General features: G+C 40.1%; 16 protein-coding genes and 1 long non-coding RNA gene across 18 annotated transcripts; 12 read left to right on the top strand and 5 right to left on the bottom strand.

The window, feature by feature from the left end:
* The first annotated feature begins 31,333 nt into the window (after positions 1–31,333).
* Positions 31,334–35,964, top strand: LOC108138012. The gene is made up of 4 exons (XM_017259982.2): positions 31,334–32,043; positions 32,348–32,752; positions 34,631–35,377; positions 35,550–35,964. Exons 1-4 carry the CDS (start codon positions 31,334–31,336, stop codon positions 35,962–35,964), a joined length of 2,277 nt encoding a protein of 758 aa, XP_017115471.2.
* Positions 35,965–36,411: 447 nt separating this feature from the next.
* On the top strand, positions 36,412–38,061 carry LOC108138092 (odorant receptor 33b). The gene is made up of 2 exons (XM_017260078.1): positions 36,412–37,139; positions 37,650–38,061. Exons 1-2 carry the CDS (start codon positions 36,412–36,414, stop codon positions 38,059–38,061), a joined length of 1,140 nt encoding a protein of 379 aa, XP_017115567.1.
* Positions 38,062–38,627: 566 nt separating this feature from the next.
* Positions 38,628–40,408, top strand: LOC108138030 (odorant receptor 33c). The gene is made up of 2 exons (XM_017260003.1): positions 38,628–39,358; positions 39,985–40,408. The coding sequence occupies exons 1-2, from the start codon at positions 38,628–38,630 to the stop codon at positions 40,406–40,408; spliced, it is 1,155 nt and encodes a 384-aa protein (XP_017115492.1).
* A 6,659-nt stretch (positions 40,409–47,067) lies between these two features.
* LOC108138029 (transcription factor SPT20 homolog) lies at positions 47,068–49,794 on the top strand. Its single transcript, XM_017260002.1, has 2 exons — positions 47,068–47,141; positions 48,055–49,794. Exons 1-2 carry the CDS (start codon positions 47,133–47,135, stop codon positions 49,411–49,413), a joined length of 1,368 nt encoding a protein of 455 aa, XP_017115491.1. The 5' UTR covers positions 47,068–47,132; the 3' UTR covers positions 49,414–49,794.
* A 1,356-nt stretch (positions 49,795–51,150) lies between these two features.
* Positions 51,151–51,707, top strand: LOC108138093. The gene has a single exon (XM_017260079.2). The coding sequence runs from the start codon at positions 51,305–51,307 to the stop codon at positions 51,647–51,649; it is 345 nt and encodes a 114-aa protein (XP_017115568.1). The 5' UTR covers positions 51,151–51,304; the 3' UTR covers positions 51,650–51,707.
* A 7,858-nt stretch (positions 51,708–59,565) lies between these two features.
* Positions 59,566–76,868, bottom strand: LOC108138181. 2 transcript variants are annotated; one of them, XR_001774090.2, is made up of 4 exons: positions 76,063–76,868; positions 66,949–67,119; positions 62,891–63,004; positions 59,586–59,657 (listed from the first exon to the last, which is right to left on the bottom strand). It is a non-coding gene; the product is annotated as an uncharacterized LOC108138181 (long non-coding RNA). The 2 variants fall into 2 exon arrangements; XR_001774089.2 differs by having other exon boundaries at positions 59,566–63,004.
* Positions 76,869–90,027: 13,159 nt separating this feature from the next.
* LOC108138193 (protein-glucosylgalactosylhydroxylysine glucosidase) lies at positions 90,028–94,045 on the top strand. Its single transcript, XM_017260305.2, has 6 exons — positions 90,028–90,139; positions 90,647–91,017; positions 91,479–92,166; positions 92,804–93,322; positions 93,380–93,870; positions 93,929–94,045. The coding sequence occupies exons 1-6, from the start codon at positions 90,048–90,050 to the stop codon at positions 93,976–93,978; spliced, it is 2,211 nt and encodes a 736-aa protein (XP_017115794.1). The 5' UTR covers positions 90,028–90,047; the 3' UTR covers positions 93,979–94,045.
* LOC108138191 (U4/U6.U5 tri-snRNP-associated protein 1) lies at positions 93,975–97,698 on the bottom strand. Its single transcript, XM_017260304.2, has 6 exons — positions 97,380–97,698; positions 96,106–97,073; positions 95,498–96,045; positions 94,665–95,435; positions 94,381–94,606; positions 93,975–94,320 (listed from the first exon to the last, which is right to left on the bottom strand). The coding sequence occupies exons 1-6, from the start codon at positions 97,636–97,638 to the stop codon at positions 94,165–94,167; spliced, it is 2,928 nt and encodes a 975-aa protein (XP_017115793.1). The 5' UTR covers positions 97,639–97,698; the 3' UTR covers positions 93,975–94,164.
* Positions 97,699–97,913: 215 nt separating this feature from the next.
* On the top strand, positions 97,914–98,562 carry LOC108138190. The gene is made up of 2 exons (XM_017260303.2): positions 97,914–98,017; positions 98,070–98,562. Exons 1-2 carry the CDS (start codon positions 98,003–98,005, stop codon positions 98,328–98,330), a joined length of 276 nt encoding a protein of 91 aa, XP_017115792.1. The 5' UTR covers positions 97,914–98,002; the 3' UTR covers positions 98,331–98,562.
* Positions 98,511–99,568, bottom strand: LOC108138188 (mitochondrial cardiolipin hydrolase). The gene has a single exon (XM_017260301.2). The coding sequence runs from the start codon at positions 99,518–99,520 to the stop codon at positions 98,750–98,752; it is 771 nt and encodes a 256-aa protein (XP_017115790.1). The 5' UTR covers positions 99,521–99,568; the 3' UTR covers positions 98,511–98,749.
* A 50-nt stretch (positions 99,569–99,618) lies between these two features.
* LOC108138189 (augmin complex subunit dgt2) lies at positions 99,619–100,535 on the top strand. The gene is made up of 2 exons (XM_017260302.1): positions 99,619–99,953; positions 100,014–100,535. The coding sequence occupies exons 1-2, from the start codon at positions 99,722–99,724 to the stop codon at positions 100,475–100,477; spliced, it is 696 nt and encodes a 231-aa protein (XP_017115791.1). The 5' UTR covers positions 99,619–99,721; the 3' UTR covers positions 100,478–100,535.
* A 65-nt stretch (positions 100,536–100,600) lies between these two features.
* Positions 100,601–102,672, top strand: LOC108138023 (polycomb protein esc). The gene is made up of 3 exons (XM_017259994.2): positions 100,601–100,976; positions 101,034–101,229; positions 101,463–102,672. The coding sequence occupies exons 1-3, from the start codon at positions 100,672–100,674 to the stop codon at positions 102,360–102,362; spliced, it is 1,401 nt and encodes a 466-aa protein (XP_017115483.1). The 5' UTR covers positions 100,601–100,671; the 3' UTR covers positions 102,363–102,672.
* Positions 102,673–103,076: 404 nt separating this feature from the next.
* Positions 103,077–104,362, top strand: LOC108138312 (transcriptional adapter 1). The gene is made up of 2 exons (XM_017260468.1): positions 103,077–103,945; positions 104,183–104,362. The coding sequence occupies exons 1-2, from the start codon at positions 103,155–103,157 to the stop codon at positions 104,307–104,309; spliced, it is 918 nt and encodes a 305-aa protein (XP_017115957.1). The 5' UTR covers positions 103,077–103,154; the 3' UTR covers positions 104,310–104,362.
* LOC108138311 (ras-interacting protein RIP3) lies at positions 104,296–105,723 on the bottom strand. Its single transcript, XM_017260467.2, has 2 exons — positions 105,541–105,723; positions 104,296–105,471 (listed from the first exon to the last, which is right to left on the bottom strand). Exons 1-2 carry the CDS (start codon positions 105,615–105,617, stop codon positions 104,373–104,375), a joined length of 1,176 nt encoding a protein of 391 aa, XP_017115956.1. The 5' UTR covers positions 105,618–105,723; the 3' UTR covers positions 104,296–104,372.
* A 508-nt stretch (positions 105,724–106,231) lies between these two features.
* Positions 106,232–107,827, top strand: LOC108138291 (cysteine desulfurase, mitochondrial). The gene is made up of 2 exons (XM_017260446.2): positions 106,232–106,435; positions 106,493–107,827. Exons 1-2 carry the CDS (start codon positions 106,306–106,308, stop codon positions 107,749–107,751), a joined length of 1,389 nt encoding a protein of 462 aa, XP_017115935.1. The 5' UTR covers positions 106,232–106,305; the 3' UTR covers positions 107,752–107,827.
* Positions 107,813–108,870, bottom strand: LOC108138292 (very-long-chain (3R)-3-hydroxyacyl-CoA dehydratase hpo-8). Its single transcript, XM_017260447.2, has one exon. The coding sequence runs from the start codon at positions 108,744–108,746 to the stop codon at positions 108,006–108,008; it is 741 nt and encodes a 246-aa protein (XP_017115936.1). The 5' UTR covers positions 108,747–108,870; the 3' UTR covers positions 107,813–108,005.
* A 6,225-nt stretch (positions 108,871–115,095) lies between these two features.
* LOC108138264 (opsin Rh5) lies at positions 115,096–116,857 on the top strand. Its single transcript, XM_017260413.2, has 3 exons — positions 115,096–115,428; positions 115,495–115,841; positions 116,159–116,857. Exons 1-3 carry the CDS (start codon positions 115,193–115,195, stop codon positions 116,722–116,724), a joined length of 1,149 nt encoding a protein of 382 aa, XP_017115902.1. The 5' UTR covers positions 115,096–115,192; the 3' UTR covers positions 116,725–116,857.
* The last annotated feature ends 5,398 nt before the right edge of the window (positions 116,858–122,255 follow it).

Below are 122,255 nucleotides of genomic sequence, written 5' to 3' on the forward strand. Positions count from 1 at the left end.
AAAGCACTCAAAATAAAAATAATAAATCAATGAAAAAAGCGCTGAAAACAACTTTCATTTTTTTAAATTGTTTGTTGACTTAAAGCTGTCTTTCTTTACGGTAGAAATGCTAGTTAATAAATAAATAAATGAGTGTCGGAGTTCATAAATAAATAATTAAAAGTAGTCAGTTATGAATTTGAATTTAGTGAGCCAAATAAGAATCATTTAAAAGAATGTGGGATTGGTTACAAAAAATAACACACAAAATTTGCAATGCAAAATATGCCATCAATAATGGAATTCTTTTTGCTAAATTTTTATGTAAATTAATTTAATTTTAACATATAAATTCCTAAATTCATGTAGACAACTGTCAGCGACAAAATTCAGCTGAATTCAATTCAGCAAATTCTGCCTATGGGAATATATGTAATCAAACTGTTACTTATTTTTAAGCTTGCAAAGTTTTCTTTTTATAATGACCACGTTAAATTTTCGTTCTACTTGAGTTTCTGTGGGCGCCGGGCAGTTCCTGAACTCAGCGAACGTTGCCAACGCAGGAAGCAGGCAAAGCCCAGATTATTTTACTTTTTCTACTTTTTCCTCCAGCCGACAAGTACATCAAAATAGTTTCCCCGAAATAGAAGAGCGGAAAAAGTGGACCGCAACAGGCACTTGTAAATTGTTTTTGAACCGAGGCAGAAGGAAATAAATCAATGAAACTAAAGCATGGTCAGGCATAAAATGTTGTCGAGGCTGCCATGAGAAACTCTTGGCCCGAGATGTGGGGCTCGGGAGCGTTTCTCGGTCTCGTTTCTCGAGTGTCCACTTGGATCAACCTCGAGGCTGGGTCGAGTGTACCCACCCAATGCCCGCTCAAAACTGTATTCTGGGTTTTCGATGTAATACAATGCAATCCAAATATTGATTTGCTGTAATTGCTGGCATTATTATTATGGCAGCTGATTAATGCGACAAACGACAAGTAACAAGTCCCCCGGCCGGATGAGTTATGTATTGCCGGTCGTATTTCGCCAGCTCACCCTGAAATCCAAGTCATTGTGGCACAATATTAATACAACATTTATGAGTCACTTATTGTGCGCTCATTATGTAAAGGGTCGGTCCTAGGAGGCAGGGGTCAGCATTAACCAGCAAATGACCCGCACAGCTGGTGGCATTGACTTCACCATTCCCACCCACAAGTCACCCAATCCACCGAAACCACCCACTCCCCAGAGAATCGAGTACACTGCATTCGGTTTGGCCCACATTTGTCGCTCCTCTGCGTTATTGGACACACAAATTAGCGGAAATTATGCAACGATAATGTCGTACAACCAATGGCAAGTCGATTCGTTTTATAGATTCCATGCCAGCGTTCCTGTGGTTTATGTGCTTTTATCATTGCTATTTTTGAATTTACTGCGAAACCGCAAATTGTTCAGCATTTTCGGAAACCAGAAACCACTGGCCGGACGATAACTTTTATTTGGAAATGTCCATGATAACTAATTTACAATCATAACAAGGCTTATATGCCATATATAATATTCTTTAAGGGGTCAACAGTGCAATTACTGCAATTATATTTTAGTTAAATTATAGGGGAGCATATGGGATAATTGTTGAAAGTTAAATTAAAAGTCATTTCGAGAAATTTAATTGTGCAATACTTATCAGCCACAAATTTTGCTTTATGTGAACAACAGGCTTTATGCGTACATAAAGAAATGAACTTTTATTTGTATTTAATTGAAAATTATTCGATTGCTAATTGTGCCACATTAAAAAGTTTTACAGAACAATCCCCATTTATATTTCCACAACATAATAACCATAACAATTGAAAATTGTCTATTAATCGTTCGGGTAAACTGCAAACATAACTATATTTAAAAATTGATAAATAAAAATGTTTGTCAGGCAAAGTTGGACTAAATGTTTTTCTCGTTATAAAAAATTATTCGATTGAATTTTGTGCCACATTATATATCCATTCCAATTACTTAAAAAATTTAAAATATACCATATTTTGTACATGTCATTAAAACGATTGGACAAACTATACACAAAAATATATATATATATTTCAAAATTGTTGAAATTAAAATGTATGCCAGGCAGTCTTGACTTAATGTATTTTTCGTCGTGTCCATTTTCGTATTTCAATATTCATGGATGCTCGTGTCGCTTAAATGAGCGTCGCTCACAACCATCAGCCGGACAGAATGTGACAGGGGGCGCAATGATAATGCCTTAATTATGCAGCAAGCCTCCCTTTCTCCCCGCCACGAACATCACATGAAATACCATAAAAGCCTGGCAAATGCCATTGACAGCACTTTTCATGGGGCCAGGAGCATAGGACCGGAGGACCGGAGTGAGAACATGCTCACACGTTTGGCCGGAAATGCCCAAATATATTTCATATTTATAACATAATTCGATATAATGCCCTTAGCGGTACACCGAGTCCAGAGCTCTGCGTGCCTAGTCATAAAAACTGGCCAAGCCATACAATTTTGCGGCCACATTGCGTATGCCAACAACAAAAGCCCAGGCTGACCACAAACATCCGATGGCCATAGGAATGGCAACGGGTCTAAGGAGGAGGATGAGGAGCCCCGGCCAGATAGCACACAAAAGGCCAACAGCAAAACGCACTTTGCCTACCGAGGCATTAACATCTGTTGTCAGTTATCTGCGGCCAAGCTGCTCCTGTATTCCCACTGTCAAGTCCTGCTATTTGACCCAACAAACGAGCATAGTTTCTATTTATAGAGTTCCCAAAGGCCTCCATAAATAATCGGCATGGCTAATGGATTTCGGATTTGGCAAATATGCCAAGTTGGCCACAGCTTCCTCAGATTGCTTCATCGATATTGCTCAGGAACTTCTTGGCCATTTCTGCACAAATGGGATTGTTTATGTTTAGCCTAGGGCAAATCAGTTTGCAATTGAAGCAATTACAGTGCATTTGAATATTCCTGAAGGCAATCGGCATCAGGCCAAGGTTGATGACAGAAGGAAAGTAATCCCGTTTTCTCGTTTGTAAGCTCCTATCATATCCGCCATTATAGAAATTTTTAATAACACAGAAATGCGTGACGCATAAGAGTTAAGTGCAAATAAGATAGAATAAAGAACACTACGATCTATGCCATAATAAATCTTAAAGCAGCACACAGCAATAATGCACTAATGCAGAAAAAATAGAATACACATTTTTAAATTCAAAATAAAACATATTTTACTACACACAAGATTAAAGTGCCTGCCCCTCGCTGAATGAAAAGATCTCAAGCAGACTGTGATATGGCTCATTATAAATGAAAATGCAATTCTATAAAGCAGCGCTCCACAGCTGGAAAAGTATAAAGGGGATATTTAAATTAAGTTAGCTACCGCCCGGGTGAATGATGATACTTCCCATTCATCAATTCAATTTGTTCGCATTTCCATTGCTAATCCGTTCCACTATGGATGAGCGAAAGTGCAGGAGCTTGCAGGTGAGGAAGGTTAACCTCTTGGCCTGACTGTCGAGCTCAGAGCTCAGAGCTTAAGACAATTCTCGGTCGCCTCATTTTAATAACTGCTCCTTTGGCTGGCCACCTCACATGAGCAGCAATCGGCTAGATCCTTGATCCTTGGCCCACTTTCGTGTTTGTGCTGAGCTCTTGGCCCCCTAAATATGCTAATAATTTTCGACGCTGCTTTATTAAATTTCTATGGCAACCGAGTAAAATGAAATGCGCCCCAAAATGACATAACTTATTTAGCTCTCTCGATTCGCTGGTGTTGCCCAAAATTAACACCAGCAACCAAGAGGCGGGGATTCCGGGATACTCCCGGAAAACCAGAAGTCGGCACACAACGCCCCACTTTTTTGAGGCTTTTCCCGACTGTGGGTTTCATTTTATGGCCACGCCCAGTAAGTGCCTTTCGCCTTCTTTCCGGCTTGCCTTTTTTATGCCAGCTTTAAACTTGGAATTGTGTCGTTAAATCGTGAGGCACTGGAGTTTAATGCAGAAATAATTATTTTATTTAATGCGGCAGCTTTAATCATTTGGCGGTTGGAAAATACTCTATTCTTGCTGATGCTGCAATCTCTAGTTTAATGTTGTGGAAAATTGGATTTCTTTGCTTTAATTTTTGTGTAGTTTATTTGCACTAAAATCCATATTTAAAAGTAAATTAACACTTTAAAATCCAAAATTCAGTAGCTATGAATAATTGAAATGCATGTCTCGTCTTAATTAAAATTAAATTAAACTTGAACTACACCCATAAACAAATTAAACTATTAAGTTCTATTGATAATTTATTCATAATTGTTAGCTCAATTTGGTTTTTTGTGTGTAAGTTATTTATTTCAGTATATGTTGTACGCATTAAAACATTATTATAGTAAATTAATTTTGAAAATCACATTAATTACTTCAACAAATGGGTAATTAATGGCAATATGTTTGTTGAATCAACAAATTAAACCAAACAAAACCAGCTTAAAAGCGTAATTAATAAAAAAAAACTATTAGTAAATTCCCGCGCACAAATGCGCAGCGATTAAGCTCTCAATTGTGACAGTCAATAATAAAGTGAAAAGAAAACAAAAAGCGATTAAAAACATTCTGGTAGGTTTCAACGGAAATGATTGTTTGACCAAAATCTTTGTTAATTACGACTACAGAATCAATTTGCTGATGTCTGTTTGCTGAAATGAAAAATTACCTGCCAGACCTCATAAATCATCATTGGCTGCTCCCAGAGGGGCCTTAGTAAATATTGACACAGCGATAACAATTAATCACACGCGGCCATGTTAATGTATAGATTTTTTTAATTATCAAATGCAAACACGCCTCAATGCCCACACTTAAAATGCGGTCAGGACCTGATATATGTTAATGTGTACAGACTTAAGTCGTGGGTAGGGCAATCCGCTAATAAAATATGGTATTTTTGTATTACATCATGAAATTTTAATGGAAGAGATCAATGTTATGCCTTTAAAGGATACAAATCAATCTATTTACAAATTTATTAAGAATTAAAAATTAAAAAAAATAATGTTGTAGAGGCACAGCCTATTGCTTAACATGCATCTTAATTAAACAAAATTTAAATATCTAATTTTTTCTTTGCAATTGGATTTCATTCATTTGTGGTAATGAAGGTTTCAGTTTCTTTTCTGGCTTAAGAACCCCACTACAATATACAAGGCTTTTAGACCGTAATCCAAGTGATTGTCTTTCCAGCCGTTAAAGTCACTTAGCTTACAGTTTTCGAGACTTATTTATGAACCCACCAATCTTTCAGCCAGATGCCAAATGCAGATTGACGATGAAAAATGGTTTTATACGGTCTATTTATGTATACCCATGTCGGGGGCAAAAAGTGAAACATTCGTCAGGCGTGATAAATATGCAAATTGTTTGTCTGCCTCGTTGACCCCGAGAAGGGGTTATTTCCCTTGATCACAATGGGCATCAAATGGCCAGGACCTACCTTTTTTCGCCTTTTATCGTCGCCTGCAAGAAGAAGAACAGTAGAGATGACGATTAGGAAAGCAAGGAAGAGATTTAAACACTGCATAAACAGGATTCGCATACACGCATGAATATCAAATTATGGAGAACTAAAAGCTTAGACCAAACACAAACACAAACAGAAACTGAGATTGAGTAGCCGAGAAAGGCTCAAGAGATGAGCCTGTTTGTATTTCGGACACTCCTCCGAACCCCTGGACATCTACAACACACTTGACTTGCATATTTTTGCAGCTTATAAATATTATGTTACGGCTCAATAAGCTTATGGTCAAAGGACTTCAGCTTTGTCCTGATTGTCACCCATTAGTCATTAGCATCCTCGCCCCCGTTTTGCGCAGATGAAGTGTGACTCAAGTGGCCACTGATGGATTGATGCTGAGCAGCTGGGCAGCTGGGATTTATGACAGTCCACCAACCAAACATATGTGGCATTTGAATCTGTCCGCCAGGTCATCATCTTAATGGCTCTTGGCCAACTCGGACAAAGATATCCCCGAGAAGTTGACCCGAACAAGCTGAGTTGGCTAATGAGGAGTGGGAGGCAAGGAGACATGCTGAGGTCAGACCGAAAGTTGTTGCTGGCCGGCGTGGTAATGACACTCATTAACGCAGCCCAAAGGACATCCACGGGGAGTCCTGGCCGGAGGGAGCCCAGTTCTTCTTTTACTTGCTAATCGTCTTCGCTTTCGCAGCGTTTGCATAATGTCAGCGACCAGACACACCGCCTTGCATCTATTTGCGTGTGAATTTGTATTTTTAGCCCAACCTTTCCGACTTCGTTTTCTTGGCCACTTTCACCCCCAGCGCAATCTAATTATGGGGCTGTGAAAATTCATTAATGCCAATGTAAGAGGGTCATCGGGACAGAATCCATACACTAAAAAAAAAATATAAATACCAAAGAGCACTTATGGAAAATAATCATTGTTTTTGTTATTTTACAAAAGAATCATTCACTTTTTATATGTTATGTTATAAGCCAGGAGCCACAAAAGTTAAGCCATTTTAAAAGTTATGTTTAGCTAAGAAACCGACGTTAAGATAATTAAAAGTTTGTACAAGAAAACCATATTTTGATATAATTTTAGACTTAGTTATTTGGTTAAAAAAATTTAACATTGCACTTAGCTTAAGCCAAAGCTTTTTAAAGTTTATACAATGATAATCTTGTTTAAAGCATTTTAAAATTAAAATTTTTTAGAAAGTATGCAACAATTTTGATTGCTGACTTTATTTTTTGCACTGAACTGTCAGACAAAATTAATTATCCATCAGAATTAGCGACGGATTTGGCTTTCGCTTTGTCACTTTGCATATTTTCACGCCAGTTGGCCAGTTGGCCAGTCGCCTTTCGGTTGGATTTCCATTAACTTTGTCACATCGAAGGCCCTGGTCATCAATAAAAATTTAATGATTGCGTTAAGCTGCAGCTGCCGCCTACTCATACACACAAACACACACACAGGTCCTGCTATTCGATTAAGTGCTCACATGACTGTGTGTGTGGGAATCCTTTCTCCCTGGGGGCGAAAATTTTGCCGAGCGTGCAACATTTTGCACGAGGGCAGGGCCCAACATTTTAATGAAGTTGTAATGAGTCAAGGGTTTTTCGCAGGGAGCGGGAACTGGCAGGTCCTGGCAAACTGCAGCTTCGTGACTTCTCATTCCGCCCACACAAGGATAGGGGCTATTCTCATATTGGGGCACGCAAATATTTGCCCATATAAATTACAGACATCCTCGTATCTGAGTGGCAGCGACAACGCGTGGCACATTTTACGTGCTTTGAATTTCAAATTTCATTCATTTTTATCTTCACTTTGTTTTTCTCACCCAAAAATATGGACATGGCGATAGGTCACTGGAGGGGTGTGCAAATAGGCGAGGTTCCAACGAGATCTAAATTTGACTGGGGCTTGCCAGGCATATGAATTTTAAGAACATTATGTTGGGGCATAAAATTAATGGATCGCATGATAGCAGCACTCGAAATTGCTGTAAACGCAGCATAATTGAAATAAAATGACGGGCCGAAATTTAAATTTATTAAGCGATTTTATAGTCAGCCGTATATAAAATATGGCTTGGATTGAAATAAATTATATAAACTGAAGTTTTATAAATTTTACGTTTTTTCTTAAACAGCATATTTTTGTTAAAATTTAAATAATCGTATATTAAGTTGGGTTCAACTGAAAATTTTCAAACAAATTTAATTGGTATCATAAATTAAAAAACAATGTCGTTTTCAATTAGCTGGAAAATAATTTTAAGCTGGTTCGTTTTAGAGGCATTCATTTATTAATTGTATTTTTTTGTTTTAAAAAAAATCGAAAAGTAGCTACAAATCAGAAAGCTGTAAATTGTTTAATAAATAAACGAAAACACCCGTTTTGTAATTGTGCATAAAACATTGTCTTATTAAAACAACTTTTTAACGGCATTAGCCCTGCCTTGCTTGAATTACTATAACATTTCGAATTATTTTAATGTATTAAGCATCACTCAGTGTTCTGTGTTTTCGTGTTACACCTTAATTTTTCCCAATGGAATAGTAAAACGAGCATCACTCCGCGCTTTGTTCCTTACAAAACACGGTAGATTATAAATCAAATCAAAGTATTGGCAAAGGACTCTTGACGTTGTCTGTTTTCACCATGACTATGACAATGTTTTTTTTTTTTTTGCCATTCTGGGTACGCACACTCGAGGGTAGGTGAATTAAAGCGAGTCACGGGCTGAGTATATTTTCGTGGCGTTCTTTGGAGCGCTAGGTAATTGAGATTTATGCATAAATTATGCGCATAAACGGACACGGCAAGGCAATAATAAAAATGCAAAGTGAAGAATTCTTGGGGAGTGAAGAAACAATTTCTTTTTCAACGCATGAAATTTTGATGAGTCCGCAAGGACTTACTTGTCCCTCGCTTTCTTTTTTATTATTTAGCTATTTTATTTTTAAAACAATTTGTTTCTTTCAATTTAGCACTGTGTTCGTGTCATGCTGTTTATGCAGTGGAAAATGTACAAGTTCTCATTCTGAGTTTTCGTCGACGTGATGTTAAGCGCAGCAGTGGCAGAATCGTAAGTCGGAAATATGCAAATTTATTCCTGGTTTCATGAAAGCGGCCGCAACAGAGGCACAGTTGCAGATATGCTTCTATGAGATTGTTTTCAGCCCCCTCTGTCTTTACGTTCGTCCTCTTTCTGCCGACGACACGTTGCACAGTTGACTGCCCCGAAAATTGAGCAACGTCCGGATGGCAAATTGTATCAAATAGCCAAACGTCAGCACAACTGCATCGAGCAGATGGCTGTGGCTGTGGCAGTGGCTGTGGCTGTGTGCCACACCATGGAATGTATCTTTGTATCTGACTCGGTATGGAATGTATCTTTGTATCTGACTCTGTATCGGCTTTTGGCCGGCACGAGTGTGTGTCGACTTGCCACTAACATGGCCAGCACATTGTTCAGGGAATTCCAGCCATACAGCCAGGCTGCTGGAAGCATGGCGAAAGGCTGTCAGGCGCATTTGCGCTGCGCTTTATTTAAATTACTCAATTTGCTAGACAATCTGCCCCGGAAGTGGAAATTAACTACAGATGCTACAGATGCATGCAGTGCCCACAGTCCTATCATCCCTTCCTCATTCCTCCACTTGAGCTCACGGAAAATTCAATTTAGTGGAAAGTTTTTACCCACATATAGGAAAAGTTTTAAATTTAGGTTGCTCTGTCAAGGATGTCACGAGTACAAAAGATGGTCACAGATAGAAGGTAAAATAAAATAAAAGAAAATGCGCGATGGCAACTTGGCACACTGAAGAAAAAAATGAATCCTTAACAGAAAAATTTCCCTTTTTATGTAGAGCAGTTTTAAAGGCGCTTGATTTTAATAAACTGTGTTTTTCGGAGCATATTTTTCCCTCACAGTCCGTCACCTCTGATACTTGGGAAAATTATTTAAAAACCAATTTTTAAAAATCCTATAAAATTTAAAGAAGAAACAACTTTTATTGATTTCAAAACAATGCTCACAAATTGAGATAGGTTGTCTATCTAAAAGGCTCTTTATTAGTGAAAGTCTTAATAAAAAAAAGTCGACAAATTTAAAGGTATCAAAAATTATTAAAAGTCTGGCATCGAAATATTTCAGTATATTTTTGTGGTAAACGTCTGCACTTACAAACATAATATCTTGTTCTATTACATAGAGCATTTGTAGGTTTCTTTTTCCCTCCGTGTAGCAACTGTTCTCCTTCTCGGTGGTGTGTGAGTATGTGTGTGGTCTCTCAGGCAGCTTAAGGCGCTTACTCTGTCACCTGGCTAACACACACACACACACACCCTTTGCTACCACTTTTTCAACCCACTGACGACGTGTGGAGTCCCACTTCTTTGAAGAGGGCGCCCTCTCGGAGCCACTCTACTTTTCCTTTCTGGACCCTGTCTGAGTGTTTTTCGACCCAAATACGAAAGGCGTTTGCCATTTTAAAACAATGTTACGAACTCATTTCGGACGTTGCCGTGACAGGTTGGAAACCTAACAAAAAACATGGGGGCCAACTCTATTTCAAGATATTTTCCAAAAATATTAGACAATTTTGCGACTCTTCAAGATTGCCGGCCGGTCGTATTTTTTGAGCTGTAATAAGCAGCTTACCAAAAACAATCTCTAATGCGAGGCCTTTTTCTGCTCTGCTTTCACCTGACACTTTGTTTAAATTGGAGGAATAGGGCAAGATAGGGGCGAAATGGGCGTGGCAATGTGATGAGGAATTTCGTTGATAAGCTCTTATTTGTGCCGTCATTTAATCAAGAATGTCAGATCGGAATTGGTAGTACCTATTTTAAGAGAAGGCCCATTTCTTATTAAATTTAAAATTATTATTATTATAATTTGATTTAAATGATATGAAAACATTCCTAAGTCAAAAACCATCTTTAGGTTTAGTAAAAAAATTGTGTAAATTGATATGAATTATTTTAAATCTGGCAGGAAATACGGAATTAGCAATATCTTTGATGGATCAAAATGAAGACCAATTTAGTTGTTAATATCTTTTTTATTATTCATTTGCCATTTATTTACAACGTTAATAAAATCAAATAATAAAAACAATAAAATTTAGTATTTGCCTTCAAATAGGTTACACAAAACATATATTTGACTTTTTTTGGCAACTAAATACTTATTGCTTATATTATAAAGCTAAAATTAACAATTGTTATAATGTTGGTTCTCTATTTTTGTACATTAAAAGCGTACGAGCGTATGCACTGTGAGTTCCCATATATAAAATTAAATAAATCATAAATCAAATAAATCTCATAGCAAGCCCATTAATTTTGAGTTACTCACAGGCCCACATCTGAGCAATTGTAAACATGACTTACTTCTAGGAATATCATAGCTTTTGACCATTTATTCCGGCTGAAATCCCCAACATTTCTAGGCTGCTCCCGGGCTAATCTGGCACTTACAGCCCCAAAGTAAGAAAAATACCCATCTAGGCACTCGGTAGAAAGTCGGAGCGTAAATTGCAGCTGGGCCAACTCAATCATCTGACAAACATTGTATGTGGGTGAGAACGCTCCAGCTCGGCGAGATATGTATCTAGCAAATGGTGAAAACACTTTTGTTGTGTTTTTATACGCTGCTCTTGTTTATGGCGCATTTTGCTGAAACAAAGCAGCCTTCCGGAACATTGCACAATAAAACGGCAGAGCAGCGGGGGCAAGTTGCAAACTCAAAAATAGAGCACCGAAATAGGAGTCCTCCCGTTTTATTCTCGGACCCCGCAAATTGATTTTGATAACACAACACCGCCCTCGCCATGTCCTGTAGCTGAAATAAAAAATAGGAGAGTAAACGCCACATTTTGTTTCACTCGTCACTTGTCAGGCAGTAAAAGCAAATTACTTAAAGTTCATTGCTTTAAGCGACTGGGCGGACATCAGTGGGTGTTTTGGTTGGACTGGGGGGCCACCATTCTACAGATATAGTCTAGTGACGGGATTTGATGGCAGAGTGATGGAATGGACTGACGGGTGATGGACGATGACGTCGGCCCAACTGAACCTGCTTCACTCATTTCATTTGATGGCGCCGCGTATGAAGTACGAAGGCTCGCCGACAGGACAACACAATGGATTGTTTTCAAAAATGTGATTTAATCGGTAAAGGTCCATTGTTTGGGCTTTCCATTATTGCTTGCCACAACTTAGAGAATTTGCTAAATTGCTAGCATTTAAGACGAACAAAAATAGTAATCATCTTTTTAACAAAAGACTTGTGCTTCATTTATTCCAGTTCAAAAAAGCCCAAGACAGTTTTATAAGGAAATTTTAAAGGAAACAATTAATAATCAATGTGATTAATTGATGGAATAATGTTGGCAGGCAGTGCTTGACCTTTATATATACACTTGAAAACACTGGCTAAAGAATATACTTTTTAACTGCTTTTTTGAAATAAAAATAAATAATACCATGCCTTTAATGTTAAGGTGTTCAACCAAACATCATACTTAAAGATCATGCAATTTTTTTTTAAAGCATTTCCCAAAAAACATAGCGCAAATAACCCAATCTGGTACATAAGTCGTTAACATTCAATTGAAACGCAAGCCAATCAATCAGAACTCTGTAAAAATTTTATCATAGAAGAAGAAGATGTGTAGGTATTTTTTGATTTGATACAAATGTCGCAAAACCTCAATCCAATTTGCAATTGTATTTCGTCAATGTCAAGGCAGCGATTTTTCTATTTTGCTCACTCAAATCAAAATGATTTGATGAACAAACTCGTTCGCTGGGTCGGTGAAATCAAAGCGAAATTGATTGTCAGCACTTGACACAAGCATTTATATATTTTTATACTTTTCCCTTTTTATGGCAGATCGATCAATGCTGAGCGAGTCCCAAGGACACCAGCTTGACCAGCTTTTGGAATACTTTACATAGATGATTGGACATTGCGTGGAGAGGGCGAAAATCCTTTTGTTTTATTTTATTTTCTATTTTTTCGTTTTTCGTAAGGGGATTTTGGCCTTGTCCATTTGGCTGTCAGGGCTGGTATTTCATCCCTGTTGGGCATTTTTATTGATCCCTCGGGAGTCGAGACAGCGTACCCGATTTGTGTTTGACATAAATTATGTCAATCGCTAGCAATTTGTTGGGCCCTAATGGGGGAATATGGGAAATGTCGCGCTGGGAGAAAAAAGAGAGGAGTGGGTGGAGTGGCCTGTCAACTGCATAATTAAAGGACCAAAAGGAGCTTAGTGTCGCAACAAAAAGTGTGCCATGGCCCAAACTTTTACGAGCCTTTTTTTGCTTCCATTCTCACCTGTCTTAGCGTTCTTTAATTATGCAAGAGTGGGCGGCATTTGCTTTTGCGGCAAGAAGCACGTCACCAAGTGTCTTGGGCTTTTAAAACAATGTGCGGAGTGGGAGCTGCTAGATAAAAGTAATATATGAACAACAAGTTTAAATGAATTTTCCACCCCCACACTCAATCACACACGCACACACATGACTTGGAGGACAGATACTGAGAGAGCTGAAAGCCAATAAATCACTGACAAGCCCAGCGAAGGCTGGGCTGGCCCTTGTGTGGGTGGATGGGATGAAAAAGTTCAAGGCCGTAATCCCATTTGATGCCGCCACAAATACGCCAATCATGTCATACATAATGTATGACTCGCTCGACCGCAGAAGGGATCCAAGTGCCACTGCAAAGGCAATTTAAATGCCCGGCCAATTGTCTACACATTATCGACAACAGGTCTCCCCCGGATCGCAATATCGCCACTCAATCTCGCTCTCAGCCAATTACCAAATTTCACACGCTCGAAACCCGAACTATGGCGGCAGCAATAAGAAATGCCAAACTTTTCCCATTACCAGGCAAAACTGGCAAAGTGCTTCGCAAAGACCGTCAAGAGCCTTGAAATCGAAAAGCCAACACCAAAAGGCCCCAATGACTCGCAAGGATGGATAAAATTCGTTTTTTTTTTCAGAATTCGTAGCCCAGCTTTCAAATGGAATCACAACAAACACTAATTGAGTTTCGGCCAAGTTGAAACGCTTTAAAATGGTAGAAAACAAGACAACTTGCTTGCCTATGCCACTCAGTGAAATGTTTACAGATAAAATAAAATACAATTTGCAGAAGCAGATGTTAAGCAAAGGTGAATAGAGGATAAACAGAAAGGCATGTGTGCCTATGAGAAATATTGAATACATTTGCAAACTTGTTATAAAGTGTTCTGCAAATGTATTTCATTTGAAATTAAATTTGGGCAAAAAGTTCAACAGAGCCTGAAATGTGGTTGATTAGATAAATTTATTTATTCTCAAATAAACTAACGATGTCGGCCCGCAAACGAACTACAATTTGACCTTATTTCAACCAAAAATGGTAATTTTGATTTATCCAATAGCTTAAATAAATCACAAATCAACTGCGTACATTTTTCGAGTGATTTTGATTCGTGATTTGGTCGTTTCAGTCCGAAATCAATAAAAGTAATCAGTCAAGGCAAAACAATTAACGAACAAGGCACCACAAAAATACCAAAAGCACTGATTGTAACGATGGATAAAGGAAAAGGTGGTTTGGATCCCGAAGGGTTTTTCGGTTCTTGGTTGCTAACTAACCAACTGCGTGCCGCACTCATTATAAATAATGCATAGGAATCGATTTATTGACTGATGTTTAGGATTTCAGGCAGCGGCAACTACCAAAAATTCCCGTCAAACGAGTGACTGGAGAAGGTTCACCCAATATATATGGAAAACCCCCACAAAAAGGGATCCAAAGCCTAAAAGTATGCCGCCATAAAATGACAAAATAAACGAAACAAAAAGGCAGAGACAACGGAAACGCCAGAAACGAGAGAACAAGAAATGACCATTTTATGAAGTGTTTAATGGATGTTAAGTGAGTATGTGTGAGCTTCGTATAAGTGTGTGTGTGTGTGTGTGTCTTGGTGTTAGATATATGTGACAGTGTGTTATCTATTGAACGCTTGGCTGACCACAACCCAAATAGTCCAAAAAGACAAGACAAAACCAGAGGAAAAATAACTTTGACTTGGCTTGGCTTTGCTTTGCTTTGCTGCTGCTGCTGGGGAAATTAAATTGATTTTCTGTGTTTTATTGGTTTCGACATAATTGTATTCCAAATGACTTAGACACCAGCAAAAGGAAGTGATTCATTTGCATCAGTTGAGAGGCAAAAACTTGGCCTTCAGCATGACACTGTATTTTAATAAGTCTTATTTGTAAACTTATGGCTTAACACAATTTTCTTTAATATATTCCAACCATTGTAAGTCCGTTTTTGAATGAATTTGACACACAATTTTTAAAATAAACTTTACTTTTATTACTTTTTTTAATGTAGGACACTTTTTTGTATCCATATCAAAGCTTATTACCTTTAAAACAGCTAATGTTGAAGATCGAGATGAATTTATTTAGGAAGAACCTTTACTTGCAATACTTAAATTAATATTACACACTGATAAAACTGGTTTAGTCATTATTGCCTTATTTATTTATTGATAATTAATACTTTAAAAAGTTTATGTGATGGTTCCAGTTTTCTTTAAATTTACTATACTATTTAGTAGATCCATTTGTAACAGTAAAAATGTGTGTCTTTGACAATATATTTATCTGCAGAAATCTGCAACCTTCTGGTCACATTTAAGTGCTGAGGAAGGAGGGAAAAGCAAGCAAAGGAAAAACTAAAGCAATCACATCAACTAAAAAGCATCTCAACGTGTGTCCCCACACACACACACACACATTAACGTAAGGACATCTGGGTGTGTGTGTGTCTCAAATGAGACTAAGGAAACTAAGGCGCTTCTAGCTGCAAATGGCAGCACTTAAGCCCACCCCATCCTATTCCATTCCATCCCAGCGATGACAAGCGCATAAAAATGGAAATGAAAATGCCAAAGCTACTGGCTGACTGCCGCCCCGCCCCCAGACTATCCGCCCCCCATTTCCTCGGCTCGGATTGGAAAATGACAAATTGCTAGTACGCTGAGCGTTAAAATTATTGCGGCCTGATTGCATTAGTGGCCATGAAAGCGTTGATTTGTTTAACTAGAGTCTTGCCTGCAGGCGACACGGATACGGCTACAGTTACAGTTACGGGTTAGGGGGTTACCGGGTTACGGAAAAACCGGTAGCAGCGGATAGTCTGACAGCCAAAATGGCGGCCAGGCAATTAATGACACATCCAAGACCCGAGCTTCGAGGCCACAGCCACGAGGTGTCCGACGACATCCACAGCCACATCCACATCCACATCCACATCCACAGCCGGAAAATCCTCGAGCCACGCTGACATTCGATTCCGCCGAGGGCAGTGGCAAAAAGTAAAAGGTTAAAGAAAACGAGAACTGGCAAAGTAAAATACGTGACATGTGTTTATTTCCGAGATTTTTTTTAAGGATAGCACGGAGTTGGATGTGCTATTAAATAACAGTTTCAAACAAATTATACATCGACAAAGCTGACGTCGACAAAAAAAAGTATACAAATTGTTGTATTTAAATTAAAAATACAATTAATTAAGACAAACGTGTTTAAGTGGTGTATTTGCCAATTTTTTTTTTATAAAAAGTTATATAACTTTATAAAGAATCAATTTGTAAGAATTGACTTGACATTGCTTAAAAGGTAAGAACATCTTAAACAATTTTATGTAATATATAATTTTATTTACTTTATTTTTCTGACAAACTTAAAAAAAAGGATTGATTGCAATTTTATTTCATATTTTACAATAATTCAATTTTATATAATTTATTTTTCTGACAAATTAATGTTCTTTTATTTTTATTATAACTTTTTCATAAAAACTTTTAACTTTTGTTTTAAATTTTTAAGCTATACTACCTGTATTCAGCAGTAAACTAACTCATCAAGCGATAAATAAGAAATTAACAGAAAACAAAAAAATTCGTCTACTTATAATTCCGAAATAATTAGCCAACAGAAATCATAAACCAAACTTATTTAATTTTCATAGCTTTTCCATTTAAGTTTACCGAATAGCGAAATATAATTGAGAAACAAGTGAAAAACCATTTCACGAAACTGCAAACGTCTGAGAATCCCACATGTGCATTTAATTATTTTTCTAATTGTTTGGCTTGGGTTTTGTTTTAAACTTTTCCGGGTGAAATAACATGTTACGTAACCGGCTACCCGGTGTTATTTGTGATGGCGCCACGACTTCAAGGTGAACACGGGGTGAAAGACTTTCCCCACATTACCGCCTCTTCCTCGCTGAACTTCTACTTATCATGCGCCTTTTTGGTCGCAGGCAATGCAAGTGGCCCATTTAGCCAGCAGACCTTTTGACATGAGTAGCCTGCAGGGAAAAATGCGGGAAATGGATCCGGAAGGCGGGAAAGGGGCCGGGAAAAGTGAATGTGGAAACAGTTTCCATTCAGGAGATATGTTTAATGTGGGCAAATGTGCGAGAGGCGATGGAAACTCGTCTAATTTCGCCGTGCCATGTTGATTCCTCGAGTGCCGGCGACGGACGGGCTAAGCCCACTTTTAGACCACTTGATGGAGGGACGTCACTCCCGTCCCATCCGCCGCATTTTTAAGCCACTCCTCTGCACAATAGAGTTGCCTGTTCCGCTCGTTTATAGTCTTATCTGTCTGATTTAGGAAATCAATATAGTTCAGTTAAAGCCAATTAAAAAATATATTCTAAAAATTAAAATATCTTTAATACTAAACTTGAACGGAAGATAAATTCAGCAAACCGATGCTTTTACACCTTTGGAGTCGAGGAATGAATTCGATATGATATAAAACAATAGGATATAAAACCATAAAAGGGAAACAAGTTAGGTATATGTAAAATTCTTCAAAAACAACCAAATTCATCAAGTTTTACAAAACTGTTCCCATTTTACACATAAAAAATACGATTGCAATAGTTTCTAGCCTTTAAACTGAGCTCGCGAAGGGTATACAAATATTGAGGGAGTGTACAAATTTGTATTGATTTTTTTAATTTTTCCACCTAGTAAATAGTAATAAATTGGTTCTAGCGATCTTTAGGGGATTTTTTTAAGATTAAAGAAATAATGCTAAATGGATTCGAGCGATTTTGGTTTATAGCTTTTGAAAACTTTACTTATTTTTTTAAACTAAAGTTGCCACCACTGCTAAATGTTCTCTGCTGTGAAAATATTTTTCGCACATAATTTCTAGAGCAGGCGAGCAGGGACGTTGGGGCGTCAGCCAACAGCTTCAACTTGTTAACCTCCTTTGCCAGCTCTGCCCGTCTCTTTTCCACTTCCTGTTCTTTCTCCATCTCACTCTGTTACATTGCTCCCAGCATTTACATGGACAATCTACGCCCACTTAAGCGGCGCCTCCATTGTTGGCCGCTTTGCCGAAACGGAAGAATGAAAACAAAATATTTAAGCGCCACATTCCCTTCGTTCTTTCCTTCATTTTCCTTCTCATTTTTCCTCCCCTTTGCGCGCCACACCCCACTCTTGTGAATTTTCAATTAAAAGGCGCTTTTCCCGCATTCACACATGACTTTTCCGCCGCGCGAAATTAACAGCTCATGAAATATGCCCTAATATGTATGCAGCGGGCCATTGTTGTGGATCTCGTTCTCGAGAGCTCGTCTCGTCCTTGGGAGACCAGAAATAACGACACCAGGGCAAACGCCAGAGGCGGCAATTTAATCACCTGAACGCTGAAAAATAATGGAAGAAAGTAATATTTTACCACTCTGCAGCAAAAGTCAGTAGTTGAAATATAAATAGATTCATAAGACTGCAGCAGCATCAGCATCTCTTTTACATCTCAGATAGTTTCCTGTCCGCACTTTATTTTAATGAGCCTCTCAATATGCATGACACACCGCTTAAATGTGTAATTGCGAATGTGGAGAGCCACGTGCCCTCATTACAAGCCACAACGTCATCAGCAAAAATTTGGATGAATGATGACAACGTCGCGTATACGTAATATGCTCATGTGACAAGTGCCATTCAATGGGGCCAATGCTTTGTATCTATGAATATATATATATACATATTGAATTTGTGGCTGCTTCAGATAAATAATATTCTTGAAATTCGTAAATTTCAGCGCATAGAAGAAGGATACAAATTTCTGCAACCCTTGCTAGCAAACGGAAACGATTTATCAATGGAAATTGGAAGAAAAAATAAATAATATTTTAGGAACTCCGCCATTCAGCTGAATACATAAAGCACATATACCACACACACACACCACACACTCATTCTTGTACTGACAGCTTTACAAATTTCAATGCATTTGCTTGGCACTCACTGCCATTCGCATTCAGCATTCTACATTCAGCGTTCAACATACCGATTTCATTTCATTTCGGAGATGCGGGCTATTGTGTGCACAAAAGTTTTTCGGTTTCTGTAAAGTCTGCGCTTAAACTATCATAAAATAATCACAATGAAATATCAAAAGTTTCTTCGCCAGGAGCAGGCCATACAATAAATCACAGGAAGGCCTCTGCCGCCGCTCACATGCATAATGAAAATATCAGAAGAAAATGGAAAATTCTTGGGTGGCCAGACGGCACACAGGCTACCAGGAAGGTAGAAACTTTCATGCGCTTTTGTTCGAGTGTTCAAAAGTTCAAAGGGCCAGGAAAGGAAAATGCGACATCTTTCCCGCTTGGTTCACCTCAGATTCGGTTTCAGGTAGCAGGTGATTAACAGGAGCCCAGGGCCAGCGGGCCAGCAAAATCCACTCATTTGTTGTTTGTCCAGATTTGAAAAATGATTCAGCCTCCGCTAATACATTTTTGTTGATAATTAAGTAGTGAGCCAGGCGAAACGGAGTGTAGGGTGAGACTTACAGAGATGCGCAAAATAACTAATTGGAGCATTGCGCAAAAATAAACAAAAACAGCAATTGAAACACAGTAAAACAAACAACACCTAAAATTGAAGAAGCGACAAAGAAATACCCTTAAAATATGTATTTAAGGGAATTCAATAGCGATATGTGTTTTTTTTTTTAATTATCGTAATTTTTTCAATATTATTTAACGCAAATAACATGCTTAAAAATATTTTTGGAAGCTTTAAAATTTTATTTTTGCCCAATACCCCCCACTTATACAGGGTAAGCACAGCAAAGAAATTGTTTTGCTGGGTCTTGTTTAGTTTTTGCTGCTTTGCATACCGCGCAAGAAACAAATCAAAAGTTAACTGAAAAGTAAAAACCCCTTTGAAAAAAGTTTAAATACACTCTTGCTTGTAGAAAATCGGTGTACTGGTTTTTCAAACCTTGAGTCCTTTTTAAGAACAGAATATTTAAGGCAATACAGAAAGTAAATTTAAATAGATAGCTAAAATAAAAATACTATAGAATTTTCGTTTTATTTTGATTTCTATGTGGCTTGTCTTGAACCCATATCTCTTCTGAATTTTCTTATTGTTGTTTAGTGAGAACTATGTATACAAAAAAATGAAAACAACTGCATTTCCTATTATTTCTTGTGGCTTATTTCAAATGTTTTGCTTTCTAGTTTCCAAGTTTATTACGTTTTTATTTCGTTGGATATGTTGTTTGAATGTACCAGAAAATCAAAACACCTGCTAATTGATTTTGGAGTCCATTAGGTCGATTTCTTAATTATTTTATGAAAATTGAGTATTTAAGGTAAACACAATATGGTCTGTTAGTTATTGCCTAGGATTTTGGGAAAAAACTGTTCTCGGGAAACAATAAGCACAAAATACTTTAACCAACAATTTGGATTGCTTTAAGGAATATTTTAAGTTATTTGTGATTACCTTTTTTAATTGTTTTGCTTTAAAAATAAAAATAATAGTGTAAGTTTACGAAATAATAATGGTTTTAAAGTGCTTTATTTTGGCAGTTCAAATCAAAATCGTTATTAACGGGCACTGACTTTTATCTGATCACTTGAAGACTTAAGTGTTAATTACTTCTCGATTTCCAAGTTTTTATAATATCTATTGTAAGTGCATTAAAACTGAGTCAAGTGCAGGACGGAGACAAGGAATAAGTCAGTCCGACGCCAGGCAGAACCTCAGCACACCCTTCTCCCAGTTTCGAGGGCGAAGAAAGTGCCAAAAACTATCCTTGACTCGCATTTGCATTATGCATGACTTTGCTTTGGTTTGGCTTCTGTTCTGTTTCAGTTTTTATTTGGACTGCGGGTTTTGGAAAGGGATTGGGATTGCGATTGAGAAACGACGCGTAGCGTAAGGTCATCAGCGTTCTTATTCCGCTTTACTTACTCAGCTTCTCTCCGGGTTCCGCTGTGTTTGGTTTCCCCGCTCCGATTCAGCTCAAATTGTAATTATTTTTGGCTCCAATGTTTCCACACTTTGGTTTTGCGTCTTGTCCGCCGAGCTAAGGCATTCGAAAATTGCTATGATTTATATTGCTCCTTAGTTGGTTGCGACTGTAAAATCCGACTTTGATTTTGATTGATTGCAGTAAGTTTATTGTTAGTTAGGAAAGCGAACAGCTGCCGAATCGCGACTCATTTTTCGACAGTCGTAAAGTTTTGCTTTGACACATGCCGGGAATGCGCAGTATTTAATAAGCACCCCACCCACACAGACACACACTCGCAAGCAGTTAATATATGCTTGTATCACTCATACGTCACGTTGCCCATTTTTGGGTAGAAAGGGGTAGGAAAGCGACAGGGAAAGTGTTCGTTCGGCAGCGGTCAGGAAAAGCTGCTTTTGTACAGCACGTGCACTTGACATTTAGTGCCGCAAGCCTCCCAAAAACCAATAACCCGTATGTCCGCCACCCTCTAGTTTTGGGGAAAAAAGGGGCCTAAACAAACTGGTGCCACTTAAATTGAAAGCAGACAGCAATCAATGACGTACGCACTGGAATTAAGCCATCTAAACTCAAGAAGAGCGACTCCTATGAAAACTATTACATTTACATTTTGCTCAAGTAAAAAAAAACAGTAATTGCGTAATTTAATTTCAAAAATTGTCTATTATTAATTTTTAAATATATGTTCAGTTTAAATAATATACGGTAAAATGTAAGATTTTAGTTTAAGAACACGAAATCTACTTATCTTCGATAGATATATTAGTTATTATTCAAAATTGAAAAGATTTTTTGTTTTATTTGATTAACTGATCAAGAATACAAATATTTTATATGATCGAAAATGTCTCCATGATACGTTGCAATCTTCTGACTAAAATTCTAAAACACTTTCCAAAGGTATAACTTTAAATAGTCTTGCTGATACATCTATATAACGAAATGTAGTGTATTTATTATACCATTTCAATAAAAATATAACATTTTAGTTCATTTATATTTGACTCCAGATCTGCAGGTTTCAATCGGCTTAGTCAATAACCTATTCGATTAGTTTCCCCCGTCGAGCGCGAGTCAATCGCATGGCGTGTCTGAACACAAAAGTACAAAGGGAACGTGGCATTTCCTCTTCCTCGTCCTTGATGGCAATTGTCAAGTGCGAGCTCCCGGATTGCCCTGCTCCTTGAGCTTTCCAGTTGTCGCACGAAAAGCGCAGCTGTCGCAGCCACTCCCCTTTGCGTTTTCCACCGCCTCACTGCCACTGTAGCTACTTGTGCTGGGTTTCCTTCGAGTGGTGCCGCCAATCATCGAAAGTAAAGTGTTCAAAAAAGAAAGTGCCGAGCACAATGACGAAAATTGAGGGGATTTTGGTATGGGGCAGTCGACAGGAAATAGTGGTGTAAGCGCCGGCCAACTTCCTGCCCGTTCAGTTAACCTAATGACCGGCATTCATGGCCATTTCCCTCTCGTGACGGCTCAAAAGTTTGGCTGGCCCCTGTCCAGGCTTTTATGTGCCTTGTCTTTTGTCATTTATCATAACTTTCAGTCGCCCTCTCTGCCCGCCCCAAAACTACTTCAATTGTCCAACGCAAAATTTAGTGGCAATAGGAGGCAGACCTTGTGGGACTGTGTGGCAACTTTAGTTTATGGCTCAAACCAAAGGAGCAAACGAATTCTAAAATTAAAACATTTTCCGTTTGCGTTGTCGGACAGCCAGGAAAAATTGTCAAGTTATGTCAGCAATGAAAAATTATTGCATAAATTAATTACGACGAGGTACGTGCTTGGCAAAGGCTCGTCTTCAAATTATTAAGCACGTTGCCCGTATGTAGGCAAAAGGCGCTTGTTTTGAGGTCGGAGGTCGGGAGCTCATGGCGTATACGTGATGGCTGCTGCTCGGCTTCACTTGCACAATGTGTGCGTTTGAGGACAAGCAATTAACCACATGTGCATTCAGGTCGTGGTTCTTTTGTCATTTTTACCTGATAATAAAATTTGCAAATACGAAAGAGGAAATACATGGATTGTATGAGCAAGTAAGTTTCCTTTGGTTTTCAAATGAAATTTCCTTCCAAATTGCTTGGCATTGTAAAGGCCCTATAACAAAATAAGTTGTCTAAGAGGAATTCCACCGAGCTATTTTCTAAATATGCACACCTTTTTCATTATTTATTTATCCTTGAATTAGACATTATAAATAAATTACTTGACAATTATTCCCGGGGCAAATTCGGCTGAAAATCCAATTCTCACATCAATTATTAGGCGTAGGCAACTTCGTTGTAAATTGCGCATACGCCGTGTGCCGCCTGTCTAATGAAAAACAAATCCGTCAACACATCGCCAGCTACGTTGACGTTGACAACCAGCCAACGCATCAAATTAGCTTTTCCCTCGCTAACTTTCCGTTCGTTCCCCTGACTGTTGTGACATTTTGAAAAACAATAGAAACAAGTACTAACAATAAGAAAATAAATTCAGGAGTAAACACAAGTCACATGGGCCATCCATCAGAGTCCAGGAAACTTGCTTGCTTTTCTCCCCTGTCAATCGGAGAAACGAGATTCTGTTAGCCACTTGGCAAAGCATCTCTTGATCAATTAAATTAAATATATATCTCTGCGATGCGAATCTCGTTGCAATTGGCTTTCACTTTTTATGTCTCTTGGTGTGTGGGGCTTGTACAAGCAAAAACAACAACAGCAATACGAATAAAAATAGCCGCCCGTTGGTCAAGGACAAATTATGGTTATTTTTGAAGCCATACAAGCAGGCTGCAGGGCGAATGGCCAGAAAGACAATAGAAAAGGTAACGATTGCTTGAAGTCGTTACTGCTGTTGTTATGTGGCATTGAAATAGCTTTTCACTTTCACTGTCCAAGTTTTCGCCTTCATTTGTTTTTTACAAAATTTTCGTTACATTTCCCACTTATTTTTCTTGCACTTTTCCTTGCTTTGTAATATTTGCTTGTGCTAGATTTATCGAGGATTATCCCTCACTTTTGTCACAAGCAAACTCTCACACTCACACACACACACACACATACAATTGTTTTTGGTTTTTCACACGTTTCTTGAACAGCCTAAGTTAAACAATGAAAAGCGTCCGCTTGGGAAATCCGTCAAGTGTACCGTTAGCTACAGTGGCTTCCAAACAACTGAATTTCCGCCAACGCTTTTGAAAACATTTTTCAAAGTTGCGTTCTCGGTTGCGGTTCGTGCCATGTGCTTCGAACACGCTCGATGCGGCGTTTTCATTGTTGTGTTTTGGGTTCGAAGCGAGCCGAATGCATGGCCCGAAGTGGATTTCCTCATTTTCCACCCAGCCACCAAGCACCACCCACGAACCCACCAACCGTCCAGGACAAAAAGATGCTGCAGCTCGCATACAAATGGCGCAAACAGAGCGGTCTTCTACGTGGGAAAACTCTCGCTGGAAAGTGTATTTCCGCGCGAGGATTTCGCTTCGTCTGTGGGTCTGAAAAATTGCTTACAAATGGAAATGAAGCGTGTGTGTAAAGGTAAGTAGCGACATCAAATAAATGGCCATTGTTGCTGCTGGACAGGTGAGGAATGCCTGACATATGGCCCACGTCCAAGGATTATGTGTGTGTGCCGGGCTCATCAGCAGCTAATGATAGGCTTGAAAAGTATTTTTTCAGATTTTACAAAGGTTACAAATATTTTGATAATTTATAACAGTAGATAACTTGGTCAATTTAGCACAATAAAATACTTAGTATTTATGATAATGAACAGTTTTTGTAAATATATTTGTAATTTTGGAAAAAACGTTATTTTATATATTTAAATGCCTTCTTTAACTATTACTCTTATTTAAAGGGCTTTCCACTCACAGATCTAAAGAATTAACTAATGACCGTCATTCCAAACTTACTCCAAAATTCGGAGCTGCATTCATTGCCATCCACTTTGCTGCTCATTCATATTGAATAATGTTCCTTCCACCGCCCACTGTCATGTATTGATGATGCTCTGGACCTTTTGTCTGACCGCAAGTCATCACATTAATTACGAGCACGCCAAGAAATCCCATTCGAATACTTCGATGGAACTGAGAGAGCCACAAAGGTGGGGCATGGATTCCGGATCCAGGAAACTTCTAATCCTTGCCGATGCTCATACTCCGGCGTATCCTGAGCCCTTGGCCTGGTACGTAAAATATGCCAACTGTAAGGAATGTTGCGGCAACGCCTCGCATAGCTGGCAGCGTGTAAAATGAGCGATAAGCGAGGGGAGGGAATGCGGCAGGAGGTAGAAGAAGCCAGAGAAGGATAAAGGCACACTCAGAAAAAAATAATGTTGATTTACAATTACCTAAAATAGGAAGGAAAACCAATTCCGGTAAGCCGTATTATCTTTTAAAGGTAGCATTTTGTCTGTATAACTATTTTATTTTTATACATTACATATTTTTCGTAATTTCACAATGTTATTGCAGTGCACAGGCTGAGGACTAAAGGTGTGGGAGTGGAATGATGCGGAGTAGTCAGCTTTGCCTGCAGTTTATGGTGGTTGTAGTTAATAAAGCGCAAACGGAAAGCCCCAAGACGCTGAAAGAGGCGAAAAGTGAAAAAGAAGGCAAGATGGAGAAAGAGAGAGAGGGAACGGGAAAGGGGAAACAGAGTGAAGCACAGCTTGGAGAAGAACAATCAATTTCATGTCAATTGGTTCATATTTTATAGGCTGAGCTACGGATGCGATGACGACTACGTCGAGACGGGAAATCGGTGGCAAAGGCGCAGGAATTAAGGTCATAGTTCGAGACTCTTCTACCCCAATCCCCTCCTCACCGGGCTGCTCAACTAATGGCCAAAACGCAATACTTGACCCAAACAATATTTGGCACTGACAGCATGGCTAAGCCCAGCCGAACAATTGAAATGTCAGCATTTGTGGGCGTGCAATAACTGCGCTGCTGGCTAAACGGAAATGGGGCTGGCTGGCTCGCAAAAGCCGCTTAAGCAACCAGAGCGAGATGGATAAGGGAAGTGTGGACTGGACAGAGATAGCAACCAGGGAGCTCATAATTTGACAGGCCGAAATTGAAATGCACTTACCCAGGCAACAGCTGATCGAGACGTGTTGAATAAGCCCTAATCCAGGTGGAGCAATCAATAACAGGGTTCCATTCGGCAGGAGAGGCTATAACGCCTGTTAAGCACATTACACGTGATAAGCTCATTTTTTATCCAAATAAAATGGAAGATTTTAAAGAAAGATTCAAAAGTGTTTTAAATTAAATTGTATGTTCCCAGTGAAAAATAGTTTAAACAAAAGCTACTATAAAGTTCATATTTGAAAATCATTAAACACTTAAAGTTTTAACTAATGGGATATTTTGCTTAACTAAACTCCAACTGATAGGTGTTATATTTCCAAGTCCGCATTAACTTCCTAATAACAAGTTGCCAAAGTTAAATTTAAAGGCGTTTGTCCAAGTTCGTAATGAAACTTCAAGGGTTGGCAGACTTTGCGAAGCCATCCTTGGACTCAAATATTGTTGTTCCATTGCCAAGCATAAGCTGACTATGCAAAACTTTTGTTTGGCAGGCGTAGAGCGTCCTATTCAAAATTGTAACCGGAAACACTGTTCGCAGCCATGGATTCGGCTAGGCCAGACCTAATTTCGGCCAGATTGTGAAGCATTCTGCGTAATTTAGGCATTTGATTGATTGCTGCGAGAGTTGTCTGCCCGGCCACCCCGGCGAATGCGCAATATGAGCACATTACATATATGAAATGCGCGTGACCACTGTGCCATGTTCACCCGCCTTTTTCAAAGAAGCCAAGTCCAATTAATTTGCATCTCTTTGACAGACGACAAAAGGCTTTCAGGTGCAACTGGGCGTGGTCACACATTCACCGGCTAATGAGCGGGCGTGGCAAGGTCAAATGTGCAAGCACTTAGTCTAATGATAAGCAAAGAATGCCACCGAGCCGAGAGCCGTACCGAAAATTCCAAGAATAGCTAGCCATTGGAAGAAAAGGAAACCATTGCTACGCTGGGCGGGAAAAACGGGGGCTCTGGTTAGGAAAAACTACACAAATCGTTCAACACTTGGCGGCACTTAAATGGGAAAAACCACATGATAAAATTAGACGATTAGCAGTGGCCGCAAGTTCAGACACATAGACACTCGTACTGAGGCATTAAGTATTTAGTAGTCAGGGGCGTACTAAGAAGGGATCCATTTTCTATCATAGCGATTTATTTTCAAAGAACTATCAAAAAACAACAATTTAATAAGAATTATTATTATTATTATGAACAAAAATGTTAAACGTTTTATCTTCAATGGAAATTATTCATTACTACTATTTTAAAAGTATTTTTTTAATATTTGTTCTTTATTTTTTAATGACATGACACTTACGGTTATATTTATTAATGGTTTTATTGTAGTTAAAAAGTTTAAAATTAGTTTGTTGAAGATTTATGTTGGTTTAAAAGAGCACAGTCACAATTGCTTCTCAACCGGCTTACTCTTTTTAAGTTTTAGCATTTCAACTAATACATTATGACCTTTAAGCATTTTAAATAGATTTCATAAATTAATAGGCTCTCCTGCTTTAAAATCATCAGTTTTTTTCAATTTTAGTATATTTTAACTATTATGGTGCTGAACTAATTAACTGATTAACTTTTTCAGTAATCGTTAAATCGCGCATGATCTGATTGTTGGCTGGGCAAGAACTCAGGGCCCCTCTGGGTGACGCCTATGATAAAAAACACACTGAGCAGACCCGAGTCCATCCACAGACCCCGACTAGACTGAGTAAACAAACGGGCAACGCAGCTGGCAGCTCCATGCCGCCGACAACCGACACTCGATTTTGGTGCCCCCAACTCACTTCAGCCCCGTGACCTTTTAGTGGTCTACAAAATAAAACGCAAAAAATATAAAAACCTTATAGCGAAAGAAACACACACCGTTTTCGGCGCAGTTCTGGTAAATATTTCCGCTGTGAAAAATCGTTTAAAATTAGTTGAACGAAACATAACGAACAGCGATAAAGCAATAATTACTTGACACAAAGCCTTAGAGTCCAATATAAACAAAGACTGGATGTGGTGAATGCCATGGGAGTCTTTATATCACAGACTGTGGGAAACTATAATAGTATAAAATATATGATAAAAATTTAAAATAGGACATGCCATATACTAAAATAAAAAACATTATTAGCTATTTAAATCCCAACGAATTTGTTCTGCTTAATACAAAAATTGAACCACAATAAAAGAGTTCTTGAAAATTGTTTAAGCAATTTTATGACAAATGAAAAATGGTTTCTGTAGCACAGTTTGCTGACACTGCCGACATTTTCTTCTTTGGCATTTATTTTTTTTTTTTTTTCTGTGGTGTAGAGCAAAGACATGGAAAAATTCTCGTTTTATGCTGCATTTTATTGCTTTGATATTCTCAACATTTCGGGGATTTAATAGCACCGAGATTTTTGCGAATATGCAACTGAGCAGAGAAACCACATTACTGCGTGCTTATCCAGCGATAAAAGCGTTGTGTTTTATTGGCTTTTAAAATTGAATTTCTGTGCAAATTTCCGAGTGAACATTTAGTTGTTTACTCAGTTTCTTTGGTGTTTACCTTCGGGTTGAAAAATTAGTTCGCAAAGGATAATAAAAACTAAACGTTTGATGCTAAGCAGTTAGGATGGATCGAAGGAAAGTCTAATAAATTACAGAACAAACAATACGACAAGTTCAAGACCGTGTGACCTTGCCTATCACAAATTGAACACCCAGCCCAGATGAGTCCGCCTTCGGCTGCTTGATAAATTTGAAAACTGTCAGTTTCGCCTGATAAAACCAGAATACTTCTGCCAACTCACTTCTGCCCTCGGAAATCTTTTTTGAGAAGTTTATCACATGCCACGCGCCAGTTGCCCTCGAGCCTAAGTGAGGGAAAAAATAAGATTAAATTACATTTTGCACACAGTTGTTGTGATTTTCATTAATTTAGTGGCACATAAACACGCACTCAGTCGAAGCCAAAAAATCATATAGAAAAGAAACTTTTTCAAAAAATTTCAAATCAAATAACTTTGCAACTTTTCCTTCCGGTGGAGTGGGGCCGACCGCAAACAAAAAAACACAAAAAGTTTGCCAAAAAAGTTACAGCTGCCTCTTAATTATACCCGCCAGTCAAAGCGGGTATATTCTATATTTTTAGATGTATGTAAAATTGTCACGAAGTACGCTAAATAATTTTAGGGCACGAAATTAGTTCACATGCAGCTGAATGAATGCTTTTGGAATTATATTAAATCAAAATTTTATTTGTATTTTTAGTGTTTAAATTAAAGAGAATTAGAATGTCCAAAGAAGTGGCACAACAATCCCATGAATACCGCTTTTCAAGCTGTTCAACGCGTATCCGAAGAATTGTGTGACTTCCTTATTTTTGTAACATTTTTTTGTGGGCGCTGTTCTTTCGTCATTGTCATGGTTGTTCATTTTGGCATTACGTACGTTTGCTGGAACAAAAAACAGGCATTTTTCGTTTCTAGCCTTGACTGACTTTATCGGCTGAAAAAGTATGGGCAAAAGCTTAAAAAAAAATCATGAAAATTCTTTGAGTGTGGAAATAAGAAAGGCACAAAAACCAAGTCGCTGGAAACTTGACCCAGTATTTTTTAAGTCACAAAAGACAATGTAAGCTAAGCCAATGTTTTTTGAGTATCATTCCTGAATAAACATTTGCATACAGAAGTCATCGATGTCGGCCATGAAACATTAAACGAGTTAAAAGCAAACTTGCCTTTTGTTCCTTTTCCTATTTGCCAGCAGTTGCAACTTGGAGATTTTATTGTCAAATTATGGCAACTAAGTCCCTGCAGTTGCAAGAAAGATTAAAAAGCCATTTTTGCTCGACTTTTTAACTGCATTTTTATTGCCCATTTAGTACGCTTTCCTTTAGCAAGTAAAATGATCAATTTTTGTCCAAGTTTGATGTTTTACTTAAAGGTCTAGGTTTTCCTTATACCCTCGCCAAAGTATATTTATTATTTGTCTAGCCATATTCGGCTGGCCGTCTAAAGAAACTATGGAAAGCTTTCTAGATGGAACTTACCCAAAAATCTTTTTTCAGTTGCAGGTATTTTATAAGAAGGTACGAACAGATTTTTTATTTATATTTTACCAAAGTTAAGTAAAGTAGAGTCGATATCGGTTCTACGCAGCTTTATGATTCGGTCGAACGACTTCATTTTGAAAAAGTGTAAAACAGTTTAACTTTTGGAGCTATATTTATAGTCGCAAGATCCGGCCCGCTACGACTTGTATTTTACCTGCAATAGAAAATGACAGACGGACGCACATTTTACATCCGGCGAATCCAATTCCATTTTCCAGACACTTGAGAACGACGCAAGGCGGTCATTGTTTTTAGAAACAGTTTTGGTTTTATAAATATGTAATGTTAATAACGGTGTTCCATAAATTGGTAATTGTTGACCTCTAATTACACATAATTGGTGCTGAGCAATTAACACCTATCCTTTATACCTTGCCTGTAAAAATTTTCTTCACTCAGAAAAAAAATCAAACAAACCAACATATATAAAATTTTATATTTGTTTTTGTTTAAATTGCATTATTGTTATCTACGTTTAATATTGATTAAATTTGTTTTCCTTTCAGCTATAATATTTTTATACCTGTTGTATCTTTTCTTAAAAACTAGTAATATCATAAATCTATATATTACATTAAAACCAAATTTTAAAACATATAATTTTTACCAGTGTACCCGTTTATAAATACTTTTTCAATTTTATAATAATCAAAAAAAACTTTTGAAAAATAAGTATTAAATTGTGTTATACTTAAAATCAAAAGACTTTGGAAAAACAAGTATTATATTAAGTTACAATACGATTAATCACACCAAGTAATTTTTGTGGCAGTGTCGGCGGTATCTCCAGATATCTTCATCTCGCTCGCTCTCATTTATCCAAGTCAAAGCCGAGGCGTTTTAGTTTAGTTAGCTTATGTTAGTTCTGATTTACAGATGGAAAGATGAACACCCGCTATTCGGGAAATACCACAAAGTTTTCGAGTTTTTTTTGCATTCGCTCGTGGGAATTTCTGGCCACATCTGTATTTATGGCACACACCTTTTAACAACGCATAAAAATCGATAAATAGTGGTGGCAATAAAAAATTGGCTTTGTCAACACGCACTTAAGAAAAAAGAACTTTGTTATAATCGTAAAGATCGCAAGAATAATCTAACAAAGTAAGGAGTTTTTTTACCCTACCATACACAAATATTGTAAAGGCTTAAAGCAATTAAAGTTAAATAAGCTGATTTAAAAGGCGCATACTATAAAAGAAGCGGCAGCAACGCTTGGTAAACTATTTCAAAAATGGTAGTCAAAAGTAAAATTCTCTATAAAACGTATTGGATATATATGCGACTTTCGGGCGTCGAGGGCGAATACCCATTTCGATGGCTTCTGGATCTAACAATGTCTTTTTTCGTCACCTTGTGGTACCCCGTGCATCTTATACTTGGACTGTATAATCAGCCGGTTGCAAATGTATTTAGGAGTCTGTATTTTACAACAGAATGCGTTTTCTGCTCCTTTAAATTTTTTTGCTTTCGTTGGAAAATGGCTGAGATTAAAGCCATCGAAAGATTGCTCCAAGAGTTGGATAAGCGGGCTGAGAGTGATGAGGAACGTATACACTTCAATCAAGGCCCAAGACGTGAAGCACAAATGATTTCGAAAAGTTTTATGGTGGTTGGCATATCAGCCATAATTACTGCAACTGCCGCTGGTTTATTCAGTAGTGGTCGAAAGCTAATGTATTTGGGTTGGTTTCCCTACGATGTTCAAGCCTCCGCCTTGAGCTTTTGGATTAGTTTTACTTATCAAGCCGTTGGGTCCAGTTTATTAATCGTGCATAACCTCGCCAACGATATATATCCCCCAATCACATTTTGTGTGGTCACAGGACATGTGCGACTCTTGGCAATGCGTTTGAGTCGAATTGGGCATGACGAGAATATATCAAAAGCGGATAATGCCAGGCAACTCATCGAAGGCATCCAGGATCACAGGAAACTTATGCAGTAGGTAGCCCTTTTTAAAATAGGGATCTGACGACTCGAATAAAAAATAGTGGAGAGAAAAAATTAAAAAAAAAAATTTGTATAACTTCACTGTGTTTCACTTTTTTTTTTAATTCTTTATTGGCAAGTAATCTTTAAATATTTGCTTCCTTTCTTATTAGTTAAGGTAAAAAAAATAAAACAAGTAAAGTTTCTGATTTCAAATTGTGGGACGAAACATGATAAAATGATAAAACACTTTAAAGACTCAACTGTAAACGCCAGTGTAGTCAAATAGTTTAAATATTATTACTTTTTATTCTAGAATAATTCGACTGCTCCGCAGCACTTTATATCTCACACAACTTGGTCAGTTCCTTTCAACCGGAATCAACATTTCAATAACGCTCGTCAACATCCTATTTTTGGCGGAAAACAACTTTGCTATGACCTACTATTCTGTGTTCTTTGCGGCCATGTTTTTAGAGCTACTTCCAAGTTGTTACTACGGAACTCTGATGTCGATGGAGTTCGATAAATTACCATACGCCATTTTCACGAGCAATTGGGTTGGAATGGATAGTGGATACATCCGATCTTTGATAATACTAATGGAGCTAGCGGTTGTCCCTGTGAACATTAAAGCTGGAGGAATTGTTGGCATCGACATGAACGCTTTTTTTTCCACAGTCAAAATGTCCTACTCGTTTTTCACCTTGGCCATGTCATTTAGATTCTAAGTAATTCATTCCATTGCAAGCTTCAAACAATTATTATAAATATTTTACTTAAAGGCGTAACTAATATATATGTGAAACATATATTTTATTTTACACTATACAAAAGTTTACTATTGCTACCGAAACGCGTTCTATTAGGCAAAGTATTTTTATATTTCTTAATACTACACTTATGCACCAATTTTCAATCAATAAAATGTTGTCACTTAACCTTTAAATATTTATTTACGTTTACTCTTAAAGTGTGAAATAAATTAATAAATAACTCCCAAAACAGTTACTTAATGAGAGGTGTAAATTGGGTAAATAAAAATATAGGGCTATCACGGTGCCCGCAAATTGGTGGTTCCGCCCACTCGATTGACTGTAATTTAGTCAAGATACGAGTATAAAAGAGGAAATGCCTGAGGACTTGGCCAATTGTGTCGAACAAATTATAGCAAAAAAATATTTGCAAGAGTTTGGATTCAGATTAATAAAAAATGGGAAATCATATCTCGCAAGATCCGGCCCGTTCCGGCTTGTATTTTACCTGCAATAGAAAATGACAGACGGAAATACACCCGGCGAATCCAATTCCATTTTTCAGACAGTTGAGAACGACGCAAGAGGGTCATTGTTTCCAGAGACAGTTTTGGTTTAATAAATATGTAATGTTAAAACGGCGTTCCATAAATTGGTAATTGTTGACCTCTTTTTACACATAATTGGTGCTGAGCAATTAACACCTATCCCTTTGTACCTTGACTGTTCAAATTTTCTTCACTCAGAAAAAAACCAAAACTTTGGTAGGTCGAAGATTTGATACGCTTACAAATTACAAAAATGTGTTATTATAAAAGCTGCAAGGGTACCTTAAGTTCGACTTGCCGAAGCTTGCTTCCGTTCTTCTTTTATACACTGATAACAAATTGTAATAGTAATGTGATAATACATATCTGGATAGTAAATACAAAAGTATATATATATTTTTTTTAAATACATTATTATTATAATCGTTTAATATAGATTACATTTTATTTCTTTTTAGCTGTGATTTTTATTTATTTGTTGAATATTTTCCCTTAGCGGACTTACAACAAGTTAATTCTCAAATCTATATATTACATTAAAATCGTTTTCGGATAATAAAATCTGTTTTTAAGAAAGTCAAACTAAATTTTAAAACATAAAATTGTTACCAATGTACATGTTTGAAAATACGTTTTCAGTTTTATAAAAATCTAAGGAATTTTGAAGAATAACTGTTAAATTGGGTTATACATAAATTCAAAGGACTTTTGAAAAACAAATATTTTATTGTGTTAATATGGATTGACACACCAAGTAATTTTTATGGAAGTGTCGAGATATCTCCATCTTGCTCGCTCTCATTTATCCAAGTCAAAGCCCACTCCGAAGCGTTTTGGTTTAGTTAGCTTATGTTAGTTCTGATTTACAGGTGTAAAGATGAACACCCGCTATTCGCGAAATACCACAAAGTTCCCGAGCTTTTTTTTGCATTCGCTCGTGGAAATTTCTAACCACATCTGCATTTAAGACACACACCTTTTACCAACGCATAAAAATCGATAAATTGTGGTTTTAAAGAACATTACAATTTAAATGGTTATACTTTATTGTAAAAAAAATAAAAATCGGTCATCACTTTATCGGTTTCGATTTCTGGAATAGGCTTTGTCAACAATACCATTTTTGATACAATCGGAATTAAAAAAAAACAGAACTTTGTTAATAATAATAATTGTAATTTGTTAATAATAATAATTGCAAGAAGAATCTAGCAAGGAAAAGAGTTTTTAATCCTAGCACGCACAAATATTGTAATTGTTAAGCTGAACATTTAAAAAACGCATACTATAAAAAAGCGGCAGCAACGCTATTTTAAAAATGGAGTCCACCCGCATGGTAGTCAAAAGTGAAAATCTATATAAAACATATTGGCTCTATATGCGACTTTTGGGCGTCGAGGGCGTATATCCCTTTCGATGGATTCTGGATCTAACAATGTTTTTTTTCGTCACCTTGTGGTACCCAGTGCATCTTGTACTTGGAATATATAATCAGCCGGTAGCAAATGTATTAAAGAGTCTGCATTTCACAACAGAATGCCTTTTCTGTTCCTTTAAATTTTTTTGCTTTCGTTGGAAAATGGCTGAGATTAAAGCCATCGAAAGATTGCTCCAAGAGTTGGATAAGCGGGCTGAGAGTGATGAGGAACGTAAACACTTCAATCAAGGACCAAGACGTGAAGCACAAATGATTTCAAAAAGTTATTTGGTGGCTGGCATATCGGCCATAATTACTGCAACTGCCGCTGGTTTATTCAGTAGTGGTCGAAAGCTAATGTATTTGGGTTGGTTTCCCTACGATGTTCAAGCCTCCGACTTGAGCTTTTGGATTAGTTTTACTTATCAAGCCGTTGGGTCCAGTTTATTAATCGTGCATAACCTCGCCAACGCCATTTATCCCCCAATCACATTTTGTGTAGTCACAGGACATGTGCGACTATTGGCAATGCGTTTGAGTCGAATTGGGCATGACGAGAATATATCAAAAGCGGATAATGCCAGGCAACTCATCGAAGGCATCCAGGATCACAGGAATCTTATGCAGTAAGTAGCTCTCTTTTAAATATCATAAAGCTCGCTTTCAAATAAGTAAGACAAAAGACAAAAAATTTATTCAAAATATATTTAACTTCGATTTTTATAAATTTTTTTTAAAATTCCTTGTTGACAAAAAATGGTCAAATAGTTTAAATATCTTTATTACTTTTTATTGCAGAATAATTCGACTGCTCCGCAGCACTTTATATCTCACACAACTTGGTCAGTTCCTTTCAAGCGGAATCAACATTTCAATAACGCTCGTCAACATCCTATTTTTCGCGGAAAACAACTTTGCTATGACCTACTATTCTGTGTTCTTTGCGGCCATGTTTATAGAGCTATTTCCAAGTTGTTACTACGGAACTCTGATGTCGATGGAGTTCGATAAATTACCATACGCCATTTTCACGAGCAATTGGGTTGGAATGGATAGTGGATACATCCGATCTTTGATAATACTAATGGAGCTAGCGGTTGTCCCTGTGAACATTAAAGCTGGAGGAATTGTTGGCATCGACATGAACGCTTTTTTTTCCACAGTCAAAATGTCCTACTCGTTTTTCACCTTGGCCATGTCATTTAAATTCTAAGTAATTCATTCCAACTATTGCAAGCTTCAAACAATTATCACATTTGTGGTGATGACGATTAAGAACACAATATAATATTGTAAATCCCTGCAAGGCAAAATTATATTACACTATACAAACGTTTACTATTGCTACCTTTAATAAGCAAGGTATTTTTATATTTCATAATACTACACTTATGCACCAATTGTCAATCAATAAAAAGTTGTCACTCAACCGTTAAATATTTATTTACGTTGCCACCATGAAAGTGTTAAGCCTAGCTACAATTTTGAGATATTTTTAAATAAATAAATTACTAAATGAGAGGTGTGAATTGGGTAAATAAAATTATAGGGCTATCACGGTGCCAGTAAATAGGTGGGCGGAACACCGATTGACTGTAATTTAGTCAAGATACGAGTATAAAAGAGGAAATGCCTGAGGACTTGGCCAATTGTGTCGAACATGGAGTTGAAATCGCCAGTCATCAGAAGTGAGCATATCTACAGAGCCTATTGGTTATATTGGCGTCTTTTGGGCTTGGAGAGCCATTTTCCGCTGAACCGTTTGCTGGATGTGTTGATCACAGTCTTTGTGACCTTTTGGTATCCAATTCATCTGATTCTCGGCCTATTTATGGAAAGAACACTTGGCGATGTCTGCAAAGGTCTACCAATTACAGCTGCCTGCTTTTTCGCCAGCTTTAAATTTGTTTGTTTCCGTGTGAAGTTGTCAGAGATTAAAACAATTGAAGTCCTGTTTAAAGAGCTCGATCAGCGGGCTTTGAGTGACAAGGAATGCGAGTTTTTTGATAAAAACACAAGACGCGAGGCGAATTTTATTTGGAAAAGTTTCATTGTGGCCTATGGACTGTCGAATGCTTCGGCCATAGCATCCGTTCTTTTTGGCGGTGGTCACAAGTTGTTATATCCGGCCTGGTTTCCATACGATGTGCAGGCCTCAGAGCTACGCTTTTGGCTAAGTGTAACATACCAAATAGTCGGAGTGAGTCTGGCAATACTCCAGAACCTGGCTAACGACTCCTATCCGCCGATGACATTTTGCGTGGTTGCTGGACATGTGAGACTTTTGGCCATGCGTTTGAGTAGAATAGGCCACGATCAAAAGGAACCAAATTCGTCGGTCGCCAGGAAATTAACCGAAAGCATCGAGGACCACCGAAAACTCATGAAGTAATGTTGTTACTTTTGTTATAATTATCCATTCAGCATTTAATTTTATTATACCCTTGTCTAATTTCACTCAAAAGTCTGTAAATGGTTTAATATAAAATGGATTTGTAAATAACTTTTTGATTAAACACACTTTGTCCTAATCAGTGTTTAAAAACGTTTCCAAATCCGTTAAATCGATCAATTTTTTAAAATAAAATGTCAAAACACTTTCATTGAAGATGGACAAACATTTATTTTTATCAAAAATCCTTTCAATTCCTTTTTTTAAGTGGTAATACTTATTAAAACCATTCGAGAAATGCTGACTTAGCTTCAATCTTTTTAAACATATCCAAATAAAGAATATTTTAAAGAATATATTATTTTGGAAATAGCAGCAAGGGTATGTAAATTTCGGCTTGCCGAAGTTGCTTATTTTATGTTTATAATACTTTTCTTAGTTCTATTAAAATGTCCAAAGAATGGGCGAATTTAAATAATGTTTAAGCTTTATTATTTCCTTTTAAGAATCGTAGAACTGCTGCGCAGCACCATGAACATATCCCAGCTCGGCCAGTTTATATCCAGTGGCGTCAACATTTCCATAACGCTCGTCAATATTTTGTTTTTTGCGGAAAATAACTTTGCGGTGACCTATTACGGCGTATACTTCTTATCCATGGTGCTGGAGCTATTTCCGTGCTGCTACTACGGCACCCTGATATCCATCGAGATGAGCAGGCTGACCCACGCGATATACTCGAGCAACTGGCTGGGAATGGGGCGGGGATACTGCCGCACCCTGCTGATTTTCATGCAACTCACCCTGGCGGAGGTGCAGATAAAGGCCGGTGGCATGATTGGCATCGGCATGAATGCCTTCTTCGCCACCGTGCGAATGGCCTACTCCTTCTTCACACTGGCCATGTCGCTGCGTTAATGAGTGGGCCCCTGGCGTCATTGGCCACCCATTTGCATGCTCGCTTAATTTAAATTACCACTAATGGCGGTCATTAACGCAGGCTTTATGAAAATTGCATTGGCATCGTTTAAATGCCATTTAGCGTTGGATAATGCACTTAAAAAAATGGCAGCGTAAACAAGCTAATGATGAAAGTTCTTAACGCAAAAATTATTTAAAACTGTATAAGACATTGACAATTTTTTCAGAATTTGCACAATTAAATAAATAATAATCCTTAAAATAAATGAATATCTAAAATACATTCTTTATGTTTTGAACCTATATTGTTAATTTTATTGTTACAGAATTTGATTTTTTAAGTAAATAGTTATCAATTTTTCCTTGAGCTTAAGATTTTTTCTAAATTAAATATAAAATGGTCCCTATAATACATTTTTGTTTAATATGTTATTTGTCAGCATTGCCTTCATATTAAAAGTCAAAATGGATGGGTCCAAGGTGTTTTGATTTCCCTCAGTGTAACAGGTACGGAAACTGCATAAAAACTGCATGCTCACCGGCAAACGTCCATTAGAAGAACAATGGTCATCATCGATAGTGTTCGTTTTTATCGTCCGTTCTGGTATTGCATTCGGGTGCTAGTACCGACATTCTTCAACGACTCCCGTCGTCCTGTCCAGCTTTATGTGGCGGTGCTGCATGTACTGGTCACCTTGTGGTTCCCACTGCATCTCCTGTTGCATCTTCTTGGCCATTTGTCACCGGCGGACCTCATGAAGAACCTGTCCATGTCCTTGACCTGTGTGGCCTGCAGCCTGAAGCATGTGGCCCATTTGTATCATTTGCCGGAGATCGTGGAGATCGAATCCTTGATCGGACAGTTGGATACGTTTGTTTCGAGCGAACAGGAACATCGCTATTACAAGGCTCATGTGCACTGTCATGCCAAACGCTTTACGCAATGCCTCTACATAAGTTTTGGCCTGATTTACGTGGTTTTCCTATTTGGTTTTTTCGTCCAGGTTATTAGCGGCAATTGGCAGCTTATATATCCCGCCTATTTTCCCTTCGATATGGAGAAGAGTCCATCTCTGGCTGCTGTGGCCCTGGGCTACCAGGCGTTCTGCATCCTTGTTGAAGGATTGCAGGGCCTGGGGAATGACACTTACACTCCGCTGACCTTGTGTCTTCTTGCAGGACACCTGCATTTGTGGGCCATTCGCATGGGTCAGCTGGGATTCCTGGAGGACGAAACTGCAAGCGACCATCAGCGGTTACACGAATACATTGAACAGCACAAACTGTTGATGAGGTAAATTCTGATTAAAATAAGCCTATAAATAAATCGTCCATGGTGACCTTACTTGTTTGAAAAGATGTGTGCTTGACATTTCAAATATTCTATATGTTATACAGTAAATTATTGTTCTATACAGTTGAGATCAAATATATAATACCAATTAATTCCTGTTCAGCAAATTGACAAACAAAATATTGTAACTAAGAAATATCTTTCGGAATCCCCTTACTTATCAATAAAAAATATAATTTGCTGTTCTACACCATTTAAAGATTTAACAACTTTACAGTGGTCATTATTTTTCAGTGTCCGATTTGTTGTAATAAAGAACAATGCAATCATTTATAAGTGTTGATTTACAATTCACCACGTAAAAGTGCTTAATAACGAAAAATGTCTAGAATTGTAACATTGGCAAAACTATTTTTCATAGTTAAACAAATATAATAGACGTGTTTAAGATGCACAACAAATTTATATTTATAATATATTTTTACTTTATTATTTTCTATTTTTAATGTGTAAAAATCATTCTTTATAGTGACTTTAATTTTGTTGTTTGTAGTCAAGTCATTTATCCAGTCGGTATCCGGCTAAGCCTGGATAAACAATTGTTGGTTAATTTCACTTTATTGTAGATTCCACCACCTGCTGTCGCGGACCATCAGCGAAGTCCAGCTGGTGCAGTTGGGCGGCTGCGGGGCCACCCTGTGCATCATTGTGTCCTACGTGCTGTTCTTTGTGAGCGACACCATATCGCTGGTCTACTACTTGATCTTCTTCGGCGTGGTCTGCGTGCAGCTCTTTCCCAGCTGCTACTTCGCCAGCGAGGTGGCCGAGGAGGTGGAGCGCCTTTCGTACGCGATCTTCTCCAGCCGGTGGTACGATCAGTCGCGGGATCATCGATACGACCTAATCGTCTTCACCCAACTGACGTTGGGGGGCAGGAGGCGGGTTATCAAGGCGGGCGGCATCATCGAGCTTAATCTAAATGCCTTTTTCGCCACTCTGAAAATGGCCTACTCCCTCTTTGCCGTTGTGGTGCAAATGAAGGGTATATAGAGTGGATGGTTAATTAAAAAGCAACCCCGGCAACTGGAAACTGGCAACCGTATTGTTATTGAATTCGCCACCCCGAATTTGGGCGAAAGTGGAGCAATCAACGCGCTGAAAATAAGATTTTATTAATTGGCCCCGTCGCGATACGCAAATAAACAGTTTGCCACACAGATTCAGCTCTTTCAACCGAACAATGGCACATTAAATTGAAATGTATTGTTTACTCAGTACGTATACACAATTTTTATTTTGCTTGCTGTTTGCGCCTTTTGTTATTGTAAGCCTTGCATAAATCTGAATGGAATCTGGTTGCTTTGTGTTGTTGTAATTAACATTTAAAATGTATGCCAAACAACGAAGATAACATATAAAATGATTGTTAATTTGTTTTTATCATAGTCTGCAATTTGTTCTTGTATTTAATTATATCAACATTTAAAATTCACAGCGAAATGACAGAGTTTTCCCATTTCATCAATTTCGTTCTGTTTATTGACTTATGACAGGAGTCTTTTCACATTTTTAGGGCTTTTCTGAGGCACCCTAAACGTGTACGTGATCCAAACATATTTTTCGATGCTTGGACCTTTTTTCTCCAACGATTTTTAATCAAGCTTAAAAGCCTACGCAAATCGATGTTCAATTTATAAGTATCCGGAGCCCACACGCACGTTTTATGTCTGATTTTTAATTAAAACTCTTACCAAGCGAGAATAATTGAATTCTGAAATGTTTCCGTTATAATAATAATATAATAATATAATATATAATAATATATAATTGCTTCAAAAATCCTTAAGCTCCCTTAAAGTTAATATATAAAAAAAGGCATTTCCTGCTCTTAAGTATCAGCGAATATGATTTTTGTTGTGGTTGATTCTTGACAATCGTATAAGGTATATTGGGAAGGAGAGTAAAGGAATCGACATAATGTTGTGAAGATGAGATATGACTGCAATCTCGAAACGAAAAACCTCTTTGCAACCAGAATGTGCTGCCGTGAAAACGAATAATATATTAAATAAGAAGACAAGCTATTTTCAGCAAGCCGAAACTTCTATACACTTTGATCTATATAAAAAAAGTATGATTCAATAAAACGATTATGTCAAGACTATTAATCTCAAACTTAAGCTCTAAAAACATGGTTGTTTGATTTTTTAAAATATTTAATTATATTTTTTGCAATCGTAGGAATAATAATAATAACAATTCTCATAATCATTTTGCGATCTTAACCTTGTTCATCAAGGTCTTGCGGTGCAAACTTTTGACCGAAACCGTAAAACCTTCTGCAGAGGTATAAAAATATTTCTCTCGACTGGCAGCTTTATGTCCGAAATGCAAATGAGGATAAGCCTTTGGCGTTGCATACCGGAAAAGTGCAACGGACAACGAGCTGCATAAGTAACAAGGAAAGAGGCGCCGGACAAAAGTAGACCCACACTTGGCCAAGGTTTCAAGGTGTGGCGTGAGTGGAGGGTGCGACCAAGGACACGCAAGGATTCGCACCGCGCTTGTGGCAATTTATTGATGCCAATGAGTGCGTACAAATTGCCTGGAGCGATGCCGGAAACACTGGAGTGATAGTAAATATAAATTTAAATTTTAAATTTTAAAATAAATAAAAATTATATTAATTAAATTTTTTTTTATTTTAAAAACCATTTTTTAAATGTGTATACATAATATGTCCATTCAAACTTTTCAATTGCATTGCTCATCACGTCAGACATAATTTTTATTAGTGTAAGGAGTGCGACAAGGGGTTGTGTCAGTTCAAGGCGCCGCCTCCAGATGGCGCTTTTCCTATCTGTCGAACGCGTCGCTCCCAAGCAGCCATTAAAATGTCCCCCCAGCAACACTTTGCGTCATTATTGAAAGCAATTTCCCACGGCAAATAGAAAATCGAAAAACAAAACCAAATCGAAAAAGAATGCGAAAAATAAAATAATAGCACGCAGAAAGCAGTAGAAAATGCGACAAATGCCGGGGCTCAGGCCACAGCTTAGAGGCCGATGCGCGAATATTGCGCATACGCCACCCCAGGGAGCAGCCCTCAAAATGCCACCCACACCAACGCAACCACCCACCATACACACTAGACCCACCTAGAGTTGAGAGCCACAGCAGGCCCAATTGCTAGAGGTGATTTAACTTTTTCTGCCTGCCATTCATTTCCTTTTCAATAGCACAAAAGCACACAGACACCGAGCCGAGAGATGGCAGAAATATTGTTGGCATACTTTTTCAAGTGTTTCCTGCCTTCCTGCATGTTGTCCTGGCTCCTGGTCCTCCTGCCTTTCGCCTGTTTATTTTAACTTTTGGCATTTTGTACGCGAACCGGGGGAATTTTGCCCGACTGAAATAGGAAAGTAAAACAAAAAGCGGTTAAACAAAAATATGAAAAATAAATTGAAACACTCAACCAGGCCCGACTGCCTGTCTGTCTGTCTGTCTGAAAAGTCCCAGAAGAGGCTTCCACTCAATCAGAGCTTCGGCATTGGTGACATCGGAGTGAAGCCATGCCCCTCCTGTAAATAAAAGCAGATTTGCGATCTGGTCACCATCCTGCCGCAGATTGAGTTGCTGCTTCCTCTAGCCGAAAAACACAATTTGATTGCCAAGCCCTGCGGTATTCAGAACGTAGATGCCATCCTAAACCAATCACAATTTTCGTTGCATTTCTCTACTGTTTTTGTTTTAGAATATTCCACAAAACTCAACAAAATATGCTACAGGTCAGCTATAACTTATGCAATGCTAAGTTTTTAATGGCTAGAAATGGATTGGGACCAGTTTTACAGAAATAAATTTAGAAAAAAAAAACAAAAAAAAAAATGGTTTTTTTTTGCATTTCAATGACAGCAATTAATATTTATTTCAAATCTGACAGTTTCTGCTAGCTTTCAATTAGCATAATGTGTGGTAAAGTGCTTAATCAATTGTAGTGCACTTTTAAAAAAACTTTCAGGCAACAATTTTTAAGTCTAGTAATTTTATTCAATAAAATTTAAAATCATTCAAAGCTTAAACCATTATTTTTAACAATAATTTGTATATTAAAACATAACCATATATTTGAGCTAAACAAAATTGTTCTTCAAATGGTCAACAAATTTGTAAGATTTAATAAATTAAATTATTATTTTTATTAGCAAAGTTTAATAATATAGACTCCGGGAACGAATCATTATTCGAAGTGTCGTTATATGTATGAATAATCTGTCGATTAAAAACAGAGTGTAAATTATTATAATAATTTTAAAATTGTAATCAATTTCTTAAAAATGCACTATCAAATAAACTTAAATCGTTTTCAATTTAATTTATCAATCCAAACAAATAAAAGCTCAATCGACGAAAACAAGCAAATTAATTAAAATCGCAATGGCAATTCCAATTAAGTTATTTAATGAACGCTAATACTGTAAATGTGTCGACTCTAATTGCCTTTTGGCAGTTGCAAATTGTGAGAAATTGCTGAGCGCACTTTTATGTTTCGAGTGAAAAAGTGAAAAATGATTAATTACCCGCTGGCAAATTGGCCCAGACTTTCGCTTAGGGATAGGGATTTTCCGTGTTCAGCTGCATGGCGATTTGTGTCGGAATTGGCAGAACTATTTTCCCATTCCATGCGGCCAACTCAATTACAACGTGGCCAACTGTCGGCTGCTGGGCATTCAATTTTCTCCGTCCAGCGAGAAAAACAAGCGGAAAACGCGCATCAAAGCCAAACAAAGCTGGCAAGGTGGCGAAGGGGGATTTGTGGGGGGTTGGGGGTAGCTGGAAAAGGGAATGTTGAAAAAGTGTCCAACATGTTAGCGTGTTGGGCGGACAACCGAACTAGAGGCGCCTAAAACTATGCTCCACGGCATGAATAACAGAGCGGATCAGGCCTTCAGCTTTTTGTTTCGCTGTTTTTGCACTGGAAAAATAATTAAATTTTCCAGTTCCAGCGGTGTTTTAAAACCAAATTTAAACATCTTATATATTTTGATTTCCAGCCTTGGACCTAATTTAAATCTAACAAAAACACTTTTTAACGAGTGACGATCCCACCTTAAATAACCACAATTTCTGATATCAAATTTTCGAATAAATAATAATTTATATGTTTATACCCTTGCAGAGGGTATTATAATTTCAGTCAGAAGTTTGCAACGCAGTGAAGGAGACATCTCCGACCCTATAAAGTATATATATTCTTGATCAGCATCACTAGGCGAGTCGATCTAGCCATGTCCGTCTGTCCGTCTGTCCGTCTGTCCGTCCGTTTATATGCAAACTAGTCTCTCAGTTTTAAAGCTATCTGCATGAAACTTTCCCAAAAGTTGTCTTTCTATTGCAGGTAGTATATAAGTCGGAACGAGCCGGACGAATATAGCATATAGCTCCCATAGGAAAAATCGGAAAAATTAATGAAAAAAAATTATAGCTTTGCTGTTTTTTAATTTTTTGTTTAGTTCTTCGACATTTAGTAATGGTTAAATATTTCCGATTTACGGTTTAAATTTCATCAAAATCGGACGACTATAGCATATAGCTCCCATAGGAACAATCGGAAAAATAAATGAAAAAAATTATAACTTTGCTGTTTTTTAATTTTTTGTTTAGTTCTTCGACATTTAGTAATGGTTACATATTTCCGATTTACGGTTTAAATTTCATCAAAGTCGGACGACTATATCATATAGCTCCCATAGGAACAATCGGAAAAATAAATGAAAAAAAATTATAACTTTTCTGTTTTTTAATTTTTTGTTTAGTTCTTCGACATACAGCAATGGTTAAATATTTCAGAATTATGGTTTAAATTTTATCAAAATCGGACGTCTATATCATATAGCTCCCTTAGAAATAATAAAAATATATAAAATAACTATCAAATAATTGGGCTGCAAATCATCATAGCTTCAATGTTTTTAAACATATACGAAAGTAAATCATAATTTTAATGTTTTCAAAAATGTTTAATTCTTGCAATAGCTGCAAGGGTATATGAACTTCGGCTTGCCGAAGTTTGCTTTCTTTCTTGTTTTATTTAATGTGGACTGTCTTCTACATTGATTAACCAACACAAAAATAAATGTATTATCAGAATAATGGTTAATTGAAATAAACAAAAATAAATAAAATAATAAAAATAAAAATCGATAAGAAAGTACTATCATAGCAATGAATATAACCTTAACAGTTACATCATTAAATGAAATCAAATTATTATGAGAAGTTATAACCAATTAAAAAGTCATGTTACCAAATATTTTTTTTAACAATTACATTTTTGTTTAAAGTTCTGTTTTGTTTTATGTGTACCGCCACTTCTGCTCTTACTCTTGTATTTTACTCATGCATGACAATTTTTTTCCAGCCAGTTGCCTTTTTTGCTTTGGGTTTTCCTTTGGTTCGCCTCCTGTTATTGTTGTTGCTCCCTTTGTTTGTCTCACGAAGGAGAATTCTTTTTGTTTTCATACGCACTGACACAGATGTTCTGCCTGATGCTGGCGCTACTTTTGTTTTTACAGCTGATGAAGCTAGCACGCTTGCCAGCTCCAATGTCGCATCCTAAGCCGAGTTAACTTGCCCCATAAATAAGTATGACTCATATATGTATGAGTAACACATAAGGAAGCACTTTAAGGTTGGGCGCATTTATATTTGAATATTATTAGCTAAACTTATTAATTTGATCCAAAACAGAATAGTTTTCTACCTATTGTACTTTATTAATGGCTTTAGACAGTTAAATGTTTCTTTTGAATTTCTTTTCTTTCTTTCTTGCAATATGGTTTTTCAAATCTGGTTGAAATGTTAATAAATAAGAAGGAACCCAATTTCTAAATAAATTTATGTTATTGCTAAAAACACACTGATCTCCATAATTTCACTTGTTAAAACATAAATCACCTGCATTGAGTAAAGCCACAGAAGCCGAAGAGCCCTAAAAACCCACATCCGCTGACCACTTCTGCACTTGCTATAGTACACTATCTCCACAAAAGTAAACAAATGAGCCTCGGCTCTCGTTACTGCGCTTGATAAAAAAACCTGTCGGATAACGAATCGAGATAATCGATGAAGTGTGCCTGGTTTGGTTACAGTGGAAGTCCATTAAGGTGACCGTTCCAGCCTGTCGCCCCTTTTACTTGGGGCCAGCTATCAAATTTCCTCTTTTTTGTTGGCTTTTGCCTAGTTTTGAGCATTTTGCAATCGGAGCTCGGACGGATGAGGGATTACAAAATTTCCAATTCATGAGACCAAAGCGCAACAAACACTCACTGTCTCCGGTGCAGGCCTATTTCCAATTTCCGTAGGCCATGTTGGCTGACCATTTTCATAAGCACCAACCGATTTCCCTGCCTTTCCCCCCATGGTTTTGGTTTTGGGTTTGGTTTTTGTTTTGGCTTTGGGCTAGTGGGTGACAATTTGGTCGGTGGCACTGAGGCAACGGCTGAAAAGTGAATGCTGCACTGCAGCTCCAATTTATCTGTAGCTGTGCCTCCTCGGCAAGGTCATTTGTAACCTTAACTAAACAAATTTGAAAGCTGGGGCTCCGGCATATCATGTGTGGGCAGGTTCTGGCGATGGCGATGGCCCTTTTTTCCAGCCGTTATAAAACGACCAGTGGGCGATGGAGGTGGCATCAGTGTGCCATCGGCAGCAAACAGAAGCAGCCAAACAAATAACCAGCGGCCAACTAGTCGAATACTTAACGTCAGCAGCCATGAAACGGGTAAGTTTTCCGTCAAACGCTGCCGGCCATAAATTTTGCCAGCCCCCCTTGTTGTTCTGCCGCCATGTAATCCGGCAAAGTGGAAGTTGGGCCCATAAATCAGGATAATCAAAAATACAAAACGGTTTAGGCCACAGCGTATTAGGCCAATTTAAAAGGCCAGAGAAATGACATAAACCAAATGGAAATCAGTAGAGTTTAGTTGGCATAAAGAAGCCTAAGCACCCTTGGAAATTGGGGAAAAAGCAATGAGGCCATTAAATGCTTTAGAGCATTTTAAAGGAAAATTACATATAAAAATGTAAAATATTAGTTAGAGGTTTACAAAGGTTATAAAATATTACGACAAATATGTAACATTTAATACAGATTTTCAATTCTGTTTCTAGAAGTTATTAAACTTGTTTTAAAACGTACAACTTAAATTAATTTTGATTAAATGCATTACATAAGAAATACAAAAAAACTTATCAGCAATAAAGAATTCGTAAGAAAAGGTTTTACAAAGGAAACTAATCGGAATTAATTGGAAACTAATTAAATTGACTTTATTGCTCTCTTTGAGGAAAATATAAAGCGGTTTTTAATCGAAATAATTATAATTGCAAACTGAATTTAAAATAGGAGTTAACATTAGCCAGTTATCAGTGTATTTTGTAGTATTGTTTCAGACAGTTAAGCTTTTCATCTTTGTAAAGTTGACAGCCAATGGAGTCCGGCAAACCAACAGATCCCCACAATTTTTTGTTCAGAAACATGAGTCGCTTGTTGTCGTTTTTAATTTATGGCCCTCTGTGCAACTAACAAATAAAAGGGAAAACGCATTGTGGAATGACAAATTGATGAGGCCAACGGTTGATTTATAACGGACAGCCATTTAATTCGCATCCTGTGTGAATCCCTTTGATTCCAGACGTACTTGTTGCTCTGCCTGAGCCTGCTGACCTGCAATGTGGCCAACTCGGCCTTCCTGCGCCCCCTCGATTTGAGCCAACTGACCAAATCCTCCAGCATTCAACAGCATCAACAGCAGCAGCAGCATCAACAGCAGCAGCAACTGCTCAACCGAGATGATGGCGGTGAGGATGACGATGATGCCACCACTCTGTCACCCAACTCCAGTGAGGATTACGACACCCGTCCCCAGTACAGTTTCGCCTACGATGTGCGGGACTCGCTCACCGGCGACGACAAGCGGCAGGAGGAAAAGCGGGATGGCGACCTGGTCAAGGGTCAGTACTCCCTGATCGAGCCCGACGGCACTCGGCGCATTGTGGAGTACACGGCCGACGATGTGAGTGGCTTCAATGCCATCGTGTCCAAGCAGCGTCTGGATGAGCAGAGGCTCTCCGCCTCGACCTCCTCTTCCACATCCTCACGTTTCAACAGCCTGGAGGAGCTGCAGACCCGTCTCACTGCCCAGGCCATAGCGGAGGCTCAGTCCTTGGCCGAGGCCCAGCAGGCCAGTCAACTGCAGCTGGAGGCCCAGAGTCGTCGGGAGTCGGAGAACCAGGCGCGCAACCAGGCCCAGCAGCTGATGGAGCAGTTCCAACAGCAGGTGCAGCAGCAGGAGCAGCAGCGGCAACAGCAGGAGCAGCAGCTGAGGGATCTGCAGCGTCTCCAGGAGCAGCGTGATCGGGAGGAGCGTGAAAGGGAGCAGCGTGAAAGAGAGCAACGCGAAAGGGAGCAACGCGAAAGAGAGCAGCGGGAACGGGAGCTGCGAGAAAGGGAGCAGCGGGATCGCGAGGATCGCCGCCAGCAGGCAGAGCGCCGGCAGAGCCAGAACCAGCGATTGATTGACCAGCAGACCCTGCTCCTGGCTCAAAGCCTGCCCAGCATTCAGGCCACCGTGGTCTCCCATCCGCCCACACTGTTGACCTCCCGCCTGCCCAGCGCCACCAGAACCACAACTTTGCTGACCAGGGAACGCGATCTGGAGGCCTGGCGTCAGCTGCCCAATGCACGCCTCACCCTCGATCGCAGTAGCCAGAACCTGATCCTCAGCCAGCCCTCGAGTGCCAGCGTGCAGGCCCAGCTGATCAGTTCACCACTGATTTTGGAGGCAGGAAACCTGAACGGGCTGATCACCACCCGGCTGAATGGCAATGCTGCCCGCGCTGGAGCCGCTCTAAGCTGGTCCAATGGCCGCCGCCTGCTGAACAATGATCTCTGGCAGCTGGACAGGCTGGATGAGCGCGATGATGGCCGCCGCGATGGCGACGATCTCCGCTCCACCAGTACCAGTGCCGAAAGGCGCTCCAAGAACTGGTAGATCCGCGACATGTGACCAAAACAAGCCCAAACTTCAACTGAACTCAAACGAAAGTCAACCAGCGACCTCAGCGATCTGCCAACCGGACCACGAATATGCCTAGACCCTAAGAACTAGATCGAATCTAGTGTTTACCTAGCCTAGAATCGGGATTTTGGTGACATTTCTCTCAGCTTTTTGTTAAACTAACGCATACAGCTTACAGCATACAGCAAACTTTGCCAAGAACTTAACCCAAGCTCTAACGCTTTCTTTTTTCACTGCTTTAGCTAACTTTAGCCATAAGTTTAATTGTCTTCGTGTTACTTTATAGTTAGACAACTGCATCAATGTGAAAACGTAAAAAAAAACTAAACAGAATACAGAATACAGAATGAAGGCTGCAGGACGACGGCTGCATGCTCTTTTGAAAACGAAGTTTCGTAACTTAATTTATGGCATCGCCCAATTAAGTGAGGCAAACTTACCAGCAGATTTGAGAAGTGGCCACAGGTGGTCAGAGATTCTTTTCGTTTTGGCTTCTCCGCTCCTTTTGGCCAACTAGCCAAAGCCAGTTGACCCTAATCGCCTTTCATGGACTCTGACACTTTGGTCATGGATGCTGCACTCCCACACATGAATTTTCCCCCGTTTTCCGTTTTCCGCTTTCCACAACTCAACCTTTATGGACACGTGTGCACGCAACTTGGCCAGAAACCCCCGAGCCAACTTTCTTGGCTACAAATTTTTTAATAATAAACACTCGACCGGGGACGAGGAGAAAGCGTTGGAAAAGTTTCCTTCTCCGTTCCATAAAGTTACTCTATGGTACACTTAAAAATAAAGTTGCTCTTGAGTGTTTAGTTGGGTGGAAGGTGGGTTTGGCCAAGGTTCTTAGGATGCAATAACAACTTGGCCAAAGGTAATGAAAACCGGCCAAAGGCCAAAGAAAATTGCGGTCAAGTAAAACTGTGTTCGATTTAGATATAGAGTATTCCATGAGTCATTTTTATCGACCTTATACAATAAACACATTATGTAAGAAAATTACACAGAGCTAGCAATCTTGTGTTTATATTTTAAATTATAGAGTTGCATATTCACATAACTGAATATGTTACATAAGAATTTAATGTTGAGATACGTTTTCAATATATAAAATTATTTCTATAATCACCTTAATGCTCGATTAAGTTATACTCCGTGTGGCTCTTCATGAGTTGTTATTATCGTCGTCATAGATTTAAAAGCTAGCCGACTTCACTATAGAACTCAAAAATGGTAAGCATTTTAAAAGAAATTTTTTTTGTGGCTTCAGATGTTCCGTCAACATGGGTCAACGCAAATAAAATGTTTTAAATACACAAAATTGTTCAGAAGTTTTTAGGAAATCAAGTTTAACAGAATACTAGCAGATTAGAATTGATATTCGTAAAACATCAAATTTAATAAGCTTTAAAAAATTTAATAGCTCCCTAGCTTAGAGACTCAACATCGTTTAAATTAAATAAAAACGCTAGTTTAAGTGACATCCAAGTCATGGTGAGCTATTTGCAGCTGTTGTGCATGGCAGCCGTGAGTCCTTCCCCAGGAAATCACTTAAAAGTTCATCAAAAGCACACCCCGGCTGGCTCCCTTAAGCCCTTCGGCTCGACAATGGGCTGACATTGGTGGAAGGAAAAGCGAGAAATGGAAAACAAGAGCTGGGAAACTGAAAACAGTTTGCCTCCGCTGCGAATGTCAAGTCCATTGGACACAAGCAAGGAAGTATAGAAAAACCAAATCCGAGGAGCTCAAAAAACGAAACAAGCTAAGCTACATAGTAATCGACTCCATTTGACTTTTAGCCATCACACCGAAAACCTTTCCAACTTTCTCTCCTCTTTGCAATTGGTGGCAAGAAATCTTGAACATGCTGAGGAGCAACGCAAAGAAAATCAAAATCACTAATTGGCCACTGACCCATTGCCGCGGATTCTTAGCACTGGCTACATCCGATATCGCATCCAATAAATCACATACTCAGGAGGAGGACAGAGCGGTCACCATGAAAGTACCCCATTTTATAGGATCGAAGTGTGTTCAAAATCAAAATCAACTTGCGAATGGAAAGGAAAAGAAGTTCACCTACAACTATCACCCATTTTCGATTTACGATTTAAATGAGGCCGCTTTACGTGCCAAGCAGGCAACAACCGACTACTACAAGAATATAGAACAAATTCAAAAATTGAAGATTGAATACGAGAAAAAGTAGTTATTATAAAGAACACACGGTAATATGAAAATTATCAAAATAAAATTCCGAAAAGTAATTGTATCCTAGGGTAATTGCATAGCATATCAGTGTCGACGGCTATCAACGTGGTGACGAAGCGCACCTGGGCAACTAATTCCATTCCTTAGTAAATATCTGAAAATATTTTACAATATTATTCAGCTGTGGCTTAAGGTAAATGATTATTTTTCGTATTTCTTTTTCATCACAAAATTTGATTTGATTGGACATTTTTGTGCGATCTTATAAACGTATTTAGGCATGATTTGGTTTGATAAATTTAAAAACCTAGGTGCTATCTTCAAAAATAGAGTTTAAAAGATTTTAATTAAAATTTAAAAATCAGGCTAAATAAAAAAGAGAACAGTAAAGGTAAAAAGAATGATAAAATATGATATATTCATATAAGTGAATTCACCACAGTCAAGACAAGACCAAAAAATAAACACACCACTTAGGTTGGCGCCATGGCTAAGTCGACATAGACCGGACGGGAACCTAAACAGTTTTAGAGCTACAGAATCTCAAACCGTGTTCTCTTTTGCCGTTGTTTTTGCCTTGAGATTTTAACTTCAACTTGCAATTTGAATTGTTAATAAATTTGTATCAGAAATTCGCATAAAATCAATCAACACGCAACGGTTTTGTACAACGGGGCATAACGGAAACCCGAATCGGGAACGGGGTTGGTGCACAATTTCAGGGACAAATCTGTGGAATACCAAAACAAAATCGAACTCTTCGATTAAGGAAACTTTGAAAATCCACCTCGAGGTCGAAACACATTGACATTGTCGCCAGATGTGTGCTGAGAAGTCTGGGAACTGATAAATGGGAACCGGGTATCTATATATCTGTTTTGCATTGATCTCTATGAACCGATAGCAAGAGTCATTGTCATCACGTGTACGCCGCTTACTAATTAACGCTAGGAAATTCCCCGTGCCCAAACCTCAAAGAGAGGGAGAGCTATCTAGCTATCTGATTATGAGAACTTAGAGTGTTTCTATAACTCATTGGAAATGTTACTTAATTGCCAGGTAATATAATTCAGTTACCCCTTTTAGATGTGGTACCCAATAATTGGGTGTTATACAACATTTGTTATTCATAACAAATATTTATTGATTGCATCATGAGTGAAAACGATATAGAAAAAGCCTAATTTAAATCGATTCAGTGCTAATTAGCACTATGTTAACTTAAATATGAATGAATTTTATTGTAGATGCGATGAGATTGTTTTCATAGATGAATTCAAAATTATCATTACTTTAGTTAAATACTTAAAAACATAATTATTACTTGATATTTCATATTTATAAACAATATCGTTTCACCAGATACAGATATTAAGATGTGTCAGTTATGAAATTAACTTCTTTATTGTATCAGTTATGATAGGACCGAAACGTATTCACATAAGGAAACTTTAATAACTAAATAAATAAATTCATGTTTTTCTACTCCGTAAATTGAGAAACAGCTGCCGATGCAAATCAAGATTATGTATGTAATCTTTATAGCATCTAGCATCTATAGTCGTTGTATACTTCTGGACATAATTATCGTACCCTATGAGAATAAAAAGAAGAAAAACCTCTGAGCCGCCAAAAGCTGTTGGGCACACGATGCGCCTCGTTTTGCAGGCATTTAAGCTGAAAATTGCTGCTAAAATATTTGCACACTCCACAAGCTCTGAGCTGCAGTCGCAGCTTATGTTGTTGTTGTTGGTTGGATGGTGTTGTCGATGGTGTTGTTGTTGCTCGTGTTGTTGTTGGTTTTTTTTTTGCTCTTGGCCAGCTGCATTGATGCGTCGCCAAATGTTTACCCTAAGCCCATAACTGCAGCTCTCTAGCCTTCTCTTTCCCACATAGAAGATTGGAAACACTGGAGAAACTGAAATACATTAAATCATTTTGAAAAATTTTCTATCCATATACCAATTACTGCTCTATACAATTTCAATCGCTTTGATAGTTGTCAGATAACATAAACGTTAAAATAAAACTAGTCATGTATAAATATTAACATGAATGTTTTAAGGGAAAAATCTGTTGTTAATTTACATTTTATGCGTATAAGTTGCTTAAATTATATGGCACTTCAGTTTTTATTTGCTCTATTTTCAAGTGATTTAAATAGCTTGAACACAGTTTTTTTTCCATGTGCAAGCTATTTCGCTCTGTGCTCTCGCTAGCGATCTATGTCTGGCATACAAAATGCATCTAATTTTGGGCCTAACGACAACTTGTCGCTTGTCATGGCCTCCTGGTTGTCGTTGTTATTGTTGCCGCTGCCTCATCATCATTTGCAACTGCTGGCAGCATCGGAAAAAGCAGCAGCAGCTGCCTCACTTGGGGATCAACTTGTGGAGATCGGCGCGCTTTATTTGTGCAGCTTTTAGCTGCGCCTCGTAATCGCAGCTCATAGATCAAAACAGGCGGGCGAAACGCGTGCTAGCTGCCTCTCTTTCTGCCTGCACAGAAAGAAATTCAAATCATTCTCTAAATATTTAAAATCTTCCTTATATTCAACTCCCCAACTGAAAAAAAAGTTTAACTACTAGCTAGAATGGAAGCTTCATTTTTGAAAACGATTTAGAAAATAATCTTGTTTAAAAAAATTACTGTTTTTTAAAGCTATAACTTGAGTACGATTCAAAAATATATTTGTAGTTTTTAAGCTTTGAATATTGAAACCAGAGTATGTCCATGACTTAACTGGTTCTGGGCACAACTTACTTTCTTGCCGTGTGGTAATTTGCATAACATGGCCAGGAACTTCTTTTGTTTATGTGAACCAAGTCCAGTTCTCATCAAGTTGAGATCAAAGAAGCAGGAACGAGGGGGGCATTCCAACGCACAGCTGCTCTCCCCGTCGCCCACCCACGCCAAAAAGTTTTCCCACTGACTGAAATGACAAGAACGGCAATTCCCACAGTCGGCATTTTCCATTTTCCAGCCAGATTCCGATTCCGGCACACTCAAATTAACCATCTCATTTTCGCTCTGATAAAAGGTAATTTTCAAATTTTCCCAACAACCCTGCGACAACAGCAACAACAACATACAATCGGTGATGAGAAGGATCTAGGTACAAACCGACCTAATATAATTTTATGTACACATTATTTTTAAAGATAGTATTTTAAATCATTTAATTTTGATCTTGGATGCACGTTAAATTTAATTTAATAAAAGCAAATTCTTATTGTGTGCTTATTATAATTATAATGTATCTTAAATCTTATTATATTTATGAAGTCTATAATGCACGTTCTTAAAAACTAAAATTTTAAAATAAAACATGTTTGCTTACTCATTAACACAGTTAAATTCAAATTTAGTTTAACAATTTAACACACGTGTTATAATGAAATGTTAAGTTAAACTTAAGTTTAGGACCTCTTAAGAAATATTTTTATTATTTTCTGTAGTAAACTTTCTGCACGGATTATATTATAAAGTACAAAAGCGGTATTTGGTACTTGGTGATTTTTTTGGTAATCTTGTGCCTAGTACCTCGTAAAAACTTATTTTCCCACCACTGTTTAAAAAAAAACAACTGCTACAACAACAGGCGGCAACTTTGGCACTGCAATTTCGATTTCGCCTGTCGTCTATTTAATGATTGCGAATCGGAGCAGGCCCAACAACTTCCCCCCTCCAACGTCTCCTCCCCTTTTCCACCTGGTTTTCTTGACCATTTTCTGCAGCTGTGACTGCTGAGAAAAAAGGGGAAGAAAATTGCCGAAACTAAAACCAGAACGCGTGCGCATTGAATTATGCAGAAATTTAAACCATTTGCCGCCAATCAATTTGTTTTTCTTGCCATCTGGTGAAATTTTCTTCCGTAACTAAATTAATAGAACAATGGAATGCAGATCGTATTAACAATATCATTATTTTTACCACAAAGTCAGTATGGGCAACCTTGTTTAGCTCGTTAGCCACATTTATAGTTATTCGCTATATCCATGAAATAAATGCAGTTATGAACAGCTCGTTAAGTAAGCATATCATATTATATATATTTTTTTAATATTTATTTTCAAAAACTTTCTTTAGTTGTAGTGTCAGGAAGTTAAATACAATTAAAAAGTGAACCAAACAGTGTTTTCAATTTCGATATTGAAAAATCGCTAATTTGGTATTAGCTAATAAAATAATTGTTTCAAAACTTATATTTTATGTTTTTATGCTGTTGAACTGTGCAACCATTTCACAAAACCAATTAAAGCCACATCACAATTCGAAAACAAACTTAAAACGTATCTTTGCACACACATAAAAACATCACTTTCAGTAAAAAATATGTAATTCAATTTTAGTATTAAGTAACCTTTCTTGGGAGTGGCCCATTAATGTAAAAGTCAGCATCTCATACAAAACCGCCTTTGTCATAGATCCAGTAGTCTTTGTTATTTAAACACCTTCTTAATTAAAAAGGAATTTAAAATGAAAACAAATAACGTTTAGCAATAATAATTATATATATCAAATATTCGCAGAATCCTAAATATTGCATGTTAATTGCTTCGACAAATCGCCAAGATCACCAATTCTCAGAATTCCTTTTCAGTTGAAGATCAGAGAAAAGCCGAATCGGCGTAGTAGACTTAATTAAGTACAAATTTCAATTGTAGCTCCGCCTGGGACGGGACTTATCAACGCGAAAGGTGTCTCATAAATATATGTATATAAAGTGCGGCTGACAAACAGGAAGCATCATCATCGTAAGGCCCCTTTTTTTCCCGCTTAAAAGTGCTCGAGCGGAACTTGGCCAGCAGGGAAAAAGAGTTTTGTGCCCGAATTGTTTTGATTCTCTTGCTCGCCGGCACACTGCAGAATTTTTCAACAACAGCAAAACTTGCAAAATTTATGCATGACAAAGTCATTGAAGCGTTTAGCGGTAGAAAGAGAGGGGTGTAATGCGGCAGAAAGAGACGGGTGGCGAACCCTTACTTAAGGGAACTCTCTCACACTTGCTGAATGTGTTGTAATTTGTTGCTGTTGTTAGTGCTTCCTCTTTGGCATACTTAGTGCTAAAAGAAAAAAAGTTAATTATCTTTTTTTTTACCTCTCTTCCCGCTTTTTTTATTTGTGCCTGTATGTGAGTCGTTCTTTTTATTTTTTTTTTTGCTGTGATGGCATGCCCAACAGCTCCATTGGGCTATTATCCATGGGCTTTGTGCTATTCTCCGGGAGATTGGTACTTTGTGAGTTCGTTTCTTCTTCCATCCGCTGGGCTGGAACTTCAAGGGACCACGATGCGATGGCCTGGTTCATTGAACTGTTAATTGTGGGCAACAGCTAAAAGAGAAGCGGGAACTCTAGGCGGTGTGAAAGGTGATTTTTCAAGGCTGCCTCCATGTCCGGCCCCGTAAACTCCCCCTTACATCGATCCGCTCCACTCACTTCTCTTTCACAAAATTTTTTTTCTTCACTTTTAGAAGGGTTTTCTCTTGCTGTAGATTCGATATTTATAAAATAGATTGTTTTTTTGTGTGGACTGGCTCTGAGGTTTGAGGTGCTAATGAGTCCGCTCTAATTATTCATTTTCTGTTACACAACAACAAAACAAAAGGTTTCACTTTGGGCAACCGATTTAATGCAGTTCACATTAACACATTTATAACCATTGATTGATTTTGATGTTTTATTCCCGCACCATAGATGCCACTAAGAGATCACGGGTGGTATGAAAATTACCCCGTGAATTCTTCCAGTGCCATTAACTGTGCCGAGATGGAGTTACACTTTCAAGAACTAGTATTTTATATTTTGACTTCACTTTATTTTATATTTATTACTTACAAGAATACCTTTCGGTGTTCGGTATGAAACATCATTTTAGTTTTGAAATTCTGCAAAATAAATTCAAAAATAAAAAAGTATTAAGTCATGGTTCATAAAATTACCAACACCAAATCTAAATCTTTACCCTTAATCAGTCACAACTTCCGTCATTCTTAGAACTCAGCTTTGAGGCATAAATTTATAGTTTTCACATAGAGAAAATTAAAACGTATACAGCCAGCAGATTTTGTCCCACGTTTGTTAAAACGTTGCCCCCGACCAGTTCACCGACTTGGCCAACTTGTGATAAGGTGGCTTTGATCTATCCCACGATTTAATCAAAAACGCAAATTTTATTTCTTCTTTTTCTGCGGCAGGTTAACTCGCGGAAGTTGCTTCTGCGCGCTTTAGACAGGCAACATATATATATATATATAATATTATGGGGCCCCCTACATTTCCATTCATGGGAGCATGCGTGGGAAATCCATGTTGCATGTTCCACGGATCCAACTGCGGTTGGCCGCATAATTTGCTGTGAAAATCATTTTGCGGCTGCGTGTTGCATAAAATTACAATTGAAATTTTTCCCATCTTCTTTATAGTATTTCACTTCTTGTTTGCGGCGGGCAGAGCCAATTAAAAATTATAATGATAGATAAACTAATTAGGTAGTGAGAGATTAAGAGCATTTCCATGCTCTACTTGGGAAATGGGTGGTATGTATTAAAAAATAAATAACACGATGATGGGAAAAGTTTATAAACCTGCTTCTTTTTAAGTTTTTAGAAAATTAAATCATTGTTTAGTTTGTGGTTCTTGCTTACTTTGCAGTATGATTTTTTTTTAAATAAAGTTTCTATTTATGTTTAAGAGTCTAAATCAAATGATTTCGGGCTTGGATGTAGATTGGTAGTAGTAGTTGACTCCTGAGGGTGAGTAAGCCCAAATTGACTTGTCGTTGGCCAAAACAAATTGTAACATCCAATTGCTTTGGACATCTGTGACCCCTAGGACCTCTCATTATGGGGCCACTCTCAACTCGGATCGCTGGGAAAACGTCGCCAGTCACGAAGAAAGCTCCAATTTCATTGCCCGTCTCATTTTGTTTCGTTTTGTTTCATTTGGCTGGGTTTTTTCCCTCTTTTTTTGTTTTTTGTTTTAGGCCAATTTATGCAAATGCCAAATGCTGCTCCACTTGAGGTAATTGCCACTCGTTTCTTTGGTTTTTTTTTTTTTGGTTTTTTGTTAGTTTGCTTATCAGGCAACGGTAAATCAGTACGTCAGTGGCATAGACATGCCGCGCATGCGCCGTGAGGCGACAGCCATCAATCAAATCGAGTGGCCCGCAATCAAAATACGAGAAACAAACTCGAACCGAAACAGTTAATAAAAAAAAAGCTGCCTGTGTTTCGATTTTTGTACGATTTTTGTACGATTTTTTTTACCCTTCTATCGCGTGTGCCTCTGTGGCCGATCTCAAACATGATTTTTAACGACAAATTTACGCGCTTAATCTCGACAACAAAATATGCAAATGTGAGCGGGACGAGACGAGACGATACGCAGCCAAAGGAGCGGCAGAAAATGAAAAAATAAAAATACAAATACAAGAGGACGATCTCGCTGTTGGCGTTTACGATTCGCCATGTTCATTAGCGGCAACACTTGGCAACAGCGGCCAACAAAACTCTTTAGTGTTTAAGTGCGTTTCATTAATTGAAATGGTCAATTTGTTGCCAGCGATAAGAGAGGAACTTGCAGACGCTGTAAAAGAAGCTGTTCATCGCAGATTGCGATGCTGTTTTGCCCCGCCAGTTGTTACTGCATTGATATTTCCACCTCGAGTTTGAAGTCCAAGTCCGAGTTCGAGTCCAAGTCCGAGTCCCAGTCGCAGTCGCAGTCGATCAAGTTGCCCTAGATGGCCAGCCATCCGGAGGAGTTTGATAGTTCTACTGTTCCCGGTGGCGCCAGCAGACTCCATTCATCAGCCAACTGCGACAGCACGCCATCGAGAGACTTTACAACATGCATATTTATGGGTTGTCAGCAAGACGAATAGGAAACACTCTATTAGATAAACATAAGTGGTAATTTACCCACTTAAAGAATGTATAGCAAATCAAATAGTTCGTTTGGAAATCACTAAAGTTAAGTTACTCCATCAGCAGTAGAACTATCAGGCTCTGAAATGATATTTAAATTTCAATTACTGAAGTGAGTTAAAGTGCTCCTACTTTGTAAGATGCTACATTATTATAATAAAGGTTACCTAGATTAGTTTACTTACAACTTAAACTACTTGCAATTAGTTTTGAACTAAAATGTTTTTGTATATTTTCAGACAGTAAACATTTATATAATGATTTATCTGTAAACCAAATTAATGTTATTTATATTTTTAAATTAACTCTATTAAAAAAGCCAATGCCATTATTTCTATTTCACAAGTCTATTGTAAAGGCCACACTTGTCAAAATAGTTTCAAGTGCAATTAATTTTGGCTCGAATAATGCACAATGGCCAAATCAAAAGGTAAAACAGATACAATCGAACTGAAGTGGGTAATGTGACTCCCGCTTCCGTTAGGCCACGAATCCCGTCAAGAAATCGTGGTAACCCTCGTCAGAGCGTGTGACCCACTTGCGGACACCACAAGTCATGGTCATGGCCACAAAACCTCTCCCAACGGTAAGCGGTCAACGGAAACCTGGCCCCGCCCCCTTTCCCCAGCTCTAACTGTTTATCTAGCCATCTAGCGGATTGATTTTACTCTCTCTCTTTGGGATCTTTGGGGTAATGCTGTCAGTCAGACAGCCAGAAACAGACTCTTTCCTCCCACTTTTCTTTTCTTAGGTAAACAATGAATGTAGCTTCAAACAAATGTATCTTTTGGGATCTCGGCCTGTTCTAATTGTCCAAGATGACAATGCAGATTGGGTGGGTAACGGTAACAGCACACGCACACTCCAACCAGAAAGAGACGAGCCGACCGACCGACCGACCGACCGACCGAGTCCAACTGGAAACCAATTGGCATTTCAATCACGCATCAATCTGGCACGTTTTTATGATGCAGATCACAAGCCGAAGCGAACGGGGCTAAAACATCATGATCATGTTGCTGTTGCTGTTTCTGTTTTCTGTCTGTTTTTTTTCTTTTTTGTAGCTGCAGATCGAGGATGACGAAGTGCAGCGCCTTTTTGCAAAAAGCAAAAAAAAAGAAGAAAATTTTTATTGGTCGGTTAAGTTTTCGTTACATTTCGTGGATTGTTATAAATTTCATTGATAATTGCCATATATTGATGGCATGATTATGTGCATGATTGTCTGATTGTTACTGTTTCGTTTGGTGTGGTTTCTACGTGCGTGGCATATGATGCACTGCAAAAATTTCGCATTTTGCCGCTGCTGATCTTTCCCCTCTGCCGTTTCGTGTTGTGCAAAAATTGTTTTCGACGAAAATTGTTGCACGAACCCCGGCGCAAGAGGCGGAGATATCAATATGGGGAATATGTAACGAGGATATAGAGTATAATATGTATCTGTCTGGCTGCAAGCATTCCTACATACAAATGCAGCAATGCAAGTTGGTTCTTATTAACCATATATAGGTCAGCAGCCTCAGTTGCATGCCTCTTGATTGAGTTGCAAGAAATGATTTTCATCTGAGGGTAATTCGCATTTTTACGATAAAATGAAGCAAGCTCTGGCAATTGTTATTTGGCTGCCACTGCTAAACTAGATCTTTCATTCCGTTTTCCATTTTCTGAACATCAATACCAATAAAACTCTCAACATTTCACTTTGACTGGGACATTGACTGGGTTTTTCATAGCCTTTTTTGTTTGCCAATCCAAAGTTCCCATGCCTCTCCGTTTCATGTTAATCATTCTGTCTATCTTTCTGTGTCTATTCGGCTCATAAATTCCAGCAAAAAAAAAAAAAAATCCCATAGGGAACTACTGTCCGGGGACAATGTTTGGAAAGTCGAGCTCCACAAAAACTGGCCTCCGAAAATGGCTTAATAGTTAAATTTAATGCTTGGCCATAACTAAAAGCTCAGGCTCAAGACAAACTGCCGTTCAATATGCAAATGTGGCCAAAACCGAGAGAGGCAGTAGTTGAATCCACAGCCAAGATCGGATTGGGTCCTCTTTCTCCCCCCCATTCCCCCCTTTTTTTCCCCTTTCTTGGTTTGTTAAACAAGTCTCGGTTCTTATCAGCTGCCTCGGCGGCGACTATCAAAAATAATTGACAACTAAATGGGCATACAAAAGTCAGTGAATGGCGTGAAAAAGAGGCATTCAATGAGGCCGGTAAAATTGTCATTTGACAAAATCGTTAGAGCCCTGATAAGATACCACTCAACTTCAACTTTGTGTGGGCCCATCTACGCTTCTTATTCGGTGTGGGTTGTTGCTGTTCTCCCTGATTTGGACATAAGTGCTCGGTGCTCGCTGCTCGAAATCGAGTTCGTTGCCACAGTCTTTTGTTTCGACGCATTTCGTGTGCGCCGGGCCGTGATTCATTGACCAGGTCGAGAGAGACGACTGGCACGACCACCGCAATTACATCCGGTAATTTAATGTAATTTTATATATTTCATTTCAATCGCATGCGAGATACGGCGACTAAAAATAGAGGCAAACCTGAATCAACTTGCTCAACTCACCCCTGATTTGTGAGATTTTGTCAGCATTCCCGACTAACGTGATTTCGTGAATTAACATTAGCATTTAAATAATGGCCCAGACGTGCATCGTCGCTTGATAAGATTTGGTAGTCTAGCTAGCCAAACAGACCTTTAGAAGGCCATTTTGGCGGCGCATTCGTTTGATAGCTGATGATTAATTACTCAATTTCCCTGTCAATCTGCCGGCCACTCACAAATTTGTCAACACACTCAAAAGTTCAAATTCCAGCGTCTTTGGGATCTGCGATCTGAGATCTTGGGTTATGATTGATTATAGTTTTGGGTAGCTGAAATGCCTAGACAATGCAAGCAAAAGGCCCAAAAATATTTAATTAATTAGAATTTCGTTTGTGAGACCATTAACCGAGCCGAGATTAATAAGCGGCAATTAACCAAAGGTTCAAAACTCAAAGAAAACTCCAGAAAGGCAATCTCGAAAACTCTTGAAAAATTAAACTGTTAGAAAGAGGCGTTGCGCAACGGTTTAAAAACGCATTTGGCTATCTTTCTGTTTTGTTTTGTTTAGTTTTTGTTTTTGTATTTTTTAGTTTTGTCTTGCTTTAATTATGCGTAGAGTTATTTCAGTTTTTCTTTCCATTTTTTGATAAATTAGCAGTGTCCGTCAGCTATGAGGTCACCTCGGGTCGGGGTCGTGTGGCTTCACTCTTCTGTCTTCTGTCGTGCGGCTAATTAAGCCAAAGCCTAGTCCGAGTATCGACTTACCCAAACAGGAAGCGCTCGCCGGTTATCCTTGGCCATTTCCAGTTCTAGGCCCAAACTCGATCCCAATTGATTGACAAGACGAGTCCAAATTGTAACCGAGTCCATGGCATTTGTCTGCAAAGAGGTGAACGGAGAATGGTAATTGGCATAAGTATCAATGGACACAAAAGACGAGGGCAGCTTGGTGAGTATTTAAGCCTTAAACGATGTTCTTTTGGCAAGGGCTTGGTTTAAATTTTACTTAAGAACTTTGTAAAAAACCGTTTGTTTCTCTCAATAAATTGTGACAAAGAACATTGAAAGTAAACCTATTTAAGGTTAATAACAAATTTTGAGTAAAGAAAGATTTAAGCCAAATAATAACTACACATTTTCAAACAGCCCTCGCATGCTATCCACTTACAACTTACAGCTCCTATAACGACAGGAAGCAGCAGGAGCAACAAAAACTTGCCTCAATAACTTGCAACAGTTGCTTTACCCCTTTTTACTTCCAAACCATGAGCGTAGCTCAAACAATATTGACTGGGGTTGGAACATTATACATCCAGCTAGCTGCCTGTTCTACTGGATGTGGAGTAGGGTCAATTGAATTAGGGACCCCATGCACATACTTATTTAGTTACACAGAACATAAATGCATAAGTTTTCATTACGATATGTAAAAGAAAATCCTATTTTATAAGTAGTAAACTCTTTTGAAATATTTTAGGAAAATTAAAACTTTTTATGAAAAATAAATCATTTTAAAGAGGGTAATGTTAAATGCCTTAATTGCTTCAATAACTACATAAGCTTTCATTACGATACAAAATAAATCCTTTTTTAAAAATATTATCTCTTTTCATACTTTTTAAAAAAACTAAAAGATTAATTTGGAATACCTTCTAGCACCTAATTACAAATTATAATTTTTAGCCAAGCCACACACAACAGATCTAATAAATAATTTCATATTGGCTGTTATATATTCTTAAAACCATTAAGTAAAATAAAGATCTTTTTTCCTGTGCATACATCATAGGGTGGTGCAATTGACAATTGCTCTGCTACACTTCGCCTGGCTGACTCAATGGAATGCAGTTGGTTTTTAGTTTGCAGTTTGCAGTTTGCTGTTTGCAGTTGCAGCTGCAGTGTTGTGGCAGCCACATGACAGTAATGAAATGCTTGGCATTTTTTACGGATCTACCAGCTCTTAGCTCTTAACTCGCAACACCCAACACCCAACATTCAACTGGCAACTGGTAAAAGGTGGTAAGTAAGTTGGCTACTTATTAAGTGTCATCTCCATGTCGCCAAAGGCGCCGCAATGCAAATGATAAACTGACAGCCTTATGACAGCATTAAGCAAATTGCTCACTGCTCACTGCTCGGCAGACGATCAGCAGACATCAGTGCACATGCTGCCAAGATGCAGATGCACCGCCAACTGCACTTAACGATTGGCTTAATAAAATGAAATATTAAATGCGATTAAAAAACGCGACGACGACGACAACGACGACGACATCAACGGCACAAGAAGCACAAACACAAACACAGACACACAACACAAAACACAAACGAGAGCAACGGCAAGGCGACGATGCAATAAATATATTGAAACAGGCCGCGCAGCTACCGGAATACACCGCCGATCTCCCCCAGATCTCCCCCGATCCGCCATATCCGCCATATCCACCATATCCCGCCGCCCATTGGACATGATAAAAATGTGAAATGCATGCGTTCATTAAATTAATGCGCATGGGGCATGTGGAGCCGGGTAGATAATTAAATGCGTGTTTGTGGCATGGGCGCTGGGCAAGGTGCCCGTAATGACATTAAATATGTTTAAACATGCATAAATAAAAACCAGGCCGATGGTTTGAGGGGACCGGCCGGACAACTTTACTTTGGCCAGAGCCTGATGTTTTAATCAGGCCGATTCCGATTCTTAGAGCGCCTCGAACCTGACCCAATGCCTAAATGGCTAAATGGCTAAATGACTGGGCCTGGGCCTGGGCTAAGCTGAGCTTGTTGCAACAACTGGTTAAATTAATGACGCAACATGAGTCGGGGCACCAGTTCTTACATACATAGGTGCGCTGCCTGCCTGCCTCGCCGAGATTTACGACGATTCAAATTGCTGGGCGATAAATTGTAAAGTTAATCGCTTGTCAAAGTTTTCGCGGTCGCATTTATCTTCGACTTCTGGCCAGTAGCAGCTGCATCGAAGGCATTAGATACTAGATAGAAGATAAAGATATGGTCGCGATTTATGCTCTACTCGCGGAGGCCACATTAATGTTTAGGGTTACACATATACTGCACTTTTATAATTTGTTTGGATTGCTTGGCCATTCGAAAACAAATAAAACAACAGGAAACTAGAGAGTTATTAGTTCGAAATCATAGCTAATTATATATAATATTTGGTTGTTAAGCTGGTTTTATAGGCGCATAGTTGATTTCTGGTGGATTTATTTAAGGTATTTGAAAGGAAAAAAATAAAGTTTATTTTATTTCATTAATTGTAATTAAAATCTTGACCAACTTTTGATTTGCCTTAAAGGCAAATAAAGGTGGTAAAAAAATATTTAAATGATATTTCCTGGTTGTTTAATTATTTCTCAAATGGGTAGAGTTCAGAAACGCCGGGTTTTTTAAACTAAATAAAAATTTTTATGAATTTTTATGAACGTAGCTCTCAGGAGAGGTATATTTTTTTTGGAAAAGCAGTCAGAAGTAAACTCACAAATGCCGAACCAATTGACTCATCCGATTGCAATTTACTGGCTGATAAGACAGACTTGTGCAACCAAGTGCGGCCTCAACTTCAATTTCAACTTCAACTTTGGCTGTCTTATCGCCGTCGGAGTAATTACTGTTGCTGACTGCTACCAATATTGTTACCCGTTTCGGTGGGCCCGTTCAATTGAGTCAACGGGCCGAGACAACAATTGTCCATTTCATGAATTGAAAGCGCCGCAGCTGACTCCAGTTGTGCGCTGTTTGGCCATTGTTTTGGATTTCCTTTGGGTGGTTGCAATTGCTTTGGAAAACGTCATTCAAGTTGCCAGGCAAGTTGACAAATTTGTCAACTGATATGGAAGCGCTCCGTCCGAGCGAGTGGCTAAGCCAATGTAAACATGTGTAGATTTATGGGTTAAGCTGCTCCAGTGATTGTTGTGGCAGCGCCTTTTGTTGTGTCTGCTGTTTTTCTTAAATGTGTGTTTTCTGTGTGTTTTGTTGTCTTCCCCTGTTTGCATATGCATGAAAAAGTGACCCACTTGGTGCGTGAGTAAAGTTTTGGGGTCAAGTATCAAGTGTATTTACTATATAAAACTTTGTTTTGAGTGCAATACAGTTTTCAATTTGCTTAGACGCCCATGACATATAACCTTTTTATAAGAAAAGTTATAAGATGTTTCGGGTATGTGCAATGCTATAGAGCAATTATGTTTTCCCGGATACATTTGAACACACTCTGTATAGCAACTCAATGTATTTGTCACGCGTCCATTTGTCTGTCTCGTTATCTGTTTTCTCACTTGCCCGTTTCCCTTGGAAAACCTCATGTTTATTTGCGGTCTTAGCTTAATTTATATGGCTCTGTTGGCTGTTGGTCTATGCGGTATATCTTTATCTGTGCCACGTCTCAAGTTCAGTTCACACGCTTTCACTGGCCCGAGCGTCAATTTGAATTTAATGCCCCGCAATGCTTTGCTTTGATAGATAAGGTTGTGTGCCCCAAGAAAAAAAAAAAAAAAACGCTGAGAAACCCCGTGAGGCCGTCACAGCACACATGCATAATTAGCAGGTTCGTCGGCGGCAAAACTGAGAACTGGTGGAGATCGGGCTCAAACTTCGGTGTTGGCTTATCCAGTCCCAGTATCGGGTAGTAGGTATTGCACACTGGATAGGGGTCTGGGTTATCTGGGGACCTGTGGCTGGACTTCTGTGAAAAAGCTATCCGTTCGATTTGATGGCGGCATGCCCAACAAATTGCCGCTAATGAGGCGCACCAATGTTGCCCCCGTTTAATTAAAACCATAAACAGCATCAGTTTGGCTTACCTTAGAGACGGCTGACTTCTGACTTCAGCGGGGGGGCACTGAATTTCTGTAATTCTGTAATTCTGCAATTCTGTACTCCACCGGCATCGAGGTTCCGCTGAAAGGACTCCTGGGGAATCGGAGTCGCGCTTCGGCCTTTGATGATGTTGTTATGGAGTGCCAGGAATTTCACTGCAAAGGAAATGCATTTTTTGTTTTAACTGGGTGTGTAATATTAGGTATACAATTATAGTTTAACTAGATTTCTTTATTTAATAGGCAAAAACAATTGCTTTCTTATTTCTGAAGATAATTTAATTGATTTTAAATTTTTGATTTCTAATTTACATAATTTAAATCTTATTTTATTGAAAACTAGTGCTGCCATAATATGCTATGTCTAACTTGAAGCACTGTGGTCGCAAATGATTAAATAAAATGTTTAAAATCGAATTCTCATTAAATTCTATTTCTCAGTCCAAAATGACCAGCAAAACTGGCTAAATACCTATCCCACGAAATTCACAATTTATTTGCACTTTATCAACCAGACGCCCAACGAGTTGCCAAATATTTCGCCACTAAATCTTATCAAGCAGCAATAGCCGGCATTGCATTTTGCCGCTGCTTCAGATAAATGTCATTCCCAGGCAAAATGCCAAAAGCAATCCCAGCATGGGCTTGTCAACAGCTTTTTACTTGTTCGCCGGGCCAACAGCCAACAATGAGTCGTAAATCAAGGAAAGGTGTTGTTTTGCCTTCTTTTATTTCCACCTCACTGTTCTAGGCGGGCGGCTGGCTCATAAAACATTGAAAATTATGATTTAACGCAAATTTTTGTAATTAATCTTGACAAATAAAGCCGACTGCGGACTGCGGCCTGCGGGCGAGCGAAGGCGCAAAGTCGAGCTTGTTGCAAGTGGCAAGTGGCATCTTCATCTTGTGTAGTAGATGCCCGGCTGGCTCCTTTTGGCCGCTCTGGGCATAAATCTTTTCTCCACTTCTAGTCGGGTTTGGGCTGGGACTGAAGTTTGAATCTCGGATCTGGCGGATCTTGCGGATCTTGCGGATCGGGGTTCGCTTGGAGCCGCCTGGGCCGCACATCGTCATCATCATCATCATTATCCTTCATTACGCCCGGCGGAACCGGTTTCAAGTTGTTTCTTTTTTGAGTTTTGAACAAAAATATTTCATAATTGTGCCAAGCTATGCAGTTCTTTTTTTTTTATTTTACTTCGTTTTTTTTTTGTTTTTTTGGTTAAAATATGGCCTTTTAAGTTATGGCCAAGAGACAGAGAGAGAGAGAGAGAGAGAGATAGACAGTGACCTTTTTGGAGACTTCATCTCGAGCGGGAACGCAGCTCAATCTTAATTATATATTTGCGCTGAGCTCACGACAAGCCCGATGACGACCAGTAGCAATTATTACCTGCAACTCAACACTCATCATTCACACACGGGGAGAGCAACAACAGCAGTATACAAGTAGTTACAACTACGTTGCCAGCGAATGATATATGAGCATATTGCGTATACGCCACCTGGGACAGAGGCAAACTAAACAAACTAATTGCAGCAGGGGCAGATATAACCTGAAGCTGTCATTAAATCGACTGCGCTACATCATAATCCCTCCCCAAATGCCCGCCACTTCCTACTCCTTCTAACCGCCTTTTATTTCTGATTTTTACTATTTTTTTCCCTAATCAGATTTGCTGGATATCTGATTTTATGCCTCTTCACGTCGGCTACCATTTTTACTGGATGGCATTTTTTTCATGATATTTATGATTTGTTTGCTGGCACGATGCGTCAACTTTGGGTGCGCGAGCTCTGCTCGATTTTCGTTTTTTTTTTTTTGGTCTCTTTATTTTGGCCAGTACTTTTCTTGTTTTGTCAGCAAAGTAAATAAATGAAATAAAAAACGTGACTGTTACGAAAAAGTCGTGTATGTGATTTTTGTTGTGTCGGTTATATCGTTTATTTTTGTTCGCCTCCTTCTGCCTTTCTGGTTTCAAGTAGTTGACAGTGAGAGAGCAACCACTAAGCACATTGTATAGTCATCCGAACAATGCGCACAATTTTCAATGCGTTGGCAAAGCAGCTTGGCACGGTTAGGGCCATTGTCTGACTGGCTCTAATTTTTTTTCCTACCCATCTACTACCCGTTTTCTGTATCTGTTTTGAACCGTGTGTCGTGTCGGATTTGTTGAAATTTTTATTAATTACCAAGGCACACACACAGCAAACAGTCATCCCGCTTTTGGCCATTCTGATCTTCATTAGCGACTCAACAAAGCTGATGAGCAGCTTACGGCCTACAGTGCCTTGAGGTGAGGAAATATATAATAGTGTACTATAGTTGAGGCCCAAAACAAAGACGAATCTCATTCCTAAGCGTTACGTGTTGGCTGGCACGATCTTCACGAGTTAATCGAAACGGAACCTGCCGCTCACCAGCATTCTAGTCGTATCGATTCTGTGTATACCACTCGTAAAACGCTTCAGCACATTGATGGCTTTCATAGTTTGGGGCACTTTTATCTACGAAATCTGCCATTCTCTGGCCCTCTCCTCAGGCGCAATTTATCACAATAGTTCGATCTGAGGGCCAACTTGGAACATTCTCTTTTCGCATTTCAAAAGCTTTGTTTTAGTGAGCAGCTTAAATTGTTTTTAACATCTGATCTTGCTCTGAGTTTTGAGGATTTCAGTTGAATTTTTTTGTAATTTTTGTAAATTAAATTTAATTATTAGCATTTGAAGTAATTTTTATTACTTCCCCAAGGACCATTATAATGTTTATAAATATTTTTTAATGTTATATATATATATATATATATATATATTTTATTCATTATTTCACTTTATTTAATTAATTTTCTCCTATATTTACATTTTTAAAGAATTTATTTGTTCATGCTCGCAAATCTTTTTTTAAAATCTTGAATGTTCGCATTGCAATTGGTTGATGTCCCATTTCGTTTAGGGTTTTCCTTACCTACCATAAGTAACCATTTTCTGGGCAAACTCATTCCACAAAAACAACCTATTTCACCTCCGAAGGGGGGCAAACATGGAGCTCAAGATCGGCTTCTGCTCCTCTCGGATGGACCAGTCCATGCCTGGTTACTCCTCCACAGCGATCGCGATGACTGGGTTCGGTGTTTTCAGTGTTCACTGTTCGGTGATCGGCCCCTCGAAATTTCAGGCCGCCCATGTCCATATTTAGACAGCGCACAACCCAGCGCGGTCTCGACTAGCCTGGATTTTGCGGTTTTTTTCGGATCTCTTGCGTGGGTGCAGCCGGCCCAGGGATCGCGGACCAGACTCCTCGCAAAAATCGAAAATCCAAAAAAAAACAAAAAAAGAGCGGAGAAAAAACACAGCAATTTATATGCGCTTGCGCTGGCTTTTAAGGCAGGGCCTTTAAGCCTGGCCGACCGACCGACCAGATCGATCTCTGGAACCTGAACCTGTGCCAGTACCTGTGCCTGTGCCTGTGCCCCTCTTCAATACTCGATAGTTAATCAATTAACTAACATAATTTCGTGCAAAACTAATTAACTACCTCTGTTGCGGACAAATGTTTGCTGTCAAGAGCGTTTAGTGTCATTCATTTTGCGACCAAGCGGCGCCCACTTGGAACGAAACTCGTTTCCACCTCTTAGGCATTACACATCCGTCGATAGATTTTAATTTGTTCGAATTTAATAAGTTTTCATGTACGGGGAGCGGGTGGCGGACTAGCGGGAAGAGCATTGCTTTTAGGCAGAAATCAAAAATCAATACATAATTCTTTTGACATGCCAATCGCACATTTGTGGCATGCAACCAGCGACAACAACAACAACAAAGACAACAACAACATGTTCGCCCCAACTCATTGAGATAAAAATGCAATGTGCAATGTGCAATGTGCAGAGACCCAGGAATCTGGGGAGGCTGGCAACAAAACGACGACAAGGCAGGCAACACACATGGCACTCCAGCAAATGTTGCAACCGTTCGGGCTGCACCTTCCACACATATATATAAATATATATATATATATAAAAAACAAAAACAAAAACTGACATCCCAACTTTGAGCCGGGCCAAGGAAAAAGTGAAATCTGCTAGAATTGATCTTGTGGGGAGTCGAAGTCATCGGCGGCAGCGGCTGTGGTTGCTGTGCATCGCTCGCCTCGAATGGGCACCCAAAAAACTGGTTTACCCATCTGGCAAGGAAGTTAGCCCAACGGCAGAGCAGCTAAGCCAGGAACAGTGTCCCGGGGAAACTCATAAAATCACTGGGATACAAGCTAACGGCCCGGGATAATTAAAAAATCCATTTCCAACGCCATTAAACCATATTTTATGAATACTTTAAATCTAGGCGGATTGTCTTATCTATCATACATTCCAGCAATACCAAAATTTAGAGGATATTTGTAATCACATTAATCTAATGAATTTACCATGGCAGGTTCAAGACGGTTTAAATAAAACAGGTGAAGTGCCCACAAGAACAAATTGTAACCACGAAGACCAAAAAAAAATTTGAGTAAAATCTTAATAGTGAAATAGATAGTTTGCTTATCTAGAACTTTTGCGATTTGATTATTTCCTTTCAAGTCATTAAATAATAAATATCTGTTTATATCAGTTATAAGTACACAGGTACTCCATCTGAGATCGAATTTAAGGTAAAACTATGCTATTACATAAAGTTATATTCCCAAAAAGAAGCCCTATTTTATTTCTTACAAATGAGATCCCTAAATATATATTTAAATAGCCATTTTGAAGGATTTTGAACCATTTCGCACCACTGTGCCGTGGGTTTTGCTGTTCTGGCCGAGGTCTCAGTTGCAGACTCTCGGCCAGAGCCTTTCATTCGCTGTCAGCATCAATTGAGCCAGCTCCACACCGCAAAAGCCGAGCCCCGATGGCTCCCAAGAACTGATCTCCTCTGGCGAACCATTCAGGCCCAAGATATATGAGCCAGAGCTATGTTGTGACTGCTGCCCGCTGTGCACCTGTGCCCGGAGATGTGGATGTGGATGTGGACGTGGACGTGGACGTGGATGAAGATGAGCCCAGCTGAAGGTGAGGAGACCCAAGCCGAGGAGATGAGCAGGCGAAATGGACTTTTAAATGTTGCCATTTGTTGCGTGAAAACGCAACCGGTAGCCCAAAAACGTTCAGCGTTGCGATTTCTTTGGATTGAGGAGGGTTCGGGTTCGAGTTTGGGTTCGGGTTTTGAGCTTGGGTTTTGGGTTCCTTTCAGCTATTAGGAATGATTTTCTGTTCCTCATCCACGTCGCATGCCCAGCGGCGATCATTAACGCCAACGGTTTGCTGCGGCGCTTTGAGCCACATTTTACAACTTCGCCCGAAAAGAGCAGCCAGCAACACAACAGCAACGGCAACCGCAGCAGCTACAAAAAGGTCAGCTACCGTCAGCGTCAGCCCAAGCAAACATATAAAAAAGTACAGAAAAAGTAACATAAAATAAGACGGAGACAGCCGGAGAGATTGTCTGAGCTGGGGCCATTCCAGGAAACCCAACAGCTTTTTTAGAAGTACCCCAGTACCTCAGCCCCAGCCCAAGCCCAAGCCCAAGCTCAAGCCCAAGAAAACAGAAAACAGAACAAGTGACAAGCCACTTGAATGGGAAACCTTTGGCCAGTCAGCCTAATAAAAATGTTGTAGCTGCTGTTGAGAACTCTGAGCTCTTTTATATGGGCGGGGTGAGATTTAAGCGGAAGCGGAGCCAGAGCCACTATTCTGGTTTTTGTGTTCACTTCCCAAAATCTCAGACAGGCGATTAGCTTGAAAATAATGATGTAAGCGAATCAAAGCTCAAATCTTTCATTTGTCAACTGTCACAGAGGGGGCAAAGGGAAATGTTCGTATATTTTTAATGAAATACAAAAAATAGTTGCTCTTGGGAAGAATGGGAAAAAGAGGTGTTTCTTTGACAGTTTGTGAGTTATGTAAAGCAAACTCAGAGGCTTGAACAAACGAGAGTCCAACGATGGCTAGCAAAATGTTGGCAAACGATTTGAAAATCGAAAAAAATACTTATTTACTATTCTTGAAAGATAACTTAGTTATGAGCCTTAAACAGTAAAAAATATTTTTAAAGTCTCGCAAAACAATTATTAAAAGATATATTTGACGAGCTATCGTTAACGAAACGTTAGCTTTTTTTGTCTACTGAGAAGTTAGTTTTTATACTTTTAACAAAAAGATAATTGAATTTATGATGCTTTGACCCATTTAATAGCTTGGCAATTGTAAGTGGAATCTATGCCAGATATTTGTGCCTACATTAAAAACATTCTATCTTTTTTCCTGTGCACTCATAAGTAGAATCTATGTCGGTTTCGTGTGCTGAGCGCTCTTCAAGTCCTCAAGTTACCTGTTGATGTTGCTGCCGTAAATGTTGCTGTTGCTGCTGCTGTTGCTGCTGCTGCTGCCTGACCCGCTGGCAATTATCGCTGGCTGACAGGTGGCAAATTCTCACGGACCCCGGGACGTGAACCCTGAGAGCCTCTCACTACCAACTTGACTGCAATTAGACATGCGCAACTGCTGTTGCCGGGCCACGAAGAGCACTCAGGGGTCAACAGACCTCCGGCAAACTGTCGGCCCTGACTGCCCTGATGGATTGCTGGATGGGACTCGAAAGACTCTAGACTTGAGATTCGAGACCCAAGACCCAAAACCCAGGACCCAAAACCCAAGACCCAAGACCTGAGAATGGAGAACAGAGGCTCTCTTCTCTTTGGTGGCTTGGCACATCACACAAATCACGCACTTTTTATTTGCCCGAGCGGATGAGGCGGCCTTTTAAGGCTGCATCATGAGTTTGCAAATTGTTGCTGCCGCTGCTGCCGGTTTGACTCGGTTTCCTGCTGCAACTTTATGGCAATGGGTATTGGGCACGTCGCTGGCAGTGGTTCTTATTTTAGCAGTGGTAGGTACTTGTACTGGTCTTGGTCGTGGTCGTGGTCTTGGTAGTGGCGATAGCTCTGGGTCATTTTCTGAGAGGATGCAGTCAGGGCAAATGCAACATGAAACCTCTGAGCACAAGGAGCATAAGGTGTCCCAGCGATTGCGACTGCCACTTTGCGAGGGCAACTAATCGACTTTCTTGTGCTCTAACTGGAACTATACCGCATTGGTTAAATATTATAGGTATGAAGCTAGCCACAAGAATATCACAAAATATAATTGCTGATTAAGATATTAAAGGACATGAGTATTATAATAAATAATAATGAAACATGTTAAAAATGTTTGAAGCAACTATGTTCACTGTTTTTAACAAGATTTAAAAGATTTTACAGTGAATTATTTAACGGAAAATATCTATTATTCAGATATGTTTTTAAATTTAAAAATAAACTCATATATTCTTTTAAATTTACTATCTGAAGGTCTCTTATCGTATGTTAAACAAGATTTGGAAGATTGAAAAGTGAATTCTGCAACTGAAGGTATCTATCATTTAGATATGTTTTTCACAAATATATGTTAGACATTTAAGAGGATATACAAAATATAAAGATACTAATTCAACGGGGATTTTTTGAGCAGCAACACTTCCAAGAAGTGTTTATCAAATATAATCATATTCAGAGGCTGGCCATTAAGCATTCAATATAGTCGATATGCCCCATTATTAAGTACACTAACCGAAACCAGTTACTGCTCACTGCTTACTGCTCCTGTGGCATGCTGTAATTGATATTGCAACTGTGTGTGTTGAGCGGGACAGATGGACAGATGGAGGACGTGCAAGTGAGAGAGCAGGCGGACAGAGCGAGAGGGGGCGAACGTGGGTTCTTTCGCTGGCCATTCTTTCAGCTTCAGCTACAGCTACAGCGCAGTCGTCTTCGATCCGGCTGCGACTCACACGTGTTGCTAATGAGACATAACTCAGGCATCAAGATCGGCTTTACTTCGACGCTGCTTGGCGACGGTGGCTCTGTCTGATAACCTAATAAAGTCATAGCAATTAAAGCTTTCGGAAATATACACACTCCCGCCGAGTGTCCGTACAACTTGTTTGGCAATATCTCTTCTGCTCGGCCCGAAATCGCTCGCAGACACTCGAAATATTATAAAACAAAATAAAAGTTGCCCAAAAATGATGTCACTCGATGGCCCAAACTCGAACTCGCAATTATAGCCAACACTCCGAGCACTGAGCTCACTGAGGTTGCCTTTTATATTATATCATTTTTGTTGGTTATAAACATTTTCGTTCCTTTTTTTTTTTTTTTTTTTGTTTTCTTAGAGTGCTTTTGTAATATATTTTTGTGGGCCGCTTTGCCTTTTGTCAGTGTGTTGTTGCTGTGTGTGTGTGGGATCTCGACTTCTTTTTGGGGGTTTTGAAAAATCATTATTTTAATCGTTTATTGACTTGTTTAAAGCGCCGCTAAATGTTTTCCATGCCATTCGAATTCTATGCTACAAATTATGTGAAATGATTGAGCACAAAACTGAGTTGTTTTTTCCCCCATCATTTCTATTTTTCAGTTCTTTGCCAGCTTTGACAGCTCGAATTATGGCCAGAAAATTATTAGCAGATTGTTAAGCTATGATTTTGAGATTTGGGAAGAAAGAACTGGCGTTCTATAAATGGAAATGGGCGATATAAATCTGGAAAGAGGATTTTTGGTTGTGTAGGGCCGTAAAAAAAGGTTCCAAAACTATCTGAGTATAGCAGCTGACAAAAGTATCTGGAAAATTATTATAACCACAAACCATATGCTTTATTTTCCATCTCGCCCTTAGATTTAAAACTTTGAAAACCCAATTATCCAGGCCTCCTTCTCTCTTACAAAAAACCCATCTATTGCCAAGGTGAACTTTCGAAACCATTCATCCAGACCAGGCCAATGAATGGAATCGACTGTGTCCAGATCAATTAGTTTTCAATTTTCTCAGCGAACAATCGCTTTCAATAGATTTTCTTTGCTCGGACCGGAGATCCATTAGGTTTTCCAGCCTGTGGCTACTCCGCTCTGCGGCGGTGATTAATGATGATGCACCCCAATAATCGTAAAAATAACAAAAAACCCGAGAAAAAAAATACAACACCTAGATATATAAAAATTTTTGTTAATTTTGAACTCACCTGCCCTTTTACAGGCCAAGGACATGACGGCCGCCTCGTCTGGTTTTTGTGGCGTTTTTTTTTTTTGTGGCTGTGCAGTTGATGTAGTTTTTACGATCATGACTTTCGGGCCTCGACGAGGAGTATACGGGCGCATATCTACCCGTTTACACGCGCTTCTATTAGACCTTTTGACTGTTGGCCACGCTAATTTGTGTCTACTAGTCCCCTCTCCTTTTGGCTCTCGCTCCATCTCTGTCTCTCCGTTCAACTTAAGCTTTTTTTCCTTTTTGTTTGGTCGAAATTTGCAAGTGCTTACTAATAGAACGTTTTGAGTTGTGTTAATGAATTCGAGAGTTTTATTGACACTTTGCCGCTGACGCTGACTCGTTTTTGTTTTACTTGGGTTATAGTCTTTACTGTTTTTTTTTTTTGCCAGCTTATTGCTTATTGCCGTTTTGTTGTTTGGGTTGTGTGTGAGTGTGTGTGTGTGAACTTTAGTTAATAGAGTTAACGCCACGTTAGTGCTTTTGTTGGCTCCGTAGTATTATCAGTTTATCTAACACTTCTGTTGATAGTGGTGGTATGGTGCGGTGCGGTGTGGTGTGGTGTGGGGCTGTTTTCCAGAGCGGTTCGGTGTGTGCGCGTCGCTGGCTGACGAAGCACTGATCGGATCGCCACAAACGTGGCCAACACGACAGGTAGGCAAGGGTATAAGTGCCTCTGCCGCTGCCAGGGGCCCTCGCCACTGAAAAAAAAGTGACTGGCCTGGCACCGCGTTTTAACTGTTTTCCACTGACTTTCCACTGAGCTCGATCGCCTCTGCGTTCCACTTTGCGACTTGCCAGCTAACGACGACGACACGGGGTTTTTGTAACCTCGCGGCGGTGCGAATTCTCCAAAAGTGCGAGGGACCAGCCGTCTCGCTCGCACTTGGGCGAACCAGCGAACCGTATTAGCACAGGTGTAATTACCTGCTGCAAAGGGATATAGCCATCTCGCTCGTGCTCTCCCAGCCACTCGCTCTCTTCGCCTGTCTTTCCTCTCGCTTGCACGGGCCTAAGAGAGAGCCGCGCTCTTCGAGCGTAATGATCATTAAGCCTCTGAGTCACCTGGAAAGAAGTCGTTCTTGGATCGTCTCTTCCGATATATGTACCTTGCAGGAAAAGCATCATATTATGATATTGCATTAGCATAGCGTTTCTTTGATTACAATTTAATCGCTCAAAGATAATAGTTTTAAAATATAAAAAATGTTGCGTTAATCTCTTGATTTCTTCTTGCGGTACTTCAAGCGTCAATTATATATTATTTTAAATATTTTCCCATCAGTGTCGAACTAAAATAAATACAATTAACTGTTTTAATTCGAAATAACATATTGTTTTTATAGATAAATATTACTAAAAAATTATAAACAATTTTTCAAAATTGTATTTTTAAAAATTCATTTTATTCATTGAACATTAGGACAAAATAAGCATTCAGACAATAAATAAGTATATTTTGTTTTAAGTAATTTTTTAAAGAACTTAATAAGGGTACACTTTAAATTAAAATTTGTGCATGAAGTTTTGTAGTTGTTCTATGCTTTTTTTTAATATTTTCTCGCAGTGTGCTGTCGATGACATTTTCATTGGTCAAGACTTCCGCTGGACGATCAGACATAATTTGTTTGGCCATTACCAAACCGTTTAGAGCAATCTTCTTAGCAGCCTCCATTACGCACTCCTTATCATTATGCGCACTTCCAACCGGAACTAGTTTCCTTTGGGCGCATCGGAAGTCCCAGCACGAGGCTTTAATCGATCCCTATTATCATTAATAAAGGTTGCAACTATCCGATGGTTACTTTGTAATAAGTTTAAACTTCCGCTTGCAAGTGTTTAGAAAAATTAACAGGACAATGACAGTTTGATGTGGCTTGCTCAATTTTCACATTCCTTTCATTTTAGTTATTAATATAAAAATCATTTCCAACAGAAAAAAATACTTTTCAATAAAACCCTTAATATTTCCCAATACCGCTTCTACTTACTTCTTTGAATGAATAATAAGAATAGAATAAATAATAAAAACAATTTACAGCTTTTAAAGAGAATTTATTGCAATAATAATATTACAGAGACTTATAAATTCCAAATGTATTTTTATTTAATTTTACAAAATATTTAACTTTTTCGTTTTTGGCATTTGTAATATTGGTAGAAAACTTAATATATGATTTTTAAAAATTATAGCTACATTTTCAAAACACCGTTTTATAACTAAAAGCTACCAAATTACTGGGCGTATTTGGGACTGTTTTTATTTACCACCTGTGTGCATTGAGTTGGAAATTTGCGCGCTACTGTTAGTTTTGCGATGGGGTGTTCGATGCTTTGATTTCGTTGCAAACAACAACAGAACAGTACAGAACAGCGGCAGAACATGCTGAGAAATAAAGAAAAACTCTATTTGTCGTTTTTCATGCTGCTTAACGGAAGCGGTCGCAACCGTTAGACGCTGGATCCGAAGCTATATGCAGCTATAGCTGCATCTGAGTCCAAGCTGTTGCCGGCGATCCCAGCCAAATGCAATTAGTTGCGGCAACAAACTGCAGCTGCTGCTGCTGCAGTGGTTGCTGTGGGGCGAGGATGCAACTGCAGCAGCAACAGCAGCAACAACAGCAACATCAACAGCAGCAACATTCGCAGAGGCACGGCGGTCCGCTTTCCATTTGGCTAAGCAGCAGCCTAAATACGAGCGTTCTGCAAATGATCTCTGGCAAAATATAATAAAGGAAGTTGGCGAAAGACATTTATCCGTCTAATGATGTGATTCCACCCAGATGTCCAAAGAGGAGCCCCCTTAAGTGCTTTTTAAATTTATATGTGAATTCGATAAGTTGCTTGGAAATTTGTTCCATGTACTTTATATATTCGCCAGTAAAATGGTAAATTGGTACTTTTCAGTTTCCTTTGGTCAGTTTATGAGTCCGAAAGCTTTGGATAGGGAAAAACTATTATTAAGTCTTTACTATACATTAATTTAAGACTCGAATGGTTAATCCTCAATTACAAGTATTGTTGAGATGGTGTCATTAGTATTCATTTTATTTATATTTGGGATGCGAAATAAACGGCAAAACTTTTATGCAGCATAATAATTATTTTCCAAAATATTGAAAACGTTACAAAGTTCGTTTAATTTTGTAAATTGCGATATGTGAATTTAAATTTAAATGTCTATTTCTGCATTTATTGTATATATTCGCCAGTAAAATAGTAAGTTGTTACTTTTCAGTTTCCTTTGTTCAGTTTTTAAGTCCGAAAGCTTTTGCGTTGGATAAAACTATAATTAAATCTTCACTTTAATACAACAAAAAAAATTATATGACATTTTTTAAAACTCAAAACATTTCAAATTTCTTAAAGAGTTGATGTGAAAAGAAATATGCAAATGGCTTTTAAAAAATCAAATTTTGTTGCACTTAATATGGCATCGCAAATTGAAATTTTTCTTTAGATACAATTTAAGTAGCCACAATTTGTATCGAAATTTTAACATTTTCTATCCGAATCTCATTAAGGAAACACCTGAAACTATTTTTGACTTTATTTACACTAATTATAAATTATATTTAGTTTAAAACTCTTAAAACTTTTTACCATTTTGCATATAAATAAATACTTAGTTATTATTTTGACAAACAAATAAGTGACTGCAATCAAATAATAATATGATCAAAATAGGTAATATGATAAAACTCCAATGGCGTATGCACCCTTGTTGATATTTACTTTTCTAAAACCCCTACATATTTATTTTTAGAAATTCACATTATACATTATACAGCTAGCGTGGTGAACGAACGCAACTATCATTTTGGCCAGGCAACAGCCCACAAAACTCGAGTTATTCGCAGCTCATGTGTTTCCATTTGTATTTGAAATGCTCATTTTCGTTTTATTTTGTTTTTCACATTGTCATCGAACCGTGACGATGCGTTGCTGTTGCTGTTGTTGTTGCGATGTACCTGTGCCTACATATACTATATAGAAATAGGCAGGCAATGTAACCCCCGCAGAAACTGATGATCTAAGTGTAGAACATGCGATAATGTTTATGGCCGTCGGGTTCTGGGCTCGCATCGAGTACAGAACTCGATTATATAGGGGTGCAGATCGGAACCCGATCCCAACTGTGGATACGAGCGCCTGCATGACATCGAAGTTGTATCGGAACGGTAGCCCCGAAAAAAGGGATAATTAATTATGCCGCGGCTTCTGCTGCTGCTGCTGGTGACATTTTTCTTTTCACCTTACGATAAGGAAATGACGAGGCGCAAAGGGCAGAAAATTTCATGGGTTCCCCGCCCAATAGAAACTGCGGAAGTTGTCGTTTGGTAAAAGAACAAAATTTCCGCTTATGATATTGTTTTGCCCTTTTCTGTTGTCTAAGCATATGGGGTGTATGTGCCGTAGATGATATAGTTTTTCCACGAAAATGAGTCAGCTGAGCCAGCGTCAATTGCTTTCGGGCCAATTGTGCAATTTTCGGATTTCGTTATTGTTTTTGGCTGGCTTTCGTTGCTGCTTTGCTGCAATCATTGGCAAAGACATTTGGCAAATTACATTTCGGGAAAGCTTTTTTTTTTCGGGAAACTTTCACCTCATGAATCCAAATCAGTCAGTCAATCCTGCAAATGAAGTTCTCCTCGCACCATCTTTTCTCACTGCAATTAACATTAAACGTCTAGTGAACTTTCACCGAAATTTACGAAACAGGAAAAATCATTTCCAGAACCTAACGGATGTACAAAGTGGGGAAACTGGAGTTCGGGTCAAAAGCAATTGGCCGGGTCCAGCAAGAACAACCAACTCGAAAAAAGGGCCCAAAGCTTAATTCCAAATCAACACGGCACAGAAAGGGAACAGAAGTCGGGTTAAGGTTCCAATGACCAGTACACGGGTTATTCTAAACAAGGTGTATACTTTTAAATACCCTGTAGGGTATTACTTAAAAATAATAGTTTAATATATTGTATCAGTAGAATAAATGATTGAAATAAAATGTATGTGTCAAAATATTTGACTTATTTTAAAATTATTTATTAAAATACAAAAAAGAAAGGTTTCATGATTTATTTCAACCTCTCAAACTTATCTGCCAAGGTATCCCATATACCAAATACCATTTTTCATCAGTAAATCCACTCTGTGGCAGCCCCAAAGAAGAACCTTCATTTATTTTCGTAACGTTAAGGCAGACTAGTTGTGGTACCGAAATACTAGAAATAATAATAATAACCCACATGTACCGGTATGTAAGACCATTTGACTTTAAGTGAAGTCATCAAAACAGGCCGCATCAGCGACAAAACGAACCGAATTCTGTGAAACTTTTGCCACAGCCCCGGACATAAAACCCAAAAAAAATATATATATACATATATATATTACGGAAAGAGGGAGATGGACTGAACCGTAAAGAGGATTTCTTAATTACTCAAAAAAAGGGGGCGGAGGAGCGGTGGGGAGACAACAACAATCGCCGCGTTTAGGGTCGCTTCTTGTATTGGCCTCATCATAATTACAGAGCACTTCTTCTGCTGTTTCTGTTTCTGTGTCTGTGTTTGTTTCTGATCCCAAGTCCAAGTCCGTTCATCGTTCATCGTTCATCAGGGCAATGATATGTGTCGCGCTCTATCGCAGCTCTAGTAGTCGGCAATTATTTTACGACCTAACTGAAACCAGAATAAACAACTCATAACTATTCAGGGTTCTCTTGTGGTTGTACTCAGAGAAAATAGGAGAAAATATTTAATAACTATATTTATTACTAAGCGTCGGATTATATGTAAATTAATAAGTGAAATTAATAGGTTCAAAACGGATTCAATAGATACACCAAAAACATATTTTGGCATTCCCTCTGAACTTGAGCCGGCAAAACCCAGTTTTGGGAAAAATCTTTTCTAAAAAAACACTAGTACATATTTTAAACACTCAACTAAATCATATTTAGACAAATAAAAATATTAATAATAATGCCTTATAAAAAATGTAAAATAAATCAATTGTTAAGAAAAAAGTTTAAGCACTTTTTCTGCTAAAAGTTGAGATTTAAAAAAAAAGTTGTTTGGTTATATAAAATATAAGATTTTAGGCTAAAAAAAAAAACAAATAAATATTGTTCGAATTAAACTGCGCTTATGCATAAACTTCATAAGCAAAAACATATTAAATCGAACGCTATTTTAAATAATTTTTTCAGTGTACTTTCATATGAACTTCTGGTTACGGACGGCTGCCTTTGACAGATCTACGATAGCGAAATATAAAAAAGAAAATTTTTCGACCATTTCCAGTCCGAGCCAAGTGTCGCACGTGTTTTCCTTTAGGGTGTTTGCCGCAAGTACTTCCAAGTCGTTATAGTTTTCCACATTTTAGGCGGGGATGGGGAGCCACTAGCCCAACCTCCAGAGGTACAGTTGAGTTTGGCGGAGGATGCAAGCGGAGCCAAATGTTTCATGCAACATATCAAACTCAACGGAGCAGAAAATCAAAAAAGTGCAAAAGGCAGAACACATCAACAGGTTGCCAAAGTCAGCGAGTGCAAAAGAGATGGCTGCCAAGCGAGAGAGCGAGATGGAAATAGCTAGAGAACCTACAAGTATGATAATAATTTAGACTGTTATCTCTTCATAGAGCCAACAAACATGCAATATGGTACGGATCTGAGTCCATCTCCTCTGTAGAATGCAAACAGTTTTCCGCTGCTCTGAATGGAAAACTGAGGAAAAATGATGTGCTAAACACGCAGTCTAAATGAGTACAGTTAGCACAAACTATAAAGCACATTCTGCACTAATGCCTGCCTAATGCTGTCTACACTAGGCAACCAAATCCTTGGCAAAAACGAAATAGTTTAAAAATTTTTAAAGATTTAAAATTTTAAGAAATAAAAAAGGGACAATTAGGTATTTGGTTTTTCATTTAAAAAAAAATGTTAGATTGAAGAAAAACAATATAAATTTTACCAATCTTACCAGCTACCCAAATTTATCTTAAAAACTTACAAAATTTCTATATATAAAATGAATTTAATTTGACTAAGCTTAACTTAGCCTTTGAAAAATTATTATATATATAATGTATGTGAAGAAACAAATATAAACACTATCACCTAATTTTATTAATATTTAATAATAATATTTTTAATAATTATTAAGGTTAATTTCTCAACAATCGAATATAAAACCAGAATTATTCTAAATATTTCCCAGTATTCCGCACAATATTTCCCAGACATGCTGCCAGGTGTTAGGCACTGGTGATGGCGCCTTAGACTTGTCTTCAATTAAAGTGCAATAACAACTCTATTATTGGCCAATGGCTGTATCAATAAGCGCCGTCCACTCGCCGAGATGACGTGAGATATAAAGCGCTCTAAAACAATAAAAATCTGAAATCAATTTCCACAAAGTCCAACTCGCAGAAGAGGCAGTGATGCGTAAACGTGTTGAGGTTGAGGCCAATCGAGGGACCTGGGCTACCGGTTGAAGTTGAAGTTGGAGTCGAAGTCGAAGTCGAGTCGTTGTAGATGTCGATTCATGTTCCATTCTAGCCCGATCACACCTTAAATGGCGACTGGTAACTCGAGAGCCTGTGATTACCTGAGAAAGAAGCGAGAAATATTTATGAACCGATGGCCCCGGCAGATCCTCATCAATGGATGCTGCTGGCCAGCTGAATGGACTATCGATGGGCCATCTAGGGGGAGTTCCTCTCACTCTATCGGCACTCCATCCGCAAAAGGCCACAGAAAAGCACTGATGGATAGTACACTTAACAAAAAAAATAGTTGGCCCTTTAAATTTGCTAAGACCTGGGAAAAGACTAAGAACCGATTTCTCAATGGCAATTTAAGTTTTAGCATTGAATTAATGTGTTGGTTATGAAAAATGTACCATCTCAACATAATGTTTGAATTTTCCTGATTATTATATTGAATAAACCGGGGTAAGTCACGTTAAAAAACATTTTGACTTTCTAAAATAGTATGTATGTATTAATAATATTTCATGATTAAATATTATTGCCGAATTATTTAAAATTCAGTTTTTCGATAAGAGCATTTCCATAGCATTTCTTTATAAAGTTTTTTCAATATTAGCTTGATTTTTCTTAGTATACATTTGCGTAGCAGGAAGCACGCTCCATGTAACTTATGAAAATGTAGAAAAAGCGGGCAGAGATATAAGGCCAAGAAGTTGGCTATCTTGAAAGGGGTTTCAGTGACCGAGCAACAACAGGTGTAATAATTGAAATCTGTTTTTCCACAAAACCCTAATCACGGTGAGTGAGTGCGCGAGCCAAGATGTATTCTGCAGATACTTTTTTGGCCTGCGGTTACGCTTGGCCTCTGTCTAAGCATTAACTCAACCAGCAGCTGTAAAATTACAGCAAATGTTTAACCAACCCCATTCGAAGGAAATTGGGGAGGTGGGGGCGTTCCCGGATGGAAGGCCTTAGCCCCAGCCTCAAAGACAAATGCGCATAACGCATTACGCAAAGCGCATTACGCATACGCCACTTGGCCCGCAGAGTCCTTTAGGAGAACCAATATACCGGGAGACCTTTCCCACGATCCCGTCACTCCTGACCTGCCTTAATTAGACAGCCAGCGCCAGCCAAGCGTTTCCACATGTCGCACCCAGTTGCATTTGCAACTCCTCTCCTTTTCTTTTTTTTTTTTTTGGTGGATGACTTACGCATTACAAATGAAGCAAATTAAAATTTACATATCAATCCCCGAAACCTGCGCCTCATGCTGATAATTATCTTTGCACACCATGGTCCCCCCTCTCTTTCTGCATTTCTCCACCTGTCTCTCTCTCTCGGTTTACCATTGCTGCTGGTAATTGAATTGGAGTGCAGCCGCGAAAAGGTCACAGACACTGCACATGGCAAGCACAGTCAGCGAAAAAAGCCAGCAACACCAAGCTGCAAAATATTGAAGAAAATCCATTTAACAACAAGGCAACGTTTAACACATTATGCTTTTTAATAAATTATACAACGTAATTATAAACTTTGAGCTTATTTGAGCTTTTCCAAGTTAAAGAAATAAATTAGAAAACAAATTTTCATACATAACAAAAAACTATGATAAAACCATTTTAGCTTTTGATTATGGGCAAGTAATTTTACAACCCAAGTATTTTATTATTTAGAAAGTCAGATTTTCATTAAAGTCCTCCTTTGTTAAGACTGTTATTAATCTGACTGAACGTCGGATTTCAGAAAATTTGTTTCTCATCTTAAGTTTGAGCTAACAGAAAGATGCTCGTACTTCTGAAAATAAAATAGTGAGCTAACAGAATTAATATTATTTCAACAAAATTTTATATGTGAATTATTTATTTATTTATATATATTTATAAATATTTTTACAAAAATGTTATAGTGTTAGTTATTTACTTTAAATATTATTCTACGGCAAAAGGAATACACTTATACTTAACGCTAGTCACAACTAGAAAAAAGTATACTTTCTTACTTTGAAAAAAAATATATTCCTAATATCAAAAATATATTCGCTTCCATCAAAAATATGGTTTCAAAAATGTTTCCGCTTTTGAAAACGCAATCGAGTTTGGCCAATGTTAAACCTGCAGAAGAACTAAATATTTCTTAAGATGCCGAGATCTTGAATTTAAAATAGCTGACAGAATGAAACAAACAATGCTGATAATAAGCCTATAGATGTAAAAATATTTCATGTAGTTAATAGTTTCAGTAAAATAATAAAATAAAATATCCCTTCTGTTCAGTGTAATTAAAGCGAGTGCTCAACGCGTGAGATCATCCATGAATAAGGCAGAAGCGGCAGCCATCGCCATCGCCATCGCCACTGCCATAATTCATAGCCGTGGAATGGATGTTGGTGCTCCGACAGCAGCCACCTGGGCGCACAAAATAATGCAAATTATCAGCTAGAAATTGCACGAGTGGTCAGGTGCATAATGAAGCAGCAGCTGGGGAGGAAGATGAGCCAGTAGCCGCTGCTAGCCCATAATTGAGTTGCAAATGCTCGGTGGGGTTGGCTCTCAGTCCTCGGTTCTCGGCTCTCGGCACTTTTCGGCCATTGGTTCCCAGGCCAGTGGAAAACGTTTTAAACACTCCGTTTCATAGATAATCTTCATAATTATCTGGCAAACAATAAATATAATATCTAGGCAAATTACAACAATTAGGCAGCTCCCGGCTCACAGTTGGAAAACACCCAAAACTTTGGCCCAAAACCCAAAACCCAAAAAAAAAATAAAAATAAAGCCAAATTATGCCAGGGGAAAGCAAATGATTGCTGGCTGCCTGTATTAATGTGTCCCTCCTCTTGGCACATTGTACACTCTATGGCATGTAACAATGGCTGGGTGGCCGCACAATAAACATGATTTTCACACGCGTTTCATTTTCGGTTCACAAATTAGGCAGAAAAACACTCGGCCCAAAAAACTTTAAAACGCGAGCAATGGTTTTAGCCACAGCAGGTAGCGAGGGCCGGGGGAAGAAACATTTTAAAAGTTCAAGATTATTTCGTAATTTCGTTTCGATTAGAAAGTAGAGTGAAGAATGAACTGGATAGTTGGCCGCGATATTATGCCGAACATATAAAAGACTTAATAGACTTGAATATTTTATAGACTTTAAATGTTTCTTAAATCTATATTCTTAGTTATTATAAAATTGTTTATCCTTCTAGCTTTTATTCGACACTAAACGGTCTTATATTTTCATAAAAGAATATAATTTTAATAAATTATCAATTATAAATTATAAAATATATTTTCACTGACTTGTGAATCGCAAAATATATTTTGAAGAACATCATGATCCAGATTTGTTTGCTTATGAGCATAAAACAACTTTAAAATATCAATTTTTTCACTTTCAAAATTGTGTTTCTTTCTGAGTTTGGCATATAAAATAAAATACTTGAAACAGAATTTAAACTATTTTTTAATATTACGAATTTGGTTCAACTAAATTCTGTGACACCCCCGAGTATAACTTTAGGTTCATAAATAACAAAGTACATTTCTTTCATCATCAATTTGAGCCATTCAAAACGTAAAGTTTCCCTCTTTAAAAACCAAATCGGCTCTGTTTAACTTCATTTATATTTTGTTTTTGTAAATTCTGGGCAACGCATGGCTTTACAAGCATCGAATGGCAACAACTAAGCCCAATGCCTCCAAAAGCGGAAACTCATTGGTAACGCTTCGTTGCGTAAATTTCTCGACGCGACTTTTCGGCCAACAGGTTGGCGAAAAAAACAACGAAAAAACACGTCAAATAAAACAAGAAAGAAAAAACAAATCTGACGCCAAACCAAAACCAAAACCGCCAGCAAAATGGCCGACAATAACAAAAGCCAGAACAACAACAATACAAAAAAAAACGGAAAAATTTGTTTTAATATTTCAGTTACGCTTCGGCAAGCGACCACATCGCGATAGAGCCCCCGACTTTGACTTCTTGAAAAGTACCATATAGCACATATGCACTCTATGTGGCGGGGATGTGGATGAACTGGAAAAGGGTAAATCACGGAGGAGCCCCACATACCTCTCGATGGAGATCTCGTGCCAACCCAAACCACAGCCGTAGAAGACTCTACCAGGCCGAGGCGACCAACTGGGGAACGAACACCTGAGCATTTCTTTATGGATCTTGAGCAGAAAACCTATCGCGGCGTAACGCCATTAAAATTAGTGCCGAGCTCAGCTGAACCGAACTTCGGAGCCCCGGAGAGAGAACTATAGCCCGGTAAGATTCAGATAAAGATACACTCTTAAAAACTATTCTAAAATTAGAATGCCAGCAAACTGTTTCTTAAGAGTTAACAAACAACTAAGATTATAAATGTTAATTTTGGAAAATGGAGTGAGAGGCAGGTATATGTATAACTGGGTTTTTATGTATAATGAAAAGCATTATACAAGATTAGAAATAAATTTCAATACTGTAGTTCAAATTAATGGTTTAAAAATTACATTTTATTAAACGTTTAATTTTGTATGGATTACAATCAGTGTTAAGAAAGGTGTAAGTTTTTGGATTTGGTTAAGACACAAGGTATTTGCAAAAATAAATACTTAGGTAAGGTAAAGGATACTTAATTTTTTAAGATACTTGCTAAGGTATACGGTTAAAAACAAACACATTTTTAATAACATTTTTTTATAATTATTATTTTGAGGTCATTAGGTTATTTTTGAAGTTGCAGTTGAGTTGTGATATTTTGTATACGCTCGGCATGTTAAAAGAATAAACTTATTTTCAAGTGACAGTGAAATTATGATATTTTGTATAGGCATATTTGAGAAAATATTACTGCATTGAATTCAGTTGTATCAATCTAATGTCAAAACAAAAATAAATACAAATATTTCAGTACCACAATACCTAACAGAACACGGGTAGTCTCATATTTTGTTAGCTAGGTAAGGTATAGGTTATACGCATAAACTTTTTGGGTTTTGGTAAAGATTTAAAATATCATAAAAAATGTTCTTTAATAATATATCTATAAACTATAATAAAAACAAGCTTTAGGGCCACACAAAATGCAATTACTTTTAGTGTACCGATACAGATATATACATGGGGGTAACAGAGCCGTCAACTGGGGTTCCAGTCACGAACGCATATCGGTTATAGCTAGTCGGTTCTTTGCCTGGTTACGCTTGGTTGTCAGATACTAAGATGGCGTTGAGTATTTCGGATACGATCCGATTCTACCCAGCCAGATGTAAAGCTCAGTATTGAAGTACCGCCAACATCCGATGTGGGAAAGGGCAGCCGTTGACTCCCAGGTAATTAGAGTCGACAACAAAGACCATAATTACCTTGTAACTAGGAATTATGAAAATATCATTAAAAAACAAAAAAAAAAAAGTACAGACTGAAAAAATAGCGAAAAGAATGTAGTCTAGGGCCACCCAGCCGCAGAGATCAGGTCTAAGCCTCCTGACAGTAGTCAATCTTTAATGACTTTTATTCTTATTTTACTTCATGAGTTTTTCTTGTACATTAGAAGAGGGTTTCCCATGATTGTGCCTCCATTCAGCACTCGCATCTTCTCTTTGGGTCACGTCTAATCTCCGTCTTGATAATCTCGGTCCATCCAAGTCGATTTCTTGTCTGCCCATTCGGGTCTCTAACTGCGATGCAATAAAAACTCAGCCACTTGTGTGTACTTCTCTCGCCGTCTTTTAGTTTTTTATTGTTTTCAAGTGCTTGGGAAGAATGCCAATTGCCTTTGGACATGGGACAATATTATCGGCATTGTGGTAGAAAAACCTCAGCTCAATGCCCAAAGACTTCGTTTTCTTCTGGTCCAAGTTTTTAACACATTTTATGGGCACTTTCCTCTCACATCCTTAGTCATGGACTGAGATTATAATGCTGCCTTACAAAATGAGGTGATCAACAGAAAGAAAATACATACATACTAATCGAATTTTATGGATATAAAATAGTATTAAATGCAAGCCTATAAAGGCTGGATTACTAAAAGATATAAGTTATACAAAATAAATGTAAAATAAAAGTTAGAAAGGCCATATTGCAATAGTGCAAGATAAGACACAAACAAAATATTAAGGTGAAAGCGTTTCCGGCGCAAGAAAACTGATCGATTAGCGAGTGCAATCTCTTTTTGTAACAATTAATTAAACGCTATTAAAGTTACGTTCTATTGCAAAATGTGAACAGATAAGAAAACACTTAAGAGCTGGGGAAATCACCGGGGGTACTCAATACTAAGAAAAGTGACCAGAGAAAACTAGAACCCCATAGATTGTACGCCTCTGGTGAATCACCCCGGTACTCCCCGCAGAGATTAAATCTTATTATCAGCGCTCTTATCAAATTCAAGAGACTTGCAATTGTCTGAAGGGAGAAACAAAATCAGTATACTTCGGACCTTGCCACTGAGTAGATCGCGAAAATATGCTGAAACGTATTTTGTTTATTGTAATAATAGCGCTTCTTAAAAGCTGCTACGCCGAGACACCAGAAACATATCTTTTAAAATCACACAGGTAGATTATCCACTAATAATTGTAAATACATTAAAAATTGTGTATACAAAGCTCCTAAAATTCAGAAACTGTATTAATCATTTAAATATATGTAGCTTTCCATTTAAAATAATGGTATTATTTTAATTAATATTACTATTAATACTATTAATAGTATATAATTTTAGTATACCCATTTCATTTGGTTTTAAGGAAACATATCTTTTAAAATCAGAAAGGTAGATTATCAACTTATAATTGTAAAAACATTAAAAATTGTGTATACAATGCTCCTAAAATTCAGAAACTGTATTTATCATTTAAATATATATAAGTTTCAATAAAAAAAAATAAGCATACTTTTCAGGACATTCATTTTATAAGGTTTTAAGGATTATGAATACAATACCGAATAATATTGCTCACATTTTTAGATATATATTTAAACGCTTTTGCTAGCTTTTCCCTGCCCAATTGCACTAACACTCACTACTCTCATTTAAAGTTATAAATAAATCTTTTTTACAGTCTTCCGCCGGATTTAAATTTTATGCCAACCCTGGGCAATGGCCACCTGGGCTATACGGTTTTCGGGGACTCCATCTTCATGAACGGAGTGTACAACGGAGCCGGAGGTAATAGCAAACGTGCTCGCATCCCCAACTGGATAAACATAAGCACGGAAGCCTGTGATCGCTTCGGATGCGCTTCTGCAGACGATGTGGATGTCAATGGAACGAGCTATGAGATGGATTTGCGAGATGGCTACTTTCGCGAACGCACAACCTACAGAAAACTGGGATTTTCATTGGAACAGAGAACATATCCGCACAAGTTCTACAATCGCGCTTTGGTCTATGAAGTTGTAGCTAACAGGATTGACAGCAGAAATTCAAGAGGTAATTGTGGGTGAACCCAAAATTTAATATTACATAAATTTAAAAATCATATTGAGTAGTATTTTAAATTTGCTGATATTAAGTCAACACCAGCACTCATTTTAGTGCACTTTTTAAATCATTTATGAACATTTTGTGATGTAACAACATTATTTTAATTAAAAAGTTCTTAATATATAAATACTTTGGTTAATGAAGTTTCAAAAAAAATGCTTTTGGTTAATGCATCTGGTTTTTTTTATTTTTAAAAAAATTAAAAATTTTTAACATTAATTTTTGCATTAAATTTTGTAAAAAAATTGTAATGAAATGAAATTTCAAGATTTTGAGTTAAAGGTTCAACTGGTTAAAAAAATTCATTTGAAAAAACACAAAAAAAAAGATTTAAAGTTTTGTGGCTCCCAAATAGTTTCGATTTTAATTAACTTAACTTATTCATAAAATTTGCTCTTTATTTTTAGCTCCAAAGTTCCTGAAACTCACCCAGTATTCTGGTAAATCGAGTGATGCCTTCGACTTTGTCGTAGTGAACAATGGCAGTTCCTCCAGCGGAGATTATCGCACACTTCGAGGTCGCACAAAGGTGCTTGAGTTTGCAAAATTCCAACCGGATCCCCAGGAGATCTTTGTCCTCTTCAGTGAATCCTTGGAGCAGCCCTTACAACTGCAGTGGCCCACCTGGCAAGATCAGTTGAATTACAGCATTATCATCACCATCGACAGAGACGAAGGTGTTGCCCGAAAGGAACTGCAGGCTGTGCACGAGTTGAGCTCTGGAAATCTTCTCCAGAAGCACACGGCATCGTGGAAAAGCTTTTGGGACAATGAGTTCTCCATCGAACTAAGGGGTGATGCTTTGGAGCTCTCGCACATTGTTAACGCTGGTATCTTCTATTTGGTTAGTTCCCTTCCGTCAATCGAAACCAACCAGAAAAACGAACCCTTCTATGGACTAAGTCCCACTGGTTTGGGACGTGGCAATCTGGAAGCGGACTACCAGGGGCACAACTTTTGGGACACCGAGATCTGGATGCTACCGGTGGTCTCTCAATTCGGCCTCGAGTATGCAAAACAGGTGCTGGACTACCGAAAGAGCAAATTGGAGGCAGCAAAATACCATGCGAACGCCACTGGCTATAAGGGCGCCAGGTAAGATCGTGGATAGAGTCTATATAACCATATTATAAATTTGGTTAGATGCTTTGTAACACAGTAAAGAACACACTTTGCACCTTATAAAGTACATAAATTGTATATAGTTGATTTGATATAGTCATGCCTGTCTATATACTACTATACTGTTTGCGAGCTAAGCTTAAAAACTTGAGACTTGAAACTTTAGCAATCGTATGTTTATTTGTGGACATCAATATCCTATAGCTGCTATAGGATCGATCAGGTCTAAATTTTACACTTTTGGTAATTTTTCTTGTTTTAATTTGAGTAAAAACGCTGATTCTTAGACTAAATGTTAGTATTTAGAACATAGCTCTTGTGTTTCAATCAAAATCGGTTGACTATTGTTCTACCCAGATTTTTCAAGAAGTGTGAAGGTAGTCTTGAAACTTTCCAAATCGTTGCTAATGTTTACACTGATCATAGAATAAAATCTTGCCGATCGGTTTAGTATATCCTATATCCGTCACAGAAACGATCGTGTTAAATTAACTAAATTTGTTAATTTTTAAAGATGGTTTTATATCATTTTGGATCCATCCTTGACTGCAAGGGAATCGTAACTTTATTAGTGTATAATGTTAGTTTTATTTCTCCCACCTGTCTTTAGATTTCCCTGGGAGAGTGCCTACACTGGAACTGAGGTCACCAATCCCTGCTGCCCCGAAGTGGCGCAACAGGAGATCCACATATCGGCCGACATATCCTTTGCGCTGCAAAAGTTTTTCGCCCAATCGGCGGATAAGGAGTGGGCCTGTGAGACAGCTTGGCCCATTGCCTCTGAGGTGGCCGAGTTCCTGGTGAGTCGAGCATCTTGTGAGGATTCCCAAAACGTGTGCCACTTCCTCAGGGTAATGGGACCCGATGAGGATCACCCGGACGTGAATGATAATGTGTACACGAATGCGGTGGCCAAAATCGCCTTGGAATTTGCCGAATGGCTTGGTCAAATGTGTGGTAACACAAGCACTGCACTCTTTGAAAGTTGGCGTGATGTTAGCGATCGATTGGTGATTCTGCGGGATGAGGTCCTTGACTACCATCCCCAGCACCAGGGCTATAAGCCAAACACCATTGTCAAGCAGGCGGATACTATACTACTGGGATATCCCTTAAGATTTGATGACAGGTAAAGAGAATAATTTATGGTTGATAAGACACTTGGTAATTACAAACCTTTTAAAAGCCCCACACACTTGAATGACCTACGCTACTATGCCAATGTAACCCGAGAATCGGGTCCTGCGATGACCTGGTCCATGTTCGCCGCCAATTATCTTACCTCCTGGCAGGATAAACTGGCCAACGAGTATTTCGAGCGTAGCTATAAGGGCTACGTTCGACCCGAGTTCAAGGTGTGGAGTGAGACGCCGCTGGGCTACGAAGGATCGGCGAACTTCCTCACCGGCATCGGTGGCTTCCTGCAGGCCTTGATCTTTGGCTACGGAGGCCTGGACTTTGGCCGGCTTGGCGACCAGTTCTCGATGATTATAGGTCCAACTAGGACGCCGCCAAACGTGGACGAGGTCTATATCAACTCGATTCAATATGGAAGGGCTAAGTGCAGCCTGACTTTCAGGAACCATTCCAGCAAAATTGTCTGTTGGGACAGTTTTGGTCCTGGTTTCCAGAAGGTTCAGGGTCAGCGGAGAACTTCGCTTGGCAGATCCTTTAACTGTAAGTTTGGAGTTACATACACATTCGTTCTCAAGTTACCTGCTTTTCTCCTTTTCAGTGACCCATAAGAACGATGATCCGCCCATCGAAATCAGCTTCTTGAGTTAAGTCCAAAGTGTATTTGAATAATTATGAAGAGAATTACATATTTGGGCCGGATGGACACATAGGAGTTCTGAACTTAATTATTGAGTACGCGGATTAGAAAGTATCTATTGCATTTGGTTATGTTGTCTTGGTAATTAAATCGAAATCGGAATCGAAATCGAAATCGATTTCCTGCTTCCATATTCTTTATTTGAATTTGGCTATCGAGGAGCCGCTGACACCTGGCGCGTTTTTGTTGCTGCCACTGAGCACGACGTAAGCGGTCTTCGTTTCCTTTTGCTTTTGCTGCAACATGGTAAGAGTACCCAATGGTGTGTCGGTCGAGCTCATGGTCTTCATTAACTGCAGGAAAATAGTTTATAAATGAATGCCCTTTATTTATTCCCTTGATGATAAACTCACCCCATCCTGTTCCATTTTCTTCAGACGCTTTTCAATCTTATTCTTGCCCGGCCCCTTGCCGTGGAACTTATGTGACAAGTAGCGGAAAGCCTCTTTGAGGTTCAATATGCGACCATTGTCGTCGATATAATCCAACTTGACATTGGGCTTGAAGGTCTCCTTGTCCTTGAAGTCCGTAATTGGGCCAAAGTGGAACCGATCACGACGTCCCACCTTGTCGTCCTCACTGCAAAGATAGTGCATTCTATTGAAAGGTATATCTTAGGATAACTAGTTTAACTTACCCGGCAGCTTTGTCTTCAATGGAATAGTTCTTGGCCTGCAGATGGGCCATTTTGGTGTTGCTAGGCCTGTTCTTTTCCTCCTTTTCGAGGTATCCCTTAGACAGAGCCAGGCGCAAAGCATTCGCTACACCAGCGCCCACATCCGGCTCCTCATCCAAAATGGCCCTATCCTCCAGGTCATCTCCCAGATTGTCCAAATCGGCTGGCTGCATGACTTCATCCGGATTGACTGAGTTCCAGGTGCCATGACTCAGGGCAGGCTCATCGTCTTGTGTGTCCATGTGCTCCTCCGGCTGATCGGCCTTGTCAAAGTCCATCATGTCGTTGGAGTCCTCGTTTCGATTGCCCGCCATACCGTACGTGGGAATGTCACCCAAGGTACGGCAAAACTCCGCTGTGGCGTTCAACACGATGTTGGCATCCACGCCGGTAGGAAGCAATCCTGAACTGGTTTCCTCTACGGGTTCGGGTTTTATCTCCCGCTGAATATTTTCGAAATCAACGGGCAATGGCTTCTTTATGATATTCTCCTTTTGTTTCAGTTTGCGAGCCTTTGCTAAAACCCTTTCTAAATCATCATCCTCTGCTTCCACCTTGACCTCAGTTTTAACCGCCTCCAGCTCCATGTCCTCATCTTCGTGATCACGATAACGTCCACCACGACTACCAAAGTTTGACGAAGCTGATGTCCCCGGTTCCATCAAAGGCTCAAGATCGTCGGCTTTTAGTTTCTGTCGAAGTTTCTTAACCTTTTTCTTTGGCTTCTTGAACCTGTAACATATACATTATTTATATTAACAAAATGGGTATTATTCAAGAGCATTTAAACGTACTTGGCCAACTCCTCTGTACTGTACGTGTCCGACGCCAGCTGCAAATGGGTGTCCTCCAAGGTTTCCAGCCGCTTGCCGGCTAATTTGGTTTTAATCTCCAAGAGCTTACGCCTGTGCTCCCGCTCTTCATCCATATTCTCGCCGATCACAAAGTTCTTGCGCTTTTTGGGCTGACCCTCGATCTCGTCGTCGTACTTCTCCAGCACCGAACGCTCGATGGGATTGCCCAACTCATCGTACTGCTCCTCGTACACATTGTAGCCATAACTGAGCGGATTCTGCTTTTTGTTGCTCACATTCTTCTTGTAGCGCTCTTCGTCGAGCATATTGACATTGACTAGAGTGTCGCCCTCCTCCTCGTTGAGCACATCCTGATCCTTGAGTGTTAGGATGACTGTGCGACCTTCGCCGAAATCATCCATGTCGTGATCGACTCGCAGTCCCTTTAGGTTGCTATCGCCATAGGCCCGTTGACGAGCTTTGGTTTTCTCTTTCTCGAGCAGCTCTGAAACGCCAAACGCCTCATCCAGCTCTTCCAGCTCTTTGGCCTGTATTGAATGCATGTTAATTTCAATTTGATATTTAGTAGATGTTGATGTCACGCTTACCTTGCGCTTGGCCTCTTCGCGTTCGTTAACCACTCGCTTGTTCTTGTCCACCCATTTGGAGACATTGTCCGTTTCCTCGTCAGACTCGCCCAGCGTTTTGATGCGAGCAAGACGCTCCTCCAAAAACCGCTTCTCCTTGCGCTGCTTGAGCTTCTCGCGCAGCTTCTCGGCCTGCTTTTTCTCCTTCAGGTTGTCGGCCGGCTTGTGCAGGAATTCGCCCCACTCGTCTTTGTACGATGAGAGATCGGCATCGCCTCCGGAGGATTTCTTATTCTCGGACTGGCTACCATTGCCTGCTGCGGTCGGCGTCACCTTGCTGGGACCACTTTCCACCTCGAGTGGCTTGAGGCCCAGCTTGGCACGCAATTTATTGGTCTCCGTAATGGACAGCACATCGCCGGCTCCGTTTTCCGGAATGGGCGAGTAGGAACGGGAGGAGGGTTCGCGTTCCTTGGCGACGGGTTTGCGGTTGGCCGGCGGAGGCGACTGAGATCGGGAGCGTTCACGGTTGCGTTCCCGCTCGCGTTCTCTACCCGATCGCTTGCGGGCCTCCCGCTCGCGCTCGATTTCCCGTTCTCGCCGGGATTCATACTCGGCATGCCTGGAGATTTGCGGAGGTGGGGGAGCAGTGAGCTCCCGTTCTCGTTCTCGCTCACGTTCCCGTTCCCTCTCACGCTCCTTGAGGCGTTCTCTTTCGCGCTCCTTGAGGCGCTCCTTATCGCGCTCCTTCTCACGCTCCTTCTCACGCTCCCTTTCACGTTCCTCCCGCTCCCTGAGGCGCTCCTTCTCCCGCTCCCTTTCGCGCTCCTTTTCACGTTCTCTTTCGCGTTCACGCTCCCTTTCCCTTAGAAGATCACGTTCCCGTCCAGAATCCCGTTCTCGCTCCCGCTCTCGCTCGCGATCTGGGACTTCCCTGGCATCCCTGACCTTGGTCTGCTCCTGCACCGGAACCTCCACGCAGTCGGAACCTGCAAATAGGGAACACCGGTTAGAAGTGTTTGAATCACCAGCAGGACAATCGCTTCAACCACTTCTGCTCGCCCACTCACAATCTGCTCCAGCAGCGGACCACCTGTAAGAAAAAGAGAAGCGAGGAGAAACGCCACGATGGGTTTAGTACGTCCGGTATGGGATAAGTGCAGGTCCAAGGCGATTGCCGGGCATTGGCAGTCCGTCAATCAGATTATCGCTTTTCCGCCGGATCCGCCGCCCACGACAATCGCCCTGCGATGAGCCTGGCCTGCACCTGTGGGTAAAAGCGGTCAAACACTTACTGTCCGAGTCCGATTCCTCCAGCGAGATGACCTCGCTGGGCCGCTCGCGCTCCTTGTGTTTGTGGTGCTTGTGACGGTGCTCCTTGTGTTCCTTGTGCTTCTTGTGCTTGTGGTGTCTGTGACGCGACGACGAGTCGTCGGTCAGATCCAGGGTCAAATCCTCGTCCTCCGTGGCTCGGCGCTGGCGCTCCGGCGTTCGCGACCTATGCCGGTTCTTCTTGTCCTTCTTGTGCTTCTTTCCGGACGACGAGGAACCCATTTTTTTCAATAAGAAGAGAAAATTTCACAGAAAAAAAGCAATAAACGACGCCGGTGTGACCACAAATGAAAATTGTATAAATACTGAATTAAAAATACTAAGTTATATATATAAAAAAAATACTGCGTTCCAAGAGGCGTATTAAAAAAAGTCAACTAAATTAAATTACATAAATCTTTTTAATTTTTTATAGCAATCATTTCAAAAAATTATAGATTGTGATAAAATTAAGTAATTAAGGGGGAAATCGAATTTTTTAGAGGGATTTCGGGGTTCTGCGAGATTATTCAGGGTAAAAGCTGATTTTTCATCTGGCAACACTGGCATATAATAACAAAACAACACGCGGAAATTGAAATAAACAATGGAATTAACTAAAGTAAGTAGGATAAGCCCTATTTAGAATTAAACTTAACCATTGTGAACCACAGAAATCCAAGAAATCGAAGAACGCCAAGAAATCGAAGTCGCCTAGAAGTGTTAAGGAATCGGCCGTTTCGATCAAATTGACGGCCCTGCACCGCAAGCAAAAGGAAGTTGCCCGCGTGCTCACTTTAAAACAGGAGATATTATTAAAATCTGGAGTTTCCTACCTGGAATACCTGGAGATTCGTGCAGAAATCGAAAGACTCAATGGTTTAAAGGAGACATTTTTGCGCCGTGCGGAAAAATTGAAACAACAAGACAAGTAGTTAATAACTAAATTTCATTTAAGAAAACAATAGAAATATAATGAAATTCATAGTCTGAACAATAATAGTTAACACTGTCTGCTATTGACTTAAATTATCATAACAAAAAAATTAGGCCAATGGCTTAAAAAGCAATTCGCTTAACTTAAAGCCGATTAGAATGAAAAGATTTAAATCTAGTTAACGGAGAATAAAATTATTGCTTATTTCATTTTGCTACTTGTGGTAGAAATCATTGCATTTCTTAATGTAAATTGTAAACTAATTGTTGTACAAATGTTTAACATTTCTAGTTTAGGATAGGAACTGAAAAATGTAGTATAGTTACAAGTGTGAGATTGTTTGTGGTCATGTTCGTAAAGGAACTTTTGGTAATATGTTTGGGCTGAAGTTTTACGCATTTGGTAATGAGTTCTGGTTTAGATTTTGGGCTTAAGTTTATCTTCGGAATTCTCGAAGGCTTTCCACATGCGGGCGAAATCCGCCTGGAACATACGTGCCAGCTTCTCGTCCGCACTGAGGATGCAGTTCTCCCAGTTGCCTCCGAATCCCTGCCGCGTCCAGTTGACGGAGCCGCTGACCACGACGCTGCAGCTCGGACGCATCCACTTGCGCTTCTTTAGCAGCCGGATCTCCTCTACTCGCTCTACTCCATCTATAACGCAGTACTTGTTGTGCATCATGTACGTGGTAATGGGCGTGCGCACCGGAACGCCAAGGCAGGCCAGGACATTGATCTGCGATCCGGCGGAAAACACCATCTCCCGGTCGCTGATGATGCGGATGTTCACGCCGCGCAGCAGGGCTCGCTTAAATGCATCCGCCAGCACCAGAGAAGTAAACGTGTAGATGGCTATGTCGATGGAGTACTGCGCCTGGTCGATCTGCTCCACGATCTTGCCCACATTTCTCAGGGTGCAGTGCTGGTTCCGGCACTGTAACACCACCGCATCCGGAGATTTCGACAAATCCGATGACCGCAGGTGCTGCGCTGCACAAATGTCGCCCAGTTCATTGAAGGTAAGCACTTCGTGCACGCGGAGTGGCTTCTTGCCGGAAAGTTGGCCCTGAAGGAACGTGAACACCTTCCAGATCACCTCGGATGCCAGAATGGCGCCGGCGGCAATGCTAATGGTGGCCACAATGGGATGCTTTTGGATCTGCTCCATATTTAAATCGAAATCTAACATTTCTTTTGAAAGTTCTGCGCTTTAAATAATGCTCTAATGGAGTGACCATCAAATTCAGTTTGTTTTTTTTAAGACTTTGGTATTATCTCCAAACTGGTTTTTGGCCACACTTTGAGTGGCGTTGCCGTATCGCGGCCATGCGTTTGCCCATTCGAATTAAACAATCAATTTCTGGACAATATAAGCATTCGCAATTATTAAATGGATGATCCATCCGCCACGCTCTTGCCCGGTGAATCCGAAGATCTGCGGGATGCGCGAAATGCCGAACTGAAGAAAGTGCTCAAGCTGAAATTAGTGCTGGACGAGCTGCGTCGTCTGGATTTGGGTCCAAATCCAAGTGCGGAAATCAAAAGAACTCTCAAATTGGTTTCCATTGGAAACTATGCCCGACTGGGCGAGCTCGAGGGCAGTGGTCAGGAGCAAGTGCTGGGTAAAATTGCTTTGAAAACGTCTTTAGAGGCATCTCTAACATTTGTTCTCTGTCCCACAGGTCTGCCGCACGCCAGCAGTTTTCCGCCCTTGAGCTATACGGATCGCAAGACGGTGCGCACAAAGTTATCTGCCCAGCTTCGGGCCACTCTACAGCCCATTGCAGAACTGGGCGACAAAATGCGCGAGGAGTTTCCGGATGCCTTTGACCAAGAGGCGGACCTGAGTAGCGACCAGAAAGAGATCCTGCGGCTGGAGGAGGAGCATCGCAGCGGGCTGAAGCAACTGGTTGAGCTTCTTGGACGCAAGTGCTCGCTCCTTAAGGACACCGCCGAACTGAAATTGGGCCCCCAGTTGGCCAACGAACTGAAATTGCAAGAGGCGCAGGCGCAACTCGTTCAAACAAAAGCCGAAATTCTGCGCGGTTTCTTTGTCCACGAGGCCGCTTCCCGCACCGAATACAGTGTGAAGGCGCACAAAGAGGTTGAGGCGCACCTGGACGAGCTGCTCGCCGCCAAAAAGTAGATAAAGCAAAATATAACTATGTAAATTAGATTAAAATACATAAGAATTGTTAAGGAAACAGGGTCGTTTGTCTAGTTACTGTAATCAGAGTGGCAACGCTGGTGTTACATGGCTGACCTTTAGTACGGCCACACTGGCGAGCAAACCATTTGTAAACAAAAGGAAGCTTTGAAGTTTTCAGCAATTAACTGGCGATGAATGAAACAAATCCTTGTGAACTGGCCTCGCCCCGGGAAGAACCATCCGCGGAGGAGGATTCACAAGCCCAATCCCCACCAGAGGCAATGGCACTCCTGAGTAACAGTTCCTCCAATGCCGGCAATGTCTTGGAACCGGAGGATGAGCACGAAGCTGATTCCGTGGATCGCGATGACTCTGCCAGCCTGTTTAGCACCACGACAACCACTACCAGGAGCAAGTCGCCTAACACACGAAAACTCAATCGCCTGTGCCGACGGGTTAAGGCTCCAAAAATGGTTCCACCGCTCTACAAATACAGGTGGAATTGCCTAAGTGTGACTTGATTTCTGTATATTTATCCTTGCATGCATTGCAGTTCACATGTCCGTGAGGATCACAACCACCAGATCTTCGGCGTGCAGTTCAATCCGTTCCTGGACAGATCCCAACCGCAGGTTTTCGCCACCGTTGGCAAGGATCGGGTCTCCATCTACGAATGCGAAAGGAGCAACGTGTCCAGCGAGGAGTCCAGCGAAGGCATCCGACTGCTCCAGGTCTATGCAGATCCAGATGTAGGTACTCAAACGTGTAAAACTATATCTAGATTTTTGGCTTTTCTATTAAAAATTGTCAGCCAAGCCGCAAAAACTAAACGGTTAGAAAATATTGTTTTTTAGAACGTAAAGCTTTCTAATATTCCTCGCATATATAGTAAAAAACATACAAGAAATCTGGAAGTAAACCTGAGATACGTATATACTTAGAATTTTATTCATAACAAACATTTTTATTTATTCTTTTCAAGACCGATGAAAGCTTCTACACGTGCGCTTGGTCCTACGACTCAGTGACCGGCGATCCTGTCCTGGCTGCGGCTGGTTACCGCGGTGTTATCCGCATTTTCAATCCCGTGAAGCATCAATGCAGCAAGAACTACATTGGCCACGGGCACGCCATCAATGAGCTCAAGTTCCATCCGGTTAGGCCGCAGTTACTCCTTTCCGGCAGTAAGGATCACTCGTTGCGGCTCTGGAACATCCAGTCGGACGTTTGTGTGGCTGTGTTCGGTGGAGTGGAAGGTCACCGGGATGAAGTGCTGTCCGTTGACTTTGATTTGCGCGGTGATCGCATCATGTCCAGCGGAATGGATCACTCCCTGAAGCTGTGGCGCCTGGACAAGCCGGATATTAAGGAGGCCATTGAGCTGAGCTCTGGCTTTAGTCCCAACAAGAACACGGCTCCGTTTCCGACCATCAAGGAGCACTTTCCGGACTTCTCCACGAGGGACATTCATCGCAACTATGTGGATTGCGTCCAGTGGTTCGGCGACTTTGTCTTCTCCAAATCCTGCGAGAACTCCATTGTGTGCTGGAAGCCGGGCAAACTGTCAGCCCCTTGGCACGAGATCAAGCCCCAGGAGTCGGCCACCACGGTGCTGCACCATTTCGACTACAAGATGTGCGAGATATGGTTTGTGCGCTTCGCCTTCAACGCCTGGCAAAAGATCCTGGCCTTGGGCAACCAACAGGGCACCACCTTCGTATGGGAACTGGATTGTAACGATCCCAATCTGACCAAGTGCAGTCAGCTGGTCCACCCCAAGAGCACCTCCACCATTCGGCAGACTTCCTTCTCCAAAGACGGCTCTATTTTGGTCTGCGTGTGCGATGACAGCACTGTGTGGCGATGGGATCGCGTAAATTAGAAAAAAACAATTGACTGTTGTAAGCTTAGGGTATTCAAATAGTTTGAATGAATAGATCTCCTTCAGAGTAATGCTCCCTTTTGGAAATACCTAGTTGTATCAATTTCCTGTTGTCGTGTAGCATGTATTAATAGCATTTTTATTTGCAATGTTTATTAACTGTTCCAGATTTCATAATAGAATATACAATTTCTATTTGAAATCTTTTGCTATACTACCTATCATTAATTTTTGGCTAAGCTATTTATTATAATTTTTTTTAAGTTTGTTTTTAAGTATATATTTTTATATTTTTTAATGGTGCAGGCGCATTATAAATCCATGTTTGTAACCTTTTTTTGACTCTAATTTTCTTCTGAAACTCTGTATAAGAATTCGTTTTACAGTACCTAATAACTTTATTTATATAATTTATGAATATTTATGTAATCTTAATCAAATATTTATGTTCAAAAACATATTGTAAAAATATATAGCTGTGTTCAATAAAAACAAATATTTTTAAAAATTGACAAACTAATTATAACGTAATAGTATGCATTCTTTATATTTTCTACTCCATACCGAAATTTTTTTTTACTTATTTATGTGAAGCTAAAATCCTTTAATATTAAACAAATTTTCACAGCTTAAATTAACATTTTAACACAACCAATTGATTTCGGTTATGTATTTTAAACCGTCATTGGTATTTTTTGCACATTGGTAAATGGTCACACTAAGCAGCTGCTAAAATTTGTTTTCATTGCAAATTTCCGATTTCACGAATATTTGCTAGTGTGTTTGCACAAAATGCTGACCGACCGAGTACTTGCGACCAAGGAGGCGCTAGTGGTGGCTCTGGGTGACAACTGGGAGCGCTATCGGGCCAACATGAAGAACTGGTTCCGCAGCCGCTGGTCCAAGGAGGAGTTCGATGCGGAGTCGCGGAAAATACTCTCGCCGGACAAACTGCATCTGCACAATCAATTCCTGCTGGCGCTGCTCAACAAGATCGACGCCTTCGCACCCGTGGAGAATCCGCCGGCTGTCCAAACCAGCAGCAGCGGCAATCGGAGCAAGCGGCGCAAGAGGAGCTCCCGCACATTTGCCGAGCGCCTGAACTTCGAGCTCTGCGAGGTCCTCGAGTTCGTGGCCGAGGACAACATGCAGGTTATCCGACCACCACCCACTATCGGTGGATCCTCGGTGGATCAGCAGCTCCCCTCGCAGCGCTACTGCGCCCAGGAACTCTTCCTGCCCGATGCTGGATTCATTATGGGCCGCTTCCTGATCGGCGCCTGGGAAATCGGACTGGTCTCCGTGGACGACAACGTTGCCGAGTACGTGGCCATGGCCGTGCAGGTCCTGCTCAAGGATCTCCTGTCGGCCATCATCAAGAAGCGAAAGCACTACAAGACCAGCGGCGAGGGAAACTTCTACTACGATGTGGGTGCTCCGCTGCGGGATCCTTCGCTGCGCAACACGGTCACCCGCCAGAAGGTGGACGATACGCCCCTGGAGCTGGACAAGGAGCTGAACACGGCCAACTTCATGCGGCGCCAGAACGACGATGTTACCTTCCTCTCCGCCTGTGAAGAAGTGTAAGGACTGCTTGTTATTTATATTATTGATCTGAAAACGTCTTAGAAACTTTTTGTTGTTAGCTAAACACTTATACATAGGATATTATGATACATTACGCACAATAACTTAGCTTTATTGCTTTATTCAGACTCACAAATAGCATGAATCCATCATGTTTTAGCTGTCATAAAGACTATTTTTCATAGCTCTTGTCTTTTTACTTTTACAAATAACTTTTTCCCTATTTGTTGCAGTCTGCCCAGCGAGCGCACAGTGATCACCCTTAAGGACTGCCAGCTGGCCTTCAGGGACCGCAACCTGATCGGCTCCCATTCTGTTTACGCTATCAACATGGAGCGACTGAACATGATGATGCATTAGTTTATTAGATGTATTAAACATTAGTTCTACGAAATATATAAATTAACAAGCAACTCGGTTGGCTCAGCAAAGTTCTCGTGGCGGTGGTTTAAAAGGCAACGCGCCTGGCAAGAACTGATCTGACTTGAAGGCTTCGATTTCCTGTTCGCTGAGATCTTCCATGCGACTATAAACTGTGGTTTGAACTTCGTTTGCCACCTGAGCTTGTTGCTGCTGCTGTTGCTGCACCATATGTTGTTGTTGCTGCATCATCTGCTGCTGTTGCATTTGCAATTGTTGCTGTTGCTGCATCTGCTGTTGTTGCTGCTGCTGCTGCTGTTGCATCTGTTGCTGCTGTAATTGTTGTTGTTGGTTAGGAAATCCGGTTGCCGCTGCCTGAGCAAATAGCCCGGGTTGAGGTTGCTGCTGCTGCTGCTGCTGTTGAGCCGCCTGGCCAAAGAGTCCTCCCGCATTCGGATTAGCTGCCTGGCCAAAAAGTCCCGCCGCCTGAGGCTGCTGTTGCTGCTGTTGGAAGCCACCGAAAGGATTGGGATTCCCGGGCTGCTGGGCCTGCACTTGGACTTGAGCCTGGGCGAAAATGTTGCCTCCTTGAAAGGCCTGTGCTGCCGGCTGTTGCTGCTGTTGCTGCGGTTGTCCAAAGACACTTGTTGCTCCGGCTGCCGCAGCTCCTCCGCCAAAAATGCTGTTGCCCGGATTGGCATTTGCCATGGTTCCACCAAAAATGCTATTGGTATTCTGCGCTTGGCTGGTGGCATTGCCGAAAAGATTACCCGCAGACAAAGCGGGCTTGCCGAAGATGGAGGCCGATGCATTGGCCGCCGGAGCAGCTGCAGCAAAGGGATTATTGGGCTGCTGCGGGGCAGCCGTCACACTTCCGCCCTCCGGCGTCTCGTGGATCTTGATCATCATGTCCAATATCTGGGGCGAACACTGCAGCATGGTCTTCATCTTGTTGGTGGCCTCCAAAACCTCGCGATTAAACTGCTGTTGGAATTGTTCGAAGTTGTTCTGCCGCTTGGCCTCGTAGCACAGAAAGCGAACCTCCTCGAAGGATTGGTCCTCGATGAAGTTGGGGAAATTGGCCTTGTCCTTAAAGGGCCCGTAGGCAGAGAAAGGCCACATCCCATGGAGGCTGGCCTCCATGTCGGTCTTGAGACATTGCCTAAAAACATACAAAATAAAGAGACTTGAGACTTCATCTGGTACAATGGTACAACCTCAATGCGCTTACTTGACATCAAAGTGCTCGTTGTGGCATTTTGTACCATAGCGACAGGCGCCTTGCTGGAAAAACCGGCACACAACCATATTTGACTAGATTTATATATCTCCTTTAAAATGGTAAACACAATTTTTATTTGAACTGAAGGCTATGTGATATGAACTCCGAAAACAACATACGAACAGTATTGTGCCGCTAAAATACCAGATTCAAGTATTTTGACATTCAAATGCAAGCATACTGTGTTCATGCCGTGGATTTCATGAATTAATCGTGTATTGAAATACACTAAATAAATTTATATGTATACTTCTATATGCCACAATAAAGTCACAAAGAGCTGAAAAAACATAAGCCAACGAGATAAAATCTTTTATATTTCCAAAAAAAAATATTAAAAATATGTTTTTTTAAAATAAGAATAATAATAATAGTCATAAAGGGCAAAGTTAAATATTTTAAAATTTTTGTTTTTTAATAAATCTGTTGTGTGGAGCCAAAGATTGTATTGTAGTAAGAAAAACACTTTAAAAATAAATAAATGGGTTTAGCCCAAACACAGTGTTATCTTTTTAATGGAGATTGTTGGGACTAGAATCATATATTTAAAATTGTTATTTCCCGCATAAACATAGCTAATGATTATAGTATTCTTTTGGTATATTTTCGCGAGTCCTTTGGTATATTACGCCCATCGCAGCGCGGTCCCACTGATTGTGAAATCCGCATTGATAACATAACGAAAAACACAAGAACTACTTGGATTCCATCAGAATGCAGAAAGTGCTGGGTAGACTCCAGACGCAGGTCCTGCGCTCCCGCGCCACAAATGCAGTGGCCACAGTGGTCAGACATGAGGCTAGCTCCTCCAAGACAGCCGCAAAGCCGGCGGCCACATCTAAAGGTAAGCGAGTCCTCCAAAGTGTGTGATTAGTCCTTAACAAATCCATAATATCCGCAGAATTTCGGGAGCGACAGGTGCGCTTCAACATCAAGAACGAACAGACCGAGGGACGACCCCTGTATCTGGATGCCCAGGCCACCACGCCGATGGATCCACGTGTGCTGGACGCCATGCTGCCCTACCTGACCAACTACTACGGGAATCCGCACTCGCGCACCCACGCCTACGGCTGGGAAACGGAGCAGGCAGTGGAGAAGGCGCGTGAGCAGGTGGCCACATTGATTGGGGCCGATCCCAAGGAGATCATCTTCACATCCGGCGCCACGGAGTCCAACAACATTTCCGTTAAGGGGGTTGCCCGCTTCTACGGCACCAAGAAGCGGCATGTGATTACCACCCAGACGGAGCACAAGTGCGTCCTGGACTCGTGCCGAGCATTGGAGAACGAGGGCTTCAAAGTCACCTACCTGCCTGTGCTGGTCAACGGACTCATCGACCTCCAGCAGCTGGAGGAGGCCATTACGTCGGAGACATCGCTGGTATCCATCATGACGGTGAACAACGAGATCGGCGTCAAGCAGCCCATCGATGAGATCGGCAAACTGTGTCGCTCCCGTCGCGTATTCTTCCACACGGATGCCGCCCAGGCGGTGGGCAAGATCCCGCTGGACGTGAATGCTATGAACATCGACCTGATGTCCATCTCCGGTCACAAGATTTACGGTCCCAAGGGTGTGGGTGCGCTCTATGTGCGTCGCAGGCCCAGGGTTCGTCTGGAGCCCATCCAAAGTGGCGGCGGCCAGGAGCGTGGCTTGAGGAGCGGCACGGTTCCAGCCCCGCTGGCCGTGGGTCTTGGAACTGCTGCGGAACTGGCCCTCCACGAGATGGACTACGACAAGAAGTGGGTGGACTTTCTCTCCAATCGCCTGCTGGACAGGATTTCGAGTGCCTTGCCGCATGTCATCAGGAATGGTGATGCCGTCGCCACGTACAATGGTTGCCTGAACTTGTCCTTTGCCTACGTCGAAGGCGAGTCCCTGCTGATGGCCCTCAAGGATGTGGCCCTGAGCAGCGGTTCCGCCTGCACCTCCGCCTCCCTGGAACCCTCCTATGTGCTGCGGGCCATCGGCACCGACGAGGATCTGGCCCACAGTTCCATTCGCTTCGGCATTGGTCGCTTCACCACCGTCGAGGAGGTGGACTACACCGCCGACAAGTGCATCAAACATGTGGAGCGGCTGCGCGAGATGTCGCCGCTGTGGGAGATGGTCCAGGAGGGCATCGACCTAAAGACCATCCAATGGTCTCAGCACTAATATACTAATATGTAAGCCGTTACTGTTACACCACTCTCGTCGAAAGCGAAGGGAAAATAAATTAGTTGGAAGAGTATCTAGGTTTATTTGTACACAAAACCACTTAAAACTACGCTTAGTCCGAACGTATCAATGTGCGCTTGTGTAAGAGGTGAGACAAGAGAGACCCCGAAAAGCGAAAACGACTCCAAAGTACGTCGACCAATAATATGCAAATGGTGCAATAATAATTTGCATTTGCCGCTGGTCAAGGTTCAGTTGCCCTTCTTCTGGGATGAAGCACCACTCGCTGCTCCGCCGCCCAGGATCTTGCGACGCTGGGCGAACATGTGCAGGTACAACTGCGGGAAGATGGGAATGTAGCCCAGCATGACGATCCACAGGAATCCAAAGTAGGAGAAGGTAGCGTTCCACTTGTTGGGCATCACCACACTCCAAACGCTGTTTTCGCGGGCGTAGCTCTGGGCCCACCAGAAGCACAGCAGCTCCCCGGTCACGCCAATGGGGTACAGGGCAATGAAGGTGGTGTAGCGCAGGAACACCACAAAGTGGGGCACAACCTTGATGATGTTAAGGGCGTAGTAGCCGTAGCGAATGATCTCGGTGATGGCCCAGGCCAGCAGGGCGATGGGCAGACCGGGCGACACCTTGCCAGTGGGCGTGGCCATTACCACGCCGACGACCACCATCATGCGGCTGAACACCTGGAAACCGGTGACCACCGGATTGGACTTGACCAGGCCGAAGGACGCGTTCAGGATCTCCACGAAGGCGGCGTTCTGGAAGATAATCACAGCCAGGCGCGTGTACTCCCACAGCGTGACCTTTGCCCGGAACTCGGGGCCCTGCAGTAGGTAGTAGTTGGCCAGCTGCCACAGGATGTAGCTCCATCCGACCACCTGGCCGGCGTTGTAGGCGAACAGGTAGAGCTTGGTGACCGCCGACGGCTCCTTGGAGGCGCTGGGCTTGCTGGACTTGACTGCCTTTGCTGACATTTTGGAGCTGCGTGAACTTTCACCTCGACGATCGCCGCTAGTTAACTAATCAGTCGTTAAACTTATCGCTCTGTCGCGCGATAATTCCGAAGTCGCTTTCACCTGATTGGTTCAGTGTGACCGCACTGCCAACACCCAAATAATCCGAAATTACACTAAAACTGGTGTAAGCCGATCTTTAATACCCTCGAAGTATTAAAATCAAAAATTCGTTTATATTATTTTAATATTTTACATTTTTAAAATAAAATAATAAAATTTTAAATGATGTTGGCCACAGATAATTTACATATAGTGTTGATTTATAAATTTCTATTGCCACACTTTACCCACAATGATACCACCTTATGAACCTTGGGATATAATTACAAAACAATTAAATTTTCTTTTTAAAAAAATAAGTAAGTTGCCCTTTGAAGCGTTGTATTTAAATTAAGTGAATCTAAAAAACAAAATTAAAAAGAGTTCTATGCAATTTATTATTAAATATTTTTTTATCACCTATGTTGTAGAAAACTACGCCTTTATCATTTATTTAATACTAGGTTGAGGAAAAATTGATTTCCGCACCCATTTAAAGTCAAATTATATATGATTATTTACTTAGATAACGTAAAAATGTATTTATGACAGCAAGGAAATTAATAAAATAATAAAACGCCAAGCCCATTGTGCCCAGCCAAATACACGTTAAATTCAAGCAATATTTATCGTAGCGCACCCCATTGTACCCGGCAGCTGATGCTTTTCAGCGAGCGACGGCCAGTTTATGCGATGAGCCAGCATGCGGTCGGCTTTTTCTGATCGCCTGGTGGAAACCGAACCGAAAACCGAACGTGTCTGAAAAAGTCCGCCACCACCACGGGCCGGTGCACGTCCCCACCTGCCAAATGGCGTGTGTGGGGCGATTTTGTTCCCCAGCCGTGGAGCGAATCGCTTGTCGCCGTTGTCGAATTTCGTTGTGAATCGCAATCGGAATTGGAACTTTTGTTCCGAAAGCATGGCATCGCATCGCCGGCACGGCACGTGCTGTTTTGTTGTATGTGGGCGGAGGCCTGCAACCACGCCTACCGTGCGAATTAATTTGCTGCCGCTGCTGCTTGGCTGCTTGGCTGCTTGCTGCCCATTTAACGCAAATTACTAACTACTCCCCTAAATGCCGAGGCCTTATCAACTTGCCCGCCTTATCAGCAGCAATCGCCGCCCGGACTCGTTGGACGGGCGGAGCGGCAATTCAGACAGAGCAGCGCCCACAAAGGCCGATTGGACAAAATTGGAAAAACGAGAACCCCGCCAAAAGTGAATTCCCTCTTTTTTACCAGGCGCCCAGAACGAGCAGGTCGGCGAAATGGCAGCGAATTCGTGACGAGCGGTGGACGTGTGAGTGCGAGCGAGATGACGGTAGTGTCGCAATGGCAGGGGTTTTCAATGTGACTGGTCGCCGGTGTGTGCGTGTCTGTGTGTGTCAGCAATGAAATTGCCAAAGCTGACAAATTGCGGCAGTTTAAGGCCAAAACCGGTGATTATTGAAAGTCTTTAAGCTGAGCAAACAATTGTATTCTCTCTCCCTTTAGCTCTCGTTCGATGGTACTTTTTTTTTTTGGACCAAGGGCAATCGAAGCAAATTGGCTGGTTCAACGACTGACTTCCAGAGGGCGCCACCTCCTGGTAAGGGGGACTGTGGAAAATAAAGAAAAAAACCCTAGGGCAAAAGCTAAGAAACCCCAATGCTACACGCCCACAAATGCGAGCCCTCTTGCGCCCCTCTTGCCGTCTCGCCATCTCGCTCTCGTTTCCACTGTGCAACACCAAGCGGAGAAAACACAACAACAACAACACCAAAACCAAAACATTGTTTGTTTGAACCGCAATTTCTAATGCAAACACTCGCCCCTGCAATCGCTCGAACATTTTGCTCAATTTTGAGCAGTCATTTTGTTTGCTCACATCACAGGCCAACAGAAATCGGAAAATTGCCCCCAAACGCTCTCGCTTGTTCTACGACTATGAACTACTATATGGCCTGTGGCATTTGGTATTGGTATATGGTATGGTATAGTATGGTATTCGCGATAAGATGGCGAGGGCCTAGAAACTGCATGATGGCGGCGCGGACCATGTAGAGCGCCGTCGGCGGAAGTTGCGGGCGCCCACTCCGGCCGGACATTTTGTTTTGTGCCCGTCATTTTGCTTATTGCACAAATTTGTACTGGGCCCGCAGCAATAGCGGCACCACTCGTTCGGCATTATGCGCCAAAACTATCGCCTAACACCGCCGATTAACTAACAGCCAAGGCAAAGAGCGGACTAAAAGCGTCCATTATTGTGGGCGTTCAACGTTTTCCCACATGAATCATAACAGGCAAGCAGCAGCGGGCCACAAAGAGCGTCTCCACATCTGAAAAAAAGCGCAAAAAGATCCAACAACTATTCGCCTTGCTAGTATATGAGTGTGTGTGTGTGTGTATGTGTGTGAATGCCCCCAAGGAAAAAGAAGAAGCATCTGAAAAGGGGGCTAATGGGAGGGGGAAACCAGTTTTGCCTGCGTGTGTGCTGGCGTTGCTCCAAGAGTCCGAATCCGAATTCGAATCCGAGTCCGTCCGTTCTGCCTCCAATGGTCGGTCGGTCAGTTGGACAGCGTGTGGTCAGCTTTTGATGTTTGCCTTGGCTTTTTTTTACGGCCAGCAACCCTACTGCTCCAATCGGGAGCTGCTTAACAGGCGCAACTTAAGTGGGCAACAAATTAAGCGTCCAGTTGTGAGTATTTTTTATGGAGGCGATGTGGGTTTGTCTGTAACCACAAGTTTTTATGTTAACGCTGCATTAATAGTTTTTGTTTAATTACTTTATTTTAAATTAATGTTTTTTTTTTTAATTTAAAATTAAACAATTATTTGTTTTATTAAGTTTAAAACATTTTTACATTTATATAGTTTTTTTTATATAAATTTCATATATGATAGAAAGTAGAGGACATATTTTAATTTTATAAGAATTCCTCTTTGGTATTACTCAATAGTGCAATAATAATTTAATAACATTTTGATCTATAAAAAAATAACGACTTTTTTTTATGTATGTATGTAATTACCATTCTTGTTAAGCAAAAAACCATGCATATTTCTTAAAGAGAAGCAACTTTGGGAACTTACTAAATTACTTCATTACACTAATTTGTAAAATATATTTTAAATTCCAAGATAATTAATATTTTTGTATTTTTTTCGTTTGAAAACATCAATAGCCCTGTACAGTCTGTACACTTGAACTTGACCAGCTCTCATGGCTGTGAGCCATGAGAACAGCCTTGAACCAAATACGCTTCAAGCCAAGGACCAGTTCAAGTGACCCTGACACTGACGACGCTCTAAATTACTTCATGCCTGGCCCTTTTGGACGCTTGCCAAGTTGAGTCGGCGTTGTGGAGCAGCCCCTTTACCCCGGAGAAGCCCCGATCAAACCCGAACCCATTCCCCTTTAAAGCGGAGAGCCACTGGCCAGTCGATTGGCAGACCACGCCCTGACCAAACACAAATGGTATGCTTGGGGAACTTCGAGTGTGGATGTGATTTGTGCCGCTGCCGCTGACGGCGATGACGCCAATGCTGGGGCGTCGTCCACTTGCTGCTCGCTCGTGCGCCCCTGTTACCGAAACTGGATTTTGGGGCCTGACTGACCGCACTATCGAGTGCCGGGACGGACAAGCGAGGCGTTGACACTTGCCAATGTACCAATCAACCATCGAACCGTTGCGAAATGAACCGCACCAGTGCCATTGCACCACCGACCGCGGCAGCCACACCCACTTGGGTGGTTGACTGTGGTTAGTTACCGCTACGCGTCGACAATTAGCGAATAACCTTAACCTTAGCTTCCAAAAAAGCTCAAATCACAACCTGTGCTATGAGGCTCACAAAGTGCTTAGCTGGTTGCCGGGCCACCCGAAATATAGCGTCGAGGAAAACCCGGCGAGAGTTCATTTAACCTGCCACGCATCGAGTGAATATACCGCCTCCCCATTGCCCCCCTCCCCTCCCATCCGCACCCATTCCCCAATAGTAACCGAAAAAACCAAACGCTCCACAAAACATGGCGAACTTGTTTCGGCACATCTCAATGCCATTTGGAGATTATATGTACGTGTTGCTTATGTCATCGACAGTCGAGCAAAAACCCCCCATATTCCCCCACCACCACCACCCAGAAGTTTGCCAAAAATTCGCTTTGACCTACTGATTGCCGAAAATGTTTGCGAAATTTCGCAAAATTCGCAAAATCCTTGAGTTTCAAGGTGCGTCCTTCACTTGGCAATGGGAACGGCCCCGAAATTACGGTCAAGGCGAGCGCTTAACCAGCCGAAGGTTAATATTTGCAGGCGAGGCTAACGAGAACGAGAATGCCAGAAAGAGAAAAAGATCGAGGCTGACTGAGTGTCAGCAGAGGTCTCGCTCTCGCGGTGAGCTACAAAACTTGGGGTATATTGGCTCTAGTGCTAGCATGCAAACTTAAAAAAAAAAATACATTTTTTTTTTATTTCATGATTTTTTGTAAAGTAAATGTTTGTTGTATGCTAAATAATCAAAAGTTGCAAAAACGAAAAGGAAATTTAAAACTGAAAATCATTTAAAAAGAACCGAATCTAAATATTCCAAATATACCCAATCAACAAAGTGTATTTACCGTTCCGTTTAAAAGAAGGGTGCCCAGAGTACCGCCTACCCTCGCACGATTCTCGATACGTCAGCGATACACGCACACACACTAATTCACAACGAAAACGAATTCCGCCTCGCAACAAAGGCGGAGCGAAAGCGAATCAAGTGGGGCTCGTTGTTGTTGCTCCTGTTTTTGTTGCTTTCGCCTGTTTACCCGTGGGTTTTTTGACTTGCCATGTTGTTTCTGTTGGCGATGAGATGTTGTTGTCGGTTTGTTCTTGTCGTCATGTGTACGATATTTTCTGGCCGCCTAATGAAAATGTTGCTGTTTTTGTTTTTTGTTGTTGATATAATAAAACACCGTCGCCGCCGTCTCACCGTTTTGTTGTACAAACAATCAAACGACAGGCCGCCGCCGCAAGAACAGAACAGAACAGAAACGGAAACTGCACAAATCGCGCGAGGCGAAGAGTCGCGTCGCGACGCGTTTTTTGCCGTCGCTGTCAGTCGTGAAGGTGGGTCATTGTGAAATGACAGCGCCGAACCAACCAGGCGCACAGAATGCGCAAGCAGGACTCGCTCTTTCCGGTTGCCAGAGCGAGACAGCCCGCGGAGTCATGCAGTTCGGGGTTGGATTGTTACCTAGTGCCATCCCTGTCTGACGCCCGTCTTCGCATGCTGGGCGCCGGTGCGCATTTTTGCGTCTGAAAGAAACAGGTCGAAGCCGGCCAAAACCCGCGGAAACGAAGATTAATGTGAATGTCGCTCGCTCGAGGCGAATGCCGAAATCCGCTTGTCGGTTCATTCTGGGCTCCGGTCCCTCGATGTCGGAAAATGTCGTGCAAGTGTTCGCTCGCACCCGCATTTGTCGCTGCAAGCGCCAGAACGAGACGTTACATTTCGAATTTGACTTGTTGCCGCTGGTCGTACAGTAAAATGGGAAATTCAAATCGTGTAATCGCGTGTAATATGGAGAAACGTAGCGACTTTTTCACTTAAATATGTAGTCCCAGCTAGAAAAAAGGGACGAAAATATAAAAATGCAGTAAAATTAAGTTCAGGTATGTAACCATAATACGTTACTGGAATAACCAATTGAAGAAAAAAGAAACTATTAAATAATATAATTATTGTAACTAAAAAAAAACACTAAAAATTAATCTGAGTAACTATAGTTTTTTTGAAGATATTATCTTTACAGAGTTCAAAATAAGTTAACGAATATTAATTATTATATATTAATTTAAATTAGCCGATGAAGTTATCATCAGCTTACCATAAAAATAATTAAACGTAATATATAGTTTAAATAAATTTGTCAGATTTAATTTTTGTATTTAGAAAATATATATCTAATTTATCTAGTTGAAATTAAAATAATACAATTACAATAATGGCATACCAATTAAAAATTGTAAGTTTAAAAAAATCTGAAAAACTATTTTTTTAAAATGCTGAAATTGTACTAAAATGTAAATAGAGGAATAATTTTAAATATTCGTAAAAACTTACGTTTACCTTTTTTTTTGCTGACGCTCACTTTCGTAACTTGAGCACCGCAAAAATGTCTTAAGTCTCAAATAAGACGTTGGGATTATCGCCTTAAGCTGCACACGCACCCCAAGGTTAAACTTGAACCTCTTAAGCCGCCTTAATTAGATTCTTTGCCGTGCTATAAAAGCATTTTGACAGAACTTGCCCCAGGCCATAGGTGACACAAGTCAGGGGCAAGCATGTTGGGCTCCAAAGGAAACTGAATTTTGGAGCGGAAGCGGACCAAGCAGGAACAGGATGCACCTCAACGGCCCAAGTGGGCCGCAGGCCTATGTGAACGAGAGCGCTGGTGATGGAGGAGTGTTCCCGATGGGACATGGATATCCGGCGGAGTACCAACACATGGTGCACTCCCATTGGCGGGGATTCAGAGAGGCGCCCATCTACTATCATGCTGGATTTTACATTGCCTATTTCGTCCTTATGCTTTCAAGTATTTTCGGCAATGGACTGGTTCTCTGGATCTTTTCCACGTAAGTATAAGTGTTTAAAATAAATAACACATTTTGACATTTTGATAATAATACATGAAAATGCAGATCGAAATCTTTGCGTACACCCTCTAACTTGCTGATTCTCAACCTGGCTATATTCGATCTGTTCATGTGCACCAATATGCCCCATTATCTGCTCAACGCAACGGTTGGCTATATAGTGGGAGGCGATCTGGGATGCGATATATACGCTTTGAACGGAGGCATCTCCGGAATGGGAGCTTCCATAACTAATGCCTTTATTGCCTTCGATCGGTACAAGACAATATCAAACCCGATAGACGGACGGTTAAGCTATGGCCAGATTGTTCTGCTAATAATGTTCACCTGGTTGTGGGCCACGCCATTTTCGGTATTGCCCCTATTTCAGATTTGGGGACGTTATCAACCAGGTGAGTGGAAACTACTTTAGTTTTTGTAATTCTTTGCATGCTTTTAGGCTTCTGAGCTATTAAACACTGAAAAAATTACTAATAAGCTATATCATATATAATTTAAAATTTTTTTTTTAATGTTCTAATATCTAAAAACTACAATGGATGAAAATAAAAGCAAAAAAAAAACACATACGTTTTAATTTAATACTTTCGTGGTATTAATTTAACACTCATCTTATTGAGAAAAGTGTCATAGCCAATAGGTTTAAATTGATGTAACCAATAGTTAAGTTTCGTATAAAAATAAAGAATAACATGGTAATTATTTTCAGAGGGCTTCCTGACCACCTGCACCTTCGACTATCTGACCAACACGGACGAAAACCGGCTATTTGTGCGTACCATATTCGTGTGGTCCTACGTGATTCCGATGACCATGATCATCGTTTCCTACTACAAGCTCTTCACCCACGTCCGCGATCACGAGAAGATGCTGGCGGATCAGGCCAAGAAGATGAACGTTAAGTCGCTATCGGCCAATGCCAATGCGGACAGCATGAGCGTGGAACTGCGGATCGCCAAAGCGGCTATGATCATTTACATGCTGTTCATCGTTTCCTGGACCCCGTACTCGGTGGTGGCGCTAATTGGATGCTTCGGGGAGCAGCAGTTGATCACACCAATCGTCTCGATGCTTCCGTGCCTGTTCTGCAAGTCGGTGTCCTGCCTGGATCCCTGGGTCTATGCCGCCAGCCATCCCAAGTATCGTCTGGAGCTGGAGCGCCGGCTGCCATGGCTGGGAATCCGCGAGAAGCAGGCCGTATCCGGCTCATCTGCTGGCCAGGAGACCGTGGCCAGTGTCAGCGGCGATACTCTGGCTCTCAGTGTGCAAAACTAATGGAACGTCAAATGGATTAACGAAGTGAAACCATAACCATGATTATAAGTGTATAATTTGATTAGTTCTAAGGCGCAATGAACTAAAAGAGTTCCAAAAATACAAACCAAAAAAAGTTGGCATTGAAAAATCACACATGGCTTTTTTGTACAAAAAACAGGGCGGAATCAATGTTTGTTTTTTACAAAATGATTAATTATTAGCGCCCACAAAAGTTTAAAAACTATGCAATCAGTCATTTTTATCTTTTTTAAAAATGTTAAAGCTTTGAAAGTAAATTTCCCTCACGTAACCAGAATTTTAACAAGTTCACTAAATTTTTGTACGCATCCTAAATTTGCTATTACTTATAGACCGTTTTTAACCGTGTTAATCATTTCAAGATACACATTTAAACTCCAAAATAAATTTGTCTATCAAAAGTTCATGCATTGATGAGAAAATAAGTAACTTTTGACCTGCTTAATTAAATTAAATGATGTGTTGGTAATGTCTTGCATAAGAACTATATTTTGTAGTCCGAAATAATTGATTATTCAAATTTTAACAAGTTAGTTTTATAAAAAAAATGTAAAACCTTTTAAACAAAAAACGAGAATTTCTAAAACGATATTTTATAAAGGCGTTAAACCATAAATGTTATCCAAATAGGGATGGTTGTTCACCACTTTTGGGGAAGAAGTGTTAGGACAAGATAGTATACAAATATTTTGGTAATCACGTATAAATTAGTAATATAAGAAATAATATAGACATTTCCCCTCTTACTAAAAATATGTAATTTTAAAAATGGTGGAATAGAATGTATTTCGGGTTGTATCTGTTCTAATTTCTAATTTATTTTACCCCCAAAATCAAACTAGAGTTAGGGGTTTTCATGAACCCCTCCTATCTACAAAACAATAGGCTGGCTAATCGAAAACAATTGGGTTTGACAGATACAAAGAGCGCACACTCGGGAAACGGAATCGGAAACAGAAGCAGAAACAGACTGAAAAGCGGCGGCAACGGCGATTTCAATAGGTGGTGGTGGCAGTGGCAGTCCAGTCGGCCAGTCCAACCACCGGCGAGGTTGAAGAAGTTGTGCTTCTTTGTTGCTTGCGCACATCCAACCAATCCGAAAACGAAAAGCGGCGTTTCAATTCAGCGAATGTTCCACACGCTACCAGGTGAACAGAGCCGTTAGCAGCGGTTTACAACATTTAAACGCGGCCGTTGAAGGCGTGATTGGCTGGCCGAGTGGGAGTGGTGGGCCATCGAATCCGGAGCGAGGAGCATGGCAACAATGTTGCAGTTGTTCCCGCACCAGCACCACTGGGAATTCAATATACATATGAATGTAGATATAGACCAAAACCCCGACGACCGCGACCACTACGGTGCGAGCGAGTGGCGCGAAGTGGGGCTTCTTCTTGCTCTTTAAGAAACAACAAACATTTTTACTAGGTCTCCAGGAGATTTAGCAGCATGCTGGGTGGCTAGCGAGCGATTAGATTTCCAATGGAAACTCAATAGAAACGCTGTTAGAAGCGGCGACCACAGGTGCGAGCGAGACGAGCGTAGAGAGTGCGGGATTAGAGAGATAGAGAGATGTGCATGCAGCATCTGCCTGGTGTGGTATACCCCATCCCCTATCCCCTCCCACCACAACCCACTCGATTCTCCGGATAATCCAATTTGCGCGTTGAATTGAAGTGCTGTCGCCTCGGAGCGATTCGATTCGTTTGCTTTGCCTGTGTCCGGGGCTTTGGCTTTCTGGTGTGTCGTTTTCGACATTCCTCTTATTGTGTGTGTAATAATAATAATAACGAACGAAACGGTATCGTAGCTGTTTAGTGGATGATTAAACTGAATTTAATCGTTTGCGAACAGGCGCTCAGCGCCGCAGAGGCGGTCGGTCGGCCATTATTGCCGCTGCGTTTCTCGCACTGAAATCCATACGAGTTTAAATTGCCCACTGAATGGGCGGCACTCTACGGTCGTCTCGCTTCCACACTCGTTTGTCGAGCACCTTGAAGCCCTCTTGCGAATTAGCTGCAGAGAATTGTTCTGACTCGGCAACGATTATATAAAATGGAGTAATACATTTGATATAAATATTATAATAAAAATCATCATAAGTATTAATTTAAAATTGTTTTAAACTAAAATTATTATTATTAAAATTATTCTATAACAAAACGACATTTTAATGTGAAGGGATATTACTACCTAAAACTCGGTGATTTCAAACAAATAAGGTACACCTTGTTTTTATAAGTTTTTGTTGATTCCATTTTCATTTTTGATTTTTTGCAGCTGCAGTTTTAGTTTATTTTGGTACATAATTTCACTTGTCTTCATATTGTCTGTTGCTTTTTTGTAACATTCGATATACACATTATTAAATGGTTGTTGTTTTAAATTTGTTTGTATATTATACATATATTTATATTGACATTTTTATTTCCGAAAAGGGAACTCCTTCCTGCTCATTTTCAAAAGCAATAGATATTGCATTTTTAAATTTCGCATTATCTCACAAATTATTACCACCAAATTTAAAATTCCCATTGTGACCTAAGTATCCGTCTCATTTCCCACAGGGCACCCACCTTTTCCTTCTGTCATCTCGCTTGCTCTCGTTGCAGACAAGCGACATCTGACAGCCGACCATTCTGTCTCCGTCTGGCGGCATTAATCGTCTTTCTATGATCGTCCTAATAATGCCAATTCATGGGGTGGGCGCCTGTTAACTAGCAGCAGGCTTACAGCATTAACATGACGGAAATCAATAACAGATGATGTTTGGGATTCCACCCACTTATCCTGCGACTCTGTTATCATTTGAACGTTAAAAATTCGATTTTATAGAATTCCAGCAACGCCCCAAAGAGCGGGAAAAGAGCAGTGTGTTTGCCAGATAATTACACAGGCAAACCCAAGCCCAAGCCCAGCCAAAACCAAAAACGAAACCGAAACCAACAAGAGGCCTTTGGAATTGCGCTAACAGCCCAGTTGCTACGCATTCTGCGCTCCTCTTAGTTATTATGTCAGATCTGCAATGTGCGACTATAAAATACGTATGCGGCCGACGAGAATTTATTGACTCGACGCCCCCGGCTGGGGGTGTGAGTTATAAAATTGATGGCATAAACTGTCTTGAATTTATAAACACACACGGCCCGCTGCGCCGACGGCTTGCATTTGCATTTCCTGGGCGCCTAGGCGGTTTTTCGAGTGTATGGTAACATTTTGTAGTCATTTTATGCGCCTCACAGTGTGCGATGTACTAGTGGGGGGTGGATTTGCACTGGGACACGCTCCATTTTTCTGGAGGCCTGGTAATAATTTTCGGTTGTATGTTGGTAACATTTTGTGGTCCCAAAATGTTCGAGCCCGGCAGCGGCAGCTCTGGCAACGCTTCTCTCGCTATCCCGCTCTCTCTCTCTCTATCTTTATCTCATTCGACGCGAACAGCCTGTTCGGAATTTTGGGGCGGCATTCCCGACCGCATATTTCGAATCTCGTAACGCTCGGCATTCCGCTGTGGGCGAGGCCAGGGTTGTCAGGCCACCGGACGGGATCGAGGCGCGACAGGTGGCCGTCGGTCTGACGGCCGCGCGGCAACCCTGGTCGAGCGTTCCACGGGCCAATGGCATTCCTAGCATAACAAAGCCGTCTGCTTTTTGCGCTGCTTGCCTGTTCGGGCAGCTGAGTGAAATTTCATGCACAAATTTCGAATTCCCCACATATTTTCGTGGGTGGCGTGCCGTTGGCATTTGTGTTACTTTTGGCTCCGTTCTCACTGCTCGTGATAATGACGTTATGGCTGGGTTGGTTGACTTGCCGCTTCCACTTCCTCTTCCACTTCCACTTCCACTTCCACATCCACTGTAAATATTTTGATTGCGCTGTTTGCAACGCTGCCCGGCAGCGAGTTGTGAAATTTATTTGGATTGTTGAGATTTGATTCGGAGTATAAACGTGTGCTTCTCCACTTTGTTCACGTTCAGCAGATCGCTATGTAGGTACTGCTCTCGTGGATGCCACTTCCTCCTGCTCCATTTGCATTAAAGCTGGGCGAGTTCTTTTTGGTGGTGGTCGGTGAATCGATGGCGTTGATTCTTTCTTTACTGGAGCAGGTCGCTTCTCCAGGTGCAAAAGCTCATATTTTTTATATGTATGTTTTTTATTGACAATAAAAAAAAAATATGGTTCAAGATAACATTACTAAGAGTCCAAAATAATTGGAAGTGTTTTTTTATTGTTTTAAAATACAATTTGTAGAAAAAAGAAACGAAATTCGACTTCCCAAATTGAAATAAGTTTTAAACAAATTCACAAGTAACACAGACATCTCTTCATTAAAAATGTACATTCATAATTATTAAATTTAAAGCAAAGAAATTTCTTCTTCAAAACAATTTCACTAAAAGTGAGCCTCTGGTGTTTGGCACAAGTTGTAATCATAATGGATTGTGGATCTTAAGGGGCGCACACTGAAAACAATTTCCCTGGACCTTCCTTTCATACAGAGAATCGTTTAAGCAAAAAGAGCTGCTTGGCAGCATATGGCGAAAAAAGTGCCGATGGCCCAACTAGTTTGCTCCATCAGAGTGGAGGGGAGTTGGTGGGGAATCACCTCATTATCCCCTCCGCAGATTACGCACTGCACCGACATCGACTCCTTAAACTCAAGGTGACATCGCTGTGGCACCACCGAGCAACCGAATCCCGTCCAGATCCGTAAAATGGAGCCACCTTGCTGGGTCGCACTCCCACTGGCCAAAAGTGGGTGGCAGTGGTGCTGCTGGAGTTAGACGCACTATTGTCCTCTGTAAATCCTCATTGTAACAAGCGCCCAGAATCATTGCCTTACGCATAAGTCGACCTGACTCCAGACTGCGGAAAGTGCAGCGACAACAGCAGCACAACAGAATTGCCAATGCAAAAAAGTTGCCATAAAGAGACGGACGACAACGTCCCCATCTCCATCTCCTCATCGGCATCGCCCAAAAATAAATGCAACGCCTCCGAATGGACGATCCTCAGCTGTACACAGAAAAAAAAATCCCACAACCCATAACATATATGTAGGTAATTTGCCTTGAAAATAGTTGATAACTTATAAAATGTTTAAGAAAAATCGTAATGGTTCGAAAAAGTTTGTCTTCAACTATTTAAATCGTTCTTTCTCTTTTTGCACAGTTTATATGCTTTTTTTTATATTTTTTATTATACTATTTTTTTTATTTAAAAAATATTTTGCTGCAAAGGTGGAATTGAGCTCGGGACTCACAGATTACTAGTCTAAACACTGAGCTGTTAATATACAAATGTCTATTAAAATGGGTTATCTTAAATTTAATTTTAAATTTCAATTTTTATATTGCTATTCAAAGACCCAAAATAATAGTTTTTAAATAGTTTTTCTACTACGGCTTAAAAAACCAAACAAAAATATACATGCAATTTTTGCAAAGTGTAAAGTAATAATTTTTCTACGTTTTGTAGTACAATTTTATTTTTTTGTGTGTAGTCACACTCGC

Source organism: Drosophila elegans, unplaced genomic scaffold (genome assembly GCF_018152505.1).
Source record: "Drosophila elegans isolate 14027-0461.03 unplaced genomic scaffold, ASM1815250v1 contig_814, whole genome shotgun sequence".
Taxonomy (NCBI): Eukaryota; Metazoa; Arthropoda; class Insecta; order Diptera; family Drosophilidae; genus Drosophila; species Drosophila elegans.

Excerpts from the sequence above, each read along its gene's own strand:
- LOC108138311 (XM_017260467.2), bottom strand. The coding sequence starts at position 105,617 with ATGGTTGTGTGCCGGTTTTTCCAGCAAGGCGCCTGTCGCTATGGTACA. Across the intron at positions 105,472-105,540 it reads AACGAGCACTTTGATGTCAA|GCAATGTCTCAAGACCGACA; the intron begins GTAAGCGCATTG and ends GTATGTTTTTAG.
- LOC108138092 (XM_017260078.1), top strand. The coding sequence starts at position 36,412 with ATGGAGTTGAAATCGCCAGTCATCAGAAGTGAGCATATCTACAGAGCC. Across the intron at positions 37,140-37,649 it reads GACCACCGAAAACTCATGAA|AATCGTAGAACTGCTGCGCA; the intron begins GTAATGTTGTTA and ends TTTCCTTTTAAG.
- LOC108138291 (XM_017260446.2), top strand. The coding sequence starts at position 106,306 with ATGCAGAAAGTGCTGGGTAGACTCCAGACGCAGGTCCTGCGCTCCCGC. Across the intron at positions 106,436-106,492 it reads GCCGGCGGCCACATCTAAAG|AATTTCGGGAGCGACAGGTG; the intron begins GTAAGCGAGTCC and ends TAATATCCGCAG.
- LOC108138189 (XM_017260302.1), top strand. The coding sequence starts at position 99,722 with ATGGATGATCCATCCGCCACGCTCTTGCCCGGTGAATCCGAAGATCTG. Across the intron at positions 99,954-100,013 it reads TGGTCAGGAGCAAGTGCTGG|GTCTGCCGCACGCCAGCAGT; the intron begins GTAAAATTGCTT and ends TCTGTCCCACAG.
- LOC108138292 (XM_017260447.2), bottom strand. The coding sequence starts at position 108,746 with ATGTCAGCAAAGGCAGTCAAGTCCAGCAAGCCCAGCGCCTCCAAGGAG.
- LOC108138012 (XM_017259982.2), top strand. The coding sequence starts at position 31,334 with ATGGTAGTCAAAAGTAAAATTCTCTATAAAACGTATTGGATATATATG. Across the intron at positions 32,753-34,630 it reads TTCACCTTGGCCATGTCATT|CGGCAGCAACGCTATTTTAA; the intron begins TAGATTCTAAGT and ends ACTATAAAAAAG. Across the intron at positions 35,378-35,549 it reads GATCACAGGAATCTTATGCA|AATAATTCGACTGCTCCGCA; the intron begins GTAAGTAGCTCT and ends TTTTTATTGCAG.
- LOC108138193 (XM_017260305.2), top strand. The coding sequence starts at position 90,048 with ATGCTGAAACGTATTTTGTTTATTGTAATAATAGCGCTTCTTAAAAGC. Across the intron at positions 93,323-93,379 it reads CCCTTAAGATTTGATGACAG|CCCCACACACTTGAATGACC; the intron begins GTAAAGAGAATA and ends ACCTTTTAAAAG. Across the intron at positions 93,871-93,928 it reads GCTTGGCAGATCCTTTAACT|TGACCCATAAGAACGATGAT; the intron begins GTAAGTTTGGAG and ends TCTCCTTTTCAG.
- LOC108138023 (XM_017259994.2), top strand. The coding sequence starts at position 100,672 with ATGAATGAAACAAATCCTTGTGAACTGGCCTCGCCCCGGGAAGAACCA. Across the intron at positions 100,977-101,033 it reads CCACCGCTCTACAAATACAG|TTCACATGTCCGTGAGGATC; the intron begins GTGGAATTGCCT and ends CATGCATTGCAG. Across the intron at positions 101,230-101,462 it reads AGGTCTATGCAGATCCAGAT|ACCGATGAAAGCTTCTACAC; the intron begins GTAGGTACTCAA and ends ATTCTTTTCAAG.
- LOC108138264 (XM_017260413.2), top strand. The coding sequence starts at position 115,193 with ATGCACCTCAACGGCCCAAGTGGGCCGCAGGCCTATGTGAACGAGAGC. Across the intron at positions 115,429-115,494 it reads GTTCTCTGGATCTTTTCCAC|ATCGAAATCTTTGCGTACAC; the intron begins GTAAGTATAAGT and ends ATGAAAATGCAG. Across the intron at positions 115,842-116,158 it reads TTGGGGACGTTATCAACCAG|AGGGCTTCCTGACCACCTGC; the intron begins GTGAGTGGAAAC and ends AATTATTTTCAG.
- LOC108138191 (XM_017260304.2), bottom strand. The coding sequence starts at position 97,638 with ATGGGTTCCTCGTCGTCCGGAAAGAAGCACAAGAAGGACAAGAAGAAC. Across the intron at positions 97,074-97,379 it reads GGAGGAATCGGACTCGGACA|GTTCCGACTGCGTGGAGGTT; the intron begins GTAAGTGTTTGA and ends CCCTATTTGCAG. Across the intron at positions 96,046-96,105 it reads GCGAAGAGGCCAAGCGCAAG|GCCAAAGAGCTGGAAGAGCT; the intron begins GTAAGCGTGACA and ends CATTCAATACAG.
- LOC108138030 (XM_017260003.1), top strand. The coding sequence starts at position 38,628 with ATGGTCATCATCGATAGTGTTCGTTTTTATCGTCCGTTCTGGTATTGC. Across the intron at positions 39,359-39,984 it reads CAGCACAAACTGTTGATGAG|ATTCCACCACCTGCTGTCGC; the intron begins GTAAATTCTGAT and ends ACTTTATTGTAG.
- LOC108138093 (XM_017260079.2), top strand. The coding sequence starts at position 51,305 with ATGCTGAGGAGCAACGCAAAGAAAATCAAAATCACTAATTGGCCACTG.
- LOC108138188 (XM_017260301.2), bottom strand. The coding sequence starts at position 99,520 with ATGTTAGATTTCGATTTAAATATGGAGCAGATCCAAAAGCATCCCATT.
- LOC108138312 (XM_017260468.1), top strand. The coding sequence starts at position 103,155 with ATGCTGACCGACCGAGTACTTGCGACCAAGGAGGCGCTAGTGGTGGCT. Across the intron at positions 103,946-104,182 it reads CTCTCCGCCTGTGAAGAAGT|TCTGCCCAGCGAGCGCACAG; the intron begins GTAAGGACTGCT and ends TATTTGTTGCAG.